General features: G+C 39.0%; 5 protein-coding genes and 1 long non-coding RNA gene across 12 annotated transcripts in view; 1 reads left to right on the top strand and 5 right to left on the bottom strand.

Annotated features, from left to right (window-relative positions):
* The window catches only part of LOC113118553 (unconventional myosin-Va), a 71,151-nt gene extending 66,994 nt beyond the window's left edge, over positions 1 to 4,157 (bottom strand). The window contains exon 1 of the mRNA XM_026287812.1: positions 3,883 to 4,157. Coding sequence (XP_026143597.1) covers positions 3,883 to 3,909 — 27 coding nt within the window. The 5' untranslated portion in view covers positions 3,910 to 4,157. The remainder of the gene's footprint in view (positions 1 to 3,882) is intronic.
* A 2,173-nt stretch (positions 4,158 to 6,330) lies between these two features.
* LOC113118560 (cAMP-regulated phosphoprotein 19-like) lies at positions 6,331 to 13,829 on the bottom strand. The gene is made up of 3 exons (XM_026287837.1): positions 13,663 to 13,829; positions 9,569 to 9,688; positions 6,331 to 8,169 (listed from the first exon to the last, which is right to left on the bottom strand). The coding sequence occupies exons 1-3, from the start codon at positions 13,705 to 13,707 to the stop codon at positions 7,999 to 8,001; spliced, it is 336 nt and encodes a 111-aa protein (XP_026143622.1). The 5' UTR covers positions 13,708 to 13,829; the 3' UTR covers positions 6,331 to 7,998.
* A 53,551-nt stretch (positions 13,830 to 67,380) lies between these two features.
* LOC113118559 (uncharacterized) lies at positions 67,381 to 94,157 on the top strand. Of its 4 annotated transcripts, none has more exons than XM_026287836.1 (3): positions 67,381 to 67,639; positions 91,619 to 91,709; positions 91,818 to 94,157. In XM_026287836.1, the coding sequence occupies exons 2-3, from the start codon at positions 91,697 to 91,699 to the stop codon at positions 92,720 to 92,722; spliced, it is 918 nt and encodes a 305-aa protein (XP_026143621.1). In that variant the 5' UTR covers positions 67,381 to 67,639; positions 91,619 to 91,696; the 3' UTR covers positions 92,723 to 94,157. The 4 variants fall into 4 exon arrangements, with proteins under 4 accessions (XP_026143621.1, XP_026143619.1, XP_026143620.1 ...); XM_026287834.1 differs by having other exon boundaries at positions 91,815 to 94,157; XM_026287835.1 differs by lacking the exon at positions 67,381 to 67,639 and adding an exon at positions 68,668 to 68,958.
* Positions 94,158 to 97,594: 3,437 nt separating this feature from the next.
* Positions 97,595 to 125,890, bottom strand: LOC113118554 (protein FAM214A-like). 3 transcript variants are annotated; one of them, XM_026287823.1, is made up of 12 exons: positions 125,077 to 125,890; positions 103,966 to 104,150; positions 103,403 to 103,605; positions 103,192 to 103,317; positions 101,194 to 102,751; positions 100,931 to 101,047; positions 100,118 to 100,206; positions 99,832 to 99,928; positions 99,440 to 99,598; positions 99,180 to 99,248; positions 98,365 to 98,555; positions 97,595 to 98,067 (listed from the first exon to the last, which is right to left on the bottom strand). In XM_026287823.1, the coding sequence occupies exons 1-12, from the start codon at positions 125,186 to 125,188 to the stop codon at positions 97,914 to 97,916; spliced, it is 3,060 nt and encodes a 1,019-aa protein (XP_026143608.1). In that variant the 5' UTR covers positions 125,189 to 125,890; the 3' UTR covers positions 97,595 to 97,913. The 3 variants fall into 3 exon arrangements, with proteins under 3 accessions (XP_026143608.1, XP_026143609.1, XP_026143610.1); XM_026287824.1 differs by having other exon boundaries at positions 103,966 to 104,147; XM_026287825.1 differs by having other exon boundaries at positions 103,966 to 104,144.
* An 8,790-nt stretch (positions 125,891 to 134,680) lies between these two features.
* Positions 134,681 to 140,587, bottom strand: LOC113118556 (hepatocyte nuclear factor 6-like). 2 transcript variants are annotated; one of them, XM_026287828.1, is made up of 2 exons: positions 139,087 to 140,587; positions 134,681 to 135,190 (listed from the first exon to the last, which is right to left on the bottom strand). In XM_026287828.1, the coding sequence occupies exons 1-2, from the start codon at positions 140,174 to 140,176 to the stop codon at positions 134,898 to 134,900; spliced, it is 1,383 nt and encodes a 460-aa protein (XP_026143613.1). In that variant the 5' UTR covers positions 140,177 to 140,587; the 3' UTR covers positions 134,681 to 134,897. The 2 variants fall into 2 exon arrangements, with proteins under 2 accessions (XP_026143613.1, XP_026143615.1); XM_026287830.1 differs by having other exon boundaries at positions 139,102 to 140,587.
* Positions 140,588 to 142,360: 1,773 nt separating this feature from the next.
* LOC113118563 (uncharacterized) overlaps positions 142,361 to 144,179 on the bottom strand; it is a 4,526-nt gene continuing 2,707 nt past the window's right edge. Inside the window, exon 3 of the long non-coding RNA XR_003294340.1 lies at positions 142,361 to 142,677. This is a non-coding gene — a long non-coding RNA (uncharacterized LOC113118563). The remainder of the gene's footprint in view (positions 142,678 to 144,179) is intronic.

The raw sequence follows: 144,179 nt of genomic DNA, 5'->3' as shown, positions 1-144,179 counted from the left end.
AAAAGAGCTAGAGCAGTGAAAATTCCCATTTCCAACATCAGGGCAATAATGAAGAATTTCCAATCAACATAAAATGTTTTGAAACTGACTCGTGTCTATATCGTCCTAATGCATGGTGAGAACGAGTTTGAGTGGCTACAGACTCTCCAAAGATCACAGCTGGAGAATTGCATAAAATAGTTGAGTCTCGGGGTCAGAAAACCTTTTAAAAAATGGTCAAACAGAACCTACATCACCAAATGTTGTTTGGGAGGGTTTCAAGGAAAATTCTCCTAGTTCATCCAAAAACAAACTAAAGCATATTCAGTTATCAGACATGAAAGGAACTTCAAACGGGACTGGCTTGTATGTTGAGATGGAACTAAAAAATGATCTTTATAGCAGCAATCACTCAAGATGGGTTTGGTGAACACAGAGATAAAAAGCACCCCATGTGTACAATGAAATATACTGCTGTATTTTTGATGTTGTGGGCCTATATTTCTGCTGGAGGTCCAGGACATCTTGTTTAGATACATGGCATCATGGATTCCGTCAAATACCAACAGATAAAATATCAGTAAGTGACTGACTCTGTTAAAAATCTTATAATGGGCCATGTTTAGATCTTCCAACCGTACAATAATTCAAACACAAACCTCAAAAACAACACCGAAATGGGTCACTGAGCTCAAAACCAAACTTCTGCTACGGCCATTCCAGTCCTCTGACCTGAACCCTTTAGAAAATGAGAGGAGTGAACTGAAGAGAAGAAGTACCAACAAGGAGCTGGGAATATAAAGGGTCTGGAGTGATTCTGGATGAAGGAATTGTCTGTAATCTCCTGCCAGGTGTTCTCTTACCTCACCAGGCATTATCGGAGAAAATTCAGACCTGTTAAACTGGCAAATGGAGGTTTCAAAAAGTATTAAATAAAAGGGGGACGATAATTGTGGCCAATGTGTATTAGAAAAAAAACTTTTTTTCACAATGATATTTTCCCCCATTTTAAATTCTTATTATCAAATGAAAGGATACATTTTTGTGATTTTTTTTTAAAATAAAAGATCAAAAGGATTAACAATGCAGATGAATTTCCACTTTCTATTTACCAAGGGTGCCAATATTTTTGGCCACGGCTGTATATGGAATAACCGTTTAATTAAATCAATAAGACCCATGAAGCCGTGGTTTGCACTGAAATTATAATAGTTAAGGGGCGTTGTTCCCTTCTTGGAGGGAACACACACCTATATATATATATATATATATATATATAGGTGTGTGTGTGTATTTGTATATATATATATATATATATATATATATATATATATATATATATATATATTTGAACAAAACTGCTTTTCTGCTTTTAATAATAACAAAAGTTTATTCCAAACTACTTTTAAAGAATTTCATCCTCATAATGAGGCTTTTTCTGCATTAATTTCCTCACCTCCATGTTGTTCCAATCATGCAAGACTTCTTTGGAACACAAAAGAAGATATTTTGAAGAATGTTGGGGTGCAAAATCCATTGACTTTCATCTTTTGCATTTGTCATGCAATGTCAACCAAGCAGATGTCATGTATTTTTGTCCAATGTGTACCAAGTATGTTGCATCTGACATAAAATCTACAGCTTGTGTGTGAATGCATCATTATAAATTGACCTTAACGAAAGAAATTAATTTAAAACAATCATACAACCTCTTTTAATACGGTTCTTTCAAAGATCAGAGTCTTTTAGCACAGCTTTGTGCCATGTGAGAGTGCAATTTCATCCTCTGTTAAAAGGATCTGGTGATTCTGCAAAAAGTTGTTTCCATGAGATCTTTAAGCAGCAGCCTGTGGCAGAATTCCATGATACTAGCGAAGAGAACAGGCTATTCCCTGCATCAATGTGAGTTTTATCCAGAGAACATGAGCACACACAAAGACCTTCGTGTTCTCAGGGTTGCCTAGGAAATTGTGAATATGACTTCTTGGATTTAGTGACCTTTGAGAGAGGATAGAAAAATCTCATGCTGCCTGCAGACTGCCAAATAAAACATTTAGACATGACATCATAGCAGTTAATAATACTTTGATTGTCTAATCGAATGCATCACAATAACCAAGAGAAACACTACAAGACTAAACTGCATCAAAGAAACAGTTAATCCCAAAATTTTCTCACCCTCATGTTGTTTCAAATGCTTTGTTTCTTCTGTGGAACATGTAGGATATTATTAATAAAGTCAAATAATCAAGTCAAGTCAGTGTGGAGGTAGCATAAAATAATCATATTTTTACTGAAATCTGAGAGGTTCCTGTCCCTCCTTTGAATGTCAAACACAGAAAGATCCAAAGAGGTCGTAAAGACAAGTGACAGTGAAATTAATCCATATGAATTCAGCAGTTGAATCAAAGTCTAGTGAAGAGAAACAATTTGTATTTGAGCTTCTGTGTTTATCAAACGTAACATGCTGTAAATAAAAGGCTAAATTAAATCTATTCATCATTTAAAGTGATCATAGCTTTTCAGTGATCATAAGACATTAAACCAGTCGATTCACATGGAATCATTTTACGATGCCTTTTTTACCTTTTTGGCTCCTTTAAGCTTCATGGGTTTGAAACAACACATAGGTGAGTAAATGATTAAAAAATTTAATTTTTGGGTGAACTATCCCTTTAACCATTTTAAATAAACAGGCTATATTGCATATGTGCTGACTAATAAACAAATAAACAAACAAAGACTAATAAACAAAACCATGGTACCTACATTAAATTGCAAAAGTATTATATAATATTATATATATATATATATATATATAATATTATATATATATATATATATATATATATATATATATATATATATATATATATATATATATATATATATATAGTATTATAAATAACCCTTTGTCAAGCTTACTGTACATGTAAGCTTGAAGCAAAATAAATGTGATGTGGTCTAGCAGCTCTCTAAAGGATCCGTCAGTGCATTTACAATAAGACAGCTGCATCATGGGGGAAGGGTGGGCCTCTCTCCTTCTCTCTCTCTCTCTTTTCAGTAAAAGCATCCAACCATTCGTCATCTGAGACATCATTATGACTACATATGTGATGATGTCATGTTTCGGCTGCTACGCAACAATATTCTGATTTTTTTCCCAAGGAGACACGCCTTGATGTGTGCGGACCGGCCTACAGGCCGCAGCAGGGGACGCACGGATGCAGGTTGATGTTAGAGATGCTCGCATCAGCACCAGAGACGGTCGCATCATCCCATGCAGACAATGATGCTTGCATCAGCACCACTGGCTCTCTGCGGTCAGCCATCAACTACAACTGTGACCCATATCAATGCATCCCAGGCCTTTGAAAACCTCTCCTTGCATATCCAAACCTATGAATCTTTGTTGCTTTCAAGGGTGCGGAAGGTATCTGCTTATCAACAGTCTATCTAATACTGTACATAAAATCTTTGCATGCATCACCTTTAATAAAAAATAACAAGCAATGCATGTGGTTTCATGCTCATTTCATTGTATTTATATAAATGCTGTGTTTTTATGCTGCTTTCCAAGGTTGCCAATTTAAAGAAAAAATCATGTGGTAATACAGACAAAAGAAAATCTCTAAAACACAACATATGACTGCAGTATAAAACATATCCTTGTATAAAATTAAACAATAGGTTGTTCATCTGCATAAGGCATTCGTGATGAATTACTTCATTCAAATAATCAGGGCAATAAACACAACATGCCCCATGTCTCCCAGAAATGCATACTAATCAACAATAATCCAACCTTCACACGCATGTACGCACTGACATTGCGGTAACACTTCGGCATTGCACTGACATTCGCATATGATCTTCACACTATGAGATGCCGAGTATGTTTACCTTTGTGTATAATTCAGACGCAGCCATGATGATGGTCGCACAATGTTCCTGCAATCACAGTCAGCTGAACGTCCGATCGGTCCCGAACATTCAAAGCTCTCCTGTAGATCTCACTCTGTGAAAGGCCTTTAGATGGATGTCATGAATCCAAAGGCACCGGCTCATTCCTCATGAATCTGGTCGTGTTTTTGGCGTGTCTCTGTTCGTTCTGGGTGCGATCTATGCAGAGAATGACTGAATGAGTCAATGAAAACGCGCTTGCCATGACCGAGAGAAAAAAAAATGACGCAAGAGTGCGCTCTGGTGGACAACACTGGACCACCATACACATCCAAACAGTTTTATCTATCCATCAGTTATTCATCAGGTATTTATCTACAAACAACAACAAAACTAATATACGGCACAGGAATGCTCACTTTACTATTATTTAGCACTATTACATTATAATTCACTCTTGAATGATACGGCATTTACTGCTCTTTTACAGTTTAATAGTAAATTATTCAAATTCTAATTTAACTTTTATTTTATTTTTGCATTTACTAGAAACATGAGACAAAGAAAAAGGTGTAAACCAACCACATAAATAGAGACAATAAAAATATAGGCTATAGCTATTAGAAAAGTTCACTCAGAGAGTTCTGATACAATTTACTCACCTTTATGTCATTCCATTCCAAACGCAAATTACTTTGTTTTTATTTTTATTTATTATTATTATTATTTTTTGTTTTGGCTCTTCTATTTGGTCTTGGCCATGTAGCCTAACAACTTAAGTTGTAATTTGCTATAAAACGCTCTCAAATCTCATTCATGCTTATGTTTTTCATGGCCGCTGGATATGCGTCATATAATGTTTTGAATTGAACTTTTAATATGTTTACACATAACAACTGTTTTCAATTTTAATATATTTTATAAATGCATTGTGTATTAATTACATTTACAAATATTTTAAAATAGAAAACAGCCATTTACAATTTCATTATTATTATTTTTTTTATTATTATTATTAACGGCCTTGAAAAAAAAAATCCAAACGTATTACACAGTATATTATTAGTGTCCACTCTGCCCTCTGCTGGTGCGTTTCTCATTCTAAGGCACAAAAGCGGTAATTTTAATTTATGAAACACTCTGCGAAAAGATTTTGAGTTGTCAGCCCAGATCTTTAAAACCCACATTTTCCAATGTGTTTTCTTAAACTTGTTTACAATCTCTTAACATGCCTCTGCTCAGAACCTCACGCTGGCTATATCTGCAAGAATTCAAATAAGGACACTGGCTGCCAGTGGTCTGATTTATGTTTTTCTCCACTCCTACTGGAATGTTTACTGTTCCTCTTCACGATGCCTGCTTTGCATGGAAGCCCGTTTCCGTCACTAAATAAAAAAGAAAAACAAGGTAATAGCGACTTTTTGTCTCACAATTCTGACTTTTTTCTCAGAAATGTGAAGTATAAAACCAGATATAAACTCGCAATTCCGAGATTTTTTTTTTTTTTTACTAAAAAATTATATAAATAAAGTTTATTTATAACTCGCAATTGCGTGTTATAAAGTCAATAACTCGCAATTCTGCCAAAAATTCCGAATTGTGGGATAAAAGGTCGCAATTACCTCGTTTTATTTTTTATTCAGTGGAGGAAACGTGCTTCCATACACATCTCCTCAAAACCCAACAACACATATTAAATTAAATAATAAGACTTGGAGAAATTTAAATTTTCTTGCACATTTTGTTAACTAAAAGGCAAGATTTTATTATAAACAGTATTTTGTGGTAACACTCAATAAGGTTCCATTTGCTCCCATTAGTTCCCTAATTCAGTTAATATTAACAATGAAAAATATTTCTAGAGCATTTATTAGCCTTTAAGTTATTTCAACATTTGTCATCCAAGACATCAACATTGAAAGTTGGATCTCTTAATATTATTTAATGGACCTGAGCGAACATGAATAGCAGAATGTATAATATCTAACACTAACAAACAAATACATTGCTTATTAAATGTACTAGTGTTGCCATATTTGTAATTTTTATATGCACTTATTCCACATCGAGAGGAGCCAGCTGAGGTGGCTCGGGCATCTATTTCGGATGCCTCCTGGACGCCTTCCCAGGGAGGTGTTCCAGGCACGTCTCACCGGGAGGAGGCCCCGGGGAAGACCTAGGATATGCTGGAGGGACTATGTCTCCCGGCTGGCCTGGGAATGCCTCGGGGTCCCCACGGAAGAGCTGGAAGAAGTGGCTAGGGAGAGGGAAGTCTGGGTGTCTCTGCTTAGACTGTTGCCCCCCGCGACCCAGCCCCGGAAAAGCGGAAGATGATGGATGGATGGATGGATGATGGGAATATGCACTTATTTTTGGGGTTATTTGAGATATGGAAATAAGACAAATAGGCCTAGATAATGTCACATAGAAAATAGACACAAAAGCACAGAAGGTTTGCAAAACTATTTTATTTACAAGTCAAAATGGCTCAAAAGCGGCCACAGTTTATGCTCATGCGAACCGTGGACAGTTTACTGTAGTGCGACGATGTGGTGTGAGAAGCCGACTGTATCTCTCCTCTGCATAGAAGACAACGTACAGAAGATCACATGGAGTTTATTATACACCAGAAAGTGGAGAAGCATCCTCACTGCCTGGAGTCTACCACCAGACACAAATGATGTGCGATATTATAGAACTGCTTGCCAATCTGTGCATTGGCACTACATCTTTATAAGGCTTTAAGCTCTATGGTACAAGGCAAGATGACAGCAGTCTCAGAGATCTGCATTTCATGCTATCAAACATGACTAACCAAGTGTCCTCCAATTAAAGCTGAAACATGACAAAAAGAAACAAGCGTTCTCATGAAAGAAACTGTGCAGATCAACCACATTATTAGAAGTTACTTTCAATTCATTATCGATTCAAGCACTTAACTCCATGATTAATGGAAAAGCTCACCCCGAAAAGAAAATTCTGGCACAGTTTACTCATTCCAGCCATACATGACTTTCTTTAGATCTCAGTCTTCTGAAGCTATGTGCTAACTTAAGTTGTAATTTGCTAAAAATTCTCCCAGAACTCTTTTACGCTTATGCATATTAAAACATACATGTTATGGTGCTTTTGCATCAGCGTCAAATGCAACAGCAACAATTACTCGTGACTGATTTTAATTTGTCATTTGAAGGTTTTGAATTGAGTGCAAGTACTACTGACACTTCAAAACAAAAACACAAAGTTAACATATGGCTTCAGAACTCAAGATACACAGTTGTCAAATATCAAGTGTTGACCTAGTTACATCTCACTTTTTGTCCATTAAAACTGAATAATGCTGGAATTCACACTCGTCTTCTTTAACCAGTAACAGTAATGCCTACTCTGATTTGATTGGCCATCCAAGTCATTTGGACACTGATGAGCGCTATTCAGCTCAGATAAGAAAGTCTGATAGCTTGGCATTGTACGACATCAACTATTATTAGGCAACTTTTATAATACACTTCGAATAGGTCTGCATCTGATGAACCTCAATGGTTGTTAGAACAACGGATTGAATCTGTGCGGACAACTCATAGTACAGTTGCTTTGTAATTACTGGAGCTCTACTTTAATTTCCCTTTACAGACTTTCTTTGTTTGAAGCCAAAAACAAAAAAAAACAACAGCTTTGACATTCCGCTGAACTTCTCCAATTGCGCTCAACAGAGGAAACAAAGTCCTACGCAATGATTAAATGACAGAATTTTCATTTTTGGGTGACCTAGTCCTCTAAGCAGTGGGTAATTCAGGAATGATTACAATTAAGATGCAAAACATCTCCTAAAATGCTGTTTGCCCTCACTCACTAGCAAATATGTACACTTTCAACTACATACTACGACACATTAAAATACCAGAAGACTTCTGAGAACTTCACCCCCTTTGGAGCCACGACCCAATCCATCTCACAGTGCGGCAGTACAGCTCTGTAACATCTGCAACCCTTGAATATTCAGTGTATTTTCAGAGGACAGGAAACGATAAAGGATGAGGGCAGGAATGCAGGATCAGAGATAAATGGAGGAAGAGACAGGAAGTGGGAGTGTGGAGTGAAGGACAGCAGCAGGTATCAGCCAGCCAGTTTGCTGGCCACCAGAGAGGGTTTCCTCTGTGGCAGGTCCTGAGGAGTGGGGATGTGGTCTCCGGTGATCTCGGTCTTCTCTGTCTGCGCCGCTGGAAGCTGCTTGTTCTTGATCTTGGCCTTCGCCATGTTGTAGTCACCCGAGTCAAAGTACTTTGGCTAGGAAAGGAAGCAGTTCAGAAGAACTTGTTGGCATGAGTAAATTATAGCACAGTAAATGTGTTCAATCTGTTCCAAAGCAAACATCTTGTCTGACTATTTATATACATGAATATATTTGAGCCACTGAATGGGAATGAAAAAATGTAAAACAAAAACAACACTGCCAAATATTAAATAACATGAAATAGCAAATACAAATATATCATATTAAAGTTTCTTAATACGCGTTTAAACCCTCGTTCCAACAAGTTGAATGTTTTGATGTCCATGTTCTTGTTCAGAGAATGACAGTTGTTGTAGCATTTATATCATAAAGAAGTGGCTAAATATTTAAGATAAAGTGGACATTTTATTTGCTTAGTTAAAGGTCCCATGACATGGATTATTTCCTTTTCTTTAAATGCTTTTTAATGTTTCATTAGGTGTACTTATATTGTTAGTATGATTTTTACATTTAAAATTTAGAAACAAAAAGCAATTTTATATCCTGATATTAGCCCTCTGGCTTGAATGCTCTGTTTGAAGGGGCGTGTCTGCTGTGAGACTCCGAGTAAACGACAACTGTTGTGATTGGCTGACATCTTTGCAATCGAAATGCGTATTACATGTGAAACCCCTCTCTAATAATATATATATATATATATATATATTTTTTTTTTTTCTATTACAGCTGTCGAGATTAACGAATCGTGGAAGTGTTGATTATATATTTATTTTTTCGATCTTTTCCCATCACATGAAAGGCTGCAGTAAAACAAAAGTTTTCAGATTTATTAAACAATGCGTACGCACGTATGCAGGTTCTGGCATACCTGAATCTCCACCCCGAAATCACCATATACGGAGCTTACAACGCCTAGTTTTAGTATGCCTCAACCTCATCATTTCCATGCGAATTCCCATGCACGTGACACCATGTTTAACACAGAAACAGTATGGAAATACTATCCTTGCTATTCTTTGAATAAATATATGAATAATATAATTGTTGTTTGTAAAATTATGTAATTTCAGTGTTAATCTCCTTTAATGCGAGCGGAATATTTAATGAAAATGTGTATATCGACATGAGAACAGAGTTTAAAATTGTTTACTTTATTACTTTTCACACTCCATGAAAAAGAGTAATTTACGCCAAGTTTACTTTTTTATAAATCATGATATGTGCATGGAAAATTGCGTATGGATATATTATGCCCATTTTGTGCATTCACAACATTTATAAATGAGACCCCAGAACTCGTGTCAGTTGTCTCACAATACTAATGCCATCTGTGGCAAATTGACTCAGTCAAATGATGCTGTGATGAAGCCCTGTGATCTGTATCTCCTCTTCTAACAGTTATTCACCCTACCAATATGAGCGGTAGAAAGAGAGTGCGTGAATGAATCTCACCCCCTTCTGCAGTCTTTTTCGGAGCAGATCGGATCCTCCGGGTTTATTACCTAAGTGAGGGTATTTGGCCTTCAGTTTGGCTTCCTCCAGTTTCTCTGGATAGACCTTATTCTCCTCATCCTGAGAGAAAACATTCACATCACACACACAAATTAATGTCACATTTGAGCCACACCGGCACCATTTAAACTGAAAATCTCTCAAAAGATTAGCAAAGGAAGTTTTCCCAAAAGTCTCTGAAATAAAACAGCAGAGATGGTCTTATTACGAGGAGACACCAACCTAGGCAGCTCTTAAATTGGAGAATGCATAATGTTCAACCTGGACCACGTGCACTTTGAATGAAAATTTGTCCATATTATACTTACACTCTTAGCATCCTAGCTGTATGTGACTTTCCTCTTTCAGAATAATCCAATCGAAGTTATATTAAAAATTGTCCTTGCTCTTCCAAGCCTTTTAGTGGGGTAAGCGGATGTTTGTAGTGAACTGTTCAGAAGACGTGAAATAAAGTGTGCACATCTGTAATAAAACGTCCCCCTCACATGGCTCCGGGGGTGTATAAAGTCCCCCTGACGTGCAGGCGGAAGAATGAAGACGTATGCATCGCACACGCACCTCTGGGAAATGTAGGAGCAAAGGAAACAAAGTTTCCGTACTTTAGCAAAGGAAAACCAGATCTTGGCTTATTTCAAAATCCTCCGATGTTTTTCTTTGCAAATCCTTGTTTAGTGCTTCTAATTTGTGATCAGCATTTTGTTTTGTTCATTTGTCCGGAAGGGAATAAAATGGTATAAAATGTTAATTTTGCAATTAATTGCTAATGCTTTTATCACGGTATTGCAATTTAGTTTAAAAAAAGCAGTCATAATACAGTATAAGAGGTTTAATAACTTTTTTTTCTTATAACAAAAATAACTATGCAATAAAGCAATACAGAAGAATATATAAAGTTGAAAGTTTTACACAGATTAAAGTGCAAAAGAACTATAAAGACCAATAGGTATCACTTTACAATAAGATCTCATTAGTTAAACTTAGTTAATGCATTAACATTCACAATGAGAAATAGTTACATTTGCTTCAGAAGTTATTGATCTCCAACTCTTAGTTCATGTTAGCTCATTAAATGACACAGTTTCAACTTTTGATTTTAACAACATGTTATTTATTGGAACACCTAAGATGAATGAATGTTCAGAAGAATTTTTAATTCGCCTTTTTTATAATAATGAATTAACTAATGTTAATTAATGAAGCCCTAATGTAAAGTGTGCCTGAACAATAAAGAATCAAAACACTTTCAAACAATATCTAGGGGCATGTTGTAGTCCAGATTAAAATGTTAAAAAAAAAAAAAAAAAAAAAATTGAAAATAAATAGCCTATTAAGTCTTTAAATATTTAAGTATTTGGCACGGTGATGAACAACACAGCAAATCCACACATCTTAATGACTATTTAAATATGTTTTAGAAAGTAGAGCAGCTGCTTTATTTATGGGGTTTCCAGTGTAATGCTAACAAATGCATTTTCTGCAGTTTAGTGTCAGAGAGTGAATGTGCTTCTCATGCGTGCTTGTTTACATCAAAGCATGTTTCGTTATCCCAGTCAGCAGAAGTGGGGGAAAAAATAAAGAAGTGTTTATTACATTTGAAATCTGGATATTTATCTTACAAAATACACAAAATACGCCTTTATTCACGCCCCGGAGTAGTGTGAGGGACGTTTATTTCACGTCTTCTGAACTGTTGACAACAAACACCCGCTTTACCCCATTGAAATGCTTGAAAAAGCAAGGAAATTTTTACTTTTAATTTTACTAAAATACTTAGATTGGATTAATCTGAAAGAGGAAAGCCACATAAACCTAGGATCCTTCGAGGGTGAGTAGTAGAACATGAAAAATAATAAAATCAATCCACAATGATATTTTACTGTCAAATATGATGAATATTAGCTAATAGACTGTCAATTAATTAAAGCTGCAGTCCATAAGTTTTGCCTCTTCGTCATCATCTCGGTCTGAAAAACTGCAATTGCAGCTGTTTGTGGAATTATCCTCCTTGTGTGGGTTGTGCCCTGGCACGGCTCCAGACTCAGATTCTAGCCTACGTCTTGACCCAAACAAGAATTTTCACCGTGTACTGTCATCTGAACAAGTACGTAACAAGTCGGCCACGTTTGTTCTTTCCAACTGAGGAAAAAAGCCTTACAATAAATCATGCTATATGGTGATTTAATCTAAAGATCAGTTAGCTCATATCACATCAAACTAGGGCTGCACGATTAATCGCATGCGATTGTGTCTTTTCAGTAAAACTGATTCTGTGATCTTGGCCTTATAGTAGCAAATAGGGCTGCACGATATTGGGAAAAAATGACATTGCTAGACTTTCTTTTTCTGCGATATATATTGCGATATGAAACAGAATCATATTTTTTCTTACAAACAAAAATGGGGTGAGCACACTTACATTCTCAATTTAAATGATTTAAAAATCGACACCATCATGTCAATTGATTAATATGCCCAAGGGAGAGAGAGCAAGACAGCTCTCGTTTTGTTTGAAGACGGTCTCTCTCTCTCTCTGCTCTGCCTCTGCCTCTCTCTCTCTCTCTTGCTCTCTCTCTCTGTCAAAACTTTCACTCTATGATGGTTAACCGGTGCAATTAATCCGCGAATCACATTCGTCAAGGGCCAGGGAGCTGCTGGCCCGTACAGTTAATGAATAACGGATCAACTACGACAACCTACATCGCACATAACGCGATGTGACTATCGTGGATTCGAACATCGCGATATCGATGCTTAAACGACACATAGTGCTGCCCTAGTAGCAAATGTCCATCACCTGCTTTCAAATGGAGCAGCACTTACTACACAGAGCCGTAGCTCACTGACAAGATACACGATCACATCATAATCACAGATGAAACGCATTTGGTTATGAACATGATAATTGTGCAGTCCTACATCAAACCTATTAAGGATTCTTCAAATTAATAAATTATTTTAACCCAAAAAGCTAATTATGCTCCCTTTGAACAGGTTGTCTTTAAAATACAAATATTGTGTAATCCCAGGCTACCAGTAATTAGAAGCTCATTTAAAACTGCAATATAAATTAATATAATTCACATGTGTTTCATAAACACACATAATCCTTTCTGGATTACAATCCACCGTCAAAATTATTCTATCTGCTGTGAGAAAAGGCTATAAAATTCTCTCTACCTACAGGATATTCACATGCGACAGGCTAGTAGCCGGGACAACTTCATGTTTTTCTTTATGTTGATATTCAAAACAACAGCTTGTGTCAATATGCTTAATTGGAAAATAATAGATTATATTTAAATAGTATTGTTATATTAAATCAATATCTGCCATGAAAAAGTGCTAAAACGCTTCAATTTCACATCATTTCCTTTGTAGGGCGACATTAACTGGAAATTTGTGGGAACATAGGAATTTATTCCTTATTTACAATGGAATCATGGTGCTCTTTTCTTTATTGTATGGTGCTTCAGAATTTTTTTAGTTCTAAGTTCTTTATTTAAATCCATACGGATCTCCCTCAGCTGATGTACACAGACTAAGACGAGATGCAGGTTATAAAACACATTAAAAGCTCAGAACATAAAATGCTGTTCAACAGTAAACTTAGCTTCACATGCTAACTGCTAGCTAACAGAATCACAACTCGATCCAGAAAAAACACCAACTGCAGCATTATTATTGATCACATCTCAACAAATATGTGTCTATTTATCTATCAAATGATTAAATAAGCTGGTCAATTCAACGATTAGATCAGAATATTGGTATTTAATGGTAGAAGGCCTTTATACATATGTGGAGATCAGCAGTGTTTTGACAATATTCAAAAACACTAACGAGACAGAACATGAAGCAATCATCAGATCTACCAAGTATGTTACAGCATGTTTTATGCGAAAATCGCTTTTTTTTTGGATAGGTCTTCGATTCGATCTGGCTTACAGTCTGTTTAACGTTACACTGGTAATGTTATATAGCGGATATCTGACTCACTGCAAAGGTTTGATTTCATAATCTTCAAATATACTCACTTTCTGCTCTTCCACATTCGTCTCCTCAGGCCTTGTATCCTCCATTTTTTTTCCTAATATAATGGGTCCGTGTTGATTATTAGTTTAGAAATAACAACCTAAAATACTGTTCTGCAGACTATTCTAGTATAGCCCGCCCACGAATGCATTAATCCTACTATGGTGAAGGAGGGGTCATGAATATTAATCACATAAGGTGACGTTCTCCCAATTTTGTTAAGGTCCAGGCAATGTTTATGAATATTAATTACGTAACGTACAGTTTATTGGACGAGCATACACACGTGATTTAATTGCGTCCAAAAGCTGAAAAATTAAGGCTGCTTCCTTGACCAGCAGTACTTTTAAGGGTTTCAGTTTAGAGTTCTCTTCCGCATTAAACGATAGAATGAAATGGTCTGTCAAGTATGCATGGCAGGTTCATGGAGGTTTTTCTCCCCCACGGTCAAGACGTTACCAAATAGTATTTAAAAAATAATTTTGGGCAAAAAATTAATAAAATAAAACTTTATATTAACAAAACAAATATATATAGTGTCTCACTTCCTTTTAAAGGCGCAATATGTAATTTTTCTGCTTTAAAAATAGCAGAAATCACTATATCTATGTTATATATATTTTTTAGTTGTGTACTTACATTATCCCGACAGTTTCCACTAACTTTCAAATCCGGAGAAAATTATAGTTTAATTAGAAGACACAGCACGTTTCTTTATTTCCGTTTTTGTCGCCCGTCTATGGCGTCATATAAACTTGACCCCTCTAGTTTATCTAACTTCCTGCAGAACCGCCAAATACAAAGGTGAACAGAAGCAAAGACGAGACGAAGAAGAAAAAGTAGTAGCTAGCCTTGATCGAGACTATTATATTTTATATTTATATTGTTTATATTCGTATTTATCCCTCAATCAATAACTTAGTTATGGATCATGATTATTCTTTACTTGCATGTTCTGTGAAGCGCAAACGTACGGGTGAAATAAATGACCCGAGAAGGTTTTGGGACAATATAAGAAACAAGACACGGGTAAATATTGGAGTTGCATTTCCAAGATAGAGTTTCGTGACAAACTGAAACTACAGAGAGATGCCGAACTATCTATCCGTATATTTTGTGAAACGATGATGTCTTGTGTAAAACGAAGACGGACTAGCTCTCATGTATAGTATAATGTAAATCTACATTTGTTCTATATCTAGCTGGATAAAGTAGCTTCAAATGCAGTTCACTATCTTGTTCGATATCATAGTATAAACGTAATTATAATTATTAACGAAAAGGCGACCATGTTTTTTTAAAAATATATTACTAGCTAGATGGAATATTGATTTGATAGGGGTCTCATAATTCATATATCTCTCCGTTCGAAAATATGTGATTGTCAAAATACTAAGTTAGAATGAGTGAGGAATGATAGGGAGCGACAGAGCGCGTGTTCCAATGAACAACTCCCATGAGCCTACGCTCTTTCCCGATGTCATCAAAGTACGTCTTATGTTATTATTTTGATTGAGTGAACCCTGGTGGCCAAAAATCCCATACTGTACATTTAATACACTGTCACTAAATGAAGTGAAAGTGACATTCGTGCTTTGCATTTAACCCATCCAAAGTGCACACACACAGCAGTGAACACACAAAAACCATGAACACACACCCGGAGCCGTGGGCAGCCATTTATGCTGCGGCGCCTGGGGAGCAGTTGGGTGTTTAGTGCCTTGCTCAAAGGCAGGGGCGCCGGACTGGGGGTAAAACCAGTACTGATTACCAGGGACCCAAAGGAAAAGAGGGCCCTTGAAAAGTCTGGAACATATATTTTCAAGGGGGTGTTGGGGGGGGGGGTCCATTAGGACTGCCTATGCATAGGGCCCGGGATCTTGTGCAGCACCCCTGCTCAAGGGCACCTAAGTCGTGGTATTGCCGGCCAGAGACTTGAACCCACAACCCCTAGGGTTAGGAGTCAAACTCTCAGTGGTTTACTTCAAGGACTGTTATGTGATTAACTGCTGGCATACGGCAAAACAAAATAGGCCTTCATCTCATTTAGTGAATTTATTTATTTTATTTTAATTGGACAAGCCATGATTGTGTGCTTGTGATTGTGTCTGCGGTGGTTTGGGTGGGACCTTGATAATGCAGCTCAACCTCACATCACTGAAATGAATGAATATTCATTATTGTTTTACTTTAAAGGATGTTATCTTGTATTATGAAAACAAAAGAAATAAACATCTAGAATGTATTATTAGCATTTTTATTTTAATGGAAACATTTAACATACATAAACAATAATATCTTCATTCATCTCCTATGTTTGTTTTTATTTTTATAATTGTTATTGTTATTATTTGTATGTTCCTGTTCTTTGCAATAAAAAATATCTGGGATATTTTGGATACATTTTTCTTGGCTTCATTAGGGAGGAAATTGAAACGCACGTCCACGTTTTCCTCCAATTCTTATTTTGTGAATTGGAATGTGTTCAAAGGATTGTGGAGGATTAAAGCGCACAAATGATACACTTGATGCATACTTGCAATACATACACACACACACACACAAACACACACACACTAGGGCTGTAGCTATCGAATGTTTTAGTAATCGAGTATTCTACCAAAAATTCCATCGATTAATCAAGTAATCGGATAAAATGTGTTTTTGCTTAATTATATTGACGCGATATTGATGTGCGCATGCACAGTAAACCAGGGTAGGAAAATCTGACGGGTAGGATAAAATGTCAGGACACTGGACTTTTATTTTGACGGGTTGACGTACCTTTACAGTTCTGTGTATGGGATGTGCTAGTTTTACTTAAATCAAACGGTCAAATGCTCATGGAGTGACTGTCAGAGCAGCTCTGGAGATGTTGTTCATGTGTACACGTCCTTATTTAGTGATTGCCACGAGCGTCACACGCCCTTCAGTGTGTACTGGTGACACACTGGCTGCGTGGCGTCAGTGTTTCTGCTGTGTGGCACCAGAATCTTGCCTGGGGCGGTCCTGGCGTGCTGCTGTAGGTGACATAGAGGGAGGCTGCCGACAGACCAGGCTCTTGTCTTCACGACAACAATTTCAACTTTTTTTACACACCTACACCTTCATGTTAAGCATAAATATAAAACCTACTGATAAAGGACACCGTCAACAGTATTGACGGCAAAACAGACTATGTTTGACAGGTGCAATATTTGAAAATCGATAATTATTTATTAATTTTAAATTACATTTATATCTGAATTGATGTCAACCTATAGACTTCCAAACATCAAAAGGTCATGAATTAATATGTATTTGTGTACAAAATGAAATATAAACACATTTTCCTATTCTATTTTGCCTGAAAACGCTTCCAACACACTTGCGTGTCACGTGAAAAATAGGCGTCGGTTCTATTTCTAGCATGCACGCGTTTTCCGCGCATCTCATGCAGGCAGTCTGCAAGCTCTAACCTGTTAACATGGGAGCTGAATTAAAAACGGACACGCCACGCAGCCAGTGTGTCACCGCGCTGATAAAGGAAGTCGCCCTTCTGCACCATTCATGAACACAGACACGCAGAATTCATATGTAAATTGACTGTTCAGGCTTAATATTTACAGATATTAGTCCATATCGTGATTTGATGTAAGTGCAATGACCTATTTTTGATTAATTCATTCAGAATTTGGCAAATTCCATGCCATTCCTCGTTAAACTGTAAATTCCATTTATATGACTGGATTCCGCAATTCCCTCCGCATTTTCTGCATCGCCAAAATCATAGGGCACTAGTTGTGGTATGCCAGCTCTATCTTGCAATGGACAGACACCACAACGTTCTCTTTATGTTGCTGACTCTTGTAGTATGCGATTGGCGCTTGTGTCTCCTTCCGCTTTGTGGGTGACGTAAGCGCGTTCTGTCACATAAAAAAAAAATTTTTGCGAAAGAACCTGACGTGAAATGTAAAATGAATTAAAAGAGGCTAAAATTCCTCTGCCTCGATCATTTTTTGTAATCGACTTACTCGATTTACTCGAGGAATTGTTTCAGCCCTAACACACAAACACACACACAATAAGTTGGTCAGTATGTATACTCGCAAAATCTAGGTACTGGGGTGCCTCAGGGATCAGTTCTGAAACCACTTCTCTTCTCTGTTGATGTGGCATCACTAGGTTCTGTCATTCAGAAACCTGACTTTTCATATCACTGCTATGAATCAGAATCAGAATCAGAATGAGCTTTATTGCCAGGTATGTTCACACATACGAGGAATTTGTTTTCGTGACAGAAGCTCCGCAGTGCTATATAACAGCGACAGAACAAAAAACACAATAAGGAATAAAAAATATACTATGCTGATGACACTCAACTCTACCTCTAATTCCATCTTGCACTGTAAAACAGACATTTCTTGCTGGATGAAGGACTATCACCTTGCCAAAACAGAACTGGTTGTGGTTCCAATAAACCCATCACTTTATCACAATTTCACCATCCAGTTTGGCACATTAACCATAACTCCTTCAAATCCGAGATAAATATTGGGAGTTCTGATTGATGATCAGCAGATTTTCTCAGACCACATTGCTAAAACTTTCTGGTCCTGCAGATTTGCTTTTGCAGATTTGCTTTATACAACATTAGGGAGATAAGGCCCCTTTCTTTTGGAACATGCAACACAACTCCTTGTTGAATATACTTGGCTATTGCAATGCTTTCTTGGAAGGTCTTCCAGCCATTTATGTCAAACAATTCAAATCTTAATATCAAATCTCTACAATTAATACAGAACATGGCTGCAAGATTAATCTTTAATAAGCCGACAAGAATGCATGTCAGATCTCTGTTTATCAATTTGCACTGGGTACCTATAGCTGCTCACGTAAAATTCAAGGCATTGATGTTTGCCTACAAAAACCACCACTGGCTCTGAAGCCTTTTATTTAAATTCACCACTTTAGACTTATGCATCCTTCATAGGCGTGAATGGTGCATTACTGTGCCATCCCAAAGAGGCACAAAATCACTTTCACAGACTTTTACATTAACTGTTCCCTCCCGGTGGAATGACCTGCCCAACTTAAATTTGAGCAGCTAAGTCCTGAGCAAAGAAAGAGATGGCCGAGAGAGATTGGGCACATGTGTATAACTGCGTCTATGCATTTCTCAGCAGTGTTTGGCAGAAGCATCTCTACTAACAGCAAATATTTTAAGTTAAACTGCTTCAAGAACCTCACAACTGAGAAAGATCATGTAGTTCCCTTTCAAGGGAACTTCGAACTGCATCCTCTAGGGGGCACTATGGGGAACGTAGTCGTCGTGACACCAATGAGTTGGCCTCCTGATCCTCTGAAGTCACTACTGGCATGACTATAAACAGGCACCGGGAGAACACGTCATTCTCTTATTCGTCTTCACTAACTGTTCTTTTTGAAGCGTGCATTTGAAAAAAACGGTAAGAGCGATCATTCTCTTTCTATCATGGAAACTACTAGCAAGCGTTTAGACAATGTGTGCATCCGTTTCTGCGTTATTTGACAACCGATGACACACGCGATCTTTGGGTCATTTGTTTGGGTGAAGAGCACACTTGCTATGTCTTTGTAGAGGCAATCTGTGTGCATTGTGAGCGTTTTTTCAATGAAAAAGCTCCGCTCTCGTTTGTCTCTCTTTCTGAGAAAAAAAAAGGCGGTTATCTGCTTCCCACAGTTCAGGACCCGCTGCTGCGGAGGCACAGAGGAGAATGACCTCGTGAGAATTTCAGGTCGATCTGTCTGAATGTTAAGAGAGGGAGTTTCCCTTTAGCGCTCATAATGGCGGCAGATGAGAGAGAGCCTCGGGAGGATTGCATTTACATTTACATTTAATCATTTAGCAGACGCTTTTATCCAAAGCGAGACTTACAAATGAGAACAATAGAAGCAGTCTGGTCAACAAGAGAACAACAAAAGTATACAAGTGCCATGACAAGTCTCAGTTGGTCTAGTATAGAACGCATAGCCAGGTTTTTTTTTTTTTTTTTTTTAAATGAGAAGACAAGAAAAGGAAAAGTGCTGGTATTAGTTGGTTAAGTGCAGGCGAAAAAGATGAGTTTTTAGATGTTTCTTGAAAATGAGTAAAGACCCAGCTGTACGAATTGAGATTGGGAGGATCATTCCACCAGCTGGGCACAGTCCAGGAAAAGGTCCGTGAGAGTGATTTTGAACTTCTTTGGGATGGCACCACAAGGCGTCGTTCACTTGCAGAGCGCAAACTTCTGGAGGGTACATAAGATTTAACCAGTGAGTTTAAGTATGTTGGTGCCGTGCTAGTGGTTGTCTTGTAGGCAAACATCAGTACCTTGAATATGATGTGATCGGCTACTTGTAGCCAGTGTAACCTGATGAGGAGAAGAGTAACATGAGCTTTTTTTGGCTCATTGAAGACAACCCTCGCTGCTGCATTCTGGATCAATTGCAGAGGCTTGCCAGTACATGCAGAAAGCCCCGCCAGGAGAGCATTACAATAGTTCAGTCTGGAGAGAACAAGAGCTTGGACAAGAAGTTGGGTTGCTTGCTCTGACAGAAAGAGTCTAATCTTCCTAATGTTGTATAAGGCAAACCTGCAGGACTGGGTCGTTGTAGCAATGTGGTCTGTGAAGCTTAACTTATGATGTATAGAGAAGTTGTGATGAAGCAATGGGTTAGCTGGAATCACCAGGAGTTCTGTCTTTGTAAGGTTAAGCTGAAGGTGATGGTCATTCATCCAACTAGAAATGTCACTCAGACAGGCTGAAATGCGAGCAGCTACCGTCGGGTCATCTGGCTGGAATGAGAAGTAGAGTTGGGTGTCATCAGCTTAGCAGTGATAAGAAAAGCCATGCTTTTTGAATGAGCTTTTTGAACAGATCCTAATGATGTCATGTAGATGGAGAAGAGAAGTGGTCCAGGTACTGAGCCTTGAGGAACCCCACTAGCAAGGTGGTGTGACTTTGAAACATCACCCTTCCAAGACACACTGAAGGATCTGTCAGAGAGGTAGGACTTAACCCACAGGAGTGCAGTTCCAGAGATGCCCATCTTTCTGAGGGTGGATAGGAGAATCTGGTGATTAACAGTGTCAAAAGCAGCAGACAGGTCTAGTAAGATGAGTACCAAGGATTTTAAAGCTGCTCTTGCTAGTCGCAGGGCTTCAGTAACCGAGAGCAGAGCAGTCTCAGTTGAGTGGCCACTTTTGAAGCCAGATTGGTTGCTGTCCAGGAGGTTGTTCTGTACAAGGAACATAGAAAGCTGGTTGAACACAGCTCGCTCAAGTGTCTTTGCAATGAATGGAAGAAGGGATGTAGTTGTAGGATGTAGGATGTAGTCTGTACTTTTCAAGAAGCGCTGGATTTAGAGATGGTTTCTTGAGCAGTGGGCTTACCCGAGCCTGCTTGAATGCTGAGGGAAATTTTCCAGAGTGAAGAGAGGAGTTGATAATGTGAGTAAGCGAAGGTATGACTGAAGAAGAGATCGCTGGGATCGAGTGGGGATCGGATCAAGTGGACAAGTAGTAGGATGATTGAACAGGAGAAGTTTGGAGATGTCCATCTCTGAGAGTGGGGAGGAGGAGGAAAAAAAGTGTGCGTCGGTCATTGTGAAGTTGTCCTCAGTCTGCGGTATGTAGAATTGGTCACTGTCTTGGATCTTGTCTTATTTGTGAAGAAAACTGCAAAGTCGTTCGTTGTAAGAGTCGAAGGAGGAGGTGGTGGCGGCGGCTGATTAAGATGAGAAGAGAAAGTCTTGAAGAGTGTCCGAGTATCACAACAGCTGTTAATTTTGTTGTGGTAGTAGGATGTTTTAGCCGTGAAGACATTTGCAGAGAAGGAAGAGAGGAGAGACTGATACACACTGAGGTCGGTAGAGTTTCTTGATTTCTGCCATTTCCTCTCTGCAGCCCTGAGTTTAGAGCAATGTTCACGGAGAACCTCGGACATCCAGGGGGCAGATGGGGCAGTGCGTGCTGGTCTAGACACCAGTGGGCAAAATTTGTCCAAGCAAGATGTTAAAGTAGAGCAAAGAGTGTCAGTAGCACTGTTCGTGTCCAGAGCAGAAAACTGAGAGAGTGTAGGAAGTGAGGATGAAACCACAGAAGATAGGCGAGATGGAGAGAGTGAGCGGTAGGTTCCGTCGAAAGGTTACCTGCGTTGGAGTATGAGTTACTCCAGGAGTAAGTGCTAGGTTAGTAGTAATGAGGAAGTGGTCTGATGTGTGCAGTGGAGCAACTGAAGAGTTGTCCACAGAGCAACAGCGCGTGTAGATGAAGTCCAGTTGGTTGCCTGATTTGTGAGTCGCTGTAGTAGACACTAGCTTGAGATCAAATGAGGTGAGCAGAGTTTTGAAGTCAGCAGCCTGGGGTTTATCTAGGTGGATGTTGAAGTCACCAAGCAGTACCAGAGGAGTACCATCTTCAGGAAAGTTTGATAGCAGCACATCCAACTCCTCCAAGAAGTTTCCCAATGGACCTGGGGGACAATAAATTACCACAAAGTGGATTTTAACAGGGTGAGTTACAGTAATGGCATGTGATTCAAATGAACCAGTACCTGTAAGTGATGGCTGAAGATCAAATTTCCATTCTTTTGATATAAGGAGACCCATACCCATAAAAGCCTACTCGCGCTCGTGATTCTTTAGCTCCGCCCACACGTCACACCTCCAGGCGCTCGTGATTTCCGGGAAAAAAACGTTACAGACTATCTTTCTCTTATAAATATAATAAAACTAAAGACTTTTTGGAGTTATGAAGGATGCAGTACTACTCTATAGGTACTGAAGATTAACAGGATATTGAGTGAAAACAAGCATTTCACCCCCCCTTTAATTATTGGATGATATTTATCTCGCACCCCTATGCAAACATCTTGCATAACAGTCTCCTATGCTGGACCAATAATGTTTTTGGCTGGTTCTATGTTCTTAGCAACCACCTTACTGATGGTCCGGAATAAAAGGAGGTAGCCCTTGAGCGGGGCTCCAGCGCAGGAGGGTGGGTGAGTATGTAACCCTTTCCATATATACACTTGTGTATTAAATTGCTGGTGGTTATGTGTCTACTAATAAACTCTGTAAGCTCCTTTGCAGTGCTCAGTTACAGTGTTTACTAAACACTCGTCAACACCAGCCATCCGGCTTTATGTTCCGGTATTAGGCGGCTGAGATCACAGGTTTCTGCGGGAGCCTCCTTGATCAACAAGCCTGACACAGCACTGCAGGGAATTCCATGGATGTCCGGCCAGGTTACCCTGATGGGTCTCCTGGCCACTTAGTTGTGCTGTCGTATCCAGCAGGAAGTGTAGGTGGCAGTTAAAGAAGTCTTCTTGTATATACTGCCTCAGGTGATGCTTCCTTCACCAGAGGTTTGTAAATTTTGAGCTTGCCTCTCCCGTGCGGTTCAGTTTCTCTGTGATGCTTAGGAACCTTTAGGTATACACGCTAAGCTCTGTGTACTTTCTGAAAACCACATGGTGGTTAGTGTGCATGTGAACACTGCGCACTTTCTAAAATCCACGCAAGTGGTAAGTGTGCATGCAAGACTCTGCACACTTTCTGAAATCCTGTACGGTAAGGGTTACGCGCTCCACCTCGTTCCCTTTCTTTAGATAATTAGACCTTGGTTCCTTGGGCTCCATTCAGGCAGTGTGTATTTGTTTATACACTTCAAGCATAACTTCCTTCAACATGAGGGGCTATTTGGATGATTCTCATGGTAGTTTAGCAGCACTCCCCTTTTCCAATAAAGGTCACATATGAGTGCGCTACTCTAAATTCGGAGTTCTCCTCTCATATGAGACTGAGTTCTCTGTTTTTAACCCAGAGCGCTCCAGCATTATTTCCACGGATCGAGCTGATGACTCTCAAACATACGGTTTTGTAATGCACCATTCCATCTATGAGCTGCTCTATCAGAGTGCCACGAGAGCCCCCCTTAGAACAGTATTTGAAAATCCATGCAATAGTAAGTGTGCACGTGAAGTCTTTGCACACTTTGTGAAATCCACACTGTGGTAAGTTTGCACGAAAGTATTCTGCGTTCTTTCTAAAATCCTATGTGGTGAGGGCTTCGTGTGACTGCTTCGTGCCCTTTCTTGAGTTGGTAAAAGCCCCATTCATCTTGGGAGCCACTTCACCTATGTATCCTCGGATACCTATCTAAACAGGGTGTTGTTACTTGGGATCTGTTGAGACAGCTCCTTCAGCAAACTTATGCGAAAGCAAGCGGTAGCCCCTGTGTGACAGGCAAGATTTGGTATAAAATGCTAGGTTCTTAGCCGTATACCTTTGGCTAAGGAATCTTTCCTGATTCCAAGCCTTCAGCTCCACCCTGGGCTGAGGCCCTTACAATTAAGTTGGGTATGTAGCTTAGGCCTTTGGCTGTAAGGGGTATTGTCACAGACAACGTCTAAAAATTGTCACATCTAAACATCCCAGGGGCAACTCCCATGGAAATGGTAGAGTTGGTACTTAGTGCTCACCATGATCCTGGCCTGCATTCCCCTCAGCATGACAGCATGGGTATACTGTTCCTCATAGTGCCCCCTAGAGTACGCAGTTCAAAGTTCCCTTGAAAGGGAACATCTCAGGTTATGAATGTAACCATGGTTCCCTGAGTAGGGAACGAGACACTGCGTCCTCTAGCTCCCTGCCATGCTTCGGACGCAAGCTTCAGATGAAGAAGTGAATGACGTGTTCTCCCGGTGCATGGTTATAATCACGCCGGTAGTGATGTCAGAGGCTGTTGCCAGACAACTCTATGTTTTTTCAATGTATGCTTCAGACATGGGTCACAATGAGGTGTTCCCCATAGTGCCCCCTAGAGGACGCAGTGTCTCGTTCCCTACTCAGAGAACCACGTTACATTCATAACCTGAGACGTTTTTCAGCTGCTAAACTATTTTAAAGGGGGGGTGAAATGCTCATTTTCACTCAATAGCCTGTTAATCTTGAGTACCTATAGAGTAGTATTGCATCCTTCATATCTCCAAAAAGTCTTTAGTTTTATTATATTTATAAGAGAAAAATAGTCTGTGCCGATTTTTTTCGGAAAAACACGAGCCACTGGAGGCGTGACGTGTGGGCAGAGCTAAAGAATCACAAGTGCGAGTAGGCTTTTGCGTTGAGAGCGTTTGGAAGTTGTGACATTACCGTGAGGAAAAAAAAAACATCATCCAAAACAAACCATGGCTTACAGTCAGATTCAGCCGTTTATTTACGATCCAGAATCAAATCCCGAGGCTGAAACTGAATGAGAGCAGCAGCAGCAACGACTCGCTCTGAGCGGGGCTCGAACCCGGGTCTTCGGCATGGGAGGCGGATGCACTAACACGGAGGCAGAGACATTTTAAGCAGTTTTACTCACCGCCTGCGGTTCCAACACACGATCGTGACCCTTTTTCGTAGGGATTGCATCATCCTTAAGAAAAAACGATACACAAATCCGTCGTCAAACTGGGCCTTGTTTGTAAAACAAGCATCTTCGAAATGCAGGGAACATACAAAAACACTTGCACAACGCCGTCGATGCTCTTTAAAAATAAATTCCGTCCACTGGTCCCTTAATGATTTTTGTTTTTTTTTTGGCAATCTGTGCAGGGTTGTCTTGCCCTGGCAACCAAAAACACACTTCTTTTGTGACATTTCGCGACGCTCTCGCTCTGATCAGTGAATGTCTGTGCTCTCAGTGCTCTGCTATACGGGAGCGCGCGCTCTTCCGGGAGAAGTGGCCTTAGGACCCATATAAGGAAATTCCGCTCCATCTAACGTCACACAGAGCCATACTCGAAAAAAAACTTTCCGAAACTTGTGACAAACCGGAAGGAGTATTTTTGGAACAAAAAACTTTAAAACGTTCAAACGTACAACTTAATTTTTGAAACTTTGTCCATGTTTAGCATGGGAATCCAACTCTTTAACAGTATAAATACTCAGTATGCATGAAATAGCATTTCACCCCCCCCCCCCCCCTAAATGATAAATTCGCTGGGCAGCTCTGGCAACAAGTGTCGTGGACTTCAGGAGAAACGCCCCTGCTCTCCACCCACTCACCATCATGAACAGCCCTGTGACTGCAGTGGAGTAATTCAGGTTCCTGGGCACCACTATCTCTCAGGACCTGAAGTGGGACATTCACATTGACTCCATTGTGAAAAAGGCCCAGCAGAGGTTGTACTTCCTTTGCCAGCTGAGGAAGTTTAAGCTGCCACAGGAGCTGCTGAAACAGTTCTACTCCACCATCATCGAATCCATCCTCTGCACTTCAGTAACTGTCTGGTTCAGCTCAGCTTCTAAATCTGACCTCAGAAGACTACAGAGGGTAGTCCGGACTGCTGAGCGAATCATCGGTACAACCCTCCCTTCTATTCAAGAACTGTACTTATCCAGAGTGAGAAAAAGGGCTGTCAAAATCACTCACATCCAGCACACTCCCTCTTTGAACTGTTGCCATCTGGTCGACGCTACAGAGCACTGAGCACTAGAACGACCAGACACAGGACCAGTTTCTTCCCTCAGGCAATCCATCTTATGAACAGCTGATAATAACTGCGAAAACACTACACTTTATATTTATATACACATACACTTATTTATCTAACACACATACTTAGTATACACTTAAATTTTGCACATAATATACATGTACATACATAACTGCATTTTGTAATATACCTGCCTACAATTGTCAATTTGTATATTGTCATTCACTATCTACTTATTTGTATTTTTTATTCTTTCATTATGTGTTTTATGTTCTGTCGCTGTCATTCTGTTGTACTGCGGAGCTTCTGTCACGAAAACAAATTCCTTGTATGTGTAAACATACCTGGCAATAAAGCTCATTCTGATTCTGATTCTGATTCTGATGTCTGTACTGTGTGTGTGAGTTTGCTAGAGAGGACAGGAAAGTGTGTTTTTCATCATTTTTCATCCTATTGTCTGTTATATTTAGATGCTCAATGTCTTTTGAGGTTTTGGTTTTTTTACTGTTGTAGATAGCCTTAAAGGGGGGGGGGGGTGAAATGCTATTTCATGCATACTGAGTTTTTTACACTGTTAAAGAGTTGGATTCCCATGCTAAACATGGACAAAGTTTCAAAAAATAAGTTGTACGTTTGAAGGAGTATTTTTGTTCCCAAAATACCTCTTCCGGTTTGTCACAAGTTTCGGAAAGTTTTTTTCGAGTATGGGTCTGTGTGACATTAGATGGAGCGGAATTGCCTTATGGGTCCTAAGGGCACTTCTGCCGGAAGAGCGTGCGCTCCCGTATAGCAGAGCAGAGGAGGAGAGACATTCACTGATCAGAGCGAGAGACCGAATTGTCACAAAAGAATTGTGTTTTTGGTTGCCAGGGCAAGACATCCCTGCACAGATTACCAAAAAAAAAACAGCATTAAGGGACCAGTGGATGGAGTTTATTTTTACAGAGCATCAACGGAGTTGTGCAAGTGTTTTTGTTTGTTCCCTGGATAATGCAGTCCCAACGTAAAAGGGTCACGATCGTGTGTTGGAACCGCAGGCGGTGAGTAAAACTGCTTCAAATATCTCTGTGTTGTTAACTTAGCTATCGGCGCGTAAGCACATCAAGTAAACAACATGCGATGTTGTCATCAAACTGCACTTTCCACATGTACAGCTAAAAAAAAAAAAAAAGACGACATAAAGTGGAACTTAGTCATTTTCCAAAACCGCTAAGCAAATATATACAGTTTCAATACATACCACATAGAGACGTCTTTGCTGATGCTGCTCTTGTTAAATTTCAGCCTCTGGATCTGATTCTGGATCATAAATACAGACGGTTTCATCGGGCGCACGCGCCTGGACCTAACTTCCGGTCTGTTGGCTGCAGTGCCTTGCCTACTACAAATGCAGTTAAAGTTAAGGTGATGAGTAGACTGAAGTTGGGCTCAGGTGGTTGTGCTGTGGGGTGTGTTTCCCATACATTTATTTTATATTTGGAGACTCGCCACAATTTTAAAACTGATCGATTTTCAAAAAGACTTGAATAAACATGAGTAACGTTACGTACTGCACTTTTATTAATAATAATTCCTTAAATGTATATGTTTAAATATCAAAGCGAGGCACAGGTGTTTTTATATCGCTGTATTTCTGAAGGAAGACTTGCATGTTATATGCCTGATAAAGCAGCGTGTGAGCGTAGCTCTGCTTTGTTTACAGCTGTTACTGGGTAAACCTCTATTTCTCGCGCTTTATGTCTATGCTTTAAAACATCTCCTGCTGGCAAATAATGAATATGCATATTCATTAAGTCCGCCTGATCCACGCAGGAAACATATTTTGTTTGTTATCAAAAAATATCTACTCTAGAGGGACTTGGCTGTTGTTATTTATTCTATTTGGAAGTCTACCGGAAGTTAAGTTAGGTCCACAATACGGTCACGCGCAGTAACGTTTGTTTATATTGTTGCCATTGAAACTGTCTATTCGGCTGAATCTGACTGTTAGCCATGGTTTGTTTTGGATGATGTTTTTTTCCTCACGGTAATGTCACAGCTTCCAAACGCTCTCAACGCAAAAGCCTACTCGCGCTCGTGATTCTTTAGCTCCGCCCACACGTCACGCCTCCAGGCGCTCGTGTTTTTCCGAGAAAAATTGGTACAGACTATCTTTCTCTTATAAATATAATAAAACTAAAGACTTTTTGGAGTTATGAAGGATGCAGTACTACTCTATAGGTACTCAAGATTAACAGGATATTGAGTGAAAACGAGCATTTCACCCCCCCCCCCCCAAACTACTTCAGTCTGTGTGCATTGAATTTATTTAATACATGAGTTTCACAATTCGAGTTTAATTACTCAAATAAATGTACTTTTCCTCAACATTCTAATTTATTGAGAAGCACCTGTAGAATAAATGTCAGAATAATAATTATTAGAAATGGTCAAGTAACCAATTCCTATGATAATCTAAATTCGAAGTCATATTAAAATGGAGTCAGATTAGATAATAAAATCATGTCAGATTTGAGTTAAACTCAAAATTAATAACTTTGCATGCTGAAAAGACCGAACATGCAGAAAACCTTCATCCAGCACTGGATACCTACCTTGGGGTAAGTGCATGGACCTTACTAATAATAATAAAGACATTTTATTATATTTGAAAGTGCAATGTTTACTCATACCTCAACCCTCAGTCAATCTAATTTTTATTTCTGTCCCTTTGTAGTAAAAAGCTTTGGCACCTCTGATTTAATATTCACCAGGATTTTTTAAAAAGTTTGGTGATGTTTCACTTTCGTTTTCACTTCAATGCTCATTTTGCGGCTAGCACAATTTTCCAGGGATTTTTTTTTATTTTTTTGTTTTGAATATTCATTAGATAACAAGGACATATAAAGAACAAAACAAATAGAACATCTACAGGAATTAAATTATATCAACTATATTTAAAGCTTCACATATATAAACCAAATCTGATAAAACACACACACACACACACATATATACATATATATATATATATATATATATATATATATATATATATATATATATATATATATATATATATATATATATATATATAAAAGCAAAAAATAAAATAAAATAAAATAAAAAAGGGATACATAGAGGAAACATTATGCATCAGTGGTAATACCAAAAATATCGTCATAATATTTCAGGAATCTGTCACATTTCTTGTTTTTTTTATTAACCTTAGAGACTTCAGACATGCATCAATTTCAATAAAAAAATGAGGAAAAGAATTTAGAGAATTAGATTTAGATAATTTTTGCTTCTGAATACAAAACTTCCCAAACAAAATTTAAAAAAATTAACAATATAATTAATTTAAGTGCAAGCTTTATCTTCTTTATAGTAACAGATTATATCCTTTAATTGAAAGGATTTGGAAGAATCAAGGTGCTTGCCAATATGAAGATATAACCTATTCCAGAAGTTACTAGTTTTTTTTTACATTGGAAAAATAAATGAATCAGTGTTTCATCTTCATTCCCACAAAATGAACAAGAATTGTCAACATTCATATATTTTGCAACATTATTATTCACTGGGTATATTTTATGTAAGATCTTAAAATAAACTTCCTTAATTTTATTTGAAATACAATACTTATTAGGTAACATCCAGGCTTCCTTCCAGTCTATATGTTCAATAAAAGAGGCCCAATAATCTGACAATATTTCCGGAACATTGCCTGGTCGCCTTCTGTGTGAAAGCAACCACGTCACGGGACTGATTACCGAATTGAACCAGGGTCGGGGACCTGGTAACATTGCGGAGTTCGACCTGGGATGAACGCTGTGTGAACAAAAGCCAGATCTAATTCCGTGTCGAAGTGATGACGCGAGTTATCGCGCTACTCTTTTACCCACTGTTTTGAAGGAAGATCAAAGTTCGCGACGAAAACATATGTGCAAACTGTAATGAAGCAGAGATCAGTTAGTTCCTCACTTTCCGCGCTGACGCAGAGATCGTTTGCTTGCTTCAGTTAAAGTATAACGTGCCTAGAGTTGTCGACTCGTACATTACACGTCACGCGCTGATGTCACGTGTCGTTACGGGATCTTCAAGGGTTGTGTGTGAAAGCACGCACATATACCGGGTCATCACTGGCAGTGTGAAAGTGCAAAATCTAGTGACCAGGGAACAATTGCAGGAACACTTTAAGTTACCCCTGTATTTGCCGGAATGGCAGTGTGAAAGGGGCTATAGAGACTTTGTTGCTGCTGCTGCTCTTGTTAAATTTCAGCATCTGGAACAGCCTCTATGGCGTTACATTTTAGTCAAAAGTTATGAGCGTGTAAGACATGCTCACGAGCACATTATGTTATTTCACACGCGCAAAAATGAACCTTCAGCTGGCATGATAAAAGTACTCGCGCACAAATTCAACAACCGAGAGGTGTACATGTAGCTGCGAGCGAGCGCCTGGCATACTCGCATAGGTTAACTCTGCTTGTGCAGTGGAATCCTGCTCGCGCGCAGCGGGCTTCTGCTCGCGGAGTGCTGTTTTGCTCGCGCGGTGGATTTCTGCTCGCTCGAGTCTACATGACTTTTGACAATTTGGGGGCGGAAACCAAGGAGGGCACTGACCCTCTTATGATTGGTCACTTTCACACAGGGACATCCTTGTACCTTGATTGACAGCTCTCATTACAGGAAGCACGGAGTTGGGTTAAGTTACCACCGAAGAAGAGTGGGAATGAATTAGAATGAGTTTTCTAATATACATTAAATGTCTCTGCACATAGTTAAATCAATTACCATCGATGTATATATTTGCGTTTTGTTAAGTAAGTTAACATTGACGTTACATATTTTTGAGCAACAAGTAACGTAACTAGCTAACCTATTCGTTCTGAAGCTAACGCCTTAGCCAACACTTGTGATGCTGATCGACAGACACTCATTTTAAAACTTTTAATCTTTATAAACTGCATCTTAGACAACTAACGTTAGGCTAACTGAATCATAACAATTGTTTTCACATGTAAAAATACATGTGAAAACAAGTATGTTATGATTCATTTAGGAAATATGTAACGTTAATGTTAACTTTCTTATTAACAAAACGCAGGCTTCTTCGTTCGCTAATACACTCTAAAAAAAGCAGAGTTAAAAATAACCCAATTGGCAACCCAGTGCTGGGTAAATATTAGACAGAATAGCATGCTGGGTTATTGAGAAAACCCAAGATTGAAATTTTTACCCTTTGTGTGTTTGCATTTTTTTGGTTCTGGGTTATTCTTGCTGGGTTCTTCTCATAATTTCACTTTTGCTTAACAAAGCAATCATGGATTAATAAATAATGAAGAATACAGGTTATTTAGACTGTTAAAAATAATTTTAATGGAATCTGACATTCACAAATTTGTACCACTGACAAACAATATGCAATTTTCCCTTTTTTTTTGTGTCCAGCAAATCCAAAAAAAAAAACAAAAAAAATACAGTTGCAATAAATAATAAAATTATTTCGGAATGACCGGTGTCTAGCTGTTTAACTATTACATTTTTACATGTTTAGCTATTTAAATACACAGTGAAATGACATTGCTAATTAACATTTTTTACATTTAAATGTAAAATCATTTAAAGATGTCCTAAAATGTATATTATAAATTTATATCATGTCGTTACAAACCCGTAAGACCTTCGTTCATCTTCAGAACACAAGTTAAGATATTTTCGATGAATTTCGAGAGCTTTCAGACCAGGGTGAATAATTAATGACAATTTTCATTTTTGGGTGTACTATTGTCAAACACTTAAGATTTGAAGCAAAGATCTACACCTGAGAGCAGTGTAGTCTGCTATAGAGCCGGTCAACGGAAGGATAATTTTCAAAAGGAATTGCAAATTATATTTTCAATTGCGTTTTCCACATGTGACACATTGTGACATAATCCAAACACAATTGCAAATCTTGAAAAAAAACACGGTTTCAAAAACACTGAACAAAAATTACTGTTTCCGTTTTCATGAATGCACAGGGACTGCCAAATTTCAAATGGAAAAGCAAAGTCCGTTTGCAGCTGTATTTTCCATGTATTATGACTAATAAGCCAGTCATATTAAACAAATACTGCATTATAGCAGCTTTACAATATTAAATAGGAAAATAAGTCAGATTGTGCAGAAGAATCATCTGTTTCCTGTAGTCTTGTCCTGGTGGTCCTTTGAGACAAGGTCTTTACAGGGGATCTGTATCTGGGGCTCTAGTTGTCCTGGTCTCCGCTGTCTTTCAGGGATGTAGAGGTCCTTTCTAGGTGCTGATCCACCATCTGATCTGGATACAGACTGGATCTGGTGGCAACAGTGACCTCGGAATAAGAGAGAAACAGACTAATGTTAGCATAGATGCATCATAAGAACAAGTACATGAGGTTTTATGAATTACCATGTCTGTTTTTTCACTGTGTCGCACGTTACCTGCCAAAACTCAAATGGAATTGCAATTACTTTAGCATCTGAATTTCCAATGCCTCACATTAAAAGCTGTCAATTTTTGTCAGAGGTGGGACCATACTATGGAGAGTGTTTGTATTGGGAGGTGACGTCACTCAAAGACAATTGTGCAAAATGCTTTTCACCTGATGAATAAAATATAGGGTAAGATGCAAATAGGTAAATCAGAGTAGAACTGCAATGTTGTTTTGCTGACGTGCATCAGAGTGGAAACAGTGAGAGATTTGGGGTAAAAACTACTAAATATCTCCCAATACAAACATGCCCTATAGTATATGTTGCTACCCCACTGAAATGATGGTCTTTGCTCCTTAACTGATGTTTCCAAAAATGTTTAATACGTTGACATTCAAGTAGACACCGTAAGAACTACAAACAAAAACAAACAATACATAAGCCAAATACAAAACCTATCACCACATTATTCATCATACAATGTACAAAATCAATTACCTTATTTCCCTTTTCAGTGAGACGCACAAGTACAATAAAAGGAAGAGAAAGACGTCAAACTGCAGGCTGCGTCCTTCACAAAGCACACACACACACAAACAGCGGAAATGTGTCGCTCTTTATACAGGTCCGATTTGCGCATTAAGTGAATTTCATAATAAAAGTCCTTTAACTGCTCTGTACAAAAAAAGGGTCAATGCAATACAGACTTCATATCTGGTTAACAAATTGGCAGTCCGTTACACTCCCACCAAATCATGAGTCACAATACACAAATGATTTCAAAAATACCATGACCCACAATACATTGCATATAAAAATACATAGTTAAGGAAAACAACAAAAGAAAAGAAAAGAAAAAGAATTAACAAGCCTCCAACAGTAAAACCAACTTCTGGACTGGACGTTCAATCACAGAAGGCTTACTAAGACCTTGTAGATTTTTCTCCAAATTTTTATCACCAAGATGTACCCGAACTCTCCTCACAAGTCCATCTGAATCTATGGTAGTTTCTACAACCCTACCTAAAGACCATTTATGCCTGGGTAGATCACTGTCCTTGACAATCACTATATCTCCTACTAACAGATTTCTCCTAGGGGTATGCCAGCGCTGTCTAACAGAAATATTAGCAAGATATTCTTTGCGCCAGCGACTCCAAAATTGTTCAACAAGATATTGGACATGGCGCCATCTTTTCCTGGCATATAGATCTTCTCTAGTGAACTTGCCTGGAGGTGGTAAAGCAATAGTGGATTTCATTGTAAGAAAATGATTTGGTGTTATTGGTTCAAGACTATTTGGATCACTTAAATTGTCGACAGTGAGTGGACGACTGTTTACAATTGACATTGCTTCGTAAAGGAATGATCGTAAAGAAGAATCATCAATTCGTTCTGAAGCCATCAAAAGTGTAGACTGAAGAACACTTCTAACCGTCCTAATCTGTCGTTCCCATACACCTCCTGCATGACTTGCACCTGGTGCGTTCAATACGAAGTCACACTGATTCTCAACTAGAAAATAATTCAGTTTCTCAACGTCAAGTTCTTGGAGGGCTGCAGTTAACTCATTCTTTGCACCCACAAAGTTACTTCCTTGATCAGATCTAATCTGCCGAACTGCTCCACGTAAAGCAATAAAACAACGCAAGCCATTAATAAAAGAATCCGTTGACAAAGAATCAATCATTTCAATGTGAATGGCATGGGAAGACAGACAGGTAAAGATCAATCCATATCTTTTATACACCTTTCGTCCTTGTTTCACAGAAAATGGACCGAAACAGTCCATACCACAGTAAGTAAATGGGGGCGAGGGATTCACTCTCTCTGAAGGCAAGTCAGCCATCCTTTGCTCTTCCACTGGTCGTCTATGTTTTCTACAGGTGACACAATAATGCACATAAGATGCTACAGCACGATTAATGCCAGGGATCCAAAAACCCTTTGAACGGATTTCATTGATGGTAAACCCTTTACCTTGATGCTTGACTTTTTCATGGCAATCAGCTATGATCAACCTTGTAATATGATGGTTTTTGGGAATAATTACAGGATGTTTAAGTGAATGACAAAGAGAAGAGTTACTTAGTCGTCCTCCCACCTTAAGCACACCATCGCTGTCAAGAGATGGGTTGAGGTTGTACAATTCATTACGAGATGACAACTGGACACCTTTACTTAACACCTTCAGTTCGGTGTGGAACACATATTTTTGTAAGAGTTTCACTATTAGGCACTCTGCACGTTCTCTCTCCTCAACTGTAGAAAGACCACTTGATTTATCCTTGTTAATTCGTCGTTGAATGCGTGCAATTGCTCTGACCACATGAGACCAAGATGAAAACTTGCACAAGCGATTTACAATACTTCCCTGCTCCACAACCTTTGTGTTAAGCGTTTGAAAACTTCTGACTTCAGAGTCACTTAATTGTAATTCTGGAACTTCACTAGGTGAAAGGGCAATTTCCTTATTCCACAAGAACCCTGGCCCTGTGAACCAGTTAGACGAGATCAATTCATCCACAGTGAGACCCCTTGAGACATGATCCGCAGGATTATCCTTTGTTGGAACATATCTCCATTGCTGCGGCACAGTGCTTAAATGAATCCGTTGTACTCTATTAGCAACAAAAGTGTGGAATCGTCTGGCCTCATTATTAATATATCCCAGAACAACCTTGGAGTCGGTCCAGAAAAATTCGGTGATGTCAGTATATCAAAGCTCTTCTTTTAGGATTCTACTGACACTTACTGAAACAACTGCAGCTGTTAACTCCAACCTTGGGATAGTTGTAATCTTTATCGGGGACACGCGAGACTTTGCCATTGCAAGGGCAACATGAACATCTTCTCTTTCATTTTTCAATCTCAGATATGAGCACTGTCCATATCCACTAGTACTAGCATCTGAAAAATGATGCAGCTCTACTTCCTTCACCTTTCCAAACTCAGGAGGAGCATATTTGCGGGGAAGAATCACTTTCTTCAAGTTGCTCAAATCCCTTTTCCAACACTCCCACCTTGGCTGCAACTCAAGACTCAGTGTATCATCCCAGCCTATACCCTGTCTGCATACTTCCGGGAGTATCTTCTTTCCACGGAGGATGAATGGAGCTAAGAAGCCTAATGGGTCGTACAGTGATGCAATAGTAGATAAGATTCCGCGTCGAGTTACTGGCTGCTCCTTGAGACATACACCAAACTGAAAGCAGTCACGTTCCACATTCCACTGAATCCCCAGTGTTCGCTCTACCAAAGAGTCATCAAATAAAAGGTCAGATTCTCTTATATCATTAGCACGTTCTGAAGGAGGGATACTTTCCAAGACCGCTTTATCACTGGACACAAATTTGTGAAGTCTAAGACCACCAATAGCACAAAGTTCTCGGGCTTCTCGTGCAAGCTGAATTGCATCCTCTGTTGTCTGTACACTTGTAACACCATCATCTACATAAAAATTGTTAATTACAAAGTCAAAGCCCAAGGGATACTGATCTCTACTACCTTCAGCCAAATGCCTCAATCCATAATTCACACATCCTGGAGATGAAGACGCTCCAAAGAGATGAACTTTCATTCTGTATTCTTGAGGTTGTTCTTTCAAATCTCCATTTCTCCACCACAAGAATCGCAGAAAGTCTCTATCTGCCTTACACACATGGAACTGATGGAACATTTTCTCTACATCACATATTAAAGCAACAGGGTGTTGACGAAATCGGAGAAGAATACCCGTCAAATTGTTCATCAAATCAGGTCCTTGAAGGAGATAATCATTTAAGCTGATTCCATCATACCTCGCAGAACAATCAAAAACAACTCTCAATTTGTCTGGTTTCTTAGGGTGGTAAACACCGTGATGGGGAACATACCACTTGTTGCCTTCAATCTCAACATCTTGAACTTCTTCTGCCTCTCCCCTTTCAATCACATCTTCCATAAATTTCACATAATGCTCCCTATACCTTTGATCCTTTAATAATTTTCTCTTCAAATGATTAAGTCTCACAAGGGCAAGTTGTCTATTGTCTGGTAGCTTAGGTCTTTCTTTAAAGGGTAGAGGCATTTCATAGTGTCCAGTACAATTCTTCCTTATACCATCACTTAATTTATTCAAAAACGTGATGTCATCTTGAGATAAAGTTTTGTCGTCATCATTAACATCCTTAAAATCAGATTCCAAGACACGAATGGCATCTGCTGGAGTCAGTGGAGGAATTTCCTTAACAGAAAGTCTATGACAAATACCTGTGACACTAGAAGAGTCGGGGCAAGGTAATGAAGGTCCAACAATGCTCCAGCCTAGATCAGTTTTGACAGCATAGGGTTCATCATTACTTCCTAGGATCACTTGTCTTGGCGCCAATGCCCTGGCACAATTATATCCAATCAAAAGCCCAGCCTCACAGTCCTTCAAAGAGGGCATCTCATAAATAATTGCAGAAAGATGATTCCAAAGCTTAGCTGTTTCACATGTGGGTATGTGTGCCTGGTTAACTGGTATACAGTCTTTAGTATAGACAGGGGGGAGTTCAATATAATGGCGGCGCGCAGTAGCGCAGCGGCTTCTCGAGCTCCCGGTTTAACTAGTATTTTGCCGGTTCCACTGGCTATTGAGTGTACGTGTGCAAGGAAGTTTGTGCGGTATAATCCACTTGAACTCTGCAAAATTAACAGCATGTATGGAGCAAAACTATCACCGAATCTTAAGTCAGAGCTGGGTAGGATGGGACTACTGAGGACAACGGCATGGCAGTGCAACATACGCCGGCTCAGAGGCAAGAGGAAGCGGTGTGCTCGGAAGCAGAAGAGAGGCAAGCGAGCCGGCCTCCTGGCTAAGCTAAAGGCTAACAATAACAGACTGGTGATTCCGTCTCTTTTTTTAGCTAATGTTCGGGTGTTGGACAACAAAATGGATTTATTAAGGCTGCGAATTAATATGTACAAGGAGATGAGGAACTGCTGTGTGCTTTTATTGACGGAAACATGGCTAAATGACAACGTACCTGATTCTGTACTCCAGATCAGTGGCATGCTACTCCATCGGGCCGACCGGAGTCAGTTGTCGGGGAAGACTCGAGGAGGTGGACTTTGCGTGTATATCAACGAAGGTTGGTGCACTAACTGTTCCATTATTAGCACTCACTGCTCTGGAAATGTTGAATACATGACCATAAAATGCCGGCCGTATTATCTACCGCGAGAGCTCACAGCGGTGTTCATTATTGTTGTTTATATCCCCCCGAGCGCAAAAGCTAATGAGGCGCTAGCAGAACTACATGAAAACATAGTCTCTCTCCAAAACAAGTACCCGGATGCATTTTATGTGATTGCTGGAGATTTTAACCATGTAAATTTGACGGACATTACACCAAGGTTTTATCAACATGTTACTATTGCAACCCGGGGAAATAACACCCTCGATCGTGTGTACACAAACAGACGCGGAGCCTACAGATCACTCCCTCTTCCTAACCTTGGATTGTCTGATCATATCTCTGTTATGCTTGTTCCCTCCTACAGCCCTGCTGTGAAGACAATGAAACCAACACAAAAGTCAATTACAGTGTGGCCCAGTAATGCTGCCTCTGTGTTGCAACACTGCTTTGAAAGTACTGACTGGCAGGTTTTTAAGGAGGCAGCAACAGATGCTGGAGAGGTGGATCTGGACGAGTATGCATCCTCTGTCACCTGTTACATAAGCAAGTGTGTGGATGATGTTACTACCACTAAGACAATAACTATCCACCCTAACCAGAAGCCCTGGCTAACTGCTGAGGTCAGATCACTTCTGAGAGCACGAGATTCAGCATTCAGGAAGGGTGACACGGAGGCGCTTCGAGTGGCAAGGAGGAATTTGAATACTGGCATAAAAAGAGCCAAGGCTGATTATGCTCTCAAGATACAGGGTCATTTTTCTACCAACGACCCCCAGAGATTGTGGGCTGGCATAAAGAGCATCACTGATTATAAAAGAGGAGATATTGAATGCTCCAGAGATCCATCTCTTCCTGATGCTCTAAACACTTTCTATGCTCGTTTTGAGGTCTCTAATAACACTCCTAGCACTAGACTCACTGTTCCACCTGGTGAGCAGCCACCCAGTGTTACCACAGAAGATGTCAGGAGGGTCCTTCAGAGAGTCAAACCACGGAAAGCTGCAGGCCCAGATAACATCCCAGGCAGGGTTCTGAAAGACTGTGCATTTCAGCTCTCAGAGGTACTGACTGACATTTTTAATATCTCACTGTCAAAAGCAGTTGTACCCTCATGCTTTAAATCTGCTACTATTATTCCTGTTCCTAAGACTAACACCGTGTCATGTTTGAATGACTATCGCCCGGTAGCACTCACCCCAATAGTGATGAAGTGTTTTGAGCGGCTGGTCATGACTCAAATCAGTGAGAAAATTGATGGCAGCACTGACCAGAATCAGTACGCTTATCGAAAGAACAGGTCCACTGCAGATGCCGTCTCATCAGTCTTACATCTGGCTCTTACCCATCTGGACAGCAAAGACACCTATGTGAGATTGCTTTTTATGGATTTTAGTTCGGCTTTTAATACAATCATTCCACAGACATTGATACACAAACTGGAGATTTTAGGACTGAGTTACTCATTGTGCAACTGGGTACTGGACTTTTTAACAAACAGAAAACAGTCTGTAAAAATCCATAATAAATTTTCTTCCACCATTGTTCTTAACACCGGCTCACCACAGGGATGTGTCCTGAGCCCAATGTTGTACACACTGCTGACATATGATTGTTCAGCCAGACACCCGAGTAATCATGTTGTCAAGTTTGCAGATGATACTGTGGTGATGGGACTCATTTCTCAGAATGATGAGTCAGCCTATAGATCAGAGGTGGAACAAATGGTGGCCTGGTGCAAGGACAACAACCTATGGATTAACGTGGAAAAGACTAAAGAAATTATTGTGGACTTTAGAAAAACAAATAGGAGGCACACCCCTCCCATTTGTATTGAGGGATCTGAGGTGAAAGTTGTCTCCAGCTACAAATATCTAGGAGTACATATCAACGATGACTTAAAGTGGAAATCCAACTGTAATAGTCTGGTAAAAAAGGCTCATCAAAGGCTGTATTTTCTGAGGAGGCTTAAAAAGGCTGGCTTGGGAACTACAGTTCTCACATCTTTTTATAGGTGTGTGGTGGAGAGCATCCTAACCTCTTGTATAACAGTGTGGTATGGAAACTGCTCTGTAACAGAGAGGAAGGCCCTACAGCGTGTGGTTAAGACGGCAGAGAAAGTCATCGGTTGTAGTCTCCCTGCAATTGGAGATATATACATCAACAGATGCAAGACTAGGGCTGCAAGTATATTGAAAGACTTCTTTCACCCTGCCAATAGACTATTTGACCCTCTTCCTTCAGGTAGGAGGCTGCGCAGCATCAGAGCTAGGACATCAAGGTTAAAAAACAGTTTCTATCCAGAAGCCGTGAGACTTTTTAATATTGACAACTACAGAATTGATGAACTGAACTTGCTGTCCTAAATTAGATTGCACTAACTTTATTACTATGCTGCTAATTTTTAAGGGTTTTTAGTGTGTGGAGAGACTGTACCCATATATTAACATGGGCTTGTATTATTTGTTATTGTATCTATTGTATTTATTGATGAGCGAGTAGTTAGTTATTTATTGTGAATGGTTTTAACCGGGCCTCAGTGTCTAATTTCGTTCCAGCTCATGTACATGTTTTGGAATGACAATAAAATCCTTTACCTTTACCTTACCTTTACCTTATAAGTGGCAGAGCTGTAACCTCTTACACGAAGTCCTGAAATCCTTTCACTCTTCACTATGGTATCCTTTCCAGACATGGTAGTCAATTTTAACCTTACAGGAGATTTATCTACCTGCAGGACATTACTTACTTCTTGATCAATAAAGGTTGTATCGCTTTGTGAATCAAGCAAGGCATAAACTAATTTTTCTGTACTCACATCTTTGCTTGATGATACCCATACTGGTACAACCATTGATGTATAGGATGATCCCTTTCCAGACACACTTAAGGACACAGCAGCTGTCGAGTCATCAGACCTTGAATCAGATGATGTTACAGGGACTGACCGTTCTCCTTTGATGTAATTGTCATCATGAAAGCAAGTAGGATGTTTCCCTTTGCATGTGTTACAGAAAAGACGATGGCGACAATCTCTAACCCTATGTCCAATCTTCAGGCATCCATAACAAATATTATTTTCCTTCACATATTCCCGCCGTTCTACTAGTGTCTTGGCCATCAGTTTGGAACAGTCGCAAAGCTGATGTTTAGGATCTTGACAAAACACACAGGGAGGTTTAGTATTTTTCTTTATACTCCTTTGTCTATCATGCCCCATGTCAGTTTGAGTATTAAGGACATTAACCTTATTTCCTTTAGACTCTCTAAAATTTCGTTTCTCAACAGATACTAAACTGAGAGCATAAGATGACGTGACCGGATTACAACCAATCTCTGCCTCTAATGAAACAAATGCTGCAAAGGCCTTAAAGTCGGGGAAATCCTTATGGTCTCTCAAGGTTTGTGTAACCTGTCGATTCCAACGTGAAGCAGCCCATTCAGGAAGTTTTTGAACTAACCTTTGGTTTTCCTCGCAGTCATTTAAAATTTGTAGATTTGCAACATGAACCATGGCATCTTTACATGCATTCAGAAAATCTGAAAACTCTCGGAGTCCAACAGCATCCCTTGGCTGAATTTTAGGCCAGTTTGCAAGCTTCTGTCGAAAGGCACGTTGTATCACAAATGGTTGACCATACCTTTGATCTAATCTGCTCCAGGCATCCGTATATGCTTCGTTGTCACTCCTGTAGAAGGTGCCATTCAAGGCTTTGCGTGCCGATCCACCCACATACCTTTTCAGATAATAAAGTTTGTCAGCAGCAGATATACTCTTTCGATCAATCAGTGACATAAAGGAAGCCTTCCACTCAACATACTGAATGGGATCACCATTAAATACAAAAGGCTCTGGAGCTGGCAGTCTGTTCAAATTTATACTATCTTGCATGGCTTGAATAAGCGAAGGCAGTTCATTTTGAGATGAGGAAATTAATTTATTTGCAGGTTGGCTAGAAGAAATCTGAGGCAAGCAATGCTGTTCTCCAACAATGTAGTTGGTTGCAGGATTTGTGTCAACTTCTTGCACTGCCATCCGATTATAGGCCTCAAACCTAGCTTGTGCTACTCTTAAATCCTTTTCTGCCTGTAACTTCTCCAATTCACGTTTTTGCACATTCAAGTCTCTCTCTTGTTTGTCTCTTAATTCTTGAATCTTCTCCTTCTGTTTATTTTCCTCCATTAGTATATTATACTCAACTTCCTTTGCAGCCAGCTCTGCAGCTGCTTCAGCTTGTTTTGAAGTTCCAAGTGAAGATACAGTATGATGACTTAATGGAGTAGTAGACCTATGACTAATTCGGGTGACAGTGGAGCCATAGATAGAACGAGCATAACTAGATTCAAGTAATTCCCTTAAGCGATGTTTTGCTTGTTCTGAATCAAACTCATCAGTGCCTGATATTCTTTCATAGGCGACCTTAATTATATCTGTTGTCACTGCCTCACAAGCATCGATACGTCGTCTCAATTCAGTAGATGGTGTAACATGGTCTCTAACTTCAACATAGAGCTGCATAACATTCTCCTTTCCCTCTTCCAGAATATCAATAAGAGATGCTATCTGGCTCTCAGTGATATCAGATTTGAGTTGATCTCTAGCCTTACGTGCTAACATTTTCCATTTTTCATACATGGAAAGAAGCTTTCTTTCCTTCCTTTGAATTTCTTCCTTTTGTAATGCAAGCATTTTTGGAGTTAGATTACGTGGACGAACAGAACGTCGGGGAGCTTGAGATTCTTCTAAAGTTTCTTGAAGTTTACACTTAAGTTCACTCAAAATCTGTTCTTTAGCCTCAATGGTCTCTATTATCTGTTCTCGCTCTAAACTACCTGCTGATGTTTGATACTCATTGTTAAGGGTTTCAATATCGTGTTGGAGAATATTAACCTGCCTTTCACCTTCTACCTTATCAAAAGAAGAATTTAACTCTGTCATTTTAAAATGAACTAATTAACACAACTATAAAATATGTCCAGTACTATTATAAGGTGATTTCAATTCCCAAACAGCATAAATGACGGTCTCAAACATTAGAAACAACAATATAAAAATATCCCTTTTTGAATAAACATTTCTTAAAACAAAAATATATTATCTTCAAAACAACAAACGATTTGACAATCTCTTTCAGGGTCACTATAAAAATGTTCAAACCCTTTTCTTTTTAACCTTGAAGGGAAGGTCTTGTAACGGTCAAGTGTTTCACCTTGCTATCCGTTTGCTGTTGTAAATGTGTGTCGAAGAATAAACGTCACCTGAAGAACACAGCCTTTCACAATCCGTAGTGTGTCGATTAATCCTCCGTTTCAACCGTTGTGATTCATAAACGAAACTCGTTCAACCATCAGAAATCGATCCTCTGCACGTGAACACTCACTCCTTAAAGACCCGTCAACGTGGACACCGGTCATCAATGCAGCAGGCTTCGACGACGAATGGATAAGTTCTTACTGTTGCTACCCCACTGAAATGATGGTCTTTGCTCCTTAACTGATGTTTCCAAAAATGTTTAATACGTTGACATTCAAGTAGACACCGTAAGAACTACAAACAAAAACAAACAATACATAAGCCAAATACAAAACCTATCATCACATTATTCATCATACAATGTACAAAATCAATTACCTTATTTCCCTTTTCAGTGAGACGCACAAGTACAATAAAAGGAAGAGAAAGACGTCAAACTGCAGGCTGCGTCCTTCACAAAGCACACACACACACACACACACACACAAACAGCGGAAATGTGTCGCTCTTTATACAGGTCCGATTTGCGCATTAAGTGAATTTCATAATAAAAGTCCTTTAACTGCTCTGTACAAAAAAAGGGTCAATGCAATACAGACTTCATATCTGGTTAACAAATTGCCAGTCCGTTACAGTATAGTCCCACCCTTGACACAAAATGACAGCTTTCTGTGTAAGGCATCTGAAATTCAAATGCCTTTCAATTGCGTTTGGACTGTCACAATGTATGCGTCCACATGTGGAAAAATGCAATTAAATATACAATTTGCAATTCCTTTTGAATATTGGTCCCGAATATCCTTACCTGTCCTTTAATTATGATCAATGCCTGAGAGATCTGCTGGCATTTTTAAATCGCCACGACAGTTGGATGGGGTTTTGTGTACTCTGCTCAGTTAAAGAATTCCATGTTTGTTCCAACCTATAAAATAAAGTAAAAGAAAATGCAAAGTGTTTTAATTTGTTAACTGTTAATAACAGTGATTCAGTTCAATTAACTGTGTGAAGTTCATCATGAAATTGAGTCCATCATGTTTATGAGTTAAATTCACCTATGAGTTGGTCTACAGAAGCAGAATATGCTCTAGTGGTTGGCTGAAAGGTGTGCTTTCAAACTGTCTAATCAATGGGATGTTCCAGTCATAAAATCACAGTTTTATGTTAATATGCTGGGCTGGCTATATCAAACACACACAGTCACTGGCACAGATAAGGGAGATCACACTGAATGCGCGCACACAGACATTTCTATGACAAGTCATGCAGGTACTGGGTTACTCCCCAGCTTTAAAACAGTCCATATACACTTATAGGTGTACCAAAGTGTTAAGGACAAGTCAAAAACACGATCTGGAAAATGGGTATATGAAGTTTACGCTCATAAATTATGTAATCTGAACATAAAGTTACATAAAGTGCAGCTTTATGCACGAAATAAAAATGTATGTGCGTTTAAGTTAAGTGATGGTTAACGTTAGTTGATTATAACAGACAAACAATTATGTAAAATGTATAATAAACATGAACTTACCGTTAGATGCCTCAATAAGACTGCACTCGAAGAGTTTTTCTCTCACAAGTGTATCCATGTGCTTTTCTGAAAGGAAAAAACAACATTTTGAATTATAACTTGTATGTAAAAAGTCTTTATAAACCACACAAGCATTAAATCATTACTAACTCACTAACTCGGCCTACGTCCGCTGTGCGTGCGCGCACTTTGAAATGCCCTGAGACGTCGATTCTTTTCCGGGAATCACTTTGTTCGAGAATTACTGAACCGGTTTATTTGAACCCATGTCGATATGGACAACTGCAGGCGTTTACATTAGAGCAGATAGTCGTATTCACTTATTTGAACTCATTTGACTCACTTAAATGTTAAATGAGCTTTTCAGTGTCACAAACTAATTTTTCCTCTATTTTCACAGGTATTCGCATATTTCAGCCATCCATCACTGTCTGAAACTTAATAAAACTGTATTAATCTGTCGTCTTAGATACCTTAGCACGATTATGTGAGTAACGTTACGTAGGTTGCCCGTTTGAGGTAAACTGTTCATCATTTAATGTAAATAATGTTGGCCTATAGAAGTTTAACTAATGTTGCCGCAAAAAAAGTTATAATTCTGCCAATTTAAATTAATTATTAAAGAAAACATTAAATAAACTTACCTTAAACCCGTTGAAAGCCGTGGCTGATGTCACTGGGTGACTAATCCGGGCGGAACTGTAGTGTGGGAAATATTTCCGCCCGGACCAATTTAAGTGAAACATAAGTTCTGTTCCGGTTGGCCCAAGGTGGGGAAATTATCCAAAATACATGTCAGGTGTGGGAAGAGGACGTGTTGGATACCGATTGGAGGATCGGGAAGGATGCAGTGATATAAAAGGGGCTGGTTTATGAACAGGAGTAGGTTTTTGTTCTGCTGTTGTTTTCACGGGATACGGAAGTGGCTGGTGTGGCGTGGATGTTGCGATTTACGGGCTGCAACGGAGAATCCAAGGAAAATGGATATTGGAAGTGCGGAGGAAGTTAAGTGATCGACCTTTTGTATATTGTGTTTACCTCTTATTGTGGATTGAGTTGAAGGAGCGATCCTACGTTTGGAAGGCCCCTGAGTGAAGGAGATCATTGAATTCGTGTTGGGAGAGGACAACACTGTGCACTGGTGGGTGAAGACTTTACGAACATTTCTTGTACATTGTGGAGAGTGAATGACGGATGTGGAGGGAGACTAACCGCCTTTAAGAAAGGATTCCGACTGCATATCTCTCCGTAGCAGTGGAAAATCCCCCCCCCCCTCTTGTGTTGATCTGATAATCCTCAGTGCTTGTGTGTTTACTCAGTGTTGATAGTAGTGCCTTGCGTTGGAGATCGCTGGGAAAGACGGAGAGACTCCGGTGTACGATATATCTGCCTGCTGTGGTCTGCCCTCCTGCCTTTGTCCATCTGACCCGCCCTGTCAGGACTCTGAGCCCGAAACGGGAATACACCACCGATCTTCTTTCACTGAGTGTGTGGAGTGTGGTGAGTGCTGCTATATTGAAGTGTACACACGAGAAGAATTGTAGTGCCTTTGTGGTGTGTGGTGTTTGTCCGTGGTTGTGTCCCTGGTCGTAGGAAGAGGCCTGACGGAGAGGAGTAGTGTATTGGTGGCAACCACAGTCTTTACCTTAAGTAAGCTGGAGCTCGGACGTGTTGGAGGCGCCTCTGGAGGAGGTTGGATGTCGTTGCCCACGCAGCAATCCCTGTAAGCTTTTAAATCAAAGCCTTATCCTTTTTTTTATCCATGTGACGTTGTGTCCTTGGCCCTGTCGGCAACCACCGGCCTTGTGCGTGTCGTCTGTGCTGTTTATTTGACGAGGGAAGCGAAGGACAACAGCCGATCCTCCCCCGTGTGCCCCCTTGTCAAGCTGGGCAGGAAGCCCAGTATTGTTTGCAGTTTCATCTGTAAGGCCCACCAGCCGTCAGCCATCGACTAAACCCGTATCTGCTTGGAATACAGACCTCTGAATATCTTCAGTGGTGAGTAGCGCATTAACAGCCCAGCCCTGTGAATACCCACCTGTGTATGGAACACTGTACTTACATTGAGAGCTAGAACCCCTGCACGCTAACAGCTCAGCCCTGTGAATACTCACCTGTGTATTGAACACTGTACTTACTTGAGAGCTAGAACCCCTGCACGCTAACAGCTCAGCCCTGTGAATACCCACCTGTGTATGGAACACTGTACTTACATTGAGAGCTAGAACCCCTGCACGCTAACAGCTCAGCCCTGTGAATACTTACCTGTGTATCGAACACTGTACTTACCTGAGAGCTAGAACCCCTGCACGCTAACAGCCCAGCCCTGTGAATACCCACCTGTGTATCGAACACTGTATTTACCTGAGAGCTAGAACCCCTGTACATTAACAGCCCAGCCCTGTGAATACTTACCTGTGTATTGAACGCTGTACTTACCTGAGAGCTAGAACCTCTGCACATTAACAGCCCAGCCCTGTGAATATCCACCTGTGTATTGAACACTGTACTTCCCTGAGAGCTAGAACCTCTGCACGCCGACAGCCCAGCCCTGTGAATACTTACCTGTGTATTGAACGCTGTACTTACCTAAGAGCAAGAACCTCTTCACATTAACAAGCCCAGCCCTGTGAATACCCACCTGTGTATTGAACACTGTACTTACTTGAGAGCTAGAACCCCTGCACGCTAACAGCCCAGCCCTTTGAATACTACCTGTGTATGGAACACTGTACTTACTTGAGAGCTAGAACCCCTGCACGCTAACAGCTTAGCCCTGTGAATACTCACCTGTGTATTGAACTCTGTATTTACCTGAGAGCTAGAACCCCTGCACGGTAACTGCCTAGCTCTTGCTTTAAACTTACCTGGAGTGGAGTCGGCGGGAAATTAAGGGCTGAAGTGGAGTGTTGTCGAGGAAGGGCTGAAGAGGAGTGTTCTTGAGACTGGAATCCGTATTTGTGGATAAAGAATAGTTCGAGTCATCATAGTTTTAAAGTTTCCTTACCCCTTTCCCCAAACTTTTAAATAAATAAAATTGTTAAATTTTAATCTTGGTTGTCCGTCCATTCATTGGGGTAGTTGTGGGACCTCCTCGAGGTGGAAGTTAGAGGGAGGAGCGAGACCCGTTAAATTGGTGGTCCGCTCTGGCCTGTGACAGATTTTGGCGTAGTCGGCAGGGTTCCACCTCGAGTTGAGCGACCGCGGCTCCCCAATGGCGGACGAGGCAGTGCCTGAGGCCCCACCCCGAGTCATGCCCATTTTCTTGGGAGCCCCCTGGGCACCGAAGTATGGAGGGCCGGGATCTGAGATACGGCTGTCGGAATGGAAAGCCCAGGTCGAATATCTGGCTGGGATTCAAGGATTGAGCGCCCCCCAGAAACTGCAGTTTGTGATAAATTCCCTAGAGGGGGAGGCCCAACGGGAAGTCCAGGCTGCCCCAGAGACAGTCCGAGCTACTGCACAAGATGTGTTGGACTTCCTCACAGGAATATATGGGGATGCAACCCCAGTAGCGGTCCTTCGGGCCCAGTTTTTCAATTGCAAGCAAGGGCAGCAACAATCCTTAAGGGCCTTCACACTAAGGTTGCGGGAGCAGTTCATCAGGCTGCGAGGTAAGCGGGACCATGGCTTGGGAGAGGGGGAGACTCTCTTACGAGACCAGTTCCTGTTGGGGCTGCGAGAGGGCCCAGTTCGTCAGAGTCTACGTGTTCAATTTTGTAGAGACCCAGCTATGACGTTTGAAGACCTGAGAGCCGAGGCTCTGGCCCTAGAAGCGGATCAGGTGGGAGTGGTGGATTCCCCAGTGTGTGCGGCAGTGAGTGGAGAAGTGGCAGCTGCCTCTGGAACAGGGGATTGGAAACAGGCCTTACGTTCTGAGCTCTTGAAGGATGTCCGAGAGCAGATGGCAGAGTTATCTAAAACCCTCCTAGAAGAGATGCGACGAGGCCCCCAACGCTTACCACCAATGTCACGGGTGCGGTCGCATTCCGAGGGAAGACGAGGTCTGGAGAGACGTCCAGTACGGGAAGCCCGGGCCCGTTTTCAGTGGGACGAACAGGGACGCCCCATTTGTAATCGGTGTGGTGAGCCAGGGCATTATAGTCGCCAATGCGGCTCTCGACGGGGTTCCGAAGGGGATTTTTAGGTCGGCCGGCCACTGTGGGTCAAGTGGCTGGGACCTCTGTGAGTGACCCAAATTGGATGAGCGCCCCCAGGAATCAGCTGATCGGGCATAGCCCAGTGGTAGAGGTACGGATCCGTGGGGTGAAGATACGATGTCTGGTAGACACTGGGTCTCAAGTCACCTTAGTCTCAGAGAGCCTGTCCAAGGAGCTGTTTCAGGGTAGCCAGGTACAAGGAACAGAAGCACCCTGGCTGACCTTACGGGGGGCTAATGGACTGGAGATCCCCTATGTCGGATATCTAGTTACAGATTTGGAGATTAATGGAATCACTGTGCCCCAGAAGGGGGTCGTTATTGTCCGAGATCATTGCCTAGGAATCCAAAAAGCCCTGTTGGGGATGAACGTAATTGCAGACTGCTGGGAGGAGTTGTTTCAGGCTAGGCCTAAGAAGACCCTACCACCGGCAGAAAGACAAGAATGGGAAAGGATAGAGGCCGATTGTCGTCGGGTACACATGGCCAAGGCACGGGGGAGTCAAGAAGGTATCGGGCGGGTTGCCTGCCGATACGCAGTATCTATACCGGCAAGGAGTGAGGCCATTGTCTTGGCAAGAGTACCATCGCACGAGTGCGGGTCGTCAGGCTGGGTGCTGGTCGAGCCCCATATGGACTGCCAGAGTGTAGCAGTGGCCCATGGATTGGCAGTGGTTCGCCGAGGCCGAGTCCCGGTGAAGATACGGAACGAGAACCCTTACCCTGTCAATTTACATCGTCACCAGCGGTTGGTCCTGGTGACCATGGTGGATGCCCACCAGGTGCGAGAGGGCCGGGAAGTCAGCTTCCGGCAGGTGTGTCCTACGGTCGTAGAAGTGACCTTGGCTCAGGTGGACTCATCCCTGGAACAGCTCGGAAATGAGGTGCCTGTTCACCTGACCAGAGAGTCCCTGCAGGGAGAAGGGCTAGAGGAAAGCCAGAGTAAACAATTGCAGGATCTCCTTACCAAGTGGCAACATGTGTTCTCCAGACATGATGAGGACTATGGCTGTACCGGTGTAGTGAAACATCAGCTCCCCACTGGCGATGCCCTGCCTAGTCGTGAGAGATACCGTCCAGTACCACCCACTCTGTATTCGGAGGTTCGTACTCTGCTGCAGGGAATGTTGGACAAGGGGATTGTCCGGGAGAGCAGTAGCCCATGGGCGGCCCTGATTGTCCTCGTCCAGAAGAAGACGGGAGCTTGGAGATTTTGTGTAGACTATCGGAAATTAAATCAAGTCACAAAGAAAGATGCTTTTCCACTGCCGCGGATAGAGGACTCTCTTGCCAGCCTGACACGGTCTGTATGGTACTCCACTTTGGATCTTGCGAGTGGGTATTGGCAAGTCCAGGTCGAGGGGGTCGACCGAGAGAAGACTGCTTTCACCACTCCCTTTGGGCTTTTTGAGTGGGACCGTATGCCCTTTGGCCTATGTAATGCACCGGCCACGTTCCAACGGCTGATGCAGCGGTGTCTGGGTGGCCAGTTGGTGGACTCTACGCTGGTATATCTAGATGATGTCATCGTCTATTCCCCAGATTTTGAGTCCCATCTGCGACATCTGGAGGATGTGTTCCGGGCCATGGAGCAGTATGGGTTGAAGCTGCAGCCAGAGAAGTGCCACCTGTTGAGGAAGGAGGTGAAGTTTCTGGGCCATTGTGTGAGTGCCTCGGGGGTCTCGGTGGATCCCGAGAAGGTGGCGGCTGTGCAGGGCTGGGAGGCACCGAAAACCGTGAGGCAAGTTCGGTCCTTTTTGGGCTTCGTCGGATACTATCGGCGATTCATCAAGGATTTTTCAAAAATTGCCAAACCCTTGAATCAGCTGTTGGCAGGGACTGGGCGTCCTCGCGGCCGTGGGTCTCCCTCCATCGCTTGGAGCCCGGTGTGTGAATCGGCGTTTCAAAGGCTGAAGCAAGAGCTGCTCCAGGCTCCAATCTTGGGCTATGCGGATTATTCACAACCTTTCATCTTGTACACAGACGCCAGTAACCTCGGGCTTGGGGCGGTGTTAGCTCAGCAGCAGCAAGGGGTAGAGCGAGTGATCGCCTATGCTAGCCGAAGCCTCCACCCGGCAGAGAGGAATGATTCGAATTACAGTTCATTTAAGCTGGAGTTGCTGGCTTTGAAGTGGGCCCTGAGTGAAAAATTCAAAGATTACTTATGGGGTGCTAAAGTACAGGTGATAACAGATAACAACCCCTTGGTCCACTTACAGACGGCAAAGCTGGGGGCAGTGGAGCAAAGATGGGTGGCCCAGCTGGCCAACTTCGACTACCAGATCCAATATCGGCCAGGCCGAGAGCACACAAATGCCGACGTCTTGTCCAGACTCCCGGAGGCACATCAGATGGAGAGTGAACGAGAGTTACCGATAGGCCCGGAGGAAGGGCTGACAGTGGGGGTTGTAGAGGTACCGGGGGCTCCGCAGGAGGCTGTGCCAGTGAGTTGGGGCTGGGACCCGCAACGATGGAGGGAGCGTCAAGAGGAGGACCAGGATTTGAGAATGCTAGGTCATTGGTTAAGACGGAGGAGGGGGCCAACGAAGGTGGAATGGCGAGCCCAGACTCACAAGGTGAGGAAGTTGTTGGGGCAGTGGGCACGCCTTGGCTTGAGAGATGGGGTGATGTGCAGGACGATTAAAGACCCGAAGTCGGGAGAGGAGTTCCGCCAGGTGTTGGTGCCAGGGGGCCAGGTGCAGGCTTTGTTAGAGGCCTACCATACACAATTGGGGCATCAGGGGAATGAGAGGACGTTGTCGCTTCTGCGGCGACATTTCTACTGGCCCGGGATGGAGGCCGCTGTGAGTTTGTTCATTCAAGCATGCCCTCGATGTACCCTGTTTAAGGCTCGGAAGGAGGTGAAGGCCCCGATGGTTCCGATACAGGCCAGGGCCCCGTTGCATATCCTGGCCATGGATTATCTAACCTTGGGCAGGCCCATGGACCGCTACCAAAACATCTTGGTGGTCACCGACCTGTTTACCAAGTATGCTTGGGCCATCCCGACTTTGGATCAGACAGCCAACGTGACCGCCACCGCTTTATGGAGGGCAGTGATTCAGCCTTTCGGATGCCCAGAATTCTTGCACAGTGACCAGGGGCCGAACTTTGAGTCCAGAGTGATCAGGGAGTTGTGTCGGGTGTATGGATGTACTAAGACCCATACTACCCCCTACCATCCCCAAGGGAATGGGTGCTGCGAACGCTTCAACCAGACTCTGTTGAGCCTACTGGGTACGCTGGACCAGGAACATCAGAACGATTGAGTGAGTAACCTTCCTGCACTGGTCCAGGCCTATAACAACAGCGTCCACAGCACTACGGGGTACGCTCCGACCTACCTGATGTTCGGGAGACATGTGCGGTTGCCGACAGACTTGGTATTGGGGGTGGCCACGTTGGAAGAGACCTTGAGTTTGACCGAGTGGGTAAGATGCCACCACCAGCGCCTTCACTCTGCCTATGAGCAAGTCTCGGGGAGGATAAATGCTGCCGCAATTAAGAACAAACAGATATATGATCGGACGGCCAGAGAAGCCCCGTTGTTACCAGGAGAGAGAGTGCTGGTACGGGACAACCGGCGACAGGGGAAAGGGAAGTTGAGTGATCGTTGGGAGTCTGTTCCATATGTGGTGCAGCACCAGCAGCGGCTGGGGCAGCCGGTCTATGTACTTCGACCTGAGGGGAAGGCTGGACCAGAACGGGTATTACATCGCAACTTGATTCGGCCATGCCCGAACTACCCTAGACCTCCCCTAGAGGCATTACCAGCTCCGACTGTGTGCGCTCCGCCGTTGCAAGCATGGGCCATAGTTCCGAGGCTCCCAGAGGCTGAACCAAGGGGACTGGACCCCGGATCACCACCTAGACGGTCCCAACGAGAGAACCAAGGACGGCCCCCCGAGAGGTATGGGGATTGGGTTGAACAACCACGTTCTAGGGACTAGAACGATTTGGCGGGGGAGGATGTCACTGGGTGACTAATCCGGGCGGAACTGTAGTGTGGGAAATATTTCCGCCCGGACCAATTTAAGTGAAACATAAGTTCTGTTCCGGTTGGCCCAAGGTGGGGAAATTATCCAAAATACATGTCAGGTGTGGGAAGAGGACGTGTTGGATACCGATTGGAGGATCGGGAAGGATGCAGTGATATAAAAGGGGCTGGTTTATGAACAGGAGTAGGTTTTTGTTCTGCTGTTGTTTTCACGGGATACGGAAGTGGCTGGTGTGGCGTGGATGTTGTGATTTACGGGCTGCAACGGAGAATCCAAGGAAAATGGATATTGGAAGTGCGGAGGAAGTTAAGTGATCGACCTTTTGTATATTGTGTTTACCTCTTATTGTGGATTGAGTTGAAGGAGCGATCCTACGTTTGGAAGGCCCCTGAGTGAAGGAGATCATTGAATTCGTGTTGGGAGAGGACAACACTGTGCACTGGTGGGTGAAGACTTTACGAACATTTCTTGTACATTGTGGAGAGTGAATGACGGATGTGGAGGGAGACTAACCGCCTTTAAGAAAGGATTCCGACTGCATATCTCTCCGTAGCAGTGGAAAATCCCCCCCCCCCCTCTTGTGTTGATCTGATAATCCTCAGTGCTTGTGTGTTTACTCAGTGTTGATAGTAGTGCCTTGCGTTGGAGATCGCTGGGAAAGACGGAGAGACTGCGGTGTACGATATATCTGCCTGCTGTGGTCTGCCCTCCTGCCTTTGTCCATCTGACCCGCCCTGTCAGGACTCTGAGCCCGAAACGGGAATACACCACCGATCTTCTTTCACTGAGTGTGTGGAGTGTGGTGAGTGCTGCTATATTGAAGTGTACACACGAAAAGAATTGTAGTGCCTTTGTGGTGTGTGGTGTTTGTCCGTGGTTGTGTCCCTGGTCGTAGGAAGAGGCCTGACGGAGAGGAGTAGTGTATTGGTGGCAACCACAGTCTTTACCTTAAGTAAGCTGGAGCTCGGACGTGTTGGAGGCGCCTCTGGAGGAGGTTGGATGTCGTTGCCCACGCAGCAATCCCTGTAAGCTTTTAAATCAAAGCCTTATCCTTTTTTTTTATCCATGTGACGTTGTGTCCTTGGCCCTGTCGGCAACCACCGGCCTTGTGCATGTCGTCTGTGCTGTTTATTTGACGAGGGAAGCGAAGGACAACAGCCGATCCTCCCCCGTGTGCCCCCTTGTCAAGCTGGGCGGGAAGCCCAGTATTGTTTGCAGTTTCATCTGTAAGGCCCACCAGCCGTCAGTCATCGACTAAACCCGTATCTGCTTGGAATACAGACCTCTGAATATCTTCAGTGGTGAGTAGCGCATTAACAGCCCAGCCCTGTGAATACCCACCTGTGTATGGAACACTGTACTTACATTGAGAGCTAGAACCCCTGCACGCTAACAGCTCAGTCCTGTGAATACTCACCTGTGTATTGAACACTGTACTTACTTGAGAGCTAGAACCCCTGCACGCTAACAGCTCAGCCCTGTGAATACCCACCTGTGTATGGAACACTGTACTTACATTGAGAGCTAGAACCCCTGCACGCTAACAGCTCAGCCCTGTGAATACTTACCTGTGTATCGAACACTGTACTTACCTGAGAGCTAGAACCCCTGCACGCTAACAGCCCAGCCCTGTGAATACCCACCTGTGTATCGAACACTGTATTTACCTGAGAGCTAGAACCCCTGTACATTAACAGCCCAGCCCTGTGAATATCCACCTGTCTATTGAACACTGTACTTCCCTGAGAGCTAGAACCTCTGCACGCCGACAGCCCAGCCCTGTGAATACTTACCTGTGTATTGAACGCTGTACTTACCTAAGAGCAAGAACCTCTTCACATTAACAAGCCCAGCCCTGTGAATACCCACCTGTGTATTGAACACTGTACTTACTTGAGAGCTAGAACCCCTGCACGCTAACAGCCCAGCCCTTTGAATACTACCTGTGTATGGAACACTGTACTTACTTGAGAGCTAGAACCCCTGCACGCTAACAGCTTAGCCCTGTGAATACTCACCTGTGTATTGAACTCTGTATTTACCTGAGAGCTAGAACCCCTGCACGGTAACTGCCTAGCTCTTGCTTTAAACTTACCTGGAGTGGAGTCGGTGGGAAATTAAGGGCTGAAGTGGAGTGTTGTCGAGGAAGGGCTGAAGAGGAGTGTTCATGAGACTGGAATCCGTATTTGTGGATAAAGAATAGTTCGAGTCATCATAGTTTTAAAGTTTCCTTACCCCTTTCCCCAAACTTTTAAATAAATAAAATTGTTAAATTTTAATCTTGGTTGTCCGTCCATTCATTGGGGTAGTTGTGGGACCTCCTCGAGGTGGAAGTTAGAGGGAGGAGCGAGACCCGTTAAATTGGTGGTCCGCTCTGGCCTGTGACACTTTGCCCCGTTGTTCTTCCAAAATGACAGTTGGGGAGCGATCTTCAAGGCGCGTTAAATAACCCCAGCGCTGACCTGAAACAACCCAGCGACGCAACCCAGCAGGTTTAACCCAACACGTGGTAAATTTGAAACTACCCAAAAGTGTTTAAAAAGAAATAAAATAACCAAACAAAATGACCCAACCGTTTCTAGAGTGTATATTCATCGATGGTAACTTATTTAACTATGATCAGCGCAGCATTTTATACGTGCAGATACATTTAATATATATAGAAAACTCATTCTAATTCATTCCCACTCTTCTTCGGTGGTAACTTAACCCAGCTCCGTGCTTCCTGTAATGAGAGCTGTCAATCAAGGTACAAGGATGTCCCTGTGTGAAAGTGACCAATCATAAGAGGGTCAGTGCCCCATGCGCGTAATTTGCAGGGGGGTTAGGGGGGTCATGACCCCCCCAAAAATCAGATCCAACTAATATAACCCCCTCAATATCATCAAACCATTCAGATTAAAATAATATGAAATATTCAGAATAAATACTTTTGTTCGTTTTCTTTATTAATTTCATTTGCCAGCAAGAAAGATAGTATCATATTTTAAATAATCTGTAACGTACCCCCCGCCCTCCGCACCGACTACTTGGTATTATTCAACCGGCTTTCTCTAACGTTACCAAGTTTGTTCACTATTTTGCGCAGTCCCTGGGATGAATGGGTGGAAAAAGCTGACGGAAAGATGAAAAGGACACTGAAAGGCAGCCAGACAACAATTTTTCATTGTTTGTCGACACCTGCCAAAAAAAAAAAAAAGAAAGAAAATCCTGACCAAACACTAAATTGGCTGTTAAGTTAGCTGAGCGTTTCTCAAAGTGTGGGGAGTAGATACATGACAAACATGTTTTGTGCCCATCGTTTAATTACTTTATTTATTGACCATACACTCAAAACAAAACAAAGACACATTTAAATGTAAGCCTTACTTAAACTTTTCACACGTAAGTTTAAAAGTTTTTCAAGGCGACCGTTATTGATCGTAGTATTGCTTTATGGTTCCCATGGAGACGATTCATTCATTTCTTGTCAGCTTTGATGACTGATGATCTGCTTTTATTTGCTTTTTTATTCTAATTTCACAAATTTGTTAGCTATAGCAGGATATATCTGATATTCCGATTGTCAAATATGTGCAAGTGGATGTGTTTTGTTGTTCAAACACCTTTATAATGATCGCGTTAATTGAGTTGTATGCGCAACGTATTTTAGGTATCTATCTTATTAAAATACCTAAAAAATTACGTAACGTTAAATTATTATTAGGAATTTACCACCTCCGGTTCAATTTGAGATGATTATAATATATTATAATTATAATTATATATATATATATAATTAGAGCGGCTAAAAAGAACTACGCTAAAAAGTTGGAAGACCAGTTTTCTTCCAATGACTCGGCCCTCAGTCCTCTCCAAACTGAAGTTATCACAAACTACAAGACACCATCCCCTTGCACTGAGGCTAATCAACGGCTTGCTAACGACCTGAATGAGTTTTATTGCAGATTTGAAACCCCCAACACCCATTCTGACCATCTCCCTGCACAACCATTAACACCTCCTGCAATCCCCCGTTCCACACCTACTGCTCTTCAAATCTGTGAAGATGATGTGCGCCAGGTCTTCAAGAAGAACAAAAGAAGAAAAGCACCAGGCCCAGATGGTGTTACACCAGCCTGTCTGAAAATCTGTGCTGACCAGCTGGCCCCCATCTTTTCACAGATCTTCAACAGATCCCTGGAGTTGTGTGAAGTACCTTCCTGCTTCAAACGCTCCACCATCATCCCCATCCCAAAGAAACCCAAGATAACAGGACTTAACGACTACAGACCTGTGGCTCTAACGTCTGTCGTCATGAAGTCGTTTGAAAAACTGGTTCTGGGTTATCTGAAGGACATCACTGGACCCTTACTGGACCCCCTGCAGTTTGCTTACCGAGCAAACAGGTCCGTGGATGATGCAATCAACATAGGATTGCACTTCATCCTGCAACATCTGGACAAAACAGGGACTTATGTGAGGATCCTGTTTGTGGACTTTAGTTCGGCTTTCAACACCATCATCCCAACAACCCTCCAGACCAAACTGACCCAGCTCTCTGTTCCTAGCTCTATCTGTCAGTGGATCACCAGCTTTCTGACAGATAGGCAACAGTTAGTGAGACTGGGGAAATTCACATCAAACAGCTGCTCCACCAACACTGGTGCCCCTCAGGGATGTGTTCTCTCCCCTCTGCTCTTCTCTCTTTACACCAACGACTGCACCTCTAAAGACCCCTCTGTCAAGCTCCTGAAGTTTGCAGATGACACTACAGTCATCGGCCTCATTCAGGACGGTGATGAGTCTGCTTACAGACAAGAGGTTGAGCAGCTGGCTGTCTGGTGCAGTCTTAACAACCTGGAGCTGAACACCCTCAAAACAGTGGAGATGATCGTGGACTTCAGGAGAAACCCACCTGCACTTTCCCCACTCACCATCATGAACAGCCCTGTGACTGCAGTGGAGTCATTCAGATTCCTGGGAACCACCATCTCTCAGGACCTGAAGTGGGACAATCACATTGACTCCACTGTAAAAAAGGCCCAACAAAGGTTGTATTTCCTTCGCCAGCTGAGGAAGTTTAACTTGCCACAGGAGCTGCTGAAACAGTTCTACTCAGCCGTCATTGAGTCTGTACTGTGTACTTCTATAACTGTCTGGTTTGGCTCAGCAACAAAATCAGACATCAGAAGACTACAGAGAACTGTTCGGACTGCTGAAAGTATTATTGGTGCTCCCCTGCCCACCCTTCAAGAACTGTATACATCCAGAGTGAGGAAAAGGGCTCATAAAATCACTCTGGACCCCTCACATCCAAGTCACCCCATTTTTGAACTTTTGCCATCTGGCCGGCGTCTCAGAGCCGCAAATACCAGAACAGCAAGGCACAAAAACAGTTTCTTCCCCCAGGCAATCTACCTCATGAACAGTTAAATGTTCCCCACTTATGCTTATGCAAACAAAAGTGCAACATCCTTATATTTATTTGTTACCCCTCCATCCTAGTACATCGCTGCATCTTTTTCAATCCTATTCCATTATAATTTATAGCACAATTGTTTATACACTTATTTATTTGACTACCTTTTTTTTTTTTTGTGTGTGTGTTGGTGTCTCTGTGTACTGGAAGCTTATGTCACTAAAACAAATTCCTTGTATGCGCAAACATACTTGGCAATAAAGCTCTTTCTGATTCTGATTCTGATTCTGATATATATATAATTATTTATTTATTTTTTTTGCATGGAGTTTGCAAAGTGACAAAATTAATCAAAGCACAACTAAGGTTAACGTCAGTCCACACTTGTATTTTCTCAGTTTCTGAATTTGATGTTATCAGAGGCTAAATGCAAACACAATTATTATTTTTTTTATCTACTTTTGAGTCTTATTTCATGCAAAGTGATAATATAATTGCACTTTCATTTTCTCTATTTGAAAGTTTTTAATGCTGTTGTTTTTGTTTTTGTTATTATGCTGTTTTGTTGACTGGAGTTGGCTGGCTAGATGTTGGTTTGCCAGTGTCCTGTGAGGTAAAGCCAGAGGGTGCCAGGGATGTGTATAACCAATGTCACTGAATTGTAACTTAAATTGCTGTTTGCTCCAATACAGTCACCCGTTTTTTTTTTTTTGTTTGTTTGTTTTTTTTTTGGGGGGGGGGGGGTGCATAATTAAATTATGCAAATTAGCATGTTACCTTTTACACAAGAAAATTATTTAATTAATTAATTAATTAATATGCCGCAAGTTTAACCCCCCCAATGGTAGACCCAAAGTTACGCCCTTGCAGTGCCCTCCTTGGTTTCCGCCCCCAAATTGTCAAAAGTCATGTAGACTCGAGCGAGCAGAAATCCACCGCGCGAGCAAAACAGCACTCCGCGAGCAGAAGCCCGCTGCGCGCGAGCAGGATTCCACTGCACAAGCAGAGTTAACCTATGCGAGTATGCCAGGCGCTCGCTCGCAGCTACATGTACACCTCTCGGTTGTTGAATTTGTGCGCGAGTACTTTTATCATGCCAGCTGAAGGTTCATTTTTGCGCGTGTGAAATAACATGTGCTCTTGAGCATGTCTTACACGCTCATAACATTTGAATAAAATGTAACGCCATAAGCCTCAGCCTCCTCACGTTAATGTCACAGCTTCCAAACGCTCTCAACGCAAAAGACTACTTGCGCTCGTGATTCTTTAGCTCCGCCCACATGTCACGCCTCCAGCCGGTCGTGTTTTTCCGGGAAAAATCGGTACAGACTTTCTCTTATGAATATAATAAAACTAAAGACTTTTTGGAGTTATGAAGGATGCAGTACTACTCTATAGGTACTCAAGATTAACAGGATATTGAGTGAAAACGAGCATTTCACCCCCCCCTCCCCCACCCCCCCTTTAAAAGAGTGTCCTTGTCTGGTTTGGGAACAAGGGAGATAATGCCTTGTTTCATTGATGCCGTCATTTCTTTTAAATCAATACATTCTTTGCACATAAAAAGCAATGGATGTTTGATTAACTCCCAAAAATGAATATAAAACTCAACAGTTAATCACTCCCTGGAGATTTTCCTCTCTTCATTGAGTGAAGTGCTATCCGAATTTCTTCAATAGTCAAATCAGAGTCACATAAGGCTTTAAAGTCAGGATAACTTGAACATGAGCTTGCACTTTCTTTATAAAATTATCGCAACTGTGTTTATCAAACACAGATGTGTAAATGTTTTTATAGAAGGCTGTGACAAAATTAGATATCAAATTAGGATCTATACAGTTGACACCATTAATATTAAGAACAGTCAGAGAATTTCGTTTGTAGTTCCTCTTCTCTAAAGCGAAAAAATAACTAGAATTCATCTCTCCTTCTTCCAACCATTTAGCCCTGGACCTAACAAAGGCACCTTTAGCAATATCTAGATATGCTTGATTAATTTGTAGATGTAATTGCCTTAATTCTAACCCCTCTTCCTGAGATAAATTACCCATCAATAAAGAATTTATTCTCTCCATTTGTTAAGTTAATTTTTTATCACATTTTTTCCAGGGATATCAGAACAGCGTAACAGATATTGCGTCATCGGGCAGGCGTGGCCTATTTGATAATTTGCATAGGTTAACGATCATGCGCAGATTGGGAGGAAAGCCGTTTGCTAAAATGGCTTCAAAGTTCAAATAGCGTTATTCTCCGAGATCGTGGGTGTTTTTCATATTATATTCATAGTGTTACAACTTTCGCCGGGAGTTTCATGTCAAATTACATTCATACAGTTAAAATTACATCAACACTTTAATCAGATACCTGTCCAGATCTCAGGTGTTTCATGTCAAATTACATTAATACAGTTGTGACTTCAGATACCTGTCCTGATCTCAGGTGTTTCATGTCATATTACATTAATACAGTTTTGGCTTCAGATCCCTGTCCTGATCTCGGGTGTTTCATGTCAAATTACATTAATACAGTTATGGCTTCAGATCTCTGTCCTGATCTCAGGTGTTTCATGTCAAATTACATTAATACAGTTATGGCTTCAGATCTCTGTCCTGATCTCAGGTGTTTCATGTCAAATTACATAAATACAGTTATGGCTTTAGATCCCTGTCCGGATCTCAGGTGTTTCATGTCCAATTACATAAATACAGTTATGGCTTCAGATCCCTGTCCTGATCTCAGGTGTTTCATGTCAGGTGTTTCATGTCAAATTACATAACAAATTACATAAATACAGTTATGGCTTTAGATCCCTGTCCGGATCTCAGGTGTTTCATGTCCAATTACATAGATACAGTTATGGCTTCAGATCCCTGTCCTGATCTCAGGTGTTTCATGTCAAATTACATAAATACAGTTATGACTTCAGATCCCTGTCATGATCGTTTCATGTTCACAATATACTATTCAGTTATGCTATACCTATTTCACTTCAATAAGTTCACTGACTTTACATTCATTCTATCATGAGTTCTATCAGACAAGACAAGTCTGCAGTTAAACCTCAGATTTTATTCATCTCATTAATTTTCCAAAGCCAACTGCTTGAAAAGAAAACCCATGTAATTATTCATAATTCCATCCTAAATTGAAATTTACACAGAAAGAACATAATATGTTTGATGTTGATCGTGGGTGTTTTTCATATTATATTCATAGTGTTACAACTTTCGGGGGAGTTTTGTGTCAAATTACATTCATACAGTTAAAATTACATTAACACTGTAATATCTTCAGATACCTGTCCAGATCTCAGGTGTTTCATGTCAAATTACATAAATACAGTTATGGCTTCAGATCCCTGTCCTGATCTCAGGTGTTTCATTTCAGGTGTTTCATGTCAAATTACATAACAAATTACATAAATACAGTTATGGCTTTAGATCCCTGTCCGGATCTCAGGTGTTTCATGTCAAATTATATAAATACGGTTATAACTTCAGATCCCTGTCCTGATCTCAGGTGTTTCATGTAAAATTACATTAATACAGTTTTGGCTTCAGATCCCAGTCCTGATCTCGGGTGTTTCATGTCAAATTACATTAATACAGTTATGGCTTTAGATCCCTGTCCGGATCTCAGGTGTTTCATGGCCAATTACATAAATACAGTTATGGATTTAGATCCCTGTCCGGATCTCAGGTGTTTCATGGCCAATTACATAAATACAGTTATGGCTTTAGATCCCTGTCCGGATCTCAGGTGTTTCATGGCCAATTACATAAATACATTTATGGCTTCAGTTCCCTGTCCTGATCTCAGGTGTTTCATTTCAGGTGTTTCATGTCAAATTACACAACAAACTAGAAAAAAAAGTTCGTTGAGACAAACTTTAAGTTGGCTTGAGAAAGTCTGACCAGAAAGTTTGAAGAAGTTTAAAGAAGTTAGAAGTTTATACTTTAAAGTTAGATTGATAGATTAGTTGAAAGAAAGAAAGATATATTAGTTAGAAAGAAAGACAGATATATTAGTTAGAAAGAATGATAGATTAGTTCAAAAGAAAAAAATGATAGATTAGTTTGACAGAAAGAATGCATGCGACTAACATGTTTCTAACATGATTAGCAAGTTACTAGCATGTTGTTAGCATGACTAGCATGTCGCTACCATGTTTCTAGCATGATTAACATGTTGCTAGCATGTTGCTAGCATGTTTCTAGAATGATTAGCAAGTTACTAGCATTTTTTTAGAATGACTAGCATGTTGCTAGCATGATTAGCATATTAATAGCATGTTGCTAACATATTGTTATCATGACTATCATGTTGCTAGTACATTTCTAGCATGATTAGAATTTGACTAGCACGTTGCTAACATGTTTCTAGCATGATTAGCATGCGACTAGCATGTTGCTAGCATGATTTTAGCATGATTAGCATGTTGCTAGCATGTCTCTAGCATGATTAGCATGTTGCTAGCATGTTTCTAGCATGATTCGCATGTTGCTAGCATGTCGCTAGCATTTTTCTAGCATGATTAGCATGTTTCTAGCATGTTGTTCACATTTTTCTAACATGACTAACATGTTGCTAGCATGTTTCTAGCATGATTATCATGCGACTAGCATGTAGCTAGCATGTTTCTAGCATGATTAGCATGTTGCTAACATGTTTTATAGCATGATTAGCATGTTGTTAGCATATCGTTAGCATGTTTCTAACATTATTAACATGTTGCTAGCATGTTAGAAAGAATGATATAGATTAGTTCAAAAGAAAAAATGATAGATTAGTTTGACAGAAAGAATGCATGCAACTAACATGTTTCTAACATGATTAGCAAGTTACTAGCATGTTGTTAGCATGACTAGCATGTCGCTACCATGTTTCTAGCATGATTAACATGCTGCTAGCATGTTGCTAGCATGTTTCTAGAATGATTAGCATGTTGCTAGCATGATTAGCATATTAATAGCATGTTGCTAACATATTGTTATCATGACTATCATGTTGCTAGTACATTTCTAGCATGATTAGAATTTGACTAGCACGTTGCTAACATGTTTCTAGCATGATTAGCATGTGACTAGCATGATTTTAGCATGATTAGCATGTCTCTAGCATGATTGGCATGTTGCTAGCATGTCGCTAGCATGTTGTTCACATTTTTCTAACATGACTAACATGTTGCTAGCATGTTTCTAGCATGATTATCATGCGACTAGCATGTAGCTAGCATGTTTCTAGCATGATTAGCATATTGCTAACATGTTTTATAGCATGATTAGCATGTTGTTAGCATATCGTTAGCATGTTCCTAACAAAGTGAAAGTGACAATCAGCCAAGTATGGTGACCCATACTCAGAATTTGTGCTCTGCATTTAACCCATCCGAAATGCACACACACAGAGCAGTGAACATACACACACACTGTGAGCACACACCCGGAGCAGTGGGCAGCCATTTATGCTGCAGCGCCCGGGGAGCAGTTGGGGGTTCGATGCCTTGCTCAAGGACACCTAAGTCGTGGTATTGAAGGTGGAGAGAGAACTGTACATACACTCTCCACCCACAATTCCGTCCGGCCCGAGACTAGAACTCACAACCCTTCGATTGGGAGTCCAACCCTCTAACCATTAGGCCACGACTTCCCATAAAGCTCTTTCTGATTCTGATGTTGCTAGCATGTCGCTAGCATGTTTCTAGCATGATTAGTATGTTTGCTAGCATGTTTGCTAGCATGTTTCTAGCATGATTAGCATGTGACTAGCATGTTGCTAACATGATTAGCATGATTTTAACATGTTGTTAGAATGTCTCTATCATGATTATCATGCGACTAGCATGTTTCTCGCATGATTAGCATGTTTCTAGCATGACTAGCATGTTGCTAGCATTTTTCTAGCATGACTACCATGCGACTAGCATGTTGCTAGCATGATTTTACCATTATTAGCACGTTGCTAGCATGTTTCTAGCATGATTAGAATGTTTGCTAGCATGTAGGTAACATTTTTCTAGCATGATTAGCATGTTGCTAGCATGTTTAGCATGTTGTTGACATGTTTCTAGCATTACTAGCATGCGACTAGCATGTTGCTAGCATGATTTTAGCATGATTAGCATGTTGTTGACATGTTTCTAGCATTACTAGCATGCGACTAGCATGTTGCTAACATGATTTTAGCATGATTAGCATGTTGCTAGCATGTTTCTAACATGCGACTAGCATGTTGCTAGCATGATTAACATGTTGCAAGCATGTTGCTAGCATGTTTCTAGCATGACTAGCATGCGACTAGCATGTTGCTAGCATGATTAGCATGTTGTTAGCATGTTTCTAGCATGACTAGCATGCGACTAGCATGTTGCTAGCATGATTTTAGCATGATTAGCATGTTTGCTAGCATGTTTCTAGCAAGCGACTAACATGTTGCTAGCATTATTTTAGCATTATTAGCATAATGCTAACATGTTTCTAGCATGATTAGCATGCGACAAGCATGTTTCTAGCATGATTAGCATGTTGCTAGCATGTTTCTAGCATGATAACCATGTTGCTAGCATGTTTTTAGCATGATTAACATGTTGCTAGCATGTTGTTAACATGTTTACCATAGTTTACCATTATTTACCACGATTTACCATAGTTTACCATGATTTACTATAGTATACCAAAATTTACCATGTTCAAGTATGATTTACTGATTCTAGCATGATTTATCATAGTTTACCATGATTTACCATAGTTTACCACAATTTACCATAGTTTACCATGATTTACTATAGTATACCAAGATTTACCATGTTCAAGTATGATTTACTGATTCTAGCCTGATTTAGAATAGTTTACCATGATTTACCACGATTTACCATAGTTTACCATGATTTACTATAGTATACCACGATTTACCACGTTCAAGTATGATTTATTGATTCTAGCATGATTTACCATTGTTTACCATGATTTACTACGATTTACTATAGTTTACCATGATTTACTATAGTATACCACGATTTGTCATTTTCAAGTATAATTTACTGATTCTAGCATGATTTACCATAGTTTAGCATGATTTACCATAGTTTAGCATGATTTACCATAGTTTACCATTATTTAATATAGTATACCATGATTTACCATGTTCAAGTATGATTATGATTCTAGCATGATTTACCATAGTTTACCATTATTTACCACGATTTACAATAGTTTACCATGATTTACTATAGTATACCACAATTTACCATGTTCAAGTATGATTTACTGATTCTAGCATGATTTATCATAGTTTACCATGATTTATGATAGATAGATAGATAGATAGATAGATAGAAAGAAATAGTCAGATAGATAGATAGATAGATAGAAAGAAATAGTCAGATAGATAGATAGATAGATAGATAGATAGATAGATAGATAGATAGATAGATAGATAGATAGATAGAAATAGTCAGATAGATAGATAGATAGAAATAGATAGATAGATAGATAGATAGATAGATAGATAGATAGATAGATAGATAGATAGATGGATTAGATGAGTTTGAATGAGTTTAAATTGATTAGCATCAAAGGTTGATTGAGTCTAATGGGATTTGGAGCTTGGGTCATCTGAACATCCTGTCAATTAAAGTCTATGGGCATTTTTATGATTTTTAATATTAATTTTTAAGAAAACCGTAACTCAAACCAGTCTGAAAAGATATAGCACACCGAGTCAGAACAGTATGAAGGTCTGACCCGAGTTTGGAGTATGTAGCTTAAACGGTCTAGGAGGAGTTAGTGTCCTGGCCAGAAAAATAAGAAGAAGAAGAAGAAGAAGTTTAAATATAGGATTTCAGTAAGTTGGCTTTTTCAAGCCAACTTAATTACATAAATACAGTTATGGCTTTAGATCCCTGTCCGGATCTCAGGTGTTTCATGTCAAATTATATAAATACAGTTATGACTTCAGATCCCTGTCCTGATCTCAGGTGTTTCATGTCAAATTACATAAATACAGTTATGACTTCAGATCCCTGTCATGATCGTTTCATGTTCACAATATACTATTCAGTTATGCTATACCTATTTCACTTCAATAAGTTCACTGACTTTACATTCATTCTATCATGAGTTCTATCAGACAAGACAAGTCTGCAGATTTTATCTCAGATTTTATTCATCTCATTGATTTTCCAAAGCCAACTGCTTGTAAAGAAAACCCATGTAATTATTCATAATTCCATCCTAAATTGAAATTTACACAGAAAGAACATAATATGCTTGATGTTTGAAGGACTGGTTGCTTCAGGGCTTACAGAATCTTATGCATTATCTCCCAAACCATCACTTTTCTGAAGAGTGGACTGTCACACTACAGGGAAAGAGATGGATAATAAAATATTTGAGGAGTAAAAGGTGTGAACAGGAGCACTGTGGTACCTGTCTGAATGTGAGTGGCTTATCAAACCCATTATTATTTTGTGATTACCATGGACGTCAATAACTATGTTTGGTTTTTAGTAAAACTCACATTAAAACATAAGTAATGTTAGAGTAATAACGTTACATTACGGCACTTTTAACATTTTTTGGTTGTTTGTTTTCGAAAATAGATTTAACTGTTATACAATAAAACATAATAGATATGATGACTTTTTTTCTCCTAATTGTATACATCTTATGCTTTTATTTCTCTGAGTTGATCTTGGAATTTAAAAACGTGATTGAAAACATGTCACGTGATTGATGTGAAAAGATGACTGATCTGGATACAAGTATTTAAGACCTCCGCAATCTCTGCAGTGTTCTTTCATCAGTTGGGATTTTCTAGAACACAAGACAAAACTTTTGTTTGATATTAATCATTTAATTTGCTTTCATTTGCTCTTTGGGATCCAAATTAACTTCAGGTTTGTCAGATTTTACATTCTTACATTTATTGAATTTAATTATACAAATGTACAGTGCATGTAGAATGATTGTTTATTGTTAGTTAATTATGCATTATAGTGAATGTTAACATTTAGTAAATGTATTAGTATTGAAATTCACATTAATCAAACATAAACGCTGCATATTTATGTTGACTTATGTTGTAGCCTACTTGAGGGTGCTGAGATGTTGCGCACATTATCTTAGATGTTTACTTTGAGAAATTTCAAGATTTCTGATCGTTTAAATCAGTGGTCTTATGCTTTTATTTCTCCTTCATTATCCATCTGAGTTGATCTTGGAATTTAAAAACGGCCGCGCAAGGTTTTTTTTTTTTTTTTTTTTTTGAAAGAGGGCGTTTTACCAAGACCTTCAGAAACGGCCATTTTACGTCGTGGTAATGAAACCCCTGGAATTTAGTGAATAGCCAACTTTGGCATGATGCTGCAGTTTCCTACATGTCACGTGATTGATGTGAAAAGATGACTGATCTGGATACAAGTATTTAAGACCTCCGCAATCTCTGCAGTGTTCTTTCATCAGTTGGGATTTTCTAGAACACAAGACAAAACTTTTGTTTGATATTAATCATTTAATTTGCTTTCATTTGCTCTTTGGGATCCAAATTCACTTCAGGTTTGTCAGATTTTACATTCTTACATTTATTGAATTTAATTATACAAATGTACAGTGCATGTAGAATGATTGTTTATTGTTAGTTAATTATGCATTATAGTGAATGTTAACATTTAGTAAATGTATTAGTATTGAAATTAACATTAATCAAACATAAACGCTGCATATTTATGTTGACTTATGTTGTAGCCTACTTGAGGGTGCTGAGATGTTGCGCACATTATCTTAGATGTATACTTTGAGAAATTTCAAGATTTCTGATCGTTTAAATCAGTGGTCTTATGCTTTTATTTCTCCTTCATTATCCATCTGAGTTGATCTTGGAATTTAAAAACGGCCGCGCGAGGTTTTTTTTTTTTTTTTTTTTTTGAAAGAGGGCGTTTTACCAAGACCTTCAGAAACGGCCATTTTACGTCGTGGTAATGAAACCCCTGGAATTTAGTGAATAGCCAACTTTGGCATGATGCTGCAGTTTCCTACATGTCACGTGATTGATGTGAAAAGATGACTGATCTGGATACAAGTATTTAAGACCTCCGCAATCTCTGCAGTGTTCTTTCATCAGTTGGGATTTTCTAGAACACAAGACAAAACTTTTGTTTGATATTAATCATTTAATTTGCTTTCATTTGCTCTTTGGGATCCAAATTCACTTTAGGTTTGTCAGATTTTACATTCTTACATTTATTGAATTTAATTATACAAATGTACAGTGCATGTAGAATGATTGTTTATTGTTAGTTCATTATGCATTAATAGTGAATGTTAACATTTAGTAAATGTATTAGTATTGAAATTAACATTAATCAAACATAAACGCTGCATATTTATGTTGACTTATGTTGTAGCCTACTTGAGGGTGCTGAGATGTTGCGCACATTATCTTAGATGTATACTTTGAGAAATTTCAAGATTTCTGATCGTTTAAATCAGTGGTCTTATGCTTTTATTTCTCCTTCATTATCCATCTGAGTTGATCTTGGAATTTAAAAACGGCCGCGCAAAGTTTTTTTTTTTTTTTTTTTTTTTTGAAAGAGGGCGTTTTACCAAGACCTTCAGAAACGGCCATTTTACGTCGTGGTAATGAAACCCCTGGAATTTAGTGAATAGCCAACTTTGGCATGATGCTGCAGTTTCCTACATGTCACGTGATTGATGTGAAAAGATGACTGATCTGGATACAAGTATTTAAGACCTCCGCAATCTCTGCAGTGTTCTTTCATCAGTTGGGATTTTCTAGAACACAAGACAAAACTTTTGTTTGATATTAATCATTTAATTTGCTTTCATTTGCTCTTTGGGATCCAAATTCACTTTAGGTTTGTCAGATTTTACATTCTTACATTTATTGAATTTAATTATACAAATGTACAGTGCATGTAGAATGATTGTTTATTGTTAGTTCATTATGCATTAATAGTGAATGTTAACATTTAGTAAATGTATTAGTATTGAAATTAACATTAATCAAACATAAACGCTGCATATTTATGTTGACTTATGTTGTAGCCTACTTGAGGGTGCTGAAATGTTGCGCACATTATCTTAGATGTATACTTTGAGAAATTTCAAGATTTCTGATCGTTTAAATCAGTGGTCCCCAACCTTTTTAGCACCAAGGACCGGTTTAATGTCAGACAAAATTTTCACGGACCGGGCTTTATGGTGTGATGGATAAATATAAATTAAAATGATACGACTGGCATAAAAACTGTGGTATATTGTAAATATAATAATAAACATGAATCCACTGTGTATTCGTATAAAACTTTATTTAGCAGCATCCTTTTAACATCGTGCCAACAACAAAACATGAATAAAATTCTCTCTGCCCCCTAACCCACTTTTTTCCCACTGATTATGGTCACTATGGTGGCGTTTAAACATGCCTAAAAAATAAGATGCACCACAAAAACGAATATAAAATCCATGAAAATAACACAGGGCATCTGGTCTTTTTCCAAAATAAAAGATCGTTATGGCTCAGCACACTTCTACCTCCACCTCTGTTATTTGTTTAGAAAAAATCCACCGCTCACGGCTCTTCTGGACTGCAGTCACGCCATCTTCGTTTCAGAGTAGCGCGGTCACGCCATCTGCGCTTCAAGTTCATTGCGCGTCTACTCGGTGGTGCGTGGTATACATTAACGTGCGAGCGCTACAGCCTAATTATTTTAGTAAATCCTCTTTCGGTGGTCATATTTATTCATATTCATAAGAATGATTGAATTCATTCACGTTTTAAGTGTTATAATCGCGTATGTTATCATTCAATCTGTTCCTGTTGTATGGTGTATTCTGCTTATGTGGAGAGAATCTAAATTGTTATTCATTTTTTATTTTATTTTAAGGATAAAACCAAACTGCCATGTCATTTTTTCATTCTTTAATATTTGCATGCCAAAATCAGGAAGGAAAATAATAATAATAATAATAAATCGCCAAATCATGAAGAATGCAATCTTTTCCACTATACAGTCAGATTGGAAAATTCATATAAAATTAAAATCTAATTGTTTTCGGTAAACTCCATCAGATTCTTGTTCTACATGTGCCCATGTACCACTTTGGTGATTGTCATATCATTTTACTGTATCATTCATTAATAATTGCGTGCCAAAATCATGAAAAATTATAAAATTTTCACAATACAGTCAGATTTGAAAGTTCATAAACGATTAAAAATCTAATTGTTTTCTGCAAACTCCCCCAGACTCTTGTTCTACATGTGCCCATGTACCACTTTGGTGATTTTCATATCATGTTACTGTATCAATCTTTAATAATTGCATGCCAAATTCATGACAAATTATATAATTTTCAATATACAGTCAGATTTGAAAATTCATACACGATTAAAATCAAGTTGTTTTCTGCAATCTCCACCAGACTCTTGTTCTACGTGTACCCACGTACCACTATGGTGATGTTCATATAATTTTACTATATAATTAATAATTGCATGCCAAAATCATGACAAATTATATCTTTTTCACTATACTATCAGATTTGAAAATTCATAAAAAAATTAAATCAAATTGTTTTCTGCAATCTCCATCAGACTCTTGTTCTACGTGTACCCACGTACCACTGTGGTGATGTTCATATTATTTTACTGTATCATTCTTTAATAATTGCATGCCAAAATCATGAAAAATTATATATTTTTCACTATACTATCAGATTTGAAAATTCATAAAAAATTAAAATCAAATTGTTTTCTGCAAACTCCACCAGACTCTTGTTCTACATGTGCCCATGTACTACTGTGGTGATGTTCATATCATTTTACTGTATAAATGTTTAATAATTGCATGCCAAATTCATGAAAAATGCTATCATTTTCACTATACAGTCAGATTTGAATCTTCATAAAAAATTAAAATCAAATTGTTTTCTGCAATCTCCACCAGACTCTTGTACTACGTGTACACACGTACCACTGTGGTGATGTTCATATCATTTTACTGTATCATTCTTTAATAATTGCATGCCAATATCATGAAAAATTATATCTTTTTCACTATACTATCAGATTTGAAAATTCATAAAAAATTAAAATCAAATTGTTTTCTGCAAACTCCACCAGACTATTGTTCTACATGTGCCCATGTACCACTGTGGTGATGTTCATATCATTTTACTGTATCATTCTTTAATAATTGCATGCCAAAATAATGAAAATTATATATTTTTCACTATACAGTCAGATTTGAAAATTCATAAAAAATTAAAATCTAATTGTTTTCTGCAAACTCCACCAGACTCTTGTTCTACATGTGCCTATGTACTACTGTGGTGATGTTCATATCATTTTACTGTATCATCTTTTAATAATTGCATGCCAAAATCATGAAAAATTCTGTCATTTTCACTATACAGTCAGATTTAAAACTTCATAAAAAATTAAAATCAAATTGTTTTCTGCAAACTCCACCAGAATCTTGTTCTACATGTGCCCATGTACTACTGTAGTGATGTTCATATCATTTTACTGTATCATTCTTTAATAATTGCATGCCAAATTTATGAAAAATGCTATCATTTTCAGTATACAGTCAGATTTGAAACTTCATAAAAAAATTAAAATCAAATTGTTTTCTGCAATCTCCACCAGACTCTTGTTCTACATGTGCCCATGTACTACTGTTGTGATGTTCATATCATTTTACTGTATCATTCTTTAATAATTGCATGCCAAATCATGAAAAATTATATAATTTTCACTATACAGTCAGATTTGAAAATTCATAAACGATTAAAATCAAGTTGTTTTCTGCAATCTCCATCAGACTCTTGTTCTACATGTACCCACGTACCACTGTGGTGATGTTCATATCATTTTACTGTATCATTCTTTAATAATTGCATGCCAAAATCATGAAAAATTATATATTTTCCACTATACTATCAGATTTGAAAATTCCAAAAAAATGTAAATCAAATTGTTTTCTGCAAACTCCACCAGACTCTTGTTCTACATGTGCCCATGTACTACTGTTGTGATGTTCATATCATTCTTTAATAATTGCATGCCAAAATCATGAAAAATGCTCTCTTTTTCACTATACAGTGAGATCTGAAAAATCATCTAAAATTAAAATCAAATGGTTTTCTGCAAACTCCACCAGATTCTTGTTCTACATGTGCCCATGTACTACTGTTGTGATGTTCATATCATTCTTTAATAATTGCATGCCAAAATCATGAAAAATGCTCTCTTTTTCACTATACAGTGAGATCTGAAAAATCATCTAAAATTAAAATCAAATGGTTTTCTGCAAACTCCACCAGATTCTTGTTCTACATGTGCCCATGTACCACTGTGGTGATGTTCATATCATTTTACTGTATCATTCTATTAATAATTGCATGCCAAAACATGAAAATTATATATTTTCCACTATACAGTCAGATTTGAAAATTCATAAAAAAATCGAATTGTTTTCTGCAAACTCCACCAGACTCTTGTTCTACATGTGCCCATGTACCACTGTGGTAATGTTCATATCATTTTACTGTATCATTCTTTAATAATTGCATGCCAAATCATGAAAAATTATATAATTTTCACTATACAGTCAGAATTGAAAATTCATAAACGATTAAAATCAAATTGTTTTCTGCAAACCCCACCATATTCCTGTTCTACATGTGTCCATGTATCAATGTGGTGATTTTTACATCATTTTACTGTATCATTCTATTAATAATTGCATGCCAATATCATGAAAATTTATATATTTTTCACTATACAGTCAGATGTAAAACTTCATAAAAAATTAAAATCAAATTGTTTTCTGCAAACTCCACCAGACTCTTGTTCTACATGTGCCCATGTACTACTGTGGTGATGTTCATATCATTTTACTGTATGATTCTATTAATAATTGCATGCCAAAATCATGAAAAATGCTATCTTTTTCGATATCCAGTGAGATTTTAAAAATCATATAAAATTAAAATCAAATTTCTTTTCTGCAAACTCCACCAGATTCTTGTTTTACATGTACCCCTTTGGGGAATTGTCGTTTCATTTTACTGTATTATTCTATTAATAATTGCATGCCAAAATCATGAAAAATTATATATTTTTTTCACTCTACAGTCAGATTTGAAAATTCATAAAAAATTTGAATCAAATTGTTTTCTGCAAACTCCACCAGATTCTTGTTTTACATGTGCCCATGTATCACTTTGGTGATTGTCATATCATTTTACTGTATCATTCTCTAATAATTAAATGCCAAAATCATGAAAATGCTATCATTTTCACTATACAGTCAGATTTGAAACTTCATTTAAAATTAAAATCAAATTGTTTTCTGCAATCTCCACCAGACTCTTGTTCTACATGTGCCCACGTACCACTGTTGTGATCTTCATATAATTTTGCTGTATCATTCTTTAATAATTGCATGCCAAAATCATGAAAAATTATATATTTTTTACTATACAGTCAGATTTTCAAAATTCATAAAAAATTAAAATCAAATTGTTTTCTGCAAACCCCACCAGACTCTTGTTATACATGTGCCCATGTACTACTGTGGTGATGTTCATATCATTTTACTGTATCATTCTTTAATAATTGCATGCCAACATCATGAAAAATGCTATCATTTTCTCTATACAGTCATTGAAACTTCATAAAAAATTAAAATCAAATTGTTTTCTGCAAACTCCCCCAGACTCTTGTTCTACATGTGCCCATGTACCACTTTGATGATTGTAATATCATGTTACTGTATCATTCTTCAATAATTGCATGCCAAAATCATGAAAAATGCTATCATTTTTCACTGTACAATCAGATTTGAAAATTCATAAAAAATTAAACTCTTATTGTTTTCTTCAAACTCTACCAGACTCTTGCTCTACATGTCCCCATGTACCACTGTGGTGATTTTCATATCATTTTACTGCATCATTCTTTAATAATTGCATGACAAAATAATGAAAAATGCTATCTTTTTCACTATACAGTGAGATTTGAAAAATCATATAAAATTTTAATCAAATTGTTTTCTGCAAACTCTACCAGACTCTTGTTCTATATGTGCCCATGTACCACTTAAGTGATTGTCATATCATTTTACTATATCATTCTTTAATAATTGCGTGCCAAATCATGAAAAATGCTATCTTTTTCACTATACAGACAGATTTGAAAACTCATATAACATTAAAATCTAACTGTTTTCTGCAATCTCCACAAGATTCTTGTTCTACATGTACCCACGTACCACTGTGTTGATGTTCATATAATTTCACTATATCATTCTTTAATAATTGCATGCCAAAATCATGAAAAATAGGATATTTTCCACTCTATAGTCATATTTGAAAATTCTTAAATATTTTAAATCAAATTGTTTTCTGCAATCTCCCCAGACTCTTGTTCTACATGTCCCCATGTTCAACTACTACTTTTACTGTATCATTCAATAATAATTGAATTAATAATTAACTCCACCAGTTTCTTTTTCTACATCTCCCCAGGTACCAGTGTAGTGATTTTCATCTTACTTTACTGAACAAATTTTTAATAATGCTTACCAAAGTCCTGACCGATGCTATTGACCTCACTATATCCACATAACAAACAAACCTGTAGACTTTTATTTACTTTTGGCTGGCTTTGGGATAACCATGAGGTTTGGATATTGACATTGCATTTGACATTATGTTTGGCTTAATGAATGTTTTGGTAATTCTCATCCTGCCTTGTGTGTGCGGTTTCCCTGTCTTCAGCCACAACATGAACATGTCATAACTTACAGGTGAATATTTACAAATATGTATATGTTAATTTGAATAAACATTTATGTAGCTGAATCCAATTTAATATTTTATCTGGTCTTTCAGATACAACTTTCAGTGTTGTGATGTACTATAAAATGTCCATATAACTGTCTTTTTCCATTATCACTAATCTTATGCTATTGTCACTATCCAGCCAGATCATCACAGTCACAAAGGAATTACTGTTAGTATAGTGGTTGTAGTTCTAATTTGCATATTGTGGCACATATCTTCATTATGTTGAATGGTCTCCAATGTCTCCACGGTGCTTCAAGAAACCCACCTGCAAAGCTACAGTACTATTAACCGTTTTAGGCACTTAATTTTAAATGCTGTAATAAATAGTGATTGAGATAATACATATATATATATATATATATATATATATATATATATATATATATATATATATATATATATATATATATATATATATATAAATTAAATTATAATAACTACATTAAATCAACATTTGATGTGAGCATTTTTTTGATGTGAGCAGCTTTTGTCCTCTATCCACTTGCAATTAGTGGATAGAGGACACTCTATGGGGGGAGTGCATGTACGGTTCTCTCTCCACCTTCAATACCACGACTTAGGTGCCCTTGAGCAGGGCATCGAACCCCCAACTGCTCCCCATCTCCGCAGCATAAATGGCTGCCCACTGCTCCGGGTTTGTGTTCACAGTGTGTGTGTGTGTTCACTGCTCTGTGTGTGTGCACTTCGGATGGGTTAAATGCAGAGCACGAATTCTGAGTATGGGTCACCATACTTGGCTGAATGTCACGTCACTTTCACTTTCACTTTCACTTTCAGGTCGCTTGCCATGTATGCTTTTGTTGTATCTTGGAGACATTGCCACAGTTCTTCTGGAAAGAAAAATAAATTATTGGCATAGAGGCATTTTTGCTAGTGAAAATTCTAGTGTTATAATAATTTTTTACTTTTTTAAGTAAATAAACTCTTTAAGTAAGAGTTATTTAAGTAAGATAACTCTGAATCCTGTGAACTTGAAAATTTGCTGAAAATGTGTTTATTTTATATATATATAAATATATATATATATATATATATATATATATATATATATATATATATATATATATATATATATATATATATATATATATACAGTACAGACCAAAAGTTTGGACACAGAAAGAGTTTTCTTTATTTTCATGACTATGAAAATTGTAGAGTCACACTGAAGGCATCAAGGGCTATTTGACCAAGAAGGAGAGTGATGGGGTGCTGCGCCAGATGACCTGGCCTCCACAGTCACCGGAACTGAACCCAATCGAGATGGTTTAGGGGTGAGCTGGACCGCAGACAGAAGGCAAAAGGGCCAACAAGTGCTAAGCATCTCTCGGGGAACTCCTTCAAGACTGTTGGAAGACCATTTCAGGTGACTACCTCTTGAAGCTCATCAAGAGAATGCCAAGAGTGTGCAAAGCAGTAATCAAAGCAGAAGGTGGCTACTTTGAAGAACCTACAATATGACATATTTTCAGTTGTTTCACACTTTTTTGTTATGTATATAATTCCATATATAATTCCACATTTGTTAATTCATAGTTTTGATGCCTATATATATAGTTGCTGGTCATATAATTAGAATATCATCAAAATGTTACTTTATTTCATTAATTCCATTCAAAAAGTGAAACTTGTATATTATATTCATTCATTACACACAGACTTATATATTTCAAATGTTTATTTACTTTATTTTTGATGATTATAACTGACAACTAAGGAAAATCCCAAATTCAGTTTGTCAGAAATTAGAATATAAATTAAGACTAGGGATGCACGATATTGGATTTTGGCCGATATTCGATATGCCGATATTTTCAAAATAATTTTGGCCGATACCGATATCGATATATATACAAATATATACTGATATATTTAAACTTTAATTTTACTGAAGAGAAATCCATGTATCTCTTCTGTACTGATTCTACCATAAATTTATTATTTTACAAATGTAGACAGACATTCACATCTGAAAAACAGGTCAATTATTTCGCTTGGAGAATATCGGTTTGGCTCATCGGCAGAAATATTCATATCGGCCGATACCGATAATGGTCATTTTAAGCTTTTATCGGCCGATACCGATATTGTGCCGATATTATCGTGCATCCCTAATTAAGACCAATACAAAGAAAGAATTTTTAGAAATCTTGGCCAACTAAAAAGTATAAAAATGAAAAGTACGAGCATGTACAGCACTCAATACTTTGTTGGGGCTCTTTTTGCCTGAATTACTGCAGCAATGCGGCGTCGCATGGAGTCGATCAGTCTGTGGCACTGCTCAGGTGTTACGAGAGCCCAGGTTGCTCTGATAGTGCCCTTCGGCTATTCTGCATTCTTGGGTCTGGCTTATCGCATCTTCCTCTTCACAATACCCCATAGATTTTCTAAGGGGTTAAGGTCAGACAAGTTTGCTGGCCAGTTAAAAATAGGTACTTAAGAACCTGGTCCTGAAACCAGGTACTGGTAGCTTTGGCACTGTGTGCAGTTGCCAAGTCCTGTTGGAAAATGAAATCTGCATCTCCATGAAGTTGGTCAGCAGCAGGAAGCATAAACTGCTCTAAAACTTCCTGGTATCAACTGCGTTGACCTTGGACTTCAGAAAACACAGTGGACCAACACCAGCAGATGACATGGCACCTCAAACCATCACTGACTTTGGAAACTTTACACTGGACCTCAAGCAACATGGATTGTGTGCCTCTCCTCTCTTCCTCTAGACTCTGGGACCCTGATATCCAAAGAAAATTTAAAATTTACTTTCATCAGAGAACATAACTGTGGACCACTCAGCAGCAGTCCAGTCCTTCTTGAAGCTAGACGCTTCTGACGCTGTCTGTTGTTCAACAGTGGCTTGACACAAGGAATGTGACAGCTGAAACCCATGTCTTGCATATGTCTGTGTGTAGTGGTTCTTGAAGCACTGACTCCAGCTGCAGTCCACTCTTTGTGAATCTCCCCCTCATTTTTGAATAAGTTTTGTTTCATAATCATCTCCGGGATGCGGTTATCCCTATTGCTTGTACACTTTTTTCTAACACATCTTTTCCTTCCCTTTGCCTCTCTATTAATGTGCTTGGACACAGAGCTCTGTGAACAGTCACTGTGATTTATTAGTGAAATAAATCAACTTTTTGATGATATTATAATTATATGACCAGCACCTGTATATTTATGTAAGGTATATATATATATATATATTGTCACGGTTTTACGCTGCCTGAAGGAATACGGAGTCGAGGATAAACGGGATAAGGCTTTTAATATATCCAACACAGGGGATATCCAACATGGAGCACAGAGGTAGACACACGTAAGTAGCAAGTGGCAAATGAAGACCCGACAAAACAGAACTGAAAGGACAAGGCTTAAGTACAAAGAATAATGGGGAAACACAGGTGGATGGAATAACTAAATTAACAGGGACATGGAACACATGAGGAATAGAATTGACACACCTGGGAACTAATCAAACTAAACACGGAAGACAGAAACTGGGTCACTGGGGCAAAAACACTAAATGAGTCCAGGTGTGTGACAGTACTCCCCCCTCCCGGTAGGTGCGTCCTCGCACCGTAGAAACAACAGGGGGAGGCGTGGGTGGGAACTTGGGAGGAGGTTCCGGTGGAGGACGGACTCCCAGGAGGGGGCCAGCAGACAGGGACCACAGAAGGAGGAGCCAGGGAGGAGACGGAGGAAGGAGCCAGGGAGGAGACAGGAGCAGGAGGAGCCAGATGGTCCACCAGAGACCAGCCAGGACGGAGATCCAAGGTGGAGTCGACGGCGGGAGGAGCCATGGTGAAGGAAGGATCGACGACACCAGGGGGCCGACAGGCGGAGACTGCACCGGTGGGTGAGGAGCCCAAGATGGAGCAGCACAGCCGCAGAGCCAGGGGGACGTCGAGGTTCCGGAGGGCCTAGGTGGAGCAGAAGGCTCAGGCGACCAAGGCGGAGGCAGGGTCCTGGCAGACCGATGTGGAGCCGGAGCGACCGAGGATGGAGGTGGAACCGGAGGGAAGGAGGAGCCTGACAGAGCCGGAGGGATGGAGTGACGAGGTGGAACCAGAGGAGTGGAGTCCCGAGGCGGCGGATGGTCGACGACTGACCAAGGTGGAGCCGGAGGGACGAGGGAGCCCGGTGGAGCAGGTGGGATGACAGGCCACGGTGGAGACGAGGGAGCTAAGAGCCAAGGCGGAGCCGCTGGGTCGAAGGACAGAGGAGGAGTCCAGGGCTCGGAGGCTGGAGGCGGAGACAGGGCCTTAACACGCCAAGGCGGAGCTGGAGACTGGCAGTCCAGCGGCGAACCACCGCGCCCCGATGGCGCGGACTGAGGGTGAGCTGCGGGACTGACTGGCACCAGCAGGGATGGCGAGGAACTGGCTGGTCTAGGAGGAGGAGAGAGGAGAAGGATGGGAGGAAGGACAGGAGGATCAGGACTGGACGGAACCAGCGAAAGAGTAGAGGGACCAGCAGGTTTGGGAGGAGGCGGGAGAGGGAGGCTGGGAGGGAATACAGGAGACACAGAAGATTCAGGGCTGGGCGGAACCAGTGGTGAAACAGAAAAATCATGGCTGGGCGGAACCAGCGGAGACACAGAAAATTCAGAGCTGGGCGGAACCAGCGGAGACACAGAAGATTCAGAGCTGGGCGGAACCAGCGGAGACACAGAAGATTCAGAGCTGGGCGGAACCAGCGGAGAAACAGAAGATTCAGAGCTGGGCGGAGCCAGCGGAGATACAGGAAACTCAGGGCTGGGCGGAACCAGCGGAGAAACAGAAAACTCAGGGCTGGGCGGAACCAGCGGAGAAACAGAAAACTCAGGGCTGGGCGTAACCAGCGGAGAAACAGAAAACTCAGGGCTGGGCGGAACCAGCGGAGAAACAGAAGACTCAGGGCTGGGCGGAACCAGCGGAGAAACAGAAAACTCAGGGCTGGGCGGAACCAGCGGAGAAACAGAAAACTCAGGGCTGGGCGGAACCAGCGGAAATGGAGTAGAGGAAATGACTGGAGGAGGTAGGAGTGGGAGACTGAGAGGGTATACAGGGGAATCAGGGCTGGACGGAACCAGCAGGGAAACAGGAAAATTAGGGATTACCTCCGTAGACCAGTCCATCAGATCCAGAACTTGCTCCATATGATCTTCAGAGACTGCATACAGCTCACCCTCAGTCGCAGGAGTGTGGGCAGGGCTTTCCTCCACGCCCTCGATCTCCACGAGGACTCCCACGATGCACAGTGTTGCCGGCTCACACACCTGGTCAGTCGCGCTCTCGAGATCCGGCTCCCTGTCAGTGGATGGCTCGGGCTCTGCGGCTGCGGTGGGCTCTGGCTCCGTGCGGCGAGATGGTGGCTGGCTGGTCTCTGGGTCGGGAGTGGGGCTGGCGAGGTCCTCTATGGGGCAGATGGTGAGAGATGACCCATTTCTCGCCAGAGTCCACTCCACAAATGCGGCGAAATCCTCTCGAGGACCATCTTCGGACGACAACGCTCTGCATTTGGAGTTCAGGCTGGTGTTGTAGAAGGTGCAGAGCGCGCCGTCCGGGTAGCTGGTGGCATTAGCTAATAGGAAAAACTGTCTGGTATGGTCCTCGAGAGAACGTCCTTCCTGCTTCAGCAGGAGGATGAGGAATTCGGGACGATAGAGGGGATCCATAGACACTAAGAAAAGAAAAGACTGTGAAAAAACAAAAGCAAAACGGAGGGAAGAACACGCAGTTTTCTATTTTCTCTTTTGAAGGTCGGGTCTTCTGTCACGGTTTTACGCTGCCTGAAGGAATACGGAGTCGAGGATAAACGGGATAAGGCTTTTAATATATCCAACACAGGGGATATCCAACATGGAGCACAGAGGTAGACACACGTAAGTAGCAAGTGGCAAATGAAGACCCGACAAAACAGAACTGAAAGGACAAGGCTTAAGTACAAAGGATAATGGGGAAACACAGGTGGATGGAATAACTAAATTAACAGGGACATGGAACACATGAGGAATAGAATTGACACACCTGGGAACTAATCAAACTAAACACGGAAGACAGAAACTGGGTCACTGGGGCAAAAACACTAAATGAGTCCAGGTGTGTGACATATATATATATATATATATATATATATATATATATATATATATATATATATATATATATATATATATATATATATATATATATATATAGTACAGACCAAAAGTTTGGAAACATTATTATTTTTAATGTTTTTGAAAGAAGTTTCTTCTGCTCATCAAGCCTGCATTTATTCAATCAAAAATACTGAAAAAATATGATATTGTGATATATTATTACAATTTAAAATATATATATATTTTTTTACATTTATTATACTTTAAATTATCATTTATTTATGTGATGCAAAGCTGAATTTTTAGGATCATTATCACATGATCCTTTAGAAATCATTCTAATATGATAATTCATTATCATAGTTGGAAACAGTTCTGCTGCTTAATATTTTTTCAGAACATGTGATACTTTTTAAGGATACTTTGATGAATAAAATGTAAAAAAAAAAAAAGGTATGTTTTTAAAATATAAATATTTTGTAATAACAATATACACTACTGGTCAGTAATTTGGGGTCAGTGATTGTTTTTCTTTCTTTCTTTCTTTTAAATAAAATCAATACTTTTATTCAGCAAGGATGTTTTAAATTTACTGAGCCCCTAAAGGGTCATTCTGGTGGAAAAAAATCAGAGTGAGTGAAAAAAATTCGAGTGGGAGGAAAAAAATATTTTTTTATTCTTTGCGTTCTCTCGCAAAACTTTTGCGTTCTCTCGCAAATATATTTGCGTTCTCTCGCAAAACCAGCTGAGTTCAGCACCTGCGCCATTCACCGGTAACGTTATCAAGTCCCGCAGGAGCTTCAGAGGAGGGACTGATGACAGTGTTGGACCAGAGAGGACCAGGCTCGGACTTTATTTTGGGTTTTGGTTCTGTTTGTGTGCGACAGTCGTCCACGAGAAAGGGCTGTCACGCTCTTTTAGGTATATTGTATTATTAAAGTTTGTTTGAATGTTCGCCGGTTCCTGCCTCCTTCTTCCCGTGACTATGAACGTTTGTTACACACTGGATGACTAAATTCAGTACACACCTTAGGCTATCCCTAGAAAGCAAACGCTTTATTAATGGACTAATTAGTCTATTCTAAGACAGTGGTATAAAACGGCAGAATTCGGTATACACTTTATTTATAAATTATAGGGTAGCTACATGAAAGCAGATAAGCCCAGAACAGTTTTATTTTAAACTTGGACTCCAGTTCAAATAGGCTACAGTCAGCTTTTAAGACATGGTTTTGGGACATTCTAAAACGCTTAATGTGGATATAACAGTGACATTGGAGTCCCAATTCAGTAAGGCCTAAATACTTTTAAATCTAATAACAATTGTAATATTGATAACCTTGTTAATAGCTATCAGTAAGCAAATAGCAATAATGCAACGTTTCTCCCCCATTTAAAAACGTCAGGCTATAGAAAGGTTATGCTTAAGGGAGGTTAATGGACAAATAGGCTACAGTATAGGCTAAAACCAAAATATGGTAAACAGTAATAAAATATAGCCTATTATGCACAAGAAAGCAGACAAGCCCAAAACAGCTAGAAACAAGCCAAAACCTAACGTAAAGAGAAACTGAAAGTATGGGCTCACGTAGGCCTATACCGCTCTCATTCATCACAAATCCAAATGTTTCCATATTCGCAATGTATTTGAGGCTAAACCATTATTGATCAAAATAACTGGGCTCTGTACGTTCCAATATCGATGGAAAAAAATCATAATGAACAAAAATTTGCAGCACTGGAGTGGGCCGGGGCTCACGCTATACGGTACAGACATAATACAGATTAATTAAATTTACTGTGTAACATCATATCTGTATTGGTGATTCTTTATTTTAATAACGAACAGACAGCACTTGCAATGAATATGTGCGCATGAGGCACTGACGCGATCAAATCACTTAGGCTAGTAGGAAATAATTGGATTTTTATTTCAGTTTGAAGATTCAATAATATAAAAGATTATAACTGAAATGTTAAAAAGTGAAAACTTGTTACGTTCTCATTTCGCTCTGGAACCTATACGAGAATGCTATTTCCCCTGAATATCCAAAATATTGCATAGCCTATGTGACATTGATTTCATAGGCCTAACAGTTAAACAAAAAAGGCAATATTTAGTGTACATTTAAAAATGTAAAAGAAGCCTAAATTTAAACACAATATTGTCCATATTGTATTTTACACCTACAAATCACAAGTAACGTTAAACAATACAGCCAGGCAGAGTGGTGGGTGAGACATACTCGAACAAATGGGAAACAGCTGTACGTGTGTATAAGTGAGTGAGTGCATGCAACAGGTATGCAGAGTGAACCAGGGGCATGTTCAAGTTCAAAACGGTGCGCAACGTTTTGCTACGGTTTCCGTGTTGAACGTCATGTTTCCTGGAAACGGCGTGCACCGGTGTGCAACGGGGTTTGAGATGCGTTTTCTCTTGTTTGGTGGGTGTGTCAGAACTGCAGTCCAATCAGCAGCAACATGTATATAAAGCAAGCGGTATTAAAGTGAACTCGCACAATGGCTTCAAAGAAAATAATGTACAAATGTGTTCGTTACAGCTCGGTATACGCAACAACTGAGGATATTAGAAGACTTGTTTGTCGTAAGTTTTATTGTACAAATATAGGATATCAGCATAATGATGTAGTTGTTTATATTTTTAGCTTCATTGCAAGTGTATGTATAGAAATAAACAATGGTAATTAAGTGGTTTTCCTAAAAATGAGAAAGAAAATACAGGGTATTAAAACCGTATGAACTACAAATAAAGTCTAACAAAGAGGCTAAATAGATGGCTCCGAAAATTCTTCACAAAGAACACAAAGAATGTCCTTTTTTTTACATCACAATTGTTTATTATTTCTTCTTTAGCATACATTACATAAAATGTATCAACAATACATCCAAAGTCAACAGAAGTAATGCAAGAAAAGGAAAGATACAAAAAAATACAAGGAATGGCCTTCTCAGCTGCTATAGTTGCAACTCTTGCGTCATCAGAACAGTGTGTTCAACGCATCACCGTTTCTGTTTGAAAAAACGTTGTGCAACGTTTTGTCGGGGCTGAACGCAGCCCGGGTTTGTAGTGTTACGGTGAATGAGTCCGGGAGATGGGGAAGTGGCGCCCTCTGGTGGTGAGAGGGAGGAACACCGGGTCCGGACTCATGACAGTACGTCTCAAAGTAATAGCGGTGTTTCGTCATAAAACATAACATATACAATTAATAAGGCTAGAAAAAACTGTGCCTCTATAACAGTAAACATATTAATCAATTTAAGGGGAAGTCGTGGCCTAATGGTTAGAGGGTTGGACTCCCAATCGAAGGATTGTGAGTTCTAGTATCGGGCTGGACGGAATTGTGGGTGGGGGTAGTGCATGAACAGCTCTCTCTCCACCTTCAATACCACGACTTAGGTTAGGTGCCCTTGAGCAAGGCATCGAACCCCCAACTGCTCCCTGGGCGCCGCAGCATAAATGGCTGCCCACTGCTCCGGGTGTGTGCTCACAGTGTGTGTGTGTGTGTTCACTGCTCTGTGTGTGTGCATTTCGGATGGGTTAAATGCAGAGCACGAATTCTGAGTATGGGTCACCATACTTGGCTGAATGTCACTTTCACTTCACTTCATTATTAAAGTGTTTTCTTTCTATGGATAGCCTAGGCTTAAAGTGTAGTTTATCGGGTTACGTTCATATTCTTGGCTATTTGTCTGTATGCTTTATTAATAAGTTGTGTACTGAATTTAGTCATCCAGTATGTAACAAACGTTCATAGTCACGGGAAGAAGGAGGCAGGAATCGGCAAACATTCAAACAAACTTTAATAATACAATATACCTAAAAGAGCGTGACAGCCCTTTCTCGTGGACGACTGTCGCACACAAACAGAACCAAAACCCAAAATAAAGTCCGAGCCTGGTCCTCTCTTGTCAAACACTATCATCAGTCCCTCCTCCGAAGCTCCTGCGGGACTTGATAACGTTACCGGTGAATGGCGCAGGTGCTCCACCGGCCTCGCTCCGTTCCCTCAGCTCTCGTCACACAGTGTTTTACATTAAAGGGTTAGTTCATCCAAAAATTATGTCATTAATAACTCACCCTTATGCTGTTCCAAACATGTAAGACCTCCTTTTATCTTCGGAACACAGATTAAGATATTTTAGATTTAGTCCGAGAGCTCTCAGTCCCTCCATTGAAACTGTGTGTATGGTATACTGTCCATTTCCAGAAAGGTAAGAAAAACAAAAACAAAATAGTCCATGTGACATCAGAGGGTCTGTTGGAATTTTTTGAAGCATTGAAAATACATTTTGGTCCAAAAATGGCAAAAACTACGACTTTATTCAGCATTGTCTTCTCTTCCGTGTCTGTTGTGAGAGAGAGTTCAAATCAAAGCAGTCTGGATATCCGGTTCGCGAACGAATCATTCAGTTCACCAAATCGAACTTTTAAAACGATTCGCATCTCTAATACGCATTAATCCACAAATGACTTAAGCTGTTCACTTTTTTAATGTGGCTGACACTCCCTCTGAGTTCAAACAAACCAATATCCCGGAGTAATGCATGCACTCAAACAGTACACTGACTGAACTGCTGTGAATCGTTTAAAACGATTCAGTTCGATTTGGTGAACTGAATGATTTGTTCGCGAACCGGATATCCAGACTGCTTTGATTTGAAATCTCTCTCACAACAGACAAGGAAAGAGAAGACAATGCAGAATAAAGTCATCGTTTTTGTCATTTTTGGACCAAAATGTATTTTTGATGCTTCAAAAAATTCCAACCGACCCTCTGATGTCACATGGACTACTTTGATGATGTTTTTCTTACCTTTCTGGACATGGACAGTAGACAGTACACACAGTTTCAATGGAGGGACTGGGAGCTCTCTGACTAAATCTAAAATATCTTAAACTGTGTTCCGAAGAAAAAAGGAGGTCTTACATGTTTGGAACAGCATAAGGGTGAGTTATTAATTACATAATTTTCATTTTTGGATGAACTAACCCTTTAAGCATTTTACTATGTCCCAAAACCTTGCCTTAAGAAGCATGCACTGACTATTTCTCTAATTTCAAAACAAAACTCTATGTACTGCTCCATTGTGGACTTATGGAGCTGTATGAACTACAAGCTGTAAAGTAAACAGGAAGTGTTTGTCTGAACTCAGCTGGTTTTGCGAGAGAACGCAAATATCTTTGCGAGAGAACACAAAAGTTTTGCGAGATAATGCAAAAGTTTTGCGAGAGAACGCGAAAGTTTCTCGAGGGAATGCAAAAATTTTGCGAGATATATATATAAAATATTTTTTCCCACCACAATGACACTTAAGTGGCTCCGTATAAATTGATAAAAAGTGACAGTAAAGAAAATATATTATTAGAATATATATTATTAGAATTTTTATTTTGAATAAATGCAGTTCTTTTTAAACTTTTATTCATCAAATATATTAGACAGCAGAAGTGTTTCCAACACTCATAATAAATCAGAATATTAGAAGGATTTCTAAAAGATCATGTGATAGACTGGATGTTAATTGTGACACTGAAGGCTAGAGTAATGATGCTGAAAATTCAGCTTTGCATCACAGGAATAAATTATTTTTTAAAAGTATATTCAAATACAAAACTATTATTTTTTATAATATTTCACAATATTACTGTTTTTTCTGTATTTTTGATCAAATAAATGCAGGCTTGATGAGCAGAAGAAACTTCTTTCAAAAACATTAAAAATAGTAATGTTTCCAAACTTTTGGTCTGAACTGTTTATATATATATATATATATATATATATATATATATATATATATATATATATATATATATATATATATATATATATTGTAATTCAATATGCTGTTGTATATATATATTTCCACTTGAATTTTTTGTCCAATTACGAGTTGCGAGATGCCTCGCATGTGCGACTCAATAGTCCTGCCATGTTCAGCTCCAAGTTCATGTTTTAAAACTTACTTTTAAAAAAAATGTCATGATGAGTTAATATTAAATACATTTGCACTGAAAAATATAAAGAAAACCCTTCTGAAATGAGAATGATGCCATAGATTATTTGGATGGAATACTAGATTGATTTATATAATGAAGATATGTGCCACAATATACAAATTAGAACTACAACCACTATACTAACAGTAATTCCTTTGTGACTGTGATGATCTGGCTGGTCAGTGACGAAAGCATAAGATTAGTGATAATGGAAACATGCATTTATATGGACATTTTATAGTACATCACAACACTGAAAGTTGTATCTGGAAGACCAGATAAAATATTAAACTGGTATAGGCTACATAAATGTTTATTCAAATTAACATATACATATTTGTAAATATTCACCTGTAAGTTATGACATGTTCATGTTGTGGCTGAAGACAGGGAAACCGCACACACAAGGCAGGATGAGAATTACCAAAACCTTCATTAAGCCAAACATAATGTCAAATGCAATGTCAATATCCAAACCTCATGGTTATCCCAAAGCCAGCCAAAAGTAAATAAAAGTCTACAGGTTTGTGTGTGGATATAGCAAGGTCAATAGCATTGGTCAGGACCTTGGTAAGCAATTATTAAAAAATTATATTAGGTAAAGTAAGATGACACTCCCCACACTGGTACCCTGAGGAGATGTAGAAAAATAATCTGGTGGAGTTTGCAGAAAACAATTAGATTTTACCTATTAATGGATTGTTTAAAATGTATTTACAGTGAGGAAGAAGATAGCATTGATCATGATTTGGTAAGCAATTATTAAACAATCATACTGTGAAGTATGGTGAGAATCACCACAGTAAAAAAATATGGAACAAGAATCTGATGGATTAATTAATTAATTAATTTTCAAATATGAGTGAATAGTGAAAAATATAGCATGTTGCATGAATTTGGCATGCAATTATTGAAAAATGACACAGTAAAATGATATGAACATCCCCACAGTAGTACATGGGCACATGTAGAACAAGAGTCTGGTGGAGTTTGCAGAAAACAATTTGATTTGAATTTTTTATGAAGTTTCAAATCTGTCTGTATAGTGGAAATGATAGCATTTTTCATGATTTTGGCATGCAATTATTAAAAAAAATGATACAGTAAAATGATATGAACATCACCACAGTAGTACATGGGCACATGTAGAACAAGAGTCTGGGGGAGATTGCAGAAAACAATTTGATTTTAATTTTATATGATTTTTCACATCTCACTGTATAGTGAAAAAGATAGCATTTCTCATTATTTTGGCATGCAATTATTAAAGAATGATAAAGTAAAATGATATGAACATCACCAAAGTAGTACATGGGCACATGTAGAACAAGAGTCTGGTGGAGTTTGCAGAAAACAATTTGATTTTAATTTTTTATGAATTTTCAAATCTGATAGTATAGTGAAAATTATATAATTTTTCATGAATTTGGCAAGCAGTTATTAAAGAATGATACAGTAAAATGATATGACAATCACCATAGTGGTACGTGGGCACATGTAGAACAATAGTCTGGTGGAGATTGCAGAAAACAATTTGATTTTAATTTTTTATGACGTTTCAAATCTGACTGTATAGTGAAAATGATAGCATTTTTCATGATTTTGGCATGCAATTATTAAAGAATGATACAGTAAAATGATATGAACATCACCATAGTGGTACGTGGGCACATGTAGAACAAGAGTCTGGTGGAGATTGCAGAAAACAATTTGATTTTAATTTTTTATGACGTTTCAAATCTGACTGTATAGTGAAAATGATAGCATTTTTCATGATTTTGGCATGCAATTATTACAAAATGATACAGTAAAATGATATGAACATCACCACAGTAGTACATGGGTACATGTAGAACAAGAGTCTGGTGGAGTTTTGTCCCTCTACAGTGACAAAAAGTATTTATTTTGTTCCAGTGCAAGCTATATTGTGAATTTCTGTGTCTTGCATCATTTCTTACAAATGTTTATGTCATATTATACCAAAAGAATATGTCTGAGTGAGGGTCAGAAAGACAGACAGAGGTCTGGTTTTATCCAGATGTTTTTGAGAGGGTGTTTCAGGACATAGAGGAACATCGCTCTCTCGGCAGCTGCTACGTCACATTTATATTTAGGTTTCAGCCATATCTTAGCCTTTACACCTCCACCTGTGAATTTGCAGTGTTTCCAGATGTTTTAATACACATTTTCAATGTATGCATAAAAACAACTGGATGGAAACATAAATAGGACTACTGTTACATTATGTTTAGAGTTTTTTATTATGCTAATGTGATTAAATTTTTATATTGTGCATTCTGTAGGAAAAAAAAATGTTTTATAAAAGTACATTGAAATTGACAATAAAAAAAATACAGTCAGGTTTTAAGACATCTGATGAAACTTAAATTTAAAATGAAAATATAAAAATGTAGTTTAATAATTTTTTGCAAAGATAAAGGACAAATATGTTTGCAGTTACATATTAACAAGGTCACAATCAGTATACTTAATAAAAATAAGAGTAACAGAAAAAAAATCTAGCTTATATTGTTGTGTTACGTTTGACCCACCTGTGTGTTACTTTCGTCCCAACCGATGGGGTCGAAAGTAACAATGTGCAATTTATGTTCAAAGTGAAATTATACTGAAGTCTTTCTACATTTATACAAATACAACCTGGTATTGTTAGACCTCACGTCTGAGTTACTGGCCACAGCAGAAATATATCTCTGTACACAACATTATCTTTTAAAATTATGTTTTTCTGAAAAATGGTACTTTCGCCCCTGCTCTCCCCTAATGTATACCACGCACCGCCGAGTAGACGCACAATGAACTTGAAGCGCAGATGGCGTGACCACGCTACTCTGAAACGCAGATGGCGTGACTGCAGTTCCTCACGCGGAAGTGATTTAGCGTGCACGCCAGCATCAGTTGTGCGCTCGGATAATATTTTCATTGATTTGACGCTAACTGTGAACTGGAGGGCGCCGAAACTCAGCGTGTGCCTCACAGATTTGAGAAATATGGCCTATATATTACAGAAAGCTTGAAATGTTTACTTTTAAACTAAAATATTCGAACCAAAATAAATGGGCTATTCTCTGATTATGTAATCCATATAAAATGTGCATTTCCCTCTGGCTTTCATGGCGAGTCCGCATCGTCAACTTCATCTTTGCGGCGACACAGAAAACACCATTTTATTACTAAAAAATTAAATGACTCCTTGCATATTTTCGAGCCAGCAGGCCATTTAGGGTTGAGCGAGACCCCATGGAATGAGCGAGCGGGATATTCTGAAATGCAGACTGCACACATACACATGCTTAGTCTTGGGATTCCACAACTTCCCTTAGTCATCCTCACAATTTGTTGCTGTAGCCATTTTGTCATAATTTCCGGTTCTGTATGTTTATTAGAAAGGATGTAGAACTTCGTTCATAATTTGTTAGTTTAATGGAGGTACAGAAAACGACACAACAACTCCTCGGCATGATTGTCCCGTGTATTTCAATTGGCGCCAAGGCAATGTTTTCCTCCACGGGCTAAATTCACATCACGTGACGGGCGTTCCCAGACCAAACCATCTGTATGTATGGCCCAGTGAGGCTACGATGAGTATTTACTGCTTTAAGAAAATGCGGGTCATTAATATTTTTTGAGGTACAAGTTGCGGGTGGGTTAGTTGAAAATGTAGATTGGGTGCGGGTTATTAATACATTGACCCGCGCATAACTGGCCAGCACACATGGCAGACTGGAGAATAATCCAACTGCTAGCACTCATTCAAAGAGGCCACATGTCAAAAAGGGGCAGTACCATCTTTTATATTCACAACACAGACACTAATAGGCTCATGAAACTTACCCAACTGACCAATCAAAATGCAGCACAAACACTTATATTGGTTCATGCTAAAATAATAACTTTATTCAACAATTTGTCTCCTCTGTGTCTCTCCATTTAGGAGAATATGAGCTGAACGCAGGCAGCGAATGCTGTTCTGTGTCAGCCGCATCACAAGGATGCGCCTTTTTCTTTCAAATCAATGCGTAAATGCATGACGAAAACGTATCCTTGCCTGCATTCAGCTCATATTCTCCAAAATGGTGCTAAAGGGATATGGGGAGAGACAGAGGAGACAAATTGTTGAATAAAGTCATTATTTTAGCTTTTGCTCTGATCAAGGCCTAGACATAGAGAGCTTACACCTTTTGAGGACAGATGCTAAATTCCATGAAAGACACGGGGTTAGAACAGACCCTCTTCAGTGAGGACTTCACTTCTTATAAGAATGAGACCATTAGACCTGTCGCATTGAGACATTTAAAAAAATACCAAACATGACTGTGAATATCAAATGCATTCATGCAGAACATGATATTTTGCAATTGACCATTCGGAATAAGCTAGGTAAAGGGAAGTAAGTCGGACATATGTGAAGGAATCATAGGTGAGAAAGAAGCATTCCCGGATCTTCATATACTGTAGTGAGATGTGGAAACAGATGTCTGAATGTTAATACACTGTGTTTGCTTTGTCCCTATCTCAGGACATCAGAGTCCATAGGTTCTTCCAGCCTTAAAGAAGACCTGAGCCATCATATCTGGGAAAACTGAAATCAAACAACATGTCTAAGAAATGTAAACTATTAATAGCATAACAACATCATACACATGCTAGTGAATATATTTTATTTGTTTATAATGTGGTGACATTTAATAGTAAACATTCTTATTCTGTTTCAGCAGCAGAGAAAGCAGCAGCAGAAGAACTGAGGGCAACTCTACAGTCACCACTGACATTAACAATTACAATAGTGATCGTTGTAGTAGTAGCTTATGTATTTATGTCAGGAGTAGGTGAAAGCATAGTCGGAGCAGCAGCTGGAGCAGCAGCTGGAGTGTGCATTTTACACTCACGGTGGGAAGAAGAAGAAAGAACAGACCTACTAGCCATAGTAGTAACGGGAGGAACAGGAGGCATAGCAGGAATAGTAGCAGCAATGTTGCGATCAATGGTAGGAGAACGTTCACTAACAGGAGCAGCAGTAGTTGGAACGATAGCAGGAGCTGCAATAGTTGCAATAGCGAAAAAACAATTACAACGGTTTATAAAAATAGTCAAGTATTTTATAGTTGCATTGAAACTGTTTGTAGGAGTAACTCTAGTAGGACTAGTAGGAACTCTATTAAAATGGGTAGGAAATACAGTAAAATGGGTAAAAGGTCTAATAAAGTTTGCAGTATCCCAAATAAAAGCAGCAGCACAATGGATTACAGAAGCAGCAAAAAAAGCATTCGACACATTAGCATCATTTGTAACATCGGGATCAGCAGCAGCAGGAGTAATAGCATCAGTAGCATTAGCATCAGGATTAGCAGCAACAGGACTAGCACCTGGATTATTTGGAGGATTATTGGGACTTGTGTTAGTACTTGCGGCAGGAGCAGCAATTTTTGGATCAGACGGGAGAAGACACTCAAACCAGCAGCAGACTCAAGGAGCAGATGTGATGTTACCAACTGCTGTTTTTTTACTTTTGGTTTTATTTTGTTTTCTTGTTGCATCTTTGGGTGTGTTTCGATGTTGCTGCTTGGTGTTTCTCTTCCTGTTCCTGTGGTTTCTGCTGTGCTACCGCTCTGAAAGGCACTGATCTTTGATCATTAAGAAGGCGACCAGTATAAAAGCCTCAAAAAGAGAAACTAAGGACTTTTGTTCACCTGCATCAGTCATCCTTTCGGCCTAGCTTATTTCTTTTAGCCTTTACTGTTGTGAATTCAGTGCAGGCTACTCTTATTATTGTAAAGTCAATGTTTTGCTACTAATGTCACTTCTGTGTACTAATGTAAAAAAAAAAATTATTTTTATTTTTAACTTTCCCACAACCCACCCAATGAACATAAAAAATAAATAAATAATAATAAAATATATTAATGTATAAAAATTAAATAAACAAATAAAAGAAAAAAAAAGAAAAACAGTATTTCGAAAGTTCTTGTATTACAAACAGTGAGAAAATGATTTACATCATTGTTAGCCCATTGTGTTGGATTGCGTTATCCATTCCAATTTGCACAGGCCTTTTAATAAAAATATTAGTTTTAGTTTGGGGGAATTATGTCCTCTTCAAAATATAAAATCATTGGAGTCCATACTGAATAAATACGTTTAATGGATCCTCTAAGAGAATATTCAATTTTCTCCAATTTCAAAAACAGCATCACATCACTAAGCCAAAGTGAAACTAAAGGTGGTTTATTTGATTTCCAAACAAGAAATATTCTTCTCCGAGCCAAAAGACATGCAAAAGCGCATGCGTCTTGACAATTTTTGGACATGACCACACCTTGTACAGGTACTCCAAAGATAGCCATATCAAAACTAGGACTGATATCCTTAGCATATGCCTCAGACCAAATTTTAAATATAGCTGTCCAGTAATCCAGCAGTCTGGGACCAGCCCAGAACATATGAGCAAGGTCTGCTTTAGCAGAGGAACAACGCTCACATGTATCAGCTACATTTGCATATATCTTGGACAGCCTAACCTTGCTGTAATGAAGTCTGTGGAGGACCTTGAACTGTATTAAACCCGAGCATCCATTCACTCTAAATAATGCATTATTCCAGGTTTCCTCTTATATATCCACTGCAAAATACTTTATCCAGTCTGCCCGGATTTTGTCTAGATTAATATTTTTTATTGACATTAAAGTATTATATACATTAGAAATTATTCCCTTCAATTGTAAGGGAATGTTTAAAATTGTATCCAATCCTGTACTGAGAGGAATGGATGGATATGTGGGACAATGATTTTGTATTAGATGAGGAACCTGAAAATATCTAAAAAGGTGTGTTCTTGGCAGGTTATATTTTGAGGAGAGATTGGAAAAAGGGGCAAAAAAAACATCAATAAAAAGATCGCTAAATTTGACAAGACCTGATTGTTGCCACTGATTGAAGACTGAGTCCAATTGAGCTGGAAGGAATATGTGATTCTTGCCTTACGAAAAATAACCATGGTTTTATTATAGTAAAACTGTAGTAACCCATGGTTTTTTGCCGTGTTGACTACCATTTGTATAACCACAGATTTACTACAAATACCATGGTTAAACTATGGTTAATTTAGCAAAACCATGGTTAATTTGTGGTTACTATGGTTTAACTATAGTAACCATGGTTTTTTGGGGTTTATTTGTAGTAAAACCATGGATAATTTTCATAAGGGATATAGGGTTGGCTATGGAGAAGTCTTTGAAACCAAAACATTGTCTAAATTGAAACCAGAGTGTTTGCGATGACTGGGCATTGAGTATACAGTGAAATGCAAAGGAGCAATTTAGGTAAAGCTAAAGAAGGAAGGGATGATGAAGTACAGGAGTTTGCCTATGAAATACAGTACTTTTGAAATATTTGCAGCCCAGTAATAATACCTGAAATTATGAAGCGCTAATCTGCCTTGAGATCTCTGTCTTTGGAGAAATTCCTTAATCCTAGGTGTTTTACCACCCCATATAAATGATGAAATATGTCTGTCTAAGTTCTGAAAAAAGGAATTTGTTAAAAATATTGGAATGCATTGAAACAAGTACAAGAACCTTGGTAGAACATTCTTTTTACACAATTAACTCTACCTGCAAGAGAGAGAAATAACAAGTTCCATTTTTTGAAGTCAAGTTTTAACTTGTCGATCAGGGGAACAAAGTTCTCTTTATGAAGGTACGGGAATCCCTGTGTGATGTTTATCCCTAAATATCTAAAACCTGATAAAGACAACTGAAAAGGTATATCGGTATTTGAAATATGGAGGCCCTTATTTATGGGGAAGCAAACACTTTTTGCAAAATTCAGTTTATAGCCTGAGAAAGTTCCAAATTGTTTCAATATTTTAACTATCTGTGGAATACCTAAGATCGGATCTGAGAGATACAACAGCATATCATCTGCATAAGGATACTCTTTGTTCTATGCACTGATCTATAATATACAACATAATTGTGTTATTCATTGTAATATATTAAAATCCATTTCTGATACTAATACTTTCATGTTTAATAATTCCTGAATAATTTTGTTCATAAAGAAATAAGCCATTTTTGTGTTTGAGTTACCTGTGTCGTCAGTGCGCAGCAGACACACCCACCTACACGATTTAAATATATCGCTTATCCTGCCGCAAAAGACTGTGAACACTGCAGATAACATCTGAAGTAAATAAATATTACTTTATTACACATAACATAAAAACGAGTCCCGTTTGACTGATTAGCTTCAAATAGAGTTATTTTAGGACAGCGGTTTGAATGTAACTCAATGGTGCTCTCTGCTGGTAGGGATTAGTAAAATGGCGGAGCGAACACTTCCGGTGGCTTCACTGGCTGTTGTCAGTTTAGAACCACAGACAGTAAAAGAAACTCGATGAGCGATCCAGTTATATATATAGATCAGTGGTTCTATGCCCCTACTGCTGATACCAGTAAAATGTTGTGAGTGTTTTAATGCTATAGATAGGGGCTCGATGGCTAAAGTAAAGAGGAAAGGACTAAGACGGCATCCTTGTCTTGTACCCGGTGATGGGGGAAATAACTTTGAACATAATCTATTTGTAATTACAGATGCTTTAGGGGAAAAGTATAATAACTATAAGTATAATAGAGGAGATGTACCAAATCCAAATCTTTCCAGCACAAAGAATAAATATTTCCACTCCACCCTGTCAAACGCTTTTTCAGCATCTAATGAGATGACTACCTGAGGTACAGGGTCCTGAGAAAGATTAGAGGAGTGTATTACCCCTAACAATCTCCGGATATTACTAAAAGAATTTTGACCTCTGACAAAACCTGTTTGGTCTTTTGAAATCAAGTTCTCTATTACTGTATCTAAACGTAAAGCGAGGATTTTTGGAGTTTAAGAGAGAGATTGGCCTGTATGAGTTACATTTCAAAGGATCCTTTCCAGGTTTTAGTAAAAGCATAATGTTTGCTTCATTCAAGGTTTGTGGCAAGCAACCCTTTTCAAATGAATCCACAAACATATCAAGAAGAATACGGGCTAATTTATCTGCACATTTTTTATAAAAGTCTATCGGATAGCCATCAGGACCAGGAGATTTTTTGCTCTGCATTATTGTGAGAGAGTTTAACATTTTTTCTATTTGTATGGGCCGATCCAGAAAAGTTTTCTGCTCAGAATTGAGGGTGGGTATATCTATATTGTTTAAAAATTCAGATTCAATTTCAGAGTCAGAATCAGGGCTTTCAGAAGTATACAAATTTGAGAAGCAGTTCTTAAAAATGTTATTAATTTCAATTGGATTAACTATTAAATCATTATTACTATTACAAATTTGAGGTATAAGTTGAGAGGCGGCTTTAGATTTTAACTGGTGTGCCTTTAGAATGTAATAGATACCATTCAGTTTTATTTGTTGATAAGATTGTATTGAACTTGAAGGTTCAACCTTTCTTTGTGAAGTTCAGGTGAGGGAGATGTGGACTTGAGGTAATCTACCCTTCTTATAGTATCAATTAAGTCGTCCAGTTTTTGTTTACGTTTTTTATTGAGAGTTGAAGTATATGAAATTATTTCTCCCCTAATAACTACTTTAAGTGTCTCCCATAATATAGATGCTGTAGTAGATTCGGACCTGTTATGTAATAGGAAATTATCTATGGCTGTTGATACAAATGTACAAAATGCAGGATCCAATAACAAGGCCGTGTTTAGTTTCCATATAGGCCGTTCGTTATACCTCAAATTGAAATTAAGGTCTAATTGCAAGGGAGCATGGTCTGATTCCACAATAGGTAAATATTCGATTTGTCTAACCGAAGGGAGGAGGGATTTATCAATAAAGAAATAATCAATTCTTGAATAGGAGTGATGAACGTGAAAAATAGGAATATTCTCTTTATATTCTCTGCCGTCTTTTCTTGAATTTTTATATAACTTACGATAAAAGAATAGATAGAGAGTCACCTTATTGCTTGAAGTACATTGTTTGTGCCATGTTCGTGTTGTGGTATTTGGTTTGTGTTTTGTTTAACAGGGAAGTTAAAGGTCCAAAAATGTAGGGAATACCAGGTACACACACACACACACACACACACACTGCTGTTTGCATTTTTAAGCAGTCAAAAACAGCACAAATGTATGGTAATTTTATAGATATAATATATAATTCTTTTATTTAAGATCTGAATTTGAAAGACAAAAATATGTGGTATGATTGAAACATAACTTGCACTACATCAGAATGTTTTGCACAACAGGCATCACGTGTGCAGTAAATGAAAGTTCAATTTAAATATTAAATAACTGACGACAAAAAAGTAAATATGTAAACACTAAGCTAGTAATAAGATATTTGTTTTTCTATTGCAACACTTCCGATTAAAGTGGTTTGGTAACAGTACAAAGAAAGAAAAAAAAGTCAATTAACAAAACTCATTTTTTTCCAGTTTTGGTGGGAAAACACAGTGCTCTTCAAACATCCTTGCATTTATTCAGTTACCTGATTTTTTTTTTTTTTTTTATGGTCCGTTGATTTTGTTTTTCCTGCATCATATCTGCTCTCACCATGCTGAATGTTTGGAAGTAAGTCTCAATGAAAACTCCCAAACATCAGTTGTTATAAACCTAATAATGTGAAGCACTGAAGATTCATTTGTGGGTATTTCAGGAAAGGGGACATTAATGTGAACAGTCCGTCTGTGCATGTGCACTTTAGTGAGTTTCTCTATTTTTAATTCCCATACAAGCACATGACATATTTTGATTTAGTAAGGCCCCTATGCTGGATTAAACCAGAATAGACTTGGCTAGACTAGATTAAATTAGCATCTGGGGGAGAAAGGGGGGTCGGCAGGTGACTCTGTGAATGACTTGAGCTCATAGGCAGCACCACTGTCCACTTCCATGGATTTACGGGAGAAAAGGAGCCGGATGTCCCGATGGAGGTAGATCTTTCCAGATTTGGAACTCTGGAACCTATAAGAGACCGATGGAAGAGAGAAAAAGGGCAAAGAGTTAATAAGGCTCACTAATGCATAGAAAACAACTAATCAGACATAATTTGCTAACACAGCTTGCTAATGATAGTTTTTTTGTCTTCCTCAATGTGTGTGTTCGGGGGGGTTTGGTCTGTAAAGCAAGTGTGGTCTGGACCAAAAGCACTTGACGGCATCATCTGACAGCAAACAATGAGCATTTAAGCCCTGTATTCCAGACTGAATATCCTCAAGTGAGCAGCACTCAAGGTGGTCAGCTTCACATTATGGTACCCACCTCAGATGGACGAGGTAGCGGAGGGTTCGTCCTTGACTTGGCTTTTTGTTGTTTTGGCCATTGAACTCGCGTTTGACTGGGACTGAGAAGGTTCTCTGCCGCAGGAATGTCTGATGGCTGGCGGGCATTTCTCTCAGATCATACATCACCACAAACATCTTCACCACTGTCTTATTGGGGTTGAATAAGGTCTGACACACAGAGAAAGAAGACAAAACATCCGCTGAGCATCAAAGCTACAGAAAACGGAAAACACAAGCACGACTCCAATCACATTTACAGATGCAGTCAGTGAGCATTCAATCAGAAACAGATGCTAATTATCGGAGTGGGTGGAAATCCATTAAAACCGCTATTAAAATAACAGTTTTATTTTACTATCATTCATTAAAAACACTGCAACAGAGTGATTGGTTCGTGACTAATGCAAATCAAAGACTTTAAATGAAGCACAGGTACTGAAAACATGTGGTGTTTGAATGTCAATTAACATGAAAAAGCCGGCTCTTTTGGAAGGTTTTCTATTTTTTTTTTTTTTTTTAACACAGGCTATGAAAGGTCTAAACTGGAAAGGTTAGTAGTCGTTTTTCTTTCTTTTCTTCTGTTTAAATAATTTAATTCCTACACATTCACCAGTAGAGGGCGCATCTGTGAATTATTTTAACGGTTGACATTTTCCTTTGTTCTCACAATGCAGTCAGCTTATTACACATACATCCGAGTAGTTATTATTCATTCCAAAAAGTGTGTCATGACCATGACACACAGTTTGTAAGCTTTTAATTATGTGATGTATAAAATAAGTTGATGCTTACCACTTGAATGGTTCCTGAAGGAGGTACTCGATATCCCCTTTTACCGAGAGACTCCAAGTTTATGACACCCTAAAGAGAAACAGGAGTGTTCAGTATGAGTCTTTTAAGTAACTTAACATTTGTTTGACTCACAGGTGTCACATTTCTGTATTTAAACAATTGTACTAAACAAAGAAAGGGGAGTAAATGTAACATATGTAGCAAATGTAACATTTGACAAGAACCATAAAATATTCAAGTAACTCAGCTTGGGTCATTACCATGTAGGGAGAAGGTGCGTTATCATCAGAGACGCTGTAGAATGACACGTCAACAGGTAAGGTCATGTGACTGGGGCAGAAAGTTCCGCTGGCGCCAACCTCTGCCGTGAAACCCTCGACTGTACCCGATGGCTCCAAACGATAATTCAGAACACACTCCTACACACAGAAACATCTATCAATCCAATAAGGTTGAAATTACATTACATTACATGCAAAAGTGTAGTTTTAACATTCATTACTGACATGTAAATTTGATAAAATTTGAGGCATATGGCAAATGTATGAGCAGGGCAAAAAAAAAGCATTAGACCAAATATAGAAAGAGGGTATTGAGACAACGGATTGTTCACTAATTGTGTGTGTGCGAGTGAAATTATTTGTTTATGTACCTCAAAGTTTCCCAAAAGGCTGAGGCTGGCCGGTGGAGCGCTGGCACTAAGGATCTGATGCTGAGACTCATCACAGTCTTGTGATCTTTTCAAAACCCTGCAAACACACACACACCCAAAGTTTAGTCAGCCATTTTAGGCAGTCTGAGCTTTAGGGATAATTCTAGTGAATGTGTGCACAGCAGATGGCAGTGTGTGTAGGAAAGCCTCAGTTAAGGAAATGGCACAGTGAAATATGGAACAATGACACTACAGCAGGAAATAAAGTGAGGAAAGAAAGTCATACCTCTTATTGGCGACCCATGGAACACCTCTGCAATGAATCAGAGACGCGTCTAAATTAAAATATCCCGTCTGGCTTTTTCTTTGAGGAACCTGAGGGCAGGAAGGAGGAAGCAGATGAACACATTTACATCTTTGTTTAAGCAAGCTTGTGACCAATCGCACAATTGTACTTTATATAAATATCTACACAGAAACAACATACTGTACCTAATTTGCAAACTATAAAATAAATAAATGAAAAAAAAACAGACCAAGGATCTATTTGTTGATAAAGGTTTTAATAATCAGATAAAAATTAAACTTATCTTACTGGAGAGGAATTTTGTACATAAAAAAACAGTACATAGTACCCTTTTTGTTTTAGTGTGGTCATGTCTTGCCGAAAATGCTGATCAAAAGAGTTGAGCTGTTTGTAACATTTAATGAAAACCAATAGAAAGAGTGAGAATTTCATTTGAGTGGATCTCTAGGGAACAAGAGCAGCACTCATCTGGAGTAACAGCACCAAACTCCCACACACAGAGAAGTGCCCGAGCCATCGGTATGATTTGAAAACACTCATGACTTCATTTACTAAGAGTATTAATGGAAAGTATTAATAAAGAGTTGAAAGAAGTAATTATATGGCCCATAAGACTTAATTAGCATGTCATCCGGGAGGCATTGAAACTCTGTTGACAGCATTTGAGACAAACAAGAAGTGATTCAGATGTGAGAGTAGATGAGTCACAGGCAAAGACCCCGGGGCCCTTTCAATAAGAAACTGTGCTACAATCTCTGTGTTGGAGAGTGACAGAGAGATCTATAGTCTTACCGGGCTGGAGAGGAGAGGTAGGCCTGTGGAGGGGTGGAAGGCTTTTGTTGAAGTTCCATCTATGGAGTGGCGATTCTGTTTTTTCCAGTTACTGCATGACTTCAATGGGGAGGGTCTCTGTTAATACAAAGACGGAGAGGAGAAATTCAGCAGCGGGTTACAATTAAAGGTTTTAAAACACAACAAGAAACAAATGCATTTCTATAAACCCACTTGACCTTGACATTTACACAAAATGCATAAGAGAGAGACATTCAGCTCACAGTGTGGTTGCTCTGGACAGGGGCAGGACTGGAGGTGTTGCAAGTTAAGTTGGCTGATGTGCTAGAGGAAGAAGCCCAGGGCTCCTGGTTCTCATCCTTCCCAGGACCTGTGGACCCATTCCAGACATCCTTTTCTGCTCCTTTCTCACGGTTTGCCTCTTGGGTCTTGAGGTATCCAGTTCGGGTCAGGCCATTCTCCTGAGGAAAGCTTGCATGGCTAGAGTTGCTATTTAAGGAGGTCCAGGACTCTCTACTGGCATACTGTTGCTTATTAGTTGCCGTTAAAGGCTGTGATTTTGTGACGCTGTGGTCTTCAAGTTTTAAACCGGCCACATTTTGTGGTCTAGGGGAACAGTCTCGCTTACTGGGATGAGAGTCAGGAGATCTGCAGCATTTTGTTGCTTGAGAAATACGAGGGTCTGTGCTTGCCTCACCATTGGGTGCACTTGAAGACTTCTCATTGCTTGATGACACAAAGCCATTTGTCTGCGCTCCGTGATTGGTCTCAACCTGTTTGGTTTGAGAGGTCTTCAATTTACAAGTGCCATTCAGGAGACTGTAGGAATGTTGCAGTCGCTCCTGAATCAACCTCGAGATGTCCTGGACTGCATCTGCAATCAGAGAACCCTCAGCAGATTGATCACTGAATACCAGGCGCCTACAAGTCGAAGTTTTTGATTCGCGGTCCACTCCGTCCAGCCGCGTTCTGCTTCTAGGGCTCAAGGGGGTGTCAAAGAGAGAAGAACGGCTCCTCTCAGGGATTTCTGGACTGGTTCCATTGTGGTTTTGAGGCTGGGGGACTGGAATGAGGGGCTCTTTGGATTTTTTCAAGCCCTCCTTATCCTGCGATGAGTTCCGGGTTGTTTTGTGTCCTGGCGGTTCTTGAGAAGTGAAGAGAGCATCAGGGAGATGGGGAGCTGTAGGGTCGCATAAATTCAGTCGCTGAGCAATGCGAGCAATGACTTCCTGTCTCTCCTGAAGCAGAGAGCCAATGAGGGGGTTGGTTTCACCTGAGATGAAGCTGAGACTTGGGCTGGGGGTAACTAAAGGGTCAGTGATGGAGAGGGATTTAAAACCATGAATTGGTGACTCCACTCTTGAGGTCTTTGGGCTCTCTGCCCCATCAGTACATGAGGTATATGCCTCTGTAGGGGGGGTGTCCACACCGCCGTTCACCCGAGAGTAAAGCCACTTGATGGCTTTGCCTGGTGGGAGAGGGGATTCAGGGCGAGGGAGGTATTTACGGGTGTTAAGAGGGCTTTGAGGAGGTGGAGAAGGGCGTAGAGGCCTGGAGAAGAGTGGCGATCCTGGCAGACGGAGGGAACTGCGATTCTCTACAGGTTGGTTCCTACTTTCTCCACGCTCCAAGTTTCTCTTGCCCAGAAAAGCTATACCTGAGTGGATGCTACATTTGAGTATGGGGTATTTGGGCTGGCGGGGCAAAGACTGAACTCGCACTTTGAGAGCGACACTATGGGACACGTTCGGGACAGGGAAAGCATGTTCAGATGGTGTTTGTGAGAAGTTCCATATCAGTTCTTCGTCAGCTGCACTTATTCTGCAAAATACAGCAAATGGGATTGTTGATAAATCCATTGTTATGCAAACTGTTGCACTGAATCGATTGAAACAATGTATGTAAGGTAGGGCTGCACGATTAATCAGAATGGAATCGAAATAGCATTTCGACAGAAGCTGCCATTGTCATGCATATCTCAGTGACGCAACGTTCCGCTTTACTAACAAAATGCGCATGACAATCGCAATCGATTAATCGTGCAACCCTAATGTAAGGTATGACTTTCTGTCTTTCTTCCTTTCTCTCTTGACTTCCCTGACTTCCTGTCTCTTCTGAAACATTCCTACAGTACACATTGAATCCTACCAAAATGTAATATAGCCTAACATTTATCCTTTACAAAGATGGCAAGCTTTTTGAAGGATAAATGTCATAATTTCTTCATACCCTTGAAAGTGTTTGTGGGTAGAGTATGTTACCTGTATAGGATGTTTCTAGGTACAAGTCCGTGAGAGGCACTGAGCCACGCGCTGAGCTGCGAGAAAAACACGTAGGAACGCAGAGCCAAAAGCAAGGTTTTCTCCTCAACAAATCGATCTCCACTCCTGTAACAAACACAAGCTTTGTTACAATTCCCTAGACCTGTGGGAAAGAATGTGTATTGGAAGTTCTGTAAAGAGCAAGTCTTACTGTCTGGGCACTGGCTGTAAAGTCCATCTCTCTAGTAAGAGCGCATCTTGCTTTATTGCTGGATCATTTAGGTCTGTGCAGTCTGTGGTCGGACCATCATCGCTATAGCAACAGTCGGGAAGCAGCATCACCTCTATCATGATGGGGATGTGATTGCGCCAAAGTAACATGACCTCTGACCTTGTTCTTCTTGCCTGACGACACTGCATTGGGGAAAGCGTTTTGTTGTTACTACGTAAAACCGTCTGACCCGTAACTGGTTTTGACAGAGTACTAGTGACTTTAAGATGCAAAATAACAAACATTATGCACAACAACCTGTGAGTCATTAACCTAAAGGTGAAGCGTACATTTTCTCTCATGAGCAAACATTGTGACTGTTTCCAAACAGGTTTCCAAATAGAAATCCCTTTCTGTCCTCATTAATAAAGAACAGCAAGTTGAAAAGATAATGTCAGAGATACACAGCTGTAGATGACAACATAAGGACATAATTTACTGCTTGTTAACATTGAATTTTACTCTTACAAATTGTGGGTTAATAAAAAAAGGTGTAAACCCACCTGTGGTATTTTGTCGCTGCATTCATGTTTGGTAAGGACAGGCATAGCAGACTGGGCAGGTGGGCAGTGAATACCCTCTGTCCGTCCCTTTACGGAACATTCTGGAGTCCGTCCTTCTGTGATCAGGAGTGTCAGGAACACCAGGAACTCCTCAGCATCATACTCAAAGAACTCCTCTGCTGCTTTTAAACAGAAAGAGGTGAGACATCGCTTAAGTTAGTGACTGAGTTTTCATTTTATTCTTCTGAATAGCCTCAAAGCCAATGAAAATGGACTAGAAACCCACAAAACTTCATTTCATTTTGATTTAATGTGGTTTATTACCAATGGTTACTGAAACATCAAAAGTAGATTTAACTTCTGTTTTCATACATCCAGAAACACGTAACCAGTTTCACAGTTCCAGAGAAGATAACACTGTTTATGCATAGCAAACAATCTTGGCTCTGTTTACCAGTGAAAACTGGGATAAGCAAACACCCAATCACCAGCATATTTTCCAGCGGCAAAACATACCTGATCAACAGTTTAATAAGAAACCAGCTGTCCGGATTAAAATGGAATGTAGAAATGTGTGTTAAATGTGACACACCAGATTCTGAGTCAGAAATTCCAAAACACAGCTGGGTTTGACACACACAACCTGTTTGAATTCCAACACTATCGTGTATACGTGTGAAAAATACAGCTGACAATTCAATGTAGGACTCATAATAGGTAAAGCATTTGCTGTCATAATCATCCATTAAAACTTGAGGTGCAGGTGAGTCCACATAATTTGCTATTACACGTACGGAGCAGTTCACAGTATTAGATGTGTTGGTAATTATTCCATGTCTTCAGAGAACCAGATAGAACTGAGATTCACGAAAGTAGGTTTATCCATAGCTTTGAGCTGCAAACAAAAGCGCCTACATGGCAGTTGAGGTCCGTTACAGTCGGCCAATGGGCCTATTGTTCTCATAGCATCAGACTCCCAGGACAACAGGGCCAACAGAGATTATCCCTTCCCTGAATGCACAGCCCTCTCTCTCCCTCTCTCTGTTATCATCTAAAGGTGTGTGTTTTCATAGTTTGTGAACCAAAACAGTATTCCATAGAAATGACATGAAATCATATCACAGCATTCCACACAAAAAGTGTTTTGCCAAGGAAATGTGATTAAAATGTTTGTGTGTGTGTGTGCTCTTGTTTTTGTGACATATCAGACACAACTCTGTATAATGACATGGGTATGACACAGGTATTACAAGGAGAGGGTGACTTGTGAGGACATAAACCATGTCCCCATTTTTCAAAACACTAATTAGTTTTTTGAGAAAGTAAAAATGCACAAAGTTTCCTGTGAGGGTTAGGGTTAGGTGTAGGGCCATAGAATATACAGTTTGTACAGTATAAAAACCATTACGCCTATGGGATGTGTGTGTGAGAAGAGTGTTAAATATTAGTTATTTAAGTACTAAACTAATTTACTTAATTCATTTAAAAATCATTGGTGATGTGTTGGTTGTTATGTCACATATGAATATACTTTCTAGCAACTGAAATCTAGTTGTTAAATATCATTCTCATGACGGAGTATTACATGTTCTGATCTAAATGTTGTTGTTTTTTACATGAGGCTGAAAAGGCACAGCATACACATACACATACATGGGGTGGAGTACACTCAATAAATCTCTGCAAAGAGAAAGATTCTATTGATAATCATCGTTTTTGGTAGGGTTGTGTCAAAACAATACTGATGCATTCAAGTCTATTTCAGGAATCCTTTCGTTACTCCAATCTGTCAGTGGATTGGAAACTACGTTTCACAGCAGGGCTCTTATGGTGTCTGGCTGACCATGCATGAATGAACCTTTTTTCCAGTTCCATACTGGTGATACTTTTAGCCAGAACATGTCAGCTGGTGTTCACAAAGTGAATACACACACTGTGGTTTCTTTGTGGGAAAAATAATACTATGCAAACCAATTAGGATCCAGAAAAACAAATGGGTGGAGACACAGAATAGCTGTTGGACTATTAGACCAGGAAAACAACAACATTCTGCGAAGAACTGCTCTATAAACCACTTTTGTGGAACTAATATACTCACATTCCTACTTCTACAAACAGAAAAATAAACATTTTCTTCAATATATTGTCATTTGTTCATGAAATTAAAAGCACAGTTTACCAAAAGCTACAGGAAAAGCCCATACAGGACTTTTGCTAAGGGTACTTACATTTTGGAGTTGTTAGACTGAGATAAAGTATTTTCTAAAGTCACGTCAGAATGATTTTATTATGAGATGAGTGGATGAACACTGCTAAATTGTCATATTCATAATAAACTTAGATTTCCTTGACCCCAAAATCCCAAGTTAGAGGCATGTCAGTTCATAAATAATGATTTTTTTATTCAGTAATGACGATAAAGTGTTGTTGTCAGAGACATTGCGTTGTGGACAGTGCTAAAACCTTAGTAGGAACTTCTCTTTTCCAGTTATTGAAATTCAGCTCAGCTTTGAAATACTACATTAAATGTGTATTAAACAAAAAACATAAAACAACAATAAACAAACCAAGGTTCTAAGATGTAGAGCTCTAGCAAGGGAAGGGACATTATGTTTGCCTGCATTAAGCAACTCATGACATCATCATCCTCTTGTTAGTCCAAATTTCCAGCACAAACACATATCTAGAGTCAATAGGAGGTGCCAGAAAACTTCTGCCCAATCAGCACTTTACAAGCGCCTGCCAATCACGAACGCAGCACAGGAGGAGGAGAAAAGCCACATGCAGTGCTAGCGTCACCTCCAGCGAACAGCTGATAGTTAATCTCGCGTGACTTTGTGAAACAAAGAGCCAGATCTCTGCACCGAGTCTGTGCTGGCAATACCCCGACAGCAGATAATGCTGTTTGTTCCTGTTTATTAAAGCCATGTTTACATATAAACTTGTCAGCATTACGTAAACGCAATCTTATAAGAGCCTGGGGAAGCTCAAGGCTTTTTAGGTTTGTTTAGCGGGAGGTGTATTTGTCAGGCCTGTTTTTTCACTGCACTGGCTGGCTGTTGCAGTATGTATTTCCATATGCGTGTGTGTACACACATTCTTACAGGGAACTCCTCCCACGTGCTAACTGCATGAAGAGAAACCACAGACAACAGAGAAAGAAAGAAGGGGGTTGGAACTGCCAGCTGAAAGGGAGGAGTAAAAAGGGGGAGATAAAGACAGAGCCAGAGTATTTCCATCATGTAGGTTAAAGGTAAAGTTTCAGCAGGGGAGGAAAGACAGAACACTGGGTTCAGACAGGGAGGAGGAGCAAACGAGAGGCAGAAAAATACAACACAAAGGAAGAATAAATTAACAGCACCCTAAAGATTTCTTTTTTGTTGTGAACTGCCTAAACTTATTCTCTCATGCAATAAAAAAATAAAAATAAATTATATATATATATATATATATATATATATATATATATATATATATATATATATATATATATATATATATATATATATATATAAATCAGTCAGCTTGATGAGACTGGAAAACAAACAAACAACAACAAAATAAATACATACATAAATAAATAAATAAATAAATAAATGAACCATAAAGAGCTATCCAGTTTTCCATTATATGAGATGAAAGAAGCAAAACAACACAACTACAAAGTGCACACTACTAATAAGTGAGCACAGAACACAGTACTGCTGACAGATTGAGCTCTTCAAATCTTACAGAAACACCCGTCTTGACCCACATTTACGGCAAACTCTTCCCGCTCTCTGCATAATCAGATGGCATTGTGGGTGCTTGCCTGGTTTCTCCTGCTGTAGATTAACCCGGCACTGCAGGAGAGAGTTAAGCTGTTCATTTATATAACCAGCGGCAACAGAGGAAAAAAAAAAAAAAAAGATTTCTGGGAATTTTCTGCTGTACTGAAATTTCTCTTAACGGCAGCTGGGATCAGAGTGAGCAGTGTTCTGTAATTATGAGGACAATTTCATGTCCCATCACCCCTCACTGCAATCCTGATGACTGACAAGAGAGCAAGAGGGAGAGAGAAAGAGACTGTAATGAGATTACAATAAAAGTTCTATCTTTGTCATAAAGAAATGATTAGCTAACATGTGTAATGTGTCCATTAAAGGTGACTAAAATCTTCACCTTTTATTTGCTATATGTGATCCTGGACCACAAAACCAGTCTAAAGTCGCTGGGGTATATTTTTAGCAATATCCAAAAAAAAAACATTGTATGGATCGAAATGATAGATTTTTCTTTTATGCCAAAAATCATTAGGATATTTAGGAAATATCATGTTCCATGACAATATTTTGTAAATTTCTTACCGTAAATAGATAAAAACATCATTTTTGATTAGCAATATTCATTTCTAAGAATTCATTTGGACAACTTCAAAGGCGATTTTTATCACTATTTAGATCTTTTTGCACCCTTAGATTACAAATATTCAAATAGTTGTATCTCGGCCAAACATTGTCAGATGATGCATAAATCTCAATTTTGAAAAATTGACACTTAAGACCAGTTATGTGGTCCAGGGTCACATATACAGTCTATAAAGAAGAAAACAGCAGGGATTGTAGGGAGTGAGCTTTTCTGTGTAAGTTCCCTCCACGATGCTAGGGTGTTGTTATGTGGTTGCTAGGGTGTGGGTGGATACAAGTCAAAAGATCCCACCACCTGTGATTCTATTGTATTCTGGCTAATTAAGACTTGGGTCTCTCTTCACCTTTAGCTGTTTAGTATGGAAGCTTATTTCTGCCATGTGATAAAGAAGTAAAAAATAAAAAATAAAAAAAAAGGGAATTACGGCTTTTTAGTTCACAATTCTGACATACATATATAAACTTGAATTAGAACAAAAATCAGAATTGTGAAATGTAAACCCAGAAATTTAAGAAAAGCCAACATTGCATTAATAAAAATGCACATAAAACTGAATTCTCAATTTAAAATCAGTAAGTTTAAATTGTCAAAAGCAAACAAAAAAATAAAATAAAAGCATTTGTACAATTGTCATGATATCTTTATTGTATATCTTAATATTTTTTGTAATAATATCTTAGAATTAAAAAAAATGCATTAAAAATATGAATGCATGAAAAACTTGTATTATCTTTTGGCTTTGAGTTGTGAATGTGAATGTTACAGTTCATCTACATAATGCATCAAAAGAGCACGAAGAATCCTGTTTGCCATGATCTGAGAACATCACACGGTCAGGGGGAATTCATTTCTTCTACACAATGCTGATTTTGTCAGTCACAGTTTTGCACTGCTGGTTGAAAGAATTGATTGTGAAGACTTGTACCTGCACAAGTATGTATGCAAAAGAGGTTTTATCAGACTACATGCAGTGCTGGTGCAATAGCAGATTACAGATGACTCCGGCATTGTAAATCTGCTTACAGCCTGCAGCAGAGAGATCAGTTTAAACACTACAGTTCTAGGCCAACACGTTTTTCTGCATGAGGCTGTGTGCACTGATAAGGCTCTGTGGTAAAAGGTGAAGAGCTGAGAATAACTTTATATAAAAACTGACCTTCAACTGCACCAAGACCAGCATTGGAGATACACATGGAATACTATCAGGTGATGTCTCAGATCTTCATGATATAATAATAATAATAATAATAATAATGTTAGCTGTCCATGCTAAATTAACCAATGTGAGAATTGCAATGGTTGTAATGTGCTTTTATTTGTCCATTCAATTCCTGGTTTCCTAAAGACTCTTCCAGAAGACCTTCGAGATCTAAAATGCACTGCTCATATTAAAGATTTTTATGGTTTTGAAAAGTCTCTAATGCTCACCAAAGCCACATTTTGTAAAAAAATACAGTATTATTAAAGTAAAATGTTTTATTTTTATTTATAAATATATATTAAAATGTAATTTATTCCTGATGGATTTTCTCAGTCTTCAGTGTCACATGATCTTTCAGAAGTCATTCTAAAATTCTGATTTGACGCTTAAAGGTCCCATGACATGGATTATTTCCTTTTCTTTAAATGCTTTTTAATGTTTCCTTAGGTGTATTTAAATTGTTAGTATGATTTTTACAATTAAAATTTAGAAATAAAAAGCATTTTTAGATCCTGATATTAGCCCTCTGGCTTGATTTCTCTGTTTGAAGGGGCGTGTCTGCTGTGAGACTCCGAGTAAACCACAACTGTTGTGATTGGCTGACATCTTTGCATTCGAAATGCATATTACATGTGAAACCCCTCTCAAAAAAAACAAAAAAAAAAACAAAAAAAATTATATATATATATATATATATATATATATATTTTTTTTTTTTTTTTTTTTTACTATTACAGCTGTCGAGATTAACGAATCGTGGAAGTGTTGATTATATAATTATTTTTTCGATCTTTTCCCATCACATGAAAGGCTGCAGTGATGAGCATTGAGTAGACAGAGTCTGTTTATCACGTGAATGCAGTGATCTCGTCATTATTGCAACACGTTTTCTCTCACAAAATGCTTTCACCACAGCTAACAGCAAACACATGAATACAGTAAGAGCTCCGTTGTGCAGCATAACAGCGTCATTCATTGTAACTGCAGTTTGGGCAAGTGTGCAGATATACTCGCGATGTGTAACAGCTCCGGAAAAAAAAGCGAGCGTTCTTTGATCGCTCTCTATAGTTAAATCACAATTTAAATAACAGATTTGTTTCATGCTACTAAGAGAAACAACGTGAAGTTGATCGTTTAGTCACTGGCTTGATTCACTGATGCATAAACAGTATTAAACGATTTAGAAAGAAAGTCTGTGTGAACTTGAATGATTAGCTACCCATCAGAAATCACTGATCACAGATCAGGCATTAATGAACACTGTTACTCACTGTTTGTGCCGGTGCTGTCAAATCCATATCATAAAAGTCAGTTTGAAACGCCTGTGCTGACATTGCGACTGAATTATATGTAAATATTTGGGCGGGCAAAGCAGAGAAAGGGGAGGTAACAATTCTCGTTACAACATCACAACAAGGAGATTCAAGATCAGCCCGGTTGAGCTTCCATTTTCTCAAAGGCAGAGAAAGATAGAAAAATCTCAATTTACACCGATTCAAATTTCTAGAAACTTGGGGAGCATATAAAGGCTAGGGGAACTCATATTAATGTTAAAAAACCTCAGAAAGTGAAATTTCCATGTCATAGGACCTTTAAGAAATATAATGTGTTAAAACAGAGTGTTCCTGTAGCTCAATTGGTAGAGCATTGGTAGAGCAAGGTTGGGGGTTCGATTCCCCGGGAACACATGATTGGTAAAAATTTAATGCACTGTAAGTCGCTTTGGATAAAAGCGTCTGCTAAATGAATACATTTAATTTAATTTAATTTAAATTTAATGTTTAAAACAGGTTTTACTACATTAACATATTTCCTCTCATCTAACACCATCATGCCATTGAGACAGATATAAAAAAAAAAAAAAAACCTGTGAGTCAATCTAGGATCCACACACAGTTGACGCACATGTCCCAGTGACCTAAAAACACCAGTCACATCACCTAACTAATAGAATTGCACCATTTATTGGTTTTATCCAGTGCTGCCTGCAGCTTATCTCATATCTCTCAGCTGTGCAAGGGTTTGCTTTGGTGCTATTTCTCTCCTGTGATGCAAAGCTGAATTTTTCAGTAGCCATTACTCCAAACATTGTTATTATTATCAAATAAAACACTGATAATATATTTTCAACATTGATAACAATATGAATGACTATCATTAACTGAGCACCAAATAAGAGAGAAGACTGAACTCATGCTAAAAATTCAATGTTGCCTTTACAAGAATATATACCGTATTTTCCGGACTATAAGTCGCCGTTTTTTTTATAGTTTGGCTGTTCCAGCGACTTATAGTCAGGTGCGACTTATTTATCAAAAGTAATTTGACATGAACCGAGAGAAATTCACTAAGAGAAATGAACCGAGACAAAACATTGCCATCTACAGCCGCGAGAGGGCGCTCTATGCTGCTCAGTGCTCCTGTAGTCTACACTGAAGACATAGAGCGCCCTCTCGTGGCTGTATACGGTAATGTTTTCTCTTGGTTCTTGGTTCTAAATAAATGCGACTTACGGTTCAGTGCAACTTATATATGTTTTTTTCCTCATGACGTATTTTTGGACTGATGCGACTTATACTTAGGTGTGACTTATAGTCCGGAAAATACGTAAATATTTTTTCTTATGTGTTAAAATTGAAAGCACTTATTCTAAATGGTAATATTTCACAATAGTACATTCAAATGAATGCAGCCTTGGTGAGCAAAATAGACTTCAAGTTCAAGTTTTAACTGGAAGTGTATATGAAGTTCTAATGTAATCCCTAATCCTAGTCCTGTCTAACGTTTCAATCAGTATGTACATTTAAATATGCATAAACGGAGGCACACAAATAAAAACAAAAACACACATCCACCCAAACATTGCCACATAAACACACAGAGGTGAGAGATCTGATGTTGGCTGGGTTTTTGTAGGGTCAAGAGTCTAAATTTGTCTTGTCAGGACACATTGGTGGGGGTGAAGAGGAGCTCACTGCCTGATTTGGTAACACACACACACACACACACACACACTAAAACCAACAGCTCCATATGAAAAGTCAAGAGTCAAACAACCACACACATATGGAGCAGGGCTGAAATGGATCTTAGAGAAGGTGCTGTGTTTTTCTTTGGACAGGCAGTACCTTTAAAACAACATGAAATAGAATTTGCAATCTATTTTGCCTTCATAAAGTGATGTGAATGCCTCATTTACATCCTGGGACATTTAGGCCCATTTGACTGAGAATTAGAAAGCTTTGGTCTAGATACCAGTATCACATCAAAACTGTGAGAGTTGAGCATGGCATCTTCATTCTCTGAGGGATGTCGTTCTTAAAAAGCAGAACAGACCCTTCATAGAGATTTGTCTTTCTTAATGTCTCAGTGATGCAAGTGACTTTAGTCAAAACTGCATCTGTTGGTCAGAACAGAAGACAAGAGGAATCCATCATGTAGAGGGGGGAAAGGCTGGGAGGGGACAGAAGAAGAGGATGATGTCAGTTTAGAGTGAGTGGAGAACAGATGAGGAGTACTGCAGTGTGTGTCACCCATGGGAGACGTTAAAGGGCGCTGGCACTGATCTGACTGGCACAAAGTGGCATTGCTTTAGACTTCACTGACCTTAAGACATAAAATAACATTTTAAATGAAGTCATTTTTCTGAAGTCCATTGTTAATAAATGCTCTAGATGGACGGCAGGGGCCTTTTAAGAGTCTGGATGCCAGGGTGTGAAGGGCAATCAGGTTCCACTAAAATAATTTCTCAAGAACCCACAGCAATGATGAAACAATACCGATGCAAGTTTCAGCCTTATATAGCCATTTTTACTCCAACAGTGAACAATGATGGTATCAGATGGTCATTTCATATATATTCATATATATGATATTAAATAATTCTATATATTAATGTGGAATTTACATTGGTGGCACTGAATTGTCTTTAGAAAGATTGCACAAAAGCATACAAATGTGAAAAGAAAAAAAAAAATTGGTAGCATCATGGTACATTTTGGCTGATCCAGTAGGCAAATGACCAGACAGAAATGGAAAGAGAAAGAAAGACAAGACAGTAGACAGACAGGTCAACTTCACTCGCTGATCTAAATGCATCCCCATAATTACCTCCTATAACAGACCATGAATAGAAGCCGACCACACCATGATGTACTTTACAGCAGTCTGAGAGACAGAGCAGCTTTCTTTTCTTTTTATAAACCCTAGTGAGCTGCCATGCTGTCTACTGCCTACACACGCAGCTACCTTCAAAAGGCAGCATGAACCTTGTGACTGATTTGCAATGCTCTACATGGGCTGCAACTCTGTCACACAAATAGCACACCTCACTTGAAGCTCACTGAAAATGATTCCTAAATAATTTGAGCATGTTGCTAAAGCTAACAGCATGATACACTAAAATTACAATTCTGTTATCATTCACTCACCTTTACCACCATTTTCTTCTATAGAAAACACAAACTAAGTTATTTAGAAGCATATTGGTATATGTATAGGTATATGTTTTGATGGCCAATGACAAAAACACACAAGACATTTCTCATAATATCTTATACATATTCCACCTAATAAAAAAGTAATACAGTTCTGAAACAACATGAGTGTGAATAAATAATGACCAAAATTACACTTTTGAACTATCCCTAATATTAGTGTACTCAGGCCTTATGAAAATTAACCATGGTTTTATTGTAGTAAAAGTGAAGCAACCATGTTTTTTTTTTGTTTTTTTTTGGTTTAAATTGTACATTTTTGTAAGACAGTGTTTTTAAGAGAATCATGCTGTTAGCTTAGCAACATGCTAACATAAAACAAACAGAATTTTAATCCATTTACTGTATTTTTCGGACTATAAGTAGCACCTGAGTATAAGTCGCATCAGTCCAAAAATACGTCAAGATGAGGAAAAAAACATATATACCATGCACCTGACTATAAGTCGCAGGACCAGCCAAACTATGAAAAAAAGTGCGACTTATAGTCCGGAAAATACGGTAAGTTAATCAACATCTTTACTTTGAACTATTTGTCTGTCTGCAATTTTGGATGCATTTTTTCAATGCAATCTTGCATTATGGGACTTGCATTATGGGGCTGCTTTAAACGATAGGTATCTTAGAAGCTAAAATAAATATGCTCTCTGAATTATCCTAAATAGGCAGTTCAATAGGTTTTGGGACAGAGTTAGTGTGTGTGTGTGTGTGTGTGTGTGTGTGTGTGTGGATGTCAGTGTGTTGTAACTGTCAGTTTTTTCCCATGCCTGCCATGGCGTCTTTGTTCTCTGTTGTAAGTACAAAGAGACTTTATCCATTCAGCCTTCTGCACTCTCTCCGTGCCTTCTTTTCACCAATCCACCCTGTACGCCAAATCCTACACAAATATCAGAAGTCTGATGACTATTTACTTGGCCTTATTTCTCATGGGAGCTGAAATGTTGTCTTTACTTCTGTTTTTGTCTGTTGAACGGCTGCAGTCTGCCACAAATATCCTGCCTCGTTCCACTTTTCAGTTGAGAAATCTGCAGTTAAGTCTTGTTTTTCTAGCAAACACTAAAAATCAGCTCAACACGTGCATAAGGAACCTTTACCCCTCAGATTTACCTCACTAAACTTTCCTCTCAGAGTTCAGTGAGGGCAGACTCCAAACTCACATAGCAACAAGCCTTGTGCTGTGATTGGACAGTGGCTTCCTGCCAAGCCGTGAATACAGTTTCCTGTCTCTGGGCCAGAGAGTGTCTGTGTGCGAGAAAGCAAACACACATACTCTGTTTTGGAAAGATGCGGAGGCTTTGTGTAGATGATTGCAACCCAGCGGTTTCTCAATGTATACTTTGAGCACATATGTTAAACTTTTGGGTGTGGGCTAGAGTGAACCGGGGAAAAAAAGCTCTATAAACTCATACAAACACGGCTGCAAACACACTAAGATTTATTGTGTACTTACAGTGAGCTGAAAACAATTTGTTCTCTACCATTGCTATTTAACCTGAGCTTTTAATCATGCTTGCAAACAGTCGGCAGGAACATTACGTAAAGGGTTCTGAGGACCGCGCAATTTCATTTACATAATTGAACAATTTTGTGGATCAGAGAACAGCCAGTACACAAAGAACCCAAAGACTTCCACTAAGGAGGGGATACAGAGGAAATGTTAAGAATATAACAGGAGTTTACCCAAATGCCACTTGTGAACTAACCTATTAAGGAATAGAAAAATGTAAGCACATGTAATGGCCTTTTGCCAGGGCTATAACGGTCTCCACAAAGGCAGGAATCTGAAAAACAATCATCGACCACAACATGTGATGTGTAACACATGTAAAACACCATCTGACTGCATTTGAACACTATTATATATTACACTGCTTTTATCTGTTTTCAGACGTTAACCTTGAGTCAGTGAGGCCAGCCGTAGTGTTCAAAGACGCTTTTGTGAGAACTTGTTCATGCATTTAGAGTTTGAGTGGATGCGTGACCCTGCCATGTGAAAACGTGAGGTGAGAAAGAGACAATGGAGACAAGCGTCGCAGTCTGAGGGCTTGTGTGAGATACCACAATGAATCACATCTTTCATGCGCTGGGTTTGTGACAGGATCAATCAACAACACACTTACTGACAACAACAAAACCCAGACAAAAGAAAACACACAAAAGCTGTGGGTATGAGGCAAAGAGGGCCTGAGGAAGATGACACAAACTTCATTGTGTGACTGATAGATGCAAGGGGAGTGATGAAACGGTTGAATTCAGTTGAGTCGTTGGGCTTAAGTAACCTAAACCCCCCAAAAAAGACACTGAAATGCAGAAAGTTTCTACACAAGATGTAAGTGGTGGTAGCCTGTGACAGCCAGGATGAAACTAAACAGTTGCTAAGGTGCTCTAGGTGGTTGCTAGGTGGCTGCATATGTCAAAAAAGAAATAAAAAAAAATTCTAAATCACATTCTGCTCCCTAAATATGGTTTGGATTCCAAAATTGAAATCTCTGTCACCATTTAGTCACCCTCGTGTAATTCTAAAACAAATTACATCATATTCTTCAATATACTTCAATTTATTTTCAGAAACGCAAATGGAGATACTTTTAATGAAATCTCAAAGATTATGGTCTCTGCATTGAGCATTTATTAACCCTTTATTCAAATGTTTCATAAAACGTAAAAGTAATCTGTATGAATGTAATAAGTAATCTAAATAGTATTCTAAAGTTAAATCAAGTATTCTGAAGAGAAATTATTACTGCATATGATGAAATGACAGGTTCACATATAGTATAGACATTAAGCACATCAGCTTAATAAAACTAAACTTTGTATGCATACAATGTGTGTATATACAAACCTCTTCGATTCTCGTATTTAGCTAAAATATTTTATGTGGTTTACTGTAACATGTGTTGATGAATGTTTACTGTATATGTGAATAAAAGCCTAAATTAAACTTGTTCATCATATAAAGCAATCATGTCTTTTCATAAGACTTGGATTAAACTGCTTTGACTGATATGGATTACTTTTACAATGCCTTTATAAACTTTGAAATTTGACAGATGATTTAACTGACCCTACACCGGGAGTTTGATGAATGACTCATAACGCCCAATTGGCCATTTTGTCCAAAACCAAACATGAGAGTAAATTAACAGTGGACTCAAACTTGAAATATGATTTTTATATATATACCTTCTGATGTTCACTCATGTTTATTTTGTGCTATAACTAGTAAAGTGGAAGAGATGATTTGTTCACATGCTGCTTGAAAAGCCGATATGATTCTTTAGGGTCTTAATGAAAAGTCTGTACCATAGTTTGGTTAAAATTTCTCAATGGTAGTGTAGAAAACACCTTTTTTACCCTGTCAAAAACAGCTCTTTTCAGAGCCAGCCGTTTTCTAGCATTTTCCCTTTAATGTTAATGAGCTCTGCTGACCCCGCCCCTCTCATCCAGTCACTCTCAGAGAGACGGTTTACATTGATGTGAAAATCTGAACTGTACAGCAGGTACCCACACGTGAAACCTTGGAATTTTAAAGGTCAAACATGCCCCAAATCAGTATGAGCTCAAAAAACACACCAAATTCCTGAACTCAACCCTTAAACAGCCTGCAGGACCCATCAGCTTACACGAAGCTTTACAGCAGATCACACACACCTGTCCTCAGACACACATATGCTTCGTGCAGCTATGAAAAACAGAAGCCTGTTTCACCAACAGTGACAACTGAACTATGACCCTCTAAAATCTGCCCTTAAATCAAAATTAATAGGAAATCAAAACAAATAATGATCAGTTTTGAAAATTGGTCAAAACTGGTCTTTAAAAGGTCTTGGCTTTAAAGTCAATATTGAATGGCATTTGACCTATTTTTCTTAGATAACAGGATATTGAAACGCAAAAAAGCACAGGGTGGGGGTTCGTTTTATCCACTGGGAACTGACTGGATCATGGAAAGTTTCTACTTTTGAGAAAACCTTTTGTTAAAGCAGCTCAAAACATCCCAATGGCGGCGATTTTTTTTAAATTTAGTGTTATTTGCCATTATAGCATTTATTATTATCAAAGCAACACAATGTAACATTTTCTGTGTTCAAAATGTGCAAAATGTGCGCATTTCTGTTTATTAACCGCTAGAGCGCCAGAATTTACCTAGTGTTGCTTTAACTGCTATTAAATTATGTATAAACTATTTGGCTATTGGGTAACATTAACCAATAGCTAGCTTGGTCTGGATGTTTTAGAAGCTGAGAAATTTGTTGAAAGATTAAACAATCTATTTTTTGGAAATGCATAAATTAATCATTCACAATAAAAGGAACATGTTTCAAGAAAGTAAACGTTCAGTTCTGATTTCACGCTAGAAAGCGGAGCAGTGAAGGACTTCAGGTTAACAAAACCAGTGCATCAAATAATTAATAACAACCTACTTAATATGACAACCACAGAGCGCTGGATCAGACTTTTAATATGTGCCCAAAACAGAAACTACACTCAAAGCTATTGGCTAAAACATGCATGTCCACATTTATGCTCTGTGTTGAAATATCCTGCCACAACTTAAAGCGACCCATTGTCAAGGGAGCAAGTGTATATTTTCCAGAGCACTTGATCAGCTGATTGGAGTGAGTATTTGAGCTGCGGACAAACCAGGCCACCAGTGCAACTGATCCTTGTCGTCAATAGCAACAGAGGAAATGTAAACACTGTGACTGTGAACAGTGCAGCTTTTACCGTGTTTTGCAGCACTGAATAACAGAGGATGATCATTTGTTGGTAATTTGAGAAAGGGGGGACAGATATACCCTCAGGTAGACAGTATGGGAGAAAAACAGCCAAGACGCTGAACCACATGTGTGACAGGGATACTGAGGGATCCAAATCTGTGTTCAGTGACAGGACAGGTTTAGAGCTCTATATTTGCCAAAAAAAAAAAAAAAAAAAACACTGATCATAAGCCTCCACTGATTCTCAGGACAAAGACTGGTCAATCTCTATTCTTGTGGCTTGTGTGGACAAAGTTTATGGAGAGTAAACGAGATATTTAAAGTCTGACATACTGACATAATTTTCACTCAAAAATTAAACAATTACACACATTAAATAAAAAAAATATAAGTAAAATACTTGATAAAAGACTTGACTATAAAAATATATTAGATAAAAACCATGCTAATATCAGGATGCTATGTCCATGGCACTTCCTTATTCTTTTCTGAAGAGAATAAAGATTTCTACTGAAATGCTCAGCCACACAATTTTTCCTATCTGAGATAAAAGCTTATTGATTGATTAAATCATATATCAATGTTACCACAATGAAACAGAATGCTGCTGTAGAGTAAGAGCAAATTAATTGTAACAGCACTTATGCAATGTATTCCAATATGGGTCACCAACCATCAGAGAAATCGAGTGTGAAAAAACGATATGTTACACAACTTGCCTTCGCATGCATTTGTCTTTGCTGATAATTCCGCCTTAGCATGTATCCCAGTCCATGAGAATAAAACAACAACTGTCCCATCTAGTTGTCCAGAATGACTTTACGCTAAGAGACATAATTAATAGTAGTAAATGATGAGCCTGTTACGATCTAATCCAGCAGATCTAAGGCAATGTTTTGAACACACAAGAGCTCGTCACAGATTAATTTCAGGATGCCTGAAAGACAACCTCACACTTTTTCTTAACATGTTCCCCCGTCTGCTTCACGCCGGCTTATTTCAAACGAGAGCAACAGAAGTGCAGCAGAGGGTGGAAAATCTCACCGTAAACCAAAGATGTTTACCAAGAAAGCACTCACTGAGCTGAAAAATGAACATTAAACTGATTCTCTGCTTTCAAAATACTGCTTCATTTGAATGCAGATGACATGTTAAGACCATAATGAAGGGTTTCCCAAGTTAATAAAAGGTTGAGAGCTTTTAAGGACCCCTGAAAACCAATTAGAAAAGTATTTTGAAGCGTTTAATCCATGTCTGTTAGATTTAACATCATCTATATGCTTATGCAGTCCTATTAGGTTAACAAACAGACTTTTGGTAGATATATACATACCAAAAGAGTAGCCTTTGTTTCAAAATGGACCACTGATATTGATTACAGGTATCTTGTTTGGTTGTACAGAACAATAGTATCCAGCTGACCAACCAAATCCTCTCTAGAATGACAATGTCCCTCCTACGAATACTTAAATAGTCAGAGCAAATAACAAATAATAGTTAAGACTGTGATATAAGGTTTAAAAAAAGCCAATTTCTTTACATAATTTATTTACAATTTCAAAATACATAACCAAAAAAGGAAAACTGAAAAACTCATGTATTTTTATTTATCGCAAACCACATTCATTTTTTTTTTATTTTTTTTATGATATTAAGCTTCTGGTCTATACCAATAGGTTAAATACTAAAATCTACACCAATAAATTAAAAAATAAAAATAAAAAGCATCACAGCATTATAATCTCCAGTTAGAAAATAATATACTCATTATGAGCTTTGCTTAAACAATGTCATTAAATTATTAGTGCTTTTAAATATTAACTTTAAGTGAGTATTAGATGATGGCAAATGTCACAAAATAAATTATTATGTGCAATTTTATATACATGACTGGCTGATGACCAATGCATATCACATGCATACATATAAACAGTGAATGACAAAGAATAAGGCTGGGTTTTGCCAAACACCTTCTAATATTCTACTCATCACGACACGTGTTATGATTCATACTATGAGGCATCATGATATCATACTTGGACTGGAGCAAATACACAAAAAGGACCCAACTTTTCCAACAGAGATTCAGTTTGAGTGATCAGTCGATTTTTATTTTTTAGATTTAGTTTGTTTAGAAACTTCATTATCTACACTGTGAATAAATAATAAGAAGTGAATTGCTGGATCTAATATACTGATACAATATGGTGTTAAAAATAATCAGTATATGATCACATCAGCACTGCTAGACAGTTATTAGTAACAAGTGTGACGGGTCCAGCGTTTCTCAAAAGTTCATGTAATTCATCATGCGAGATGCAACATGCAAATGAGATGCCACTCGTTTTATTTGCATAGCTGCTCTTCTGTCCGTACAGGAACAACTTGCTGAGTTATTAGCTCACTCAAGGTGCTCAGGTGTGGTCGGGTTGTGTTTATGCATACAGCTTGTACACATTCCAATAATAGAAACACCGACGGTGAGTGTTTACAGCAACAGAGAGAAAAGCTACAGGTCCAGATGGCCCTCTCTCTTCACGCTGGGTCTTCTGTGTGTGCAGCTATTTGAGTGAGAGCACTGGTCTAGGACCAGTTCTGAGCCTGACTTTCCTGAACCTGCCCTTCACGCGGTCAGAGTGAGCTGAACCGAGCCATAGTTGTCGTCACTAAAGATCACAGGCACACAGGAACTGATGTCATCGCACCTGCCTGCCCCTCAGCTCCCTCAGCTGAAAGAGCAAATGCTCATGTGAGAGAGAGGTTATGCAAGTCTTCTGACTGTTTTCACACTGCAAAGACTGATAATGTGGAGAATAGCAGAAATATGCCTCACTTGGGTCAATCTCACAAAACATGTTAATGACATGTTCAAATCATATTTCACCTAAAGTTTAAGGAACAATACAGGGTCTTATATTTACATTTTGCTAAAAGAAAAATACGTTTTTAATATATATATATATATTTTTTTTTTCTTTTTTTTTTCTTTTTTTTTTCACTGTGACATTATTTGCATTATAACACAATTAATTTACTGTAATGCAATGTAATTCAAAAATAAATAAATAAATAAAATATTTTTTTTGTACTGCCACTAATTTAGATTTTAGTATAGCAGATTGCAACAGTCAGGTCATTGGAAATAAAAATTCTATTCATTATATCCACAGGGTCATTTTTATCAAAAATTTTTAACTAATAACTTTAAACTTTTAAAGAGATGTGTGTTGTGAGCCAAGTCATTTCACATTATTTCAATTTATTTTTTAAAGAATCGTGTAAAACTGCAGTCTTTGTGTTGACAAACTACATTACTCACAATGCTGTGAAGAAAAATCCAACAATCTGAGTCATGGCGAGCAAACGGAGCTAAAAGACCTTGGCGTGCCTACTCTCTTACAACATGAATTATGAAAATCAATTTGGCCTTGATATGCTTTTAAAATAACTAAATGTCTGGGTGTCTGTGTGTGTATAATATATGCATATTTTGCACCAACTGTAAACTATATTGTTTTTATATATACAAAACAAAGCTCAATGAAAAATGTTTACATTTAAATAGATTATGGAATTTTTAATGTTTCATGGGGATTCCTCATAAAAGCCATTCAAGTACAAGTCTTGAATGTTTTGGTCCAATTTTTTAAATACTTTTTCTTGCTTCACATTAAAGTTTGTAATGTTGCAATTCACCTTATCATTGGAATCCTTTTGGTAACAAAATTGGAATAATTGGAATCATTTTGGTAACAAAACCATGGTAAAAGTGGGCAGCACTGTTGTTGGGTGCAGCTACTGGTGCTGAAAAATACAATGCTTCTTCTTTTCTTTATGCCAATTTTGTTTTTCCTTTTATGTTTTGGTCGGAATGTGACCTGGACAAGTTTTCTAGATTTAGATGTGTTGTGCATAATTTGGCTTCTAGCGAAACCTGCCTACAGACTTTTCAAACAACGCTACTGCTCTTACGAAGGATCTCAAAACTGGTTGGTCCAACCTCTGGTAAAGTTGCAAACAATGTGCAAGCTAGAAACTATTAACACACCTAATTTCCCATTGCATAGGGTGTATATACACATCCATGCACCGCCCTGCTCTAGGGAAACTGTGTCATAATCAACAGCTGTTCGACTTCAAGGCTCTCTCAGCTCTCCCAGCTGACTGCAGAAGACCTGCTCCAACTGGTTATTCCAGAACTCTGACAAACATATGACACCATTTCTCCAGAGACCGTGTTTCCACATGGCCTTCACAACTCAAAGTTCCTGGATCTACAAGCAGCTTTCCACCTCATCATGACATCATGGATCAAGAAATCTCAGGATGATCATCTGAATAATTTATACCATTAAGCTCTTGCATGAGATGGAATGGATTTTTAATCATGGTTAAGACCCAGCATGATCTCTTAAAAAATAATAACCAACCCAAGAAATTATGTCACTGAGTTTCATGTTTTTCGAAATATGTTTTGAGCTTTAAAAAGAAAAAAAAAATCCACTTTCAGAGTAGCAGAATTAATAAACTTCAAAACCAATGTCTTTCACAAAAGAAAGTGATATGGATCAGAATTATACTGTTGCGAGTAAGTGATGACAGGATTTTTTGAGCCAGCCATGCCTTAAACAGTCAAATAAAACTGATCAAAACAACTAAAGATCAGTGCTGAATCAATAATGGTGAGCAAAGATTAAAAAAGGAAACAGGTCAAACGAGATGTTTATTGGTGTCAGCTCCAGACTAATCGATTTTCAGCCGCAATAGAGTCCAGAGGAAGCCACATGATCCTGTTACATGTCTGAGTTTATTGCGAGTGTCATCCTAGTGCCAGAAACAAGAGAGAATCTCAGAATCCCTGCTCAAAAACGTCACCTTTAAAAAGAGAGCTCTTTAAAGAGATATTCCAAATAATATGGAACTATTTTGGTGCATTGTTTTACGTTCCAGAGTAAAGAGGAAAGAAAGCAAGAGAGCGCTAGTGGAAGTGAACAACCTGCTATTTCCATCAATGGAACAGTATGTTCCAAATAACAATAGCACAGAAGGGATGTCATATTTACTCCATAACAGTCTTTTGTCGGTAATCAACTCTCACTCTAAAAGCCAGACAGACCAAGAGGTCTCTAATCCATGAAGAGAAATCCAATAGAAGGAAATGACTCTGAAAGCACCTAAGCAATGCAACCAGTTCATTCCACTTTAAAGTTAATTTTTGTGTTCCAACAAGAATATATCTGGCTAGTCAGGCCTGTTTGTTGGCTTTTGTAAATTGGCAGTGGCAGTAGGGCAAACCACAGTCACAGGGGCCAAATTACATCCAAACATGTCTTCAGCCTGTCCGAACATGGAAGCTTAGAGGAGTACAGCAGTTAGAAATATCTCTCATCTAGACATAGTAGCGATCTTAAAATGTGGAGTTACAAGTGACCTTTGAGGGCGGTATGTGATACATTTCTTATCTTTTGTATCTGAAATAAGAGGGACAAAGAGTTGACATGCCTGGGGGAGGGAGTGAGGACAGGTAATGTCATGCAAATCTAGGCTTAATGCCTAGTCACTACTGTAACGCTATTCACTTTTTCAGCTGTTTTTTCCCCCCCGAGTTACTTATTCCCGAAGAATTAATAAATCAGACGAGTAACTGACATAATGGTTTTGCTTTAACTGCTTTAACAGCCCCCCCCCCCTCCAAAAAGTGTGTCCAACTAAAACATATGTAGCCAAACAAAACAAACATAAACCCAAATACACAACAAAAGCAAATATGTACCTGACACAAAAAGTGCCAAAAACAAACCCATACCCAAACAAAGACACATACCCATACCCAACAAAAACAAATCAAACCCATATCCAACGAAATTAAATATGTGCCTCCACAAAACATCAACAGTAACAAAGTAACATGTACGTACAATCGCGTTACAGTAACTGTAGTGAATATAGAGCACGCTTTTATATAATAGAGCGGACAATTCTAAAGATTGTGTATTGTGTATGTCTGCGAAAAAAAACAAAAAAGAAAAACACACACACACACAAACACAACATACAACACGCACACATAGCTGAACTACGACGCTTTGTTCCACTCAGAAAGCGACAACCAAAGCGTTAAAAGCGACAATAAGACTGTGTTGCAACATATCATCTGAACATTATCAAAACACATGCATGAAACAATGAAACAAACACACTGCAGCGCCGTGACGTCACGAGCCAGGGACCGATGGCATTCAAACACTCATGTTATCACGCATTTTCTCTTTTTTTATTTTACCTCTGTCAGGTTTCATGTTGGTCACAGACACCGTGATCCCCTCCAGGATGCCTGCGGTCCGTCTTCCGTCTTCCGAGCTTTGTTTAGACTTTAAAACTCGTCCCTTAGACATCGGTTAGCTATCGATCTGGCCAACAGCCATTCGGATATTACTGATCTGAGAGCTGTATGATCAAACGTAGATCCACACGCGACTGTGTGTTAAAGTCCGGCGGTCTGATGAACTAGTCCATCAAAACACCACCAGAGTTCTACCTAAACAAGCAAGCAATGAGCATCTCTCGTCTCGATCTAGCTAAATATCCCAAACCCCCGCGGTTTGTGGACTCATTGCCGATGCCAAACGAGCTCCAGTGCCAACACACCAGTCTCTGCTCAAATCAGTGCCACTGATCTGCTCGAATTAAAGCCACACGAGACGCATCGGGATCCCCTGGATCATCATCACCAAACCTACCGACAGGCAGATCAGACACTACCAAAGAACCACCAACAGCATCTCCTCCTGGAGAAATGTTACGTGGCTGTGATAAATCTGACTTTAGCCGGCAAGAAGTGGCTCATAGCTCTAAACCCCCTTTTCGACCACTGGCTCATAAACACTTCGCATAAAAACACTGGAGACGGAAGGACGGAATTAACTAGTTCTGCAAACTATCTACACGAAGCGACTGTCCTAACCTAGCGATGACAACCTCCACACCGAGGTGTTCGAGCTGTCTAAACGATATCTCGGAGATTAAATTATCAGCAGGGACAAAGCTCATGTTCTCCTCCTCTCTCTCTCTTTGCTTGTCAAAACAAATGCAGGAGGACAGCCTCTAAAGTCATGTGTCCCAACAACAGCTCGCCGAGTCCCGCCCCCAGGGTAGACGTCACTTCCGCCCCGCGGCACTGGCTTGAACTCGTTACCGCAGCAACGCGTGAGCGCAACCCACTTATCTTAACACTTTCAGCGTTATCCTTTCTTTTACTGTCTATGGCTTTAAAGCGTCTATCGTGGCCCACTTTTGTTTATATCTGAAACGTGTTTTAATGCATAAATTAACCCCTTAAAGTCAGATAATTTAACCTTTATTGAAGTCAGTTTATTGTACCTTTACACAAAATAAAAAATAAAATAAAATTTATCTAGCTATCAAGTTTACATTTTTGTTACATCATACTTTTATAGTCCATAGGCTAATGAGAGTAAGTTACTCTCAAAAAAAAAAAAAAAAAAAAAAAAATATATATATATATATATAATAATATATATATAGTAGCAGTAGCCCTCATTTTATTATATAGGTATACTTTCAAAGTAAAGTACAGTATCAATGTACTAGTGGTATATTTTATGTATGCTTGGGACTTAAATGTTTAGAAGAGTAGGCTATTGCTACTTGTGTATGTTACAATAGTACATTTTGAGGAAACAACTGGTAGGAAAAATCTAAATGCTTAATTTACTAGTTTTTATATTTGTTTTTATATCATTTATTATTTATTAGTATTTTTTGTTTGATATACTTTAATATATATCACAAGTATAGGCTATTGCAATCTATCTTGAACCTAAAATCATACCTACTGTTTATATATTATTTTTCACTTTAAGTATGTCTACCCATCCTCTAAACCAGTATTTCAGGTCGGGGAGTCCTTGGAAGGATGGCCAGTGAATCACAGAGGCGACTGCAGATAGAACTAAGCACAGGGAACATTCACCTGTTGTTCATGCACCCCCTAATTTGCATTATGTGTTCAATAAAATACCCAATACCCAATCCAATTCACTGACATTTTTCCCCAGTGCATGCTTAAAGTGCAAAAATAATACACACAACTGCTAAAAATGTAAGTATTTGCATGGACTTTAATTGTATATGCATAAAGCAAACGTAAAATATAGTTAATATATTACTGTATTAAATTTTACTGCAAAATTTATAAAGTAGATACTGTGCAGCATTTAGCAAGATGTAAGATAGTGTCAAGTCAGGTGCATTGCATTCTCTCTCTCTTTCTCTCTCTCGTAAGGGAAGATATTTGCTATTTGCTAAAGCAAATTATTTGTACAAAGTTCTCAATTAAAAGGTTCTTTTTTGTCTTTTTTATTACTAAATGATTACATGAGATTAAATAATTTTATATAATTAATGTTATATAAATTATTATTTTTTAAAATTTATTTGATGTATATAAATTTCGATACAACATACATGCAGGGAATACTTTGAAAATAGGATTTAGAATTTAAATTATGTAAAAATGTTGATTTCTGAAAAAAAAAAATGTGTGTATGTGTGTGTGTGTGTGTGTGTGTGTGTGTGTGTGTGTGTGTGTGTGTGATTTTCTTGCTTCAAAGCACAAGATGATCTTTGGATCTTAAATCTTGGTAAACATGATCATCAAGTTTTGCCCAAGAAAACAATTTTTTTTAAATTCATACTCATTTTTCAACAATTTGTTGAATGCTCTATTTCGTCTTTCCACTGTTTAGTTAGTAATAATTAGTACAAGTGGAGTTAGACTCAAGTGAATAGCAGCTGAATGTTACCATGTTTAATCTCTATTAAATTTAATCTTTCCCAGAGGTTCAGGCCTCATTACAAAACTCTCCACTGTCTTTTCACGTTATTAGATAATGGCACACAGGTCATGGTTGATTGATGGAATAGAGCTTGCATAAAATAACAAATGAATACTCAGAGGATCAAGCTGACCTTCATTTTCTTTTCTTTTCATTTTTTTTTTCTTTTTGAAGCACATGACATATAAGGATATAAGGAGACTTATGATTTACACACAACCTCATGCGATTTAACACACTTTCTCATGTTTTAAAAATATTACCTTAGAAAGAGCCCACCAGTCAAATATTGACATAATTTGTCTTTGCATTTTTAGTCACGGATAGCTATGTACAAAGACAAACAGGAAGAGTACCAAGAGCATTTCAGTCAAAACATGTCGAGATCTATCCTGCTTAGCCAAATAAGGTCAGATTTGCAAAACCTCTTGTGATTGAAGTGTTTTCACCTGACACAATAGGCGCAGATTCAATATTCAGTACAACAGTTGTACTGTGCCATCTAGTGGTCTTTATTTAGAATCACAGCTTGGAGTGGTGTACGGTTTTCTCTGTAATACAGAACATTTATTTAATTGCTTTAGAAAACATAAAATCGTGTGTTCAGTGATTAATCAGCTGATTGCCAATATAATTAACTGTGTTGTTGTTGCAGCAAATGAACTTTTGAACAAATGAACAAAAATTAACCAATGAAAAAAAAAAATACCTTTATTAAAAAATATTAAGACACACACAAAGGTGCATATTAGTAACTACATGGTACATATAAGTACCAAAGGTGACAAGTGCCCCATTGACAATTTTGTATTTTTTTTTTTTCTGAGAGTGTATAACAGCAAAAATGCAAAAGGTTTCATACAAAAAAGTGTCAAACCAACCGTGTTTTTACTTTTATAAAAAGCCAATAATAAATTTTACTTCATTCTTGTTCAACCAGTAAAAATTAGAATTGATCATGACTCATCAGTAAAGTTATAGCATATTAAATATTTAAACACAAAATTGTATCTTTGGTCTTGTTTACCAATACAATATCTAAACATCTTATTAAAACAATATATTATTATTATTATTATTATTATTATTATTATTATTATTATTATATTATATTGTTTTATATTATTATAATATATTATTTTATATAATTTTTTTTACTTAGGGAAGAAAAATAATTAGCAGAATAATTCAATTTCAAGTTGTCTCCACAATAGGATTGTGTATTTGTACATTTTACATCTTTTCTCGTTCAGAATCTAATTCTGTAGCTTTACAATAAATCATGTTTAATATTTCACTTATTCAGATGAATTTCTAATCCAAAGTGTGACGCCATTTACTACAAACAAAGGATTTTAAACTCGCCATATTCTTTGTATTAGTTTTGCAGTATGCAGTACAAACATTGTCTGCAGTGTATTTTACATTTAAAAATCTAAATAATAATGCAAAATAACCATATATTTAATTTCAAGATTAAATTACGTAGGACTAGAAAAAAAATGTAGCGCTCCAAACAGATAAAAAGTTATTGTACTGCAGGTGCGTAGAGCCAATTGCATAGGAATAAACAAGAGGAGTGGCTAGCCGAATATTCAGAATATTCTGTTTTTAACTCACATGCACTTTGCAACTTTTTTCCACGATGCAATTTTAAAAATAAAATATTTTTTGTAGACTTCCAGTCTTGAGTGGATCAGTGTGCGGCCAGCCACTCCTCTGGTTTAAGATTAAATTACACAACATGTTAGGTCATGTGATAACAGTGTAAATTTTTTTAAATATATTTGAAATACCACTTTATTAAATCTTACTGCACAGTTTATAAAGTATATGCTGTGCAGCATTTAACAAGATTTAAGATAGTGTCAAGTGCTTTGCATTGTGGTGTACAGTATTGTCTATGATATAAATGGTGCACATTTTGGTCAATGTAAATGTTTATTTTGGGCATTGCATAGATTCCATTGAGATGTGTAATACCTGGGAAAACTGTCCATCAGAATGATCCTTTATCTGAATGGCAGTTGCTTGGTTGGCACGTAAGCACTCATTCAAAAACATTTGTTACCACATTTTGTTTAATATCATGTAAAGATTGAATAAAAGACAAGAAAGCCAATAAATCTGGTTGTGATGTGCTGGAAAACCCAACCTTTTTATTTTCTACATTTTTGTGACTACAGAAATGCTGAAACATTTTAACACTGAAAAAAGCATGGTGACATCATCACTTGCGTCTTTTTTTTTTTTCCTTTTTTTTTTCTTGCGTAGCAAACACAGAAGATGATATTGCACGGCATAGAGAACAGTAGCTAACAGGAAAGAAGAATGAATGGAAAAAAAAATTGTAGATCAGATTTGAAAACGAAAAGCATGACGCATTACAACCTGAGAGTAATACCTACTGCATTCCTCCACTGAAACAGACACAACATACAGAGAAAACAGAGAAGAAAAAAGAAAAGTGTAAAAACAGAACCAGCTTGATTCAAGATGCACTGTTCGAAATGGAAACAAGCCATATGTTTGTGAAAGAAAATGTCAGCAAGTTTATTTTTCAGTTTATCAAAACCTTCCTCCTTCTTTATAATAATCATCGCTGGAAGTAGTCCCTCTTGGACCTACAAAAAAATAAATATAAAAAAATGAAAAACATGATTTTTGTTTTCCAGCTGATTGTCTTAGGCGCTCTCAGTATTATACGGCACACAGAGCCAAGCCTTTCTATCAAATAGGAACTCCTTTTCCACGACAACCAACTGGGATAGGAATTAATGATTAGAGCAATCCCAACATTCACATACATCGAGCTATCTAAGCTAGACACTACATTAGAGGGGTGGGTCGGGACGGAGCGTAGGGTTTGGGAAGAAAAAGGGTGAGAATTCTGATGCAGAGAGCTTACACTGTGATGTAGGAGGGATTCTGGGATTTACGCCAGTCTATGCTGCCATACAAAACAAATCCTAAACGGTGCACCTGGATCATCTATCTGACGTCCCATATGTGAACCACAGGAATCCCACAGCCAGCAAACCTAATGCAAGAATCAACTCTGATTGTACAGCATAGCGAGACAAAAAGCTCTGCTGTCATGGGCCTTCTCTTTAATCCTGCTAAGGGACTGCATCATTCTTGTCATGGTGTTTCCAATCAGACACACAAAGCACCCAGTTTGAGTCAATAATGTCCGAGCCATTTGCAGCATCAAACAATAAGGGAATCAGTTTGGTGAAATAATACAGCTTGAAACAATGCTGTGATTTTGAAGCAGGGGGTCCAGATTCAACAGTTTGGCCTCATGCAAAATTCAAATATAGTTTAAAAGTAGGCGCACATTCTGACAAATCAACATATAAGTGGTAAAATTGTCATGATATGATAGCACATGTTTTGCCAATAACAGAACTAATTTAGAATCCCATAGTCGTTATTCTGAACTATGGCAGATTGGCAGTTATGGGAGTGTTTTTAAAGTTGTTTGAAAACAATTCAGCAATTCTGTTTGTTGCCGCTAATGGACCAGAAATGAAACTGTCACCATTAGACTCAAACGTCTGCCCTCCCCATACATGCACAGACCAATTCCAGTTTTCTTTACAGATTTATTCCCCTTTGCTCATAGTCAGTACACATGTTCGAAAACCAAAATTGACATATTAGATGGATCTAAGCAGCAGTGCCACGTCAATTAAAAACCAACCCAGCGACGTGGCCCCGCCCATGGCAGACCTGCTGCCCCGCCCATGCTCCACCCACTCAGTGTCCGAAACAGGAAAGTGAGCAGGACTTGTAGCCCTCCGTCCCAAAAGCCACAGATTGTACTGTTTAGCAGTATATGCCTCCAATGAGTTGAACTAAGCTCGTCTACATTGTCCCACTATGTTCATACCCGTGCTGACAGCAAAAGACCTCACAAACGCCAGTGCTTATGCAAAAATTACACTACTTTCTTTCATCCCCACCTCCCCCCTTCCCACTTTTTGGTTTGGTTAGAAAATCTTTGGATGTGCAGCAATACCCATAAAAACAATGATTTGAAATACAAAGGACAAAATCATTCTGGACATTTAAATAACATAAAAAAAGGTCAAATAAAAACATCATACACTGCTTTTCTTCGCAGGTCTCCGTAGGACCGTTCGGATCTCAGGCAGTGTATTAGTACATGGACCAAAGTGGCATCTAACATACAAACACAGAGGAATTGAAATTCATCGATATATCTACACTTCAGACATAACGCTGTAAAATAAAACGAATGTCCACTTTTTTTGTTTTGTTATTGTTTTGTTTTTTCCAAAAAGCCTACTATGTACAAATCTATATTTTCTACAAATACATAAATTAAAACATAGGTTAAGCGATACAAAAATGCAATTAAATTAACGTAAACCACAACACAGTAATAGAAGAAAGTGAACGAATAGACACAGAATCACAGCAGTTGGTTTTACCCTGTAAAAAAACAATAGTCAAACATCCTTAGAGTATCGGAATAACACAAGGCTTTAATAAAAAATACGCTTCTTTTCCTTCCTGCAAGTTTCAGTCTGCTATCACAGAAACTTGCCTTTGGTAACCAAAACGGAGCACTTTAGCCAAAGCCGTCAAAATAAATACTCATAAAGCTTTTTTTTCCCCCGAAGTCACATCAACGATTACCAAACTAGTTCAGTTCTGCCTTAATCACATAAACTCTCTATACAACAGAACTGTGAAAATTTATTACTATGAGGTATTTAGATATTGGTAGAGACGTGCACGGCCTAATCGGTGGACGCACCCACGGGCGACGTGGAGAGGGGTCGGGGCAAGTGGCAGATTTGGCAGGGCCTTTCAAAGGGAGGTGGCAGGAGCTTTGGTTTATCAGCAAGAGTTGGAGAAAGCAAGAGAAATTCCTTTGGTATGTTTTCATTGCATGGTTGCACTGGCAAAAGCACCACGGTGAGAGAGAAGAAATATTCCATTTTTTTTCTTCATCAGTGGCCCTTCCACAGGCTGAGGTATTCCGAGAGTTAAAAGGTGGGTGTCGAGAGGTCAACGGCGGTTTAACACTTTGGTTCAAGCAAGGCACTCGTCCTGTGAGTTTAACACATGTCTGCCGAGGGCGCTGTTACATAAGCACGGATGAGTGGTAGAGAGCATTAGAGCGAAGGAGAGGAAGAAAAAGGGGCAACACGCCATCTATCCATCCACCTTATCATTCATTTAGGCCGTGCAAAGAGAACAAATCTTTGGTATTCTTTGGTATCATTACGTTGATAGAAATTACAAATGGAAACGGACTGAGGTAGCATCTTTGGTTCACACTAAAATATCAGCAGGTCTAAACATGTTTTTTTTTTTTTTTTGGTCATTTTTTGTCTTCTTTTCTACATGAGCAAGCAGCGCTCTTTTATATATGTTTCAATGTTGTAATAGTCGTAAATACCAAATATATTTGTAAAGCTAAAACACATCACAAGAGACAACAAGGCCAGATATCTTGTGAGTTTGAGTGAGTCTGTTATATGAAGAGAACACATCACCCTGCTTCAGTCTCCATAATGCTTTCTTCCTAGTTGTGAAATGCATAGAATGCGCTCCCTCTCTCTTACTGGGGTATTGGGTTGTGTGTACTGGGGTAATGCATTAGACAATGAAATAGCCTTCTATCAAGAGCTAAATGGGAAATGAACCCAATGAATCTAATATGACGGTGCATGGCTTATGGGTTTGTGAAAGCATCCTGACAGCCACCGGTCAATCAAACTTTTTTTCTTCTGTACATTACCATTCTGAGCATGAGAAAGCTGTTCATATGCAATGAAAGTTTGAAATGAAATGTCACACAAAACAACCTGAATTTCCTCCTGCTTGCTCTAATGACAATTAAAAAGCGTGTGCATTAGCCCCAGACAAGGCTAATAATGATAAACGAGAAGTCTCTTCAGCCTCATTAGATGAGAGTCTGCGAAACTAAGTTAAATAAGCTGTGTTGGAATGATGGATGTGGGTATGAAACAGTGACAGGTGCTGGTTTGTGTAAGTTTGTCTTTGGTTTACAGCAACTGGCATTGAAATATTTAAAATACAGGTATAAAAAAAAAAGGCAGGTTAAAGCTAGCAAAAATCTCCCTGAAATAATCACAAGAAAGGACTGAGGCAGGAATGGGGTGCGGGTAGAGCTGTGTCCTCACAGAGACATGTTTGGCTAGTGATTGAGTTTGTTTTAGGACAAACAAGAGAATGAATTATACATTAAATGGCTATGGAAACAACAGCCCATGATAAATTTACTGAGTCACCTGATTAGGACAGTCACAGGGGTCTTGTTAAGAGCAATAAATATAGTTTAGTCTGATTTAAAAAAAAAAAAAAATACATGTGTTTCTTTGGTTTTACCATCTGCGATTGATAAGTAGTGAAGATGGCAAGTTCACATGTATTTTTTAGGTTTCTATGTAACTTTTCCAACAATTAGGAAGAAAGCACTATCCTGAGGGTTACATTCAGGCAACTTCTGTCAAGATTCTGCACTAGTTATATTTGGCATCCCTGGCAACATCTGGGATGCCTATAGAGGTGAATGTGTGACGTCAGGCTTTACACCTGCCGATCAAGCCCCTCACTGACGTCGCAAAATCTGGAATCTGACATCAGAGTGAATAACAATCACTCAACGTTAATGACCAATCATTCATTGATGAGACAAAGTCTTTGAAAGCAACCAATCACATGAGAAAGAAAGACTCCAGTTAGGGGAGTGTGTTGAGATGAGGAACGACCAGTGATTGGAGTGTAACTTCTTTTTTTTTTTTGCTTTTTTTTTTTTTTTTTTGCAGAATGTCAGACATAAACGAAGAAAGTCCTAAATGGGGATCAAAGCAGTCTTTGGTGTTTTTCTTTGGATATTATAAATATCGGTACTGTACAAGTTTTAAGGGCAAACGCTGTCTAAAATTGTCTCTTGTTAAGTTTTCTTTGTTTAAAGCTTTTCCACCGAAGTTTTTTTTTTCTTTTCCCATAATGCAGCCACATTAATTTTTTTTTTTTGCAGAATGTCAGACATAAACGAAGAAAGTCCTAAATGGGGATCAAAGCAGTCTTTGGTGTTTTTCTTTGGATATTATAAATATCGGTACTGTACAAGTTTTAAGGGCAAACGCTGTCTAAAATTGTCTCTTGTTAAGTTTTCTTTGTTTAAAGCTTTTCCACCGAAGTTTTTTTTTTCTTTTCCCATAATGCAGCCACTACTCCATCATGCTTTGGTACAAGTGCTGGAGGAGGAGGAGTTGGTCGAGTTAGAGCTGCCGTCATCGAGCCACTTATCGAGGCTCCGCCGACGCGCGTTCATGAAGAAGTTGCTGACGGTGGCGAGCTCCAGGCCCAGCTGCTGAGAGATGGTGATTTGTAACTCTTTGGACGGGCGCTTGTTCTCTTTGAATATTGCATGTAAAGTCCGACGCTGGACATCAGTGAAGACCAGCCGGGGCTTCTTGGAGATGCTCCCTCGCTCACATTTACCATGCTCCTGCTCCTTTCTCTTGCACGCTGAAAGAACAAAAGATTCACATGAAACAGTGAGAGATAAATGCCTAACATGTAAAAGAAACAGACTTATTTGTCACGACACAGTATGAGTTTTTGATAAACACTTTATTTTACAGTGTCCGTGCTACATGCACTTACTGTAGCCTTAAGAGTAAATTATGCATAATTACATGCAACTGACCCTAAACTGAACCCTATTCCTAACCCTAATTAATACTTTTACTTAAATGTATAATTACAATGTAACAAGGACACCTTAAAATAGTGTTTCTGAAATTGTTCTCAAAGCAAATCAGTTAAAAACACGAAACAGACAAAACAAAACAGAAACACTGATGCTTTTCGGAGGGTTTGTACTGAAAATTTCACTATATGTTCACTATACCAGTGAAGTCTCTGGAACTGTCCGTGGTGCTTAAATCTAACCACATGCATTGCAGATACACTATCACAACAAATAGAACCACTTACTGCCAGCCGATGAATAAAACAACAACAACAACAATTGTTTAACAAAACTAAGCAGTAGCTATTTAAATAAAAAGGCTGTGTTTTATTCTGTCTTTGTGAAAAATCCCAATGGGCGGCATTTCTGTTATTAAGAAACCACAAGAGGGCGCTAAAAGACGGTGCGAAACCGCTTGAAGCAGGTATTTACTTTAACCGTAACACGCACGCACACACACGCGTGCACGATTCGTTAACAGCTAACTTATTTTCTTAAATAAACCGGCTCATATCATTAGTATGTCAAGCACAGTCCTGCGTCTAAGTTCTATCGCCCATTATATAACATATTGCCGTTTCACATGCAGTAGCACACCATTAATACTTATTTTAATATTTAAGATTGATATGTATTAAGCGTAAATTTTGAATGTTATTTATCATATTTAAATAAATTATATATTTATTTAATTAAATTATAAATATCCTAAGAGTTTTAAGCCAATAGCCTAGTGTCGTTTTTATAATGTAAAGAGGTATAACGTGAATAAACATTTAATGTACACGCTAGTCCATTCGTGTAAAAGAAGAACGAAACTATGCACAGGTTTTGAAACTGTGGGTAAATATTAACAAAAGGCAAATGAGCTCGCTATCATGTGTCATAAATTAAAACTGTGTCCATGCACAAGGCCATTGTGACGAGTTCCACGCAGATTCCCAGGGAAAAAACTGCGAACCTCTTTATCCTTCAGCACATTTGATCATCACATATAGGTACTGTTTGTCTGCAAATCATTAGACAGGCGCCAGATAAGCGCGCACCCGAGGCCAGGGCTCGCCCACGGTCACTCATTTCACACTGGCTCCATGCAGCAACAAAACAGAACCTAATCTACGCTCAGGCCAAAAATATATTAGCATTATTTAGGCTACCATGTAATTATATAGAGCCTATACAATATTAGAATATATAATAACATATAAGGAATTTAGATTACACATGCTATTGGTTATAGAATATGAATAGACAGCCTATGAAAATTCCGTTTCGTTACATTCCTATTTAGAAGTACATCAACTACTGGTCTGTTAAGCGTTTTTTGATTTAATAATAATTTATTAGTTATTGATTTAGCCTAATGTTTTGAAGTTTAGCGAAACCGCATTTGGGTTCAGATATAGTTTGAAATGACTATATATACCTGAACAAAATGTCTCTTAGCTTTTTATATGACATTTTAGATGTAAAATTAGACAATTTGTAATATATTATTTGTATATATACTTCCATATCAACTTTTATTTTTATTTTTATAATAGTACAGTAATTTCTTCCCAAAACTATATCAATTGCAAAATGATTAACAATTATGGACAAACAGCTTAAAGCATGTCGCTTTGATAAAAGTAAAAGGTTATTTTCATTTATTACCGTGTTACAAAATTACGCAAATACTAATTATTTAGGCATAATAATAATAATAATAATAATAATAATAATAATAATAATAATAATAATAATAATAAACAAACAAACAAACAGCTAATGCCAGTTTTTGTTTGCTTGTTTCTTCTTCTAGTTTTCTTTTTCTATTAAAATTAGACTAGGATAACTTTTCAACAAACAACACATTAAGCCCTCCTCATAAGAAACCATATGCTAAAATATAAAGAGCTGAGATAAAATTGGCGCGCATGGCAAATTCACGGCATAAAAATCACGAGTGTGTAAAAGGTGTAAAAGAGCAGTATTGTGAAAGACTGCTGAATGGTCTACTGTCTTACATTACTAAGGAAAAGGAGAAGGGAACTGAATTTGAATAATCAATATACCAATTCTATATATACCTCTCAGTAGGCCGATCACATACCCTCAACCATGTGCACTCAATCAATAATATACATCACTGTGTCTGAAACCTTCACTAATTTCAATATCCTTTAACTGAATAAGAAAATAATCTCACTAAACCAAAATAAGCTAAATCTAACTGTCATGTAGGCTAATTAGAATTGCAGTAGTTTATAATAATAGTAATACAAGTAATCAAAAAGATCCAAACATTCTCTGGATTTCTTTTTAGTTTATGTCAACCAAAAGAAAAACGAATAGCCTACACGATATGAAAAAAAATATCGTAAACATATTCCCTTTTATCCTGTTCTTTGCAGAAACTTGCGGAAATAAAATGGTATGATGCAAATTCATATTTGACAATGTAATACAAAAACGTGGAGCAAAAAATCATAACAGAGCAAGGCCGAGTCTGAACTAAACAAAACCAAACAAACACCAGCCAAACATCAGCATACTGTACATGTATGACTGCATAATACCATGATATGAATAATAAAAACGAAACTTCGATACAGGAAAAAAGAAAAATCGAGCGTAAGAGGGTAAAATAAAAGTAAACTACTTTGCGGGGGCCAGACTGTAGTGACACACAAAGAGAGCTTAAAAATAAAATCGACACAAATATTTATTTCTCATTTAAATGATTTTTTTGCCACGAAAAAATATTTTCAGGAAAAAACATTTGTTTCAAAGTATTTTCCCCCTCAGGTGCATGAATGAATTATTGATAGTTGTGATAAAATGTATGATGAACTGGTTTAAAAAGAGAGAGACATTCGCATTTGAGATGCTCTCTCATTTTCCCCTCACTGCTGGCTTTGAACGGATCAGTGGCCTCCAAAGCCGCGCGCCAATTGATTCTAATTCTCGTGAGGCAAATTAATGGAGCCCCAATCAGTTAATTAAGAAAACCTACACAGAGAACACGTCACTGGAGGAGAATGAAGAAGAAAATCGTGACCCTTTCTTACAAACCCAAACACACACTGCGACACTCATTCAGCCTCCATTTCTGTAGTCCGCACACATCGAACACGGTAACATATTTACGCGCACTAGTTCAAAAACAAAATATCTCCACGATACACGTGACCGTGTTTCACTACAGCATGTGGTGATGTTCTAAAATAAAATGTAGATCAGTGGTCATAAACGTGTTGCAAAGGCAAGTGGACACTGCATCCATTTTCACATAGACAAAATGGGACTGTGGCTACCGAGGTTTAGAGGTATTTTGGATCAGACTATTTCTGTGTGCTCCATGTAACTAAGTCTGAAGATAACAGATTGCTCAATCAAATAGCTCAAAAACAAACAAGCCGAACAAAACAAATCTATTGCGCTGGATCACTTTACCTAGGCGGTCAATATTATGCATCGAGAACGCAACCTCAAGTTTGAAGGTATCAGTGTAAATCAAAGTAGCACAACGAGCGCAGAATAAAATCGCACAACCACAACAAAAAATTAAGCTAAGTTGGAAACCTCCAAAAAGCGCAAAAACGTCGAATGCTGGTCACTCGTGAAATGCATTTGAAGGAAATGAAATGAGAGTGATATACTGAGGAGAAGAGAAGAAGTGTATTACCTATTGTTCTCTCACCTGCGAGCCTGAGCGCGGACATTCTCTGGAACTCAGGCTCCTGCAACCATTTCCACATCCTGCGGAAGGTTTCCCGGCCAGACTTGAGCTTGCTCCAGGGCTTAGGGTTCCGTAGCAGGTCCGAAAGCGTCCCTTGCGAGCGGCACAGCACCCTCTGGGCGAAGATAGCCTGCGGGATGCTATATCTTTTCAGTTCCGTGGTGATTCTTTGGGCCACTTCTTTGGTATTGACCTCTTCCATCTGTCCCGAGCTGCTGCCGTTGTTGAGCTGCGATCCGGGCACAGATGAGTGGTTCTGCTCCCTTGTGGAGCCCAGCACCTGACCGTGACCCTGGGCATTGAGATGGGCGTGCGGGTGATGGTGGATGCCGTTGAGCTGCACCATGCTCGCCGAAGACGCGCTCATGTGCTGCTCCCCGTGTCGAGCCAACATCGCGGGGTGGTGTGCCTCGAATCCGTTGGGTGTGAGCATCTTCTCGGCGGGCATGGTGGCCCCGGGGTGCGCGTACGGCGGCAGTCCCTGCTGGGAGTTGTGAATGCCGCTGAGCCCGGATCCAGACAGGGGCGACAGGCTCTGTCCCATGCTGGTCACGTCCTTGTGGTAAGGAGAGTACAGGTTGTTCATCGGGGCCAGACCCCTATCGTCCCTCATCAAGGTGAAGCTCCCGCTGACGTTCCCCGGGATCCGCTGGTGCGGGTGATGGTGGTGGTGGTGGTGATGGTGATGATGGTGGTGCGGGAATTTGTCGGAGACGGTGGAGATGGGCGGTAAGGGCTGCAGCGGAGTGAGTGTGGTGTATGTGCTGCTCATGCTCATCCCGGGGGGAGCCTCGCACGCCATGCTCATGGCCGGGTGCAGGTGCGTGGCGAGCCCGGGGTGCTCCGGGGGCCGGTGATGATGATAGTCGCCGCTGTCCAGGATTGATGCCATGCCCATGGAGCGCGCATGGGCTGACAGACTGCTTCGATGGCTCCTGTGATGAGCGCTGTCTCCGATCATGAGATCCGCCGCGCTGGGTTCATGGCTCACTCCGTGCAGATCGCCAATGTTCTCCATCGACAGCTGGGCGTTCATTATACGTGCAAGCGTGTGGACAAATCATCTATCTGATATAGCGGAGCAGTGTCCACAGAAGTGCTCTCATTGGAAAAGTTCTGTTGTTATCTTGACTATTTTTTCTTTGCCTTCTTTCCTGATTTGTTTTGTTCCCTTTTTCTATGTTTTATAAAGTTTTGTAATTTTTTTGAAATATTAAGGCCCCCGTCCCTTCAGCAGTGCATGGTGTCAGTGTGCTCGCGTCCCTCGCCATCTCTTGCCATATCTGCCGTTGTTTCGCGCACTGCTCCGCGCTGCGGCTGCCGCTCTGCTTGCCGCGCATGCGCGCTGATCGCGCCTCATTTGACGTCACTTTTTTAAGGAAGTTGCACCCCATTGCTATTAGACAGGAATGCCTCTTTCTGGATGTATAGCATGACCAACCTCACGCAACTGTTATACCGAAAATAACAATGATACTAATGAAAATGAAGGAATTTAATGGAATGACGTGTTATACCGTTGATGCTTTATTACAACAATTCCAACAGAGGACCATATTAAGTCTCATAATACGCGTGAATAATTCATGAATAAATACAATTAGTTTTGCAGAGCCCCCTTAATGCAGTGGTTGTAGGAAACTTCCGGGTTCACCTGGGGGCTTCTGCTTGCATTAATATACATATAAGCTGTGTCCAAATTCAGGGTCTACATCCTTCGGAGGACGCATTTGAAGGATGTTACGTCACAGCGCCGCGACGAAGGCTGTCCAAATTCGTAGGATCCTTCAAATGCGGCCCACAAATGCGTCCTCCTTTTCCCCGAATTCGAAGGATGGGTGTGATGGATCCTTTCGCGTCCTACCTATCCCATAATTCTTTTCGGCAGGACGAAGCGAGCGGTAGCGGAGTGGGGGAGGAGTATTATTTTCGATGTTTTTTAAAAACTGGCTTTTCAAAAAGATATATTTTCAGTGGTTTTCTAGTTAGGCATTTTGTTTTAGCGTTAAGCATTTTTTTTACATGTGTACGTGTAAAAAAAAAAAAAACGTTTACTTTTGTAAACTAGCTTCTTCCTTACTGCCTGTGTGAATATCCCCTTACACACAGCTTATTTGTTAGTGATTGAAGCTGTTTTAACGCTTCTAAGGACGAAAGAGCAGACAGAAGTGTTTATAAAGCTCCGGGGAGAGAACGATGAGCTCTTCACCGGCGTCTTGCTTGGCGCTGTCACGGTTGCTAGGCGACAGGATATGAGCAACGGTTAAGGGAGGGAACTGAAAGAAGGGTAGGCTGTCCAAATTCACAAACACCGACTTCCGGTTTTTGCGGTCGTCGGAGGACCCATCCTACTTCAACCGGGTAGGAAGGATCCTAAGGAGGATGCAGACCCTGAATTTGGACACAGCTAGAGCCTACATTAGTTCCTGCTCCGAACTCAGAGAAATGTTGATGCATGCACATATAACTGCAGATATATCAATATAATTTATATAGGCTACACATCGTCACGAGATTCAGTTGAGATAAGAAAGGTCTGACACACAGAGGAAAATTTTTATTTATTTATTTTTTTTAATGAAAAAAAAAACAGAAAAAAGTATACAGATTGCTGAATGTAAGTCATCGTGAGAGAATGCAGAGCAGTTTTTTGCGATCAAGGACAGACGGACGGGTAATAGGCAGAGAAAGGCTGGACAGATGTTTCTATTGTTGTGCTATTAAGAGTAACGAACCAAGCCATCAGGAGTGTGCCCCGCTTCCGCGGCCTGCCAGTATAATGACAGAGCACATTAGGTTTCATGGGTGAACTTCATTCTGCCCACAAATGAATAGGCAAAACCCATTTCTATGCCAAATCAATCTTACAAAAATACGTTTTTTTTTTATTGGATGTACAGTGATTTTACTGACGAGTTAAAAAAAGTTTCAATCCGACATCCGAAATCCTACAGTTTCCAATTAAATCTATATAAACACAATTAATGCAGATTGTGTAAAAGATAGGAGGCAGATCAAAATCTAACACAATTAGTCCATGCTGAATTTGCACACAGACGTTTTTACAAGAACAAAAAGAACCTATATATATATATATATATATATATATATATATATATATATATATATATATATATATATATATATATATATATATATATATATACATATATATATATTTTTTTTATTTTTTATTTTATTTTTTATTTTTTTTGGGATGGCAAGACAAAAATTACCAAGGCAGTTACAAGATCCCCCACCACACCCCCCACACATACATTAAAGAGATATCACTTTGCACGACTTCACATTGTTTATAGTTAAAATCGACTCCAAAAAGTCAGTTTCATGTCCAGTCAAGCGAGAGAACGGGATAACTTGACTGTTAGGAGCCCGGCGAAAGCGTCCAAGCCCGGGTGGGGCGACAGCTTGACAGCTTGCAGTGGTCAGTCCTGGGGCCCCCAGCCCTGGGCCCCCGCTCGTGCGCATATAGGGGACATGTCAAAGGTGACGCTTCAAGACTCCTGAAGCTAACAGCTGCGGGGGAGGGAGAGAGATTAACTTTTTCAGACTTTTCCTTGTTTCTTAGCGACCTGCTTAGTGACAAAACACACATACATCTGTCAGGGTCAAGAACAATGCCATCCGGATTAACGAGTTAAGAAGAACAGAAACAAATGAGCAAGTTAAATTATGACAAATTAGAAGTCAACTCGGATCACTTGTGAGGATTTGACAAGTGGTTAACGAAACAAGAGATGAATAATATTAATAAAAATACGTTTAATGATAATAATAATACCAATAGTCAAATTGTTATTGTTCTTAATTGCTGAAAGCGTTTGCAATTAAAATAATCAGAAGTGAAAATGTCAGCTGAAATAATAAAACAAACAAACAAACAAACAAAAAATAATAATATTAAAAATAACATGCATAACAATACATATTTTACAGCTCATTATGAATTCAGGAATTTACTGTGGTAAAAAAAAAAAACTCTCTGGCTCACGTTATAATTTATTTTCACATAAACAAAAAATGGCAAGCCATACACTGCAGGTCACAGACTTTGCGTTATCACCATCGACCATTAATGTGATGAAAAAAGATCGTATTCAAGCACGAAATTTAGCAGCCAGCCACATCTGCGCACATTCTCATAGTGGTCGATATTTTTCATTCGCACTCTTGTCTCCGTGACGTGCGCAGCGGTGTGTGTGTGTGTGTATGTGTGTGTGTGTATGTGGGGGGTTATGGAGGGGTTTTCGGTTGAGGCCTACCTAGGCGTCTCTTCTTGCCTATAAAACCAGCTTGTTTATCTATTAACTATATACAGCAGTGGTGGAAAGATAGTTAACATTGTAAAAGCAACGCGTAGAAATCTATGTCACAAAAATGCGCATGGGAACATGTAAACAACAGTCATCTAAATGTATAAATATCAAATGATATTTCTTATAAATAATTGTTATACCTAGAATTAAATGTGAAACTGATAATGTATGACGACTGTACAGTTAAAGTAATTTATTAAACGCATTAAAGTACAATTCATAAAAAGTATATTCGAAGTAATCTGCAAAATAAAATAAAAAGAAATACAACTATAAAACTAATTTAAATTCTTAACGATTTCATGAGTTTTGTTTGACTGCATTTTACTCTAATTGAAGCATACAAAGGTAGCACAAGAGAATATTCAATCATTTAAAGACTTTTGCCCCTGAACTTTACCTCAAATCGTTAATTGGGCGCCTGTGTTTTTATATGTGGAGAAGAGTTTTAGAACCTCTTTACTTGAAACGTGAATCAAAAGGCAAACCTCAGCACTAATGCCACTATTTGAAACAAACAGAAGCACAAATCAATGCAGAGTCAAATATTAACACGACGGGTTGATGGTAATTTATAAATAATCAGAATTGCAGTTTGTTTTCAACGACATTTCAGTAATAAACCAGCGATTTAAATGTTTACCCAAAATAACATGGTTCGATAAAAAGAAAAAAAAGAAGAAAAAAAAAGCAGCAGAAGCA

This window comes from Carassius auratus, chromosome 18, assembly GCF_003368295.1.
Source record: "Carassius auratus strain Wakin chromosome 18, ASM336829v1, whole genome shotgun sequence".
In the NCBI taxonomy this organism is placed as follows: domain Eukaryota; kingdom Metazoa; phylum Chordata; class Actinopteri; order Cypriniformes; family Cyprinidae; genus Carassius; species Carassius auratus.
The sequence above is the reverse complement of the archived record's forward strand: the minus strand, read 5'-3'. Positions and strand labels throughout refer to the sequence as shown.

Excerpts from the sequence above, each read along its gene's own strand:
- LOC113118560 (XM_026287837.1), bottom strand. The coding sequence starts at position 13,707 with ATGGAGGATACAAGGCCTGAGGAGACGAATGTGGAAGAGCAGAAA. Across the intron at positions 9,689-13,662 it reads CGAATGTGGAAGAGCAGAAA|GATGAGGAGAATAAGGTCTA; the intron begins GTGAGTATATTT and ends GTTTTCTCTCAG. Across the intron at positions 8,170-9,568 it reads GAAAAAGACTGCAGAAGGGG|CCAAAGTACTTTGACTCGGG; the intron begins GTGAGATTCATT and ends TTCCTTTCCTAG.
- LOC113118556 (XM_026287828.1), bottom strand. The coding sequence starts at position 140,176 with ATGAACGCCCAGCTGTCGATGGAGAACATTGGCGATCTGCACGGAGTG. Across the intron at positions 135,191-139,086 it reads CGCAGGTGAGAGAACAATAG|CGTGCAAGAGAAAGGAGCAG; the intron begins GTAATACACTTC and ends TTGTTCTTTCAG.
- LOC113118554 (XM_026287823.1), bottom strand. The coding sequence starts at position 125,188 with ATGTCTAAGGGACGAGTTTTAAAGTCTAAACAAAGCTCGGAAGACGGA. Across the intron at positions 102,752-103,191 it reads CCTAGAAACATCCTATACAG|AATAAGTGCAGCTGACGAAG; the intron begins GTAACATACTCT and ends TGTATTTTGCAG. Across the intron at positions 98,556-99,179 it reads CTTCAGGAACCATTCAAGTG|ACCTTATTCAACCCCAATAA; the intron begins GTAAGCATCAAC and ends TCTGTGTGTCAG.